Raw genomic sequence first — 128,666 nt, forward strand, 5'->3', positions numbered from 1 at the left:
GACCTATATCTATCCTACCCTGCCTTTCTAAGGTCTTCGAAAGCCAAGTCAACAAACAGATTACCGACCATCTCGAATCCCACCATACCTTCTCCGCTATGCAATCTGGTTTCAGAGCTGGTCATGGGTGCACCTCAGCCACGCTCAAGGTCATAAACGATATCCTAACCGCTATCGATAGGAAACAGTACTGTGCAGCCATATTCATTGACCTGGCCAAGGCTTTTGACTCTGTCAATCACCACATCCTCATCGGCAGACTCGACAGCCTTGGTTTCTCTAATGATTGCCTCGCCTGGTTCACCAACTACTTCTCTGATCGAGTTCAGTGTGTCAAATCGGAGGGTCTGTTGTCCGGACCTCTGGCAGTCTCTATGGGGGTGCCACAGGGTTCAATTCTTGGACCGACTCTCTTCTCTGTATACATCAATGATGTCGCTCTTGCTGCTGGTGAGTCTCTGATCCACCTCTACGCAGACGACACTATTCTGTATACTTCTGGCCCTTCTCTTGACACTGTGTTAACAACCCTCCAGGCGAGCTTCAATGCCATACAACTCTCCTTCCGTGGCCTCCAATTGCTCTTAAATACAAGTAAAACTAAATGCATGCTCTTCAACCGATCGCTGCCTGCACCTGCCCGCATGTCCAGCATCACTACTCTGGACGGCTCTGACTTAGAATATGTGGACAACTACAAATACCTAGGTGTCTGGTTAGACTGTAAACCCTCCTTCCAGACTCACATCAAGCATCTCCAATCCAAAGTTAAATCTAGAATCGGCTTCCTATTCCGCAACAAAGCATCCTTCACTCATGCTGCCAAACATACCCTTGTAAAACTGACCATCCTACCAATCCTCGACTTCGGTGATGTCATTTACAAAATAGCCTCCAAAACCCTACTCAATAAATTGGATGCAGTCTATCACAGTGCCATCCGTTTTGTCACCAAAGCCCCATATACTACCCACCACTGCGACCTGTACGCTCTCGTTGGCTGGCCCTCGCTTCACACTCGTCGCCAAACCCACTGGCTCCAGGTCATCTACAAGACCCTGCTAGGTAAAGTCCCCCCTTATCTCAGCTTGCTGGTCACCATAGCAACGCCCACCCGTAGCACGCGCTCCAGCAGGTATATCTCTCTGGTCACCCCCAAAACCAATTCTACCTTTGGCCGCCTCTCCTTCCAGTTCTCTGCTGCCAATGACTGGAACAAACTATAAAAATCTCTGAAACTGGAAACACTTATCTCCCTCACTAGCTTTAAGCACCAGCTGTCAGAGCAGCTCATAGATTACTGCACCTGTACATAGCCCATCTATAATTTAGCCCAAACAACTACCTCTTTACCTACTGTATTTATTTATTTTGCTCCTTTGCACCCCATTATTTCTATCTCTACTTTGCACCTTCTTCCACTGCAAACCAACCATTCCAGTGTTATTTTTTACTTGCTATATTGTATTTACTTCGCCACCATGGCCTTTTTATATTTTTATTTATTTATATATATATTTTGTTTGCCTTCACCTCCCTTATCTCACCTCACTTGCTCACATTGTATATAGACTTATTTTTCACTGTATTATTGACTGTATGTTTGTTTTACTCCATGTGTAACTATGTGTTGTTGTATGTGTCGAACTGCTTTGCTTTATCTTGGCCAGGTCGCAATTGTAAATGAGAACGTGTTCTCAATTTGCCTACCTGGCTAAATAAAGGTGAAATAAAATAAATAAATAAATAAATCTCTCCCTTCATCCAAAAATATGAAAAGCAACATGCAATAATTTCAAAGATTTTACTGAGTTAACGTTTATGTAAAGAAATCAGTCAATTGAAATAAATCCGTTAGCCTCTAATCTATGGATTTTATATAACTGAGAATACAGATATGAATCTGTTGGTAACAGATACCTTAAAAAATGTAAGTTAGGGCCGTGAACCAGAAAACCGGTCTGTATCTAGTGTGACCACCATTTGCCTCATGCAGTGCGACACATCTCCTTCGCAGAGTTGATCAGGCTGTTGATTGTGGCCTGTGGATCGTTGTCCCACTCCTCTTCAATGGTTGTGCAAAGTTGCTGGATATTGGCAGGAACTGGAACATGCTATCAAACACGTTGATCCAGAGCATCCCAAACATGCTCAATGGGTGACATGTCTGGTGAGTATACAGGCCAGAACAGGGACATTTTCGTCATCAAGGAATTGTGCATAGATCCTTGCGACATGGGGCCGTGCATTATCATGTTGAAACATGAGGTGATGGCGGTGGATGAATGATACAACAATGGGTCTCAGGATCTCGTCACGGCATCTCTGTGCATTCAATTGCCTTTAATTGTCCCCAGCACAAGGTGCACCTGTGTAATGATCATGCTGTTTAATCAGCTTCTTGATATGCCACACCTGTCAGGTGGATGGATAATCTTGGCAAAGGAGAAATGCTCCCTAACAGGGATGTAAACAGATTTGTGCAGAGAATTTTAGAGAAATTAAGCATTTTGTGTGTCTGGAAAATGTCTGGGATCTTTTATTTCAGCTCATGAAATTTGGGGCCAACAATTTATATGTTGCGTTTATATTTCCACCTCTCTCTCTCTCTGCCTATCTCCTGGAGGAATCTCATCCTTCAGAAGACATCAGAGGCAGCGGCGGCTTTCTGCAGGCCATGGCTGCTTACAGGGTTACCATCCAAACCTGGCTTAAAGGGCCATTTTTAGCAGCAATTACTGCTAATGTTCCTTATTTGAAGATTTCCTCTTTGGCTTATGTGTCTGGGTGGTGGTGATGATCTGCCTTTCATAAGTGGCCTGTATGTCACTGAAAGCCCACAAACCCCACAGTTACAATCCGGTTACCCCAGGCCAGGCCTAGCACCCACCCTGCCTCAACCCTGCCTCGCACACACACACACTTTCTTGCCTGGGCCCCATAGGCATCCTCTGTTTGTTTTCTCTGAGTAAATAATCATATAGAGGCCGAAATACACTATTATATAGATTACTGGCATGTTTTCGAACCATCTCTCCCTGATCAAGTAGCAAGCAGTTAGCTGAGCCCCTCGTTAGCCCATGCTGTGTGTGTTTGTGTACCTGTGTTTATATGTGCGTGCTCGCACGTGTCTGTGCCTTTGTGTTCCCTTGTAGCTCTCTACCCCGCTCAGTAGTCAGTCACATGAGTTTCATGTCAGCCCGGTGGTGTTGCAGAGCGAGGGATGTTGACTGCTCCCGTGCTGACCGTCCGAGCGCCGGATGAAAGCTCTCCTCCTCTCGTCCCTCTCTGTGATGGAAATGTATGGTAGTCTCGCGCCACTTCCCTTCTGTCTTCTGCTCCGATTCCCTATCTAGTGCACCTAATAGGGAATAGGGTTTCGTGTCGGACGCGGCCTTCGTATCGGCCCAGGGTTTTGAACCCGTTCAGCAGAACACAGCGAGAGGCCGTGGTATCGGGCCCAGAGGGAGGTGGACCGGCGCCGGTTAACACTGCTCGGCTGCGGTTCAGTACACACACACACACACACACTGTGTGCTACGCGTCAACGCGACCCAGCTGTGTAATGTGTCATCGCCTCTGCACTGTGACAGATGGAGATCTGGGTCTAATTCCACTCTGCGATATCTCCAGATTGTCTGGTTCATCTGTCTCCTCTGCTAACTGTGTTTTCTCTCTCCTCTGTGTGTCGCAGACGATAAAGCACCTGAGGACGGCAGAGTTTAAACCTTATGTGGTGTTCGTGAAGCCGCCGCCCGTCGAGCGCCTGCGGGAGAGCAGACGGAACGCTAAGGTCATCTCAGGCAAGGACGACAAGGGATCTGCCAAATCATTCTCCGTAAGTCACGTCAGCAAAAACAAATGTTTTCATGTTGTCAGAAATCTGTGACAGAAAAGCCTTGCGCTTAAAAGTTTGCGTCTTTTTGAAGTAAATACACGTTTTTAGAATGTCACACAACGTCAGAAAGTTGAAATGACTGGCTATTTGCGTTAAGCACACTTCTCTCAGAGAGGTCCTCTTCATGCAGGGTAAATGTGACGTGGTGGGAAGGATCAAACTTGATCCAGGGGTGTAAAAGTTAACACATTTTGAAGAACAGTACTCTGGTAAAACAGGCCGTTTTAGAACGTCAAACAACTTTTTGTTTTTAAAGATAAGAAATCCACAAATTGGATAATGATTGGCTAATTGCGTTGGAAGCACACTTCCCACTCAGACGTCTCCATTGAAAAGTGATGTGGTCTTTGTGTGTGTCACTGTGTGCTGGCGTGTAATGACACGTTATAAAGTAGGATCAAAGGTGATCGAGCAGTGTTCGTGTACCACATGACCAAGCTGTTGCGTACCAGTAGGTTATCAGAAACCCACCTAACACAAACTTTATCTGGGGCTCTGGGGGAGCTAGTTGTGGTGGTGAGGTCATATTACTACCTACAGCTTTCTGTTGCAGGCTAGGGTGTATGGGTGTATGGGTGTATGGGTGCTTGCTTGTGTGTGCGAGCATATGTGTGTGTGGTTGTGTGTTACACACCTTTCCGCCGCAGCAAGTCGCAGCTCACAGCCGGGCCCCACATGAAACCAATTAGCCGTGGCGCGTTGCCGTGGTGGCGGCATAGACGTGTGGCAGCTGATGACTTTCCCAGCCCGCCGGGTCATCAGGTCCGGCGCTCGCGTGTCTTTCTCCACTGGGCCACGCTACGGGCCAGAACCCAGGTCACAGCCACATGCCGGGCCGGGATGGAGTGATATGATGACGCGAGAGAGGAGAGAGAGGGTGGGGGTGAGAAAGAGGGGGGGGGGGGGGAGAGAGGGGGGAGAGAGAGTGGCTGTCATGTTGGAGGCGTGGAGGCTTTCCACGCGCCAGCCCTGAAGGTCGTGTCAACCGAGCTGGGGGAGGGGATGGAGAGGAGGAGGAGGTGTAGACCGGCAGGTGCAGATCAGATCGGCGGGCGGCTCAATGGGATGTCTGCCTCGGCCTTCGCGGCCCCGCAGGGCTCTGGGCCGCTCTCTGCCTTTCGTCTGTTCTCTCTCCCTCAGTGTGTCTGCTCTTTTCAGCTCAGAGCATCAGGGCCTGCCCCAAATGGCTCCCTATTCCCTATATAGTGCCCTATGGGCCCTGGTCAAAAGTAGTGCACTATTCAGAGAATAGGGAGCAATTTAGAGCGCGGCCTCAGCCCCACTTTGAGGTGTTACTCCACACATACCTCTGTGTTTTCACCATGACCTAACCTAACACACAGCCCAACACGGCTCTGGAAAAGGACAGGGTTAGACACAGCCGCTCTTAACTCAGAACATCCTTCGTTGAGCCGTCACTAAGTTATAGAGTACCGTCACTGTTTTAAGCACAATATGTCAGAGGGACAGAATATATTCTTAAAATCATCCTTAAAGCATTAAATGATGACAAATTCAACTGTCACCTCACTGATATACTGACATAATGTATTAAAGTCAGAAGCATCACTTTTTCCTCCAGTTGTGAACTGACTACATCACTGAGATCGCGGATTTCTTCTCGCGAAGCTCTTGGGCTTGAGGATATAGGTAAACAGCTCCATCATGCATGATGACGACCATCCTGAGGGGTGAGAGGTCAAACAGAGAGAGGTCAGAGGTCATGCTATCGACCTTTGTTTGACCTTTGGGTGAAAGTAACCCTCTGCTCTCAGTATAACTCATGTGAACAGTAAGCTGTAGTTGCCAAAAACAGGGCAGACTTTGACATTGATTGCCCTGGCCTATAATACCGTTATTAGATCCAGAGTTCAGAGCTCAGGTAACACATCCAGCCCCAGCGTTTCATTTTGTTACCTGGTTGAAATATTTCCTGTTACCAAAGCCCTTTCTGTAACCTTCTCTAGAGATTGACAGACAGCGTTTTAAACCATCAGGTCCCAGCTATTAAAGAAAGAAAGACTTTGTTTGGTGGACATGTCACTGCTGGATTATATTCTCCGCCTGCTATATTTCTTTCAGTCGAGACGAATGTTAGAGGCAGCAGGTCTGGTCATTGTCCCATCCAGACTACTGGAGAACAGACGTTTCATTGTTTTAACAGAGCCGTCTATGCTTTATTTTACCTGAATGCATTCATATCTGCTTTCAAATGGGGCTGACGTGAAATATGAGTCCAAAATCAGTTATGATACTGTAATATGTCCATATTCATATTCCTAGTAAGAGCAGTATTATAAGTAAAGGGATCATGTGATAGGGCTACTTACTGATATCTTACCTTTCCCTCTAGCCAAGCAATGACATTCTGTCTTCTTTGAGAGAGAGTAAATCAGGGACCTCTTGCCGAACCAGATCTGTTCTGATATTTTATATCATTTTAATACAGAGGGCAGGTGCATTTTATGTGTATGAATAAAAGCAGATTTTCCGTTGAGGGCCTGACCTCCGAGGGGATGGCCAAGAGACATCAGGACTGAGAGGAGACCTTATCCTGGCTCAGTACCATAGATCTCTGTTTCTCTCTCTTGGTCTCTGTTTCTCTTCCTCAATTTCAGTTTAAGGTCTCTGTCTCTCTCGGTCTCTGTATCTCTCGGTCTCTGTATCTCTCTCTCTCTCGGTCTCTGTATCTCTCGGTCTCTGTATCTCTCTCTCTCGGTCTCTGTATCTCTCTCTCTCTCGGTCTCTGTATCTCTCGGTCTCTGTATCTCTCTCTCGGTCTCTGTATCTCTCGGTCTCTGTTTCTCGCTCTCTCTCTCGGTCTCTGTTTCTCTTCCTCAATTTCAATTTAAGGTCTATCTTTTTCTCGGTCTCTGTATCTCTCTCTTTCTCTCGTTCTCTGTCAGGTCTTTCTGTCTCCTCTCATTCTTGTTCTCTTTATCTCTCTCTCCCCATAATGGCCTGCTATGGTCATCGAGAGGAAGACTTGCCATGTCATGGACACTGACCGACTGGTCGACATGGAAACGACATACACAGCGTCTCTAGGGCTTCTTCTGTCCATGTCCACCCCACCGTCCTGTTGCCAGTTCCTGGTCTAAAGTCCAAAGGGTTGGAGAGCTGCTGGCAGCAATAGCTGGTGTGCGTCCCAAATGGCACCCTATTCCCTGCATAGTGCACTACTTTTGACCAGAGCCCTATGGGAATCGGGTGCCATTTAGATGCACCCTGGGTCACGGTGTCCACATCCAACCTCCATCCTTTCCAAGGGCTGACCACAGAGGAAGGCTACCAAGGGTCAACAGCCTTGGATCACCGGAGGGAATATATGGTGTACGGACGGACTGAGCCACTTCAACTTCCTCTCAGCCCTGACCAACAAACCTCCTGCTCCCTCCTCAACCTCTTCCCTTCCTCCCAGACGGAGGAGGATAAAGCCATCATGTCATCTCTCAAAAGACAATAGACCGTGAGATAATGTGGGTGGATTTTTTACTGCCTTGTACAGTAGACAGTGAATACAGGGGGAGAGAAAGCTGTATGAGGGCTGTGTCGGAGGCAGAGTGGTATGTTTGCAGAGACTGGCTTGAAAACAAGTTATTGTCGTGTCATGGCGACCGTTTAATTTTAGCTGCATGACTAATCAACTATGAGGCGGAAAACCACGAGCAACAGGCTGAAGTAACTCCTGGCTCGGAGCTGTTAGGCTGACAAAAAGGAGACATTCTAAAATTGTAGATTTTAATGAGTTTGTGTGTGCATTAGTGTGTGTGTGTGTGTGTGTGTGTGTGTGCATTTGCATCAGTATGTGTGTCTGTATTCCTGCCTATGAATGTGTCTGTATATATGTATTTATATTTGTGTGTTTGGCAGAGTCAGTGACCGTATCTCAGTGGAGATCTGAAGCTCAGTATTCCTCTAGTAAAAGGAGCTAGCTAAATGTAGCTAGCCGCCTTAACCTTGCCATGTTCCCTGGGTCTGAGGGTGGAAGGGACCAGGCCGTATAAACATATCACCGTGCGGTATAATACCATGCCATCAGAGAGGGGAAACTGTGAGGTGGTAGCTAGCCTGGTCCCAGATCTATGTGTGCTATCTTGCCAACTCCATTCATTACAGTGACCATAGTAGTTGCAAAACAGCACAAGCAGATCTGGGACTAAGCTAGCGATGAGGCCAGGAGTTGTATAGCTACTAGGTTCATGTGCCCAAGACATTTCCATTTCTGAAGCCATCCCATTTTGAATGCCTTGTCTACAAGCTGTCTTTGGCCTGTCTCCATAAAACCAAAGTGGCATGTATCAATTATGGATCTTCTACTTGCTTGGTCTGTCTCTTCGTCAGTTATAGATATGTTTAGTATTTTTCAGTTTTTAGGAATATTTTATTTCTCTTCTGAATCAGATAGGCTATGTGTAGCCAAATGAGGAAATAATGAAAATTCCTTGAGGTTTTGGACTCTGTGTGTGTGATAAGGTTTTCTAAAGTGTTTTAGGCTAGTGTTTTTGGGTGTGTGTGTGTCCTTCAGTTACACAGGGCTGTTTGCGTCAGTCTGTTTATGTGTGTTAATGGCTGTTATCTTTGTTTATGTGTATGTCTCTGTCGTCCCTGAGATTCTCACTTACTCATGCCCTTTACTCTTCATAGGCCATCCGCTCTCTCCCCCCGAAGATAAGCAGTAAATAGATAAAATATACAGTTTATTAGGTACACACATCTAGTACCGGGTCGAACCCCACTTTGCCTCCAGAACAGCCTGAATTATTTGGGGCATGGACATGTTGCTCTATTGGTATCAAGGGACCTAACGTGTGCCAGGAAAACAATCACCAGACCATTATACCACCGCCACCAGCCTGTACCGTTGACACCAGGCAGGATGGATCCATGGACTCATGCTGCTTACGCCAAATCCTGACTCAGCCATCATCAGCATGACACAACAGGAACCGGTATTCGTCGGACCAGGAAATGTTTTTCCACTCCTCAATTGTCCAGTGTTGGTGATCGCGTGCCCACTGGAGCCACTTCTTCTTGTTTGTAAGTGATTTAGCCCATCCGTGACAAGGACCGATGAGTTGTATTTTCCGAGATGCCGTTCTGCGCCATTATTTGCCTGTTTGTGGCCCGCCTGTTAGTTGGTATGATTCTTGCCATTCTCCTTCGACCTCATGTCATCAACGAGCTGTTTTCACCCACAGGACTGACGCTGACTGGAGGTTTTTTGTTTGTCTCACCGTTCTCAGTAAACCCTAGTCACTGTCGTGCGTGAAAAGCCAAGGAGGCCAGCCGAATCTTAGATACTGTAACCGGCGTGCCGGGCACCAACGATCATACCACACTCAGTCGCTTACTGTAGGTCACTCGTTTTGCCCATTCTAACGTTCAATCAAAGAGTAACTGAATGCCTCGATGCCTGTGTGCCTGCATTATATAGCAAACCACGGCTTTGTGACTCACTGTCTGTACGGGTGTGTACCTAATAAACTGACTGTATATTTTATTCCATTCTATTCTTGTTCAACAGGAGGAGGACTTCCTGGACATGGTGAGCACCGCCCAGCAGATGGAAAGCCAGCACGGCCACCTGTTTGAGAAGATCATTGTCAACGACGACCTGACGGCGGCTTTCAGCGAGCTGAAGGTGGCTCTGAAGAAGGTGGAGACTGACACGCACTGGGTCCCCATCAGCTGGACTCACTCCTGAGAACCACAGAGAAAGAGTGAAATACTGTTTGGAGAAAGAAGGATATAAAAAAGGGGAGGACTTTTTAATGAAGTTGGTTCTATGTCCACTGCGTAGGTGGTGGGTGCTGTTGGGTTTAGGATGGATCGTAACACAGCTGGACAGCAGAGTGGGCTGACTTTATGTGCGTCCCAAATGGTGCCCTATTCCCTATATAGTGCACTGCTTTGTGAAAGTACTTTCCAAAAGTAGTGCCCTATGTAGGGGTTAGAGTGCCATTTGGGACGAAGCCTGTGTCTCTGTCTGGGTCTTCCTCTGGGCCCTGTCTAGCTCAGTCAACATTCAACGCGCTGGACATCTGAGGGTGGGGCTGGTCTGATCTGGTTCTAGACCGCTGCACTGTCTTCTAATCAGATCGGTGTGACTGCCTATCAGTGCTGTGCCAGAACGTACTGTAACTTCGATCTCCTTCCTTAGTGTGTTTTTAACATTAGTTTATAGAAACCTAAGGGATTTGTATTGTTCTGTGGATGGTGGGTGGTTTGTATATTAATGCAGAATGGGGGAACAGATGAAAATATTTTTTTGCCTTCAAGTCTTAAACTCAGCTTGGGTCCAAAACGGCACCCTATTCCCTATGTAGTGCACTACTTTTGACCAGGGCCCGTACGGGATAGGGTGCCATTTTAGACACAGCCTCAAACTCAGATAAACGTTTCCCCTGTGATTTCTAACGCTTCCATAGACTGCTACACCAAGGTATCAAAGCAAAAACGTTGGCAGGTACAGTACACTCAAAAAAGGGCAGCAACAGGTGTAATTTTATTTAAGATAAATTAATATATTTGAATATTTTTCTGCAGTTTTACATACCTTTTTTATATACAACATATCTATAGCATCATCTGTAAGGAAGCACCATGACACTGTAAGCTACAACCTGAGGTGATTTCTGATGTTACTTTGACGTTGAACATTTTTTTTCAAGGTTTCAGTCAGTGTTATGTCATCGCACCTCAAATTCCCAAGGCCCTACTTACACCGGGTGTATTTTAAATGGCAAGCTATTCTGTGTACTGTGCACTACTTTTGACCAGAGACCAATGGACCCTGGTTAAATGAAGTGCGCTACATAGGAAATAGGGTGCCATTTGGGACACAGCCTAGGTGTTTTATCATTTTATTTTAGGAGCTATTTAAATGTAAAACCCTGCCCTACTCATGATTGTGCCCAGGCAGCATAACAGTTTGCTATTTCAACTAGCAGACATTGGCTCGTCGGTTGTAAGTCAAATGTTCTCAATCTCGTATAATTAGGGTGGAGTTAGCGTTATTTTACCCTCATAAAACAGGCAACCTAATAGAGGGGTCCATGGCGCTAGTAGATTTACAACAGACAGAAACACAAAGTAGCTGCTTTTAACTTAGCAAGGTTCGGGTTATGTAGAGAAAGGTTAGAGTTGCTAGTTATTTGCAGGACTCCACCCTCTCTTTCTAATCCTCCGTCTGTCAATCCATCTACCATGTTTTTCCTATACAGTATGCTGGCTGTATCCCAGGGTTATGTGGCTAGACTAGAGTATGTCTTGGATTGTTTGATGAGAGAATATTTGTTTATACCATATCTAGGGTTGTGAAATTGCTGGGTGCAATGACCTCAGTGCCCTTATGTTCTCTCTCTGTCTCTCTCTGTGATTTCACACTCTCACATCACCAATCATGTGGCGTTAGTTAGCTCTGTGTTGAGCTAAGGTCATCATGAGTCATGACGATGCACCAGAGCTATCTCGCTGTCTCTTCTCTTTTACAGCAGGTTTTCCTCTATCCCTCTCTTCCTTTATCCCAGTTTTTTTGTTCATTTCAAATGTTCTTCGTATCGCAGATACACCTGTTCTGTATTTTTCTGATTATCAAGAGATGGTGTATCTATTTAAACAAATATATTTCTTTGAGGTTAAGCCACTACAATACCATGTTTATCTACACTACAGGTTTAACTCTCTAGTTTCCCCATTCTTTTATTTCATGTTTATATGATGTTAGGTTCATATTTACCCTCCAGCCAGCCGTATCATAGTTCTGTCTGCAGATATTGTCCTTCTAACTGTACATTCAATTACTGTGAGGCAAGTTGTGTGATTTCACTTTTTTCTTTTTATATAAAAATGTTCAACCAAATGTGTATTTTTCTAAGATGCTAATAACAAGTATGGAAAACTAGAGTTTGTAATATGTCAAGTGAAGGATGATTGTAGCCATGAGTTCCTTTTCCTCTCATAGGATCACGACAGTGACATGGGACGCTTGGGGTTGTCACAATCTTGTATGTTTAGAATTTGTTTCTGAGCCATTTAGCACAACTTTCGCTCGCACCGATGAAGAAGAAAAACACCTACACGGAGTGCACACTTGTGTAAATAGAACTGAGAGTGTGTCCCAAATGGCGCCCTATTCCCTTTATAGTGCACTACTTTTGACCGTAGTGGTGCACTATGTCAGGAATAAGGTGCCATTTGGGATGGATCCTCCCATTTACATCTTTCGTCTCCCTTACGGAAAATCGCATGATTCCACATGTGGTAACATTTCACATAAAGTTTCACATGTTGATTTTCACATATGAAACCATGTGTTTTTCTCACACTTCGCTAGAGGCTGTTCGCCTACTAATCTCACTACAACCCCCCTCCATGTCGCTGATCACTACTGTGTTTCCTTTTCTCTCTCCATCTCTCAACCAACCCTATCCACTCAGCCCTTCCCACTACTCTCTCCATCTCTCATCCAACCCTATCCACTCAGCCCTTCCCACTACTCTCTCCATCTCTCAACCAACCCTATTCACTCAGCCCTTCCCACTACTCTCTCCTCATCTATCCTATGCTCTCCCCCTTCTGCTAGATCCTTCTCCCTCCTGTATCCTGACTTTGCCTCTTCGACACCACATCCTTTGACTGTCCCCTTTCCTCCCGGCCCGGCTCAACCTTTCCCTCATGCGCTGTGGCTTAGTGACTCACTGCTTGCTAACAGAATAGGCTCCGTTTCCTCAAAAGCATCTTAAAGCTACGTTTATCGTTAGAACATTCGTTAAATCTCTGCGCTGTTTCCCCCGAAACTATCGTTATTAACGTTGCATTTGAAAACACTCGTAATCTAACGCCTGCCTCAGACCACTCGTGTAACGGCTAAGTGCAGCGGTAGATACTTTTTGGCCCTCCCGCGTCACTTTATAGACAGATGTTCTTAGCTAAACATAGAATCACATGGTTTATCCGTCTCTCTGTGACCACTGATATCTTCAGAACAACGTTGGCTGCAAATACAAAGTTGCCAATGTCCTTGCAATTGATACAAACAAGCGACATATAAATAAATAAAAGATGACTGCGTTAAAATATAAACAGTAGGCTATATGCCTATTTCAATCATATTGAAATACATTACATTTTCAATCAATTTAGTTATATTTTGCTTCTTGTAGGCACTTTCTGTATTTGTCTCAATATACTTAATGATGTGTAGCCTAACGTGCGTTAGGCTACACATCATGAAATATAAAAAATCTGTGACTTTGTGCATTTTCATTGGGTAGGCATTATAATAAGCCGCCTCAATAATTGCAGCCGTAGGTGGTAATAACTCTCTAGGAGCTGACCTAACTCATCCTTGACCGCTGGCTACGTCGCTTCCGTCTTCAAGAGAGCGAGAGTTGCACCCCTTCTGAAAAAACCTACACTCGATCCCTCCGATGTCAACAACTACAGACCAGTATCCCTTCTTTCTTTTCTCTCCAAAACTCTTGAACGTGCCGTCCTTGGCCAGCTCTCCTGCTATCTCTCTCAGAATGACCTTCTTGATCCAAATCAGTCAGGTTTCAAGACTAGTCATTCAACTGAGACTGCTCTTCTCTGTGTCACGGAGGCGCTCCGCACTGCTAAAGCTAACTCTCTCTCCTCTGCTCTCATCCTTCTAGACCTATCGGCTGCCTTTGATACTGTGAACCATCAGATCCTCCTCTCCACCCTCTCCGAGCTGGGCATCTCCGGCGCGGCCCACGCTGGGATTGCGTCCTACCTGACAGGTCGCTCCTACCAGGTGGCGTGGCGAGAATCTGTCTCCGCACCACGTGCTCTCACCACTGGTGTCCCCCAGGGCTCTGTTCTAGGCCCTCTCCTATTCTCGCTATACACCAAGTCACTTGGCTCTGTCATATCCTCACATGGTCTCTCCTATCATTGCTATGCAGACGACACACAATTAATCTTCTCCTTTCCCCCCTCTGATAACCAGGTGGTGAATCGCATCTCTGCATGTCTGGCAGACATATCAGTGTGGATGACGGATCACCACCTCAAGCTGAACCTCGGCAAGACGGAGCTGCTCTTCCTCCCGGGGAAGGACTGCCCGTTCCATGATCTCGCCATCACGGTTGACAACTCCATTGTGTCCTCCTCCCAGAGAGCTAAGAACCTTGGCGTGATCCTGGACAACACCCTGTTGTTCTCAACTAACATCAAGGCGGTGACCCGTTCCTGTAGGTTCATGCTCTACAACATTCGCAGAGTACGACCCTGCCTCACGCAGGAAGCGGCGCAGGTCCTAATCCAGGCACTTGTCATCTCCCGTCTGGATTACTGCAACTCGCTGTTGGCTGGGCTCCCTGCCTGTGCCATTAAACCCCTACAACTCATCCAGAACGCCGCAGCCCGTCTGGTGTTCAACTTTCCCAAGTTCTCTCACGTCACCCCGCTCCTCCGCTCTCTCCACTGGCTTCCAGTTGAAGCTCGCATCCGCTACAAGACCATGGTGCTTGCCTACGGAGCTGTGAGGGGAACGGCACCTCCGTACCTTCAGGCTCTGATCAGGCCCTACACCCAAACAAGGGCACTGCGTTCATCCACCTCTGGCCTGCTCGCCTCCCTACCTCTGAGGAAGTACAGTTCCCGCTCAGCCCAGTCAAAACTGTTCGCTGCTCTGGCACCCCAATGGTGGACCAAACTCCCTCACAACGCCAGGTCAGCGGAGTCAATCACCACCTTCCGGAGACACCTGAAACCCCACCTCTTTAAGGAATACCTAGGATAGGATAAAGTAATCCTTCTAACCCCCCCCCCCCCCCCCCCCCCCCCCTTAAAGAGTTAGATGCACTATTGTAAAGTGGTTGTTCCACTGGATATCATAAGGTGAATGCACCAATTTGTAAGTCGCTCTGGATAAGAGCGTCTGCTAAATGACTTAAATGTAAATGTAAATGTAATCTGACCGTTCGTCAGTATTGTGAAATAATTATAATGTTAAAGAAAGATTTGAATGGAGAAAGCTGACCCGAGAGCAGCATTTCTTTAGATCCTATCAGTTTCGACACATGCCTTAACGACGCACTTAGCGACCTTTCTTTCTGCCTTGTTTTTTGGGAAACATGTTACATATTCGGCCGTTGTAGGAAAGATGCATTGTTAAAACACTCGTAAGGAAAATTAAACTTTTGGAGGACCTTCCACTCCCTCCTCTCTACCTTCTCTTCCTCTGTATCTGCTGCTAAAGCCACTTTCTACCACTCTACATTTCAAGCTTCTGCCTCTAACCCTAGGAAACTCTTTTCCACCTTCTCCTCCCTTCTTAATCCTCCACCTCCTACCCCTCCCTCCTCCCTCTCTGTGGATGACTTTGGGAAAAAAGGTTGACAACATCCGCTCCTCATTCACTCAGCCTACTGAGCCCACTGATCACACTCACATAGTACTACCCTACACCTTGACCTCTTTCTCCCCTCTCTCCAGATGAAATCCTGCGACAAGTGATGTCCGGCTGCCCAACAACCTGCCCACTTGACCCTATCCCCTTCTCCAGACCATCTCTGGAGACCTCCCGTTCTTCACTTCCCTCATCAACTCATCCCTGACGACTCGCTCCCTTCAAGAAACCAACACTCGACCCCTCTCCCTCTAAAAACTACAGACCAGTATCCCTTCTTTTCTGTCCAAAACACTTGAGCGTGATGTCTCTCGTTATCTCTCTCAGAACAATCTTCTTGACCCTAACCAGCCAGGCTTCAAGGTGGCTCACTCAACTGAGACCGCTCTCCTCTGTGTCACAGAGGGTCTACGCTCTGCCAAAGCTGACTCTCCTCTGTTCATCCTCCTAGATCTATCTGCTGCCTTCGACACCGTGAACCATCAGATCCTCCTCTCCACCCTCTCAGGGCTGGGCATCTCAGGCTCTGCACACTCCTGGATTGCATCTTATCTGGCAGGCTGATCCTACCAGGTGGAGTGGAAAGGATCTGTGTCTGCACCACATGCTCTCACTACTGGTGTCCCCCAAGGCTCAGTTCTAGGCCCTTTTCTCTTTACACCAAGACTCTTGCCTCTGTCATATCCTCACATGGTCTCTCCTATCATTGCTATGTGGATTGCACGCAACTACTCTTCTCCTTCCCCCCCTTCTGACACCCAGGTGGTGACACACCTGTGCATGCCTTCCAGAGATGCTTGGATGTCGGCCCACCACCACCTTTGTCGGCCCGCCAAAAACAGACAAAACAAAGCTGCTCTTACTCCCGGGGAAGGCCTGACCACTCCTAGACCTCTCCATCATGGTTGACAACTCAACAGTGTCCCTCTCCCAGACTGCAAAGAACCCCGGCGTGACCCTGGACAGCACCCTGTCGTTCTCTTCAAACATCAAAGTAGTGACTCACAACTGCAGGTAGAGTACAACCTTTCCTCACACAGGATGTGGCGCAGGTCCTACTCCCGTCTAGACTACTGCAACTATGTTGGCTGGGCTTTCCACTTGTGCCATAAAACCTCTGCAACTTATCCAGAATGCCTCAGCCAGCCTGTTGTTCAACCTTCCTAAGTTCTCCCTTGTCACCCCACTCCTCAAAACACTCCAATGGCTTCCAGTCAAAACTCATCTTGAAGACCCTGGTGCTTGCCTGCAGAGAAGCAAGGGGAACTGCCCCTCCTTACCTTCAGGCTGTGCTCAAACTCTACATCCCAACCCTGAGCACTCCGCTCCGCCACCTCTGGTCTCTTGGCTCTCCCACCCCTACAGGAGGGCAGCTCCCACTCAGCCAAGTCAAAGCTCGTCTCTGTCCTGGCACCCCAATGATGGAGCAAGCTTCCCCCTAAAGTCAAAACAGCGGCGAACCTGCCCATCTTCTGAAAACATCTGAAACCCTTTTCCCACCTGCACTGACTTTGCTGATAAATACTTTGTTGGCGGAAAATGTACTTGATAAGATTCTGATATGTCAAATCGAATGTTATTTGTCACATGTGCCGAATTCAACCTTACAATGAAATGCTTACTTACAAGCCCTTAATCATCAATGCAGTTTTAAGAAAAATATCTAAAGAAAAATAAGAAATAAAAGTTACAAATAATTAAACAGCAGCAGTAAAATAACAATAGCGAGGCTATGTACAGGGGTACCGGTACAGAGTCAATGTGCGGGTTCACCGGTTAGGCGAGGTAATTTAGGTAATATATACATGTAGATAGAGTTATTAAAGTGACTTATGCATAGATAATAACAGAGTAGCAGCAGTGTAAAAGGGGGGGGGGGGTCAATGCATATAGTCTGGGAAGCCATTTGATTAGATGTTCAGTAGTCTTATGGCTTGGGGGTAGAAGCTGTTTAGAAGCCTCTTGGACCTAGACTTGGCGCTCCGGTACCGCTTGCCGTGTGGTAGAAGAGAGAACAGTCTATGACTAGGTTGGCTGGAGTCTGACTTTTTTTATAAGTCGCTCTGGATAAGAGCGTCTGCTAAATTACTAAAATATCAAATGTAGTACTTCACATGTGGATTTTCACGTGGTTACATAACTTTAGTGGGTTCAAATTTTCACATGAGATTTCACAGGTGATGCCCTGCAAACAAAAATTAGTCATTTTGATACACACACAGTGTTTTTAACATAGTGTTTTCAATGTATATATTAGACACACTTTGAAATACAGTACCAGTCAAAAGTTTGGACACATCTTCTCATTCCAGGATTTTTCTTAATATTTTTTCTTCTACCATGTAGAAAATAGTACAAATAAATAAAAACCCTTTAATGAGTAGGTGTGTCCAAACTTTGGACTGGTATGTAGCAGCTACAGATTGACCCTTTAAGTCTATTAAAAGTGTGAGTTTGAGCATGTGTCCATTAGGCCTATGGATTTATTTTTTTTATCAGCATGAATTATATTGAGCAACAAAAGCCCCACTTTTATTCCATAGTCTGGGATCCGCACTATGCAGCTGTTGCAAGAGCGCATTTTTCACTGGCTGTCCACTGGTTTCAAAAACAGTGATTTATAGACAGCTTAATTCAACCATTATTGGGTTCAAATACACATTTTAGATTTGTTAACAGCCATCCACAACAACCACAATCTGTAAGGTGCAAATAGCTAAATCAAATCACATTTTATTGGTCACATACACATGGTTAGCAGATGTTATTGCAAGTGTAGCGGAATGCTTGTGCTTCTAGATCCAACAGTGCAGCAGTATCTAACAGGTAATAATCTAACAAATTCCACAACAAAACCTAATACACACAATCTAGTAAAGGAATGGGATGAGAATATATAAGTATAAAATATATAGATGAGCAGTGACAGAGCAGCTAAGATGCAATAGATAGTAAAGATTAGATAGTGAAGGATACAGTATATACATATGAGATGAGATATGTGAACATTCTTCAAGTGGCATTATTAAAGTGACTAGTGTTCCATTTATTAAAGTGGCCAATGATATCAAGTCTGTAGGTAGGCAGCCGCCTCTCTGTGCCAGTGGTGGCTGTTTAACAAGGCCTTGAGATAGAAGCTGATTTTCAATCTCTGTCCCAGCTCTGATGCACCTGTACTGACCTTGCCTTTTGGGTGGTAGCGGGGTGAACAGGTAGTGGCTCGGGTGGTTGTTGTCCTTGATTTTCTTTTTTTGCCTTCCTGTGACATCGGGTGAGAGAGCAGCAGTGTGATTCACATCAGTGCGCTATGTAGATATCAATTACTGGCGCCTTTATTCAATGCTGAGTTGAATGTCATTGAGAAAACAGAAGTGTCCCAAAGCATGATGTTTCCACCCCCATGCTTCACAGTAGGTATGGTGTTCTTTGGATGCAACTCAGCATTCTTTGTCCTCCAAACACGACGAGTTGAGTTTTTACCAAAACGTTCTATTTTGGTTTCATCTGACCATATGACATTCTCCCAATCTTCTTCTGGATCATCCAAATGCTCTCTAGCAAACTTCAGATGGGCCTGGACATGTACTGGCTTAAGCAGGGGGACACGTCTGGCACTGCAGGATTTGAGTCCCTGGCGGCGTAGTGTGTTACTGATGGTAGGCTTTGTTACTTTGGTCCCAGCTCTCTGCAGGTCCATCACTAGGTCCCCCCGTGTGGTTCTGGGATTTTTGCTCACCGTTCTTGTGATCATTTTGACCCCACGGGGTGAGATCTTGCGTGGAGCCCCAGATCGAGGGAGATTATCAGTGGTCTTGTATGTCTTCCATTTCCTAATAATTGCTCCCACAGTTGATTTCTTCAAACCAAGCTGCTTACCTATTGCAGATGCAGTCTTCCCAGCCTGGTGCAGGTCTACAATTTTGTTTCTGGTGTCCTTTGACAGCTCTTTGGTCTTGGCCATAGTGGAGTTTGGAGTGTGACTGTTTGAGGTTGTGGACAGGTGTCTTTTATACTGATAACAAGTTCAAACAGGTGACATTAATACAGGTAACGAGTGGAGGACAGAGGAGCCTCTTAAAGAAGAAGTTACAGGTCTGTGAGAGCCAGAAATCTTGCTTGTTTGTAGGTGACCAAATACTTATTTTCCACCATAATTTGCAAATAAATTCATTAAAAATCCTACAATGTGATTTTCTGGATTTGTTTTTCTTCTCATTTTGTCTGTCATAGTTAAAGTGTACCTATGATGAAAATTACAGGCCTCTCTTATCTTTTTAAGTGGGAGAACTTGCACAATTGGTGGCTGACTAAATACTTTTTTGCCACACTGGACATGAAATGAGTTGGAAATATTGTCAAGACTTGACAAGTTTGACAATATTTGACAAGTTTATAAATAATGATTTTTTTATTTAAATAATTATTGTGTCCTTCAAATCCTCCATTTGCAGCAATTACAGCCTTGCAGACCTTTTGGCATTCTAGTTGTCAATTTGTTGAAGAGATTTCACCCCGTGCTTCCTGAAGCACCTCCCACAAGTTGGATTGGCTTAATGGGCACCTCTTACGTACCATACGGTCAAGCTGCTCCCCCAACAGCTCTCCCACTTTACCACCACCAAAGCATCCCCAGACCATCACATAGCCTCCACCATGTTTGACAGATGGCGTCAAGCACTCCTCCAGCATTTTGACATTTTTTCTGCGTCTCACGAATGTTCTTCTTTGTGATCCGAACACTTCAAACTTAGATTCGTCTGTCCATAACACTTTTTTCCAATCTTCCTCTGTCCAGTATCTGTGTTCTTTTGCCCATCTTAATCTTTTATTTTTATTGGCCAGTCTGAGATATGGCTTTTTCTTTGCATCCCGGAGTCGCCTCTCCTCTTTCTATTCTGGTTAGAGCCAGTTTGCGCTATTCTGTGAAGGGAGTAGTACACAGTGTTGTACGAGATCTTCATGTTTCTTGGCAATTTCTCTCATGGAATTGCCTTCATTTCTCAGAATAAGAATAGACTGACGAGTTTCAGAAGAAAGTGCTATGTTTCTGGCCATTTTGAGCCTGTAATCAAATCCACAAATGCTGATGCTCCAGATACTCAACTAGTCTAAAGAAGGCCAGTTGTATTGCTTCTTTAATCAGGACAACAGTTTTCAGCTGTGCTAACATAATTGCAAAAGGGTTTTATAATGATCTATTAGCCTTTTAAAATGATAAATTGGATTAGCTAACACAACATACCATTTGAACACAGGAGTGATGGTTGCTGATAATGGGCCTTTGTATGCCTATGTAGATATTCCATAAAAAATCTGTAGTTTCCAGCTACAATAGTCATTTACAACATTAACAATGTCTACACTGTATTTCTAAACAATTTTATGTTATTTTAATGGACAAAAAAATTGCTTTTCTTTCAAAGACAAGGACATTTCTACGTGACCCCAAACTTTTGAACTGTAGTGTCTATCATGCCTGGTCGGACGGGGCCACTCTCTCTCTCTATCTGCTATCTCGACCTGCTGTCTCGACCTCTGATTGACCCTGCTGGTCATCTATGAACATTGTTCTTCAAGATGTTCAAATCGGCCCTTAATAGCCATGTACTATTTCCACCCAGCACAACCAGAAAAGGACTGGCCACCCCTCAAAGCCTGGTTCCTCTCTAGGTTTCTTCATAGATTCCTGCCTTTCTCAGGAGTTTTTCCTATTGCTTTCCGTTTGGGGTTTTAGACTGGGTTTCTGTACAGCACTGTGTGACATCAGCTAATGTAAGAAGGGCTTTAAAAATACATTTGATTGAAACCTGATTGTAGGATGACGAGGAGGAAAGGGTGGGGAAGGAGAGAGTGGGGGAAGGTCAGGGAGAGGTAATGACACTCCGTGAGGAGGCCAAGAGGAAGGGCTGAAAACAGTTTTTCAGGAGGACTCACTCTTCCCCTTAATTGGAATTAAGGAGTGATGTGGGACTCACTCACCAGGCTCCACAGTACTGGTGTGTGTCCCAAATGGCACCCTATTCTCTTTATAGTGCACGTCTTTGACCAGGGCCCGTAGGGTAGTATAGTAGTGCACTTTAAAGGGAATAGGGTGCCATTTTGGACTCAACATTTGTAAGTGGGGACATGACAAGGTGCTGGAGCTGGCCTGTCATGCCAGGCTTTTAGAGGTAAGAGAGAGAGAGGGAGACTGAGAGAAAGAGTGAAGAAGACAGAGTTCCACTTTGGTGTTACCTTCCAAAAGCCATCAAGCTCAATGATCCATGTTTAACACCAGAAAAATACAGCCTCACATCGTCCGTTGGGCGTGGGAAACTAGAGCCGTGGGAGCGCGGACCCAGTGACAGGTAAGAAAGGTTTTTAGAGACTTCTAAGTAAAGCGCTGACTTTACCTCCATTTCCCTTCACGTCAACAGTTACGTTAACGGTGCCCACTGTCTGGGGTGCGCCTTTATATTCCCTTTATAGAGTACTACTTTTGACTAGGGCCCATACAGGTTGCAGATACAGTGTTTGGGGCCTGCTGGCTAGCTCTCCTGGGTAAAAATGTCCCTCTCTTTCCAGCCTGCAACGAGCCAAAGTGACTGGAGCCACGTCCATCTCCTCTATTCGCCACTCTCCTGTCCTCTCTGGTTTAGCTCTTCTCCGAATGGCTCACAAAGAATACGCCCCAAATGGCACCATATTCCCTACATAGTGCACACTACTTTTGACCAGGGCTCATAGGGCTTTTGTCAAAAGTAGTGCACTATAAAGGGAATAGGGTGCCATTTAGGACACAAAGGTCTCAGCTCGCTTTCAATCTACAGTACACTTCATTAGATTGAAACCTTCATTTTTTTGTTAACCCACTACCTCACACACTAGATAGTGTTTCATCCTCGCGTGTTTATTTGACCATGTCCACGTTTGAGTGTTTATGACCTCTTGCCCGTTCCAGTATGTTTTGATAACACTCAAACAATGTACATGAGGGTGATGGGTTCCATGTGAATTCCAAACGGTTCTCCTCAACAAAACACCCTAGTATCTGACGTTCTTAGACATTCTGTCATGGGGGGGTTTGTGACTGACACCGCATTTTCTCTCCCAGCACACTGACATGTAGATGTACTTTAAGGCCTCCTGTCACGTCTTCTAGAGGCCTTATGGGGAAGGAAGAAGTGCACTTGCTCAGTCAGACGTAAGTCAGGTCGGTGCGAGGCCCAAAATGTAATAGGTTCCCACTATTACGTTTCTCCCACTGCCACGGACAAGAAGTGGGCTGCTAATGGAAAAGGACAGAACTATCCCCCACATTTCTCCCCCTCTCTCTCTCTCTCTCCCTCTCACCCTCAATCACATGAATCAGGGTTGATTTGACAGATGGTGACGTCACAGCGATCAATTAATTGTGTGTGTGTGTGTGTCTGGGAAGCATGTATCTGAAGTTGCACAGCCCTAACGAGGTGATGAGATCTGCAGTTTACATACATCCATATAAAGGTGAATAAACATCATGCATGCCTGTATTAGTCCATGACTGATTTAAGAAAACATATCTTCCTCTCTCAGACTGGCCTTGTAGGAGACGTGTGAGAGGTCCGTGTCCGGTCCCAGTGCTGGGTGTATGTGTGTTTATTTGCGTCAGCATGCTGCTGTACGGCCTAACCCAAGCCCATTTAGCAAGGGTTTCCCCAATTATGATATGAATGTGACTTTGAGAGCTCACAGAATCAAAAAGCTGCCCTTTTTCTTCATTTTGTTTTGTATCTGATCCACGAGATTAATGTTGGACCCCGCAGGTCCTGTCGTACGTCTTCATGAATCGCTCTCCATCTGCCTTTTGATGTATTTATTGTCTTGTCCATAAATTCCCATATTAACTGGGCTAGGGCCGAGGTGGAGAGAGAAAAACAGGAGATTATGTTGTGGAAAAGCCAGACACACCGCCATCACAGCGAGGCACAGCAACATGTCACAGAGGTTCCTACTGCGTTCCCTCTGATGCTTTTCGGAAACCATTAAAGCAAAGTGACTCACCCTCTTCGGTTTGATATACACTCCAATTGGTTTGATTTACTGCTCTAAATTACGACGTCAGGGCCAATATCCTGACCCCTGCTCAACGTGATAAGTCCTTACATTCGCTGCATGACAAATTGTACATCATGCGCATCGGAGGAGGGGAGGTAGAGGGGGTGTCCTGGGCTCCTGCTGAGATCCGATCTCTTTCATGAAGGTTCTCTTCTTAAAATAACCTTTCTCTTTCTCTCCATTTTATCTCTTCCTCACTATTTCATTTTTTCTCTTTTTCAATAGTAGCCCGTTCCATCCTGTTCTGTCCATACTTTCGTGTTGTGATCTGGGCCGTCACCGTCGCAGCTCTGTTTTCCTCATCCCTGGTAAATGACCTTGACCGGAGGGAGAGTTCCAGCCTGCCTTCCAAATGGCACCCTTTTCCCTATGTAGTACACTGCATTTGACAAGGTCCCGTAGAGCTATGGACAACAGTAGATCACTCTGTAGGGAGCCATTTGGGACACCTCTCCAGTGCTGGCTGGGGCTTCTGCCCACCATGTGTCTCCTGCTAATTAACGACACATTACCTCATGTCTGTAGGCAAAGGTCTTCAGGCCCTGTTACTTTGAGCTGTATTACTCAGTTACACACAGGGTCTGGGGAACCAAGGAGAGAACAGAGGATGCCCTTCATACCTTTCTTCATGTTGCGTCCCAAATGGCATCCTATTACCTACATAGTGCACTACTTTTGACCGAAGTTATTTTTAAGTTATTTTTACCAGGTAAGTTGACTGAGAGCACATTCTCATTTACAGCAACGACCTGGGGAATAATTACAGGGGAGAGGAACGGGGATGAATGAGCCAATTGGAAGCTGGGGATGATTAGGTGGCCATGATGGTTTGAGGGCCAGATAGGGAATTTATCCAGGACACCAGGGTTAACACCCCTACTCTTATAATAAGTTCCATGGGATCTTTAGTGGCCACAGAGAGTCAGAACACCCGTTTAACATCCCGCCTCACCCTACACAGGGCAATGTCCCTAATCCCTGCCCTGGGGCATTGGGATATTTTTTTAGACCAGAGGAAAGAGTGCCTCCTACTGGCCCACCAACACCACTTCCAGCGTGTTAGAGAGGCACCCTGTGTAAAGTGAAAATGAGAGCAGGGGTAAAAGTTCAGGTGGAAGTGGTGGGTCCATCGTTAGTATTAGTGGAATTTCCTCTGACGTGTGGAGGTAAAACAGGGTCGAGGGACCGAGGCTGTGTGAACACATTGACTATGTTACGGCGACACAAAACTGTCCACCTGTATTTTCTTAAACTTTCGCTGTGCTGTTCCCCTCAACCTCTCTGTACCCAGTTCTTAATTATTTAGACAGAAACTATCATGTTTAAAGTTAGAGGTATGGCGGTCGAGGGAGGACTGCCTTGTTGTGCAGAGAAATTAGCACAGTCTCTGTGGTGTTGTGAAGGGGGGAAAGACCACCTCTAAAAATGTTATTTATATATTGTCACTTTACTTTAGTTTTGTGTTTCAGAGCCTAATGGGTAAGTTTCTCATCATGCCACTTTATAATAACTTTACAACCAGGCTCTGGTTTGAACTTGTTGGTTAGCCCGACTACATGTAAAAAATAAATTAAACAAAAATCAGCCCATATACATCCATCCACAGAGGAATGTGTTGGTGGGACCAGTCCAGCTTGAATGTGAGTACAGAGCAGAGCGCAGAAGTAGGCCGGTAGCCACACTGACCCTGTGTAGTCAGTCATGATGTTAAGCTTATAACAGCGAAGCCTGATCATCAGTCGTTTATAGCCGTTCTACTGTAGAGGGTTCTCGAGTTACCACCATGTCTCAGCAGCATGCTGACGCAAATAAACACACATACACCCAGCACTGGGACTGGACACGGACCTCTGCTCTGCCTGCGATACCTGCAAACCTTTACTGTTTAAACGTCTCTGTAGGCCCATCTACCTTAGATGAGCCATCAGCGCTCTGCTGTGGCAACTACTCAAAATAACATGTTTCATGATTTTCCTAATTTATTTCATACCATAGTTTGCTGTGTTTATGGAATATTTTATTTCCATGCTCGTGTGAAGTGAGAGTACAAAAACATCCTGTTGTCATATCAAAGTTCACCACTGTACTAGCCAATAATAAAGATACTTTCTTAGGCCATAGGAATAGATGAGACATGAAAAGTGGGTTTTTCAATAGAGAAAGTGATTGTAGATTTTTTTCAATGGTCTTACACTGCACACGCCACACACGCATTGAAATCTGATCAAAATCAAACTCAATGAAATCAGATTCAGCTCCATGGCCATGTGCTAATTACATTTTAGACGATTGGCATACAGTATCTCAAGTTGCTCCTATAAAGACTGTGTATGCTCAGCCTCCGATTCTGACGTTGCCTCAACTCAAGGAAACTGTGAAATGCTTTGCCTGGCGTGTTCCAAACCAGGAAGCAACAAAACATTCCAACGAAGCACGGCATGCTGATAAAACCCATACTTTTCCTGGGATACAATTGGCCAGACTGGCCTTGTAGGAGACGTGTGAGAGACGTGTAGCGTCATATCGGTGGCGCCAGTTGTGTTCTCAGAGGCAGGGTTGAGGCTGTTGCTGTTTGACACCTCTGTAACACAGAGAAATGAATCCCAAATGGCACCATATTCCCTATTTAGTACACTACTTTTGACCAGGGCCTTGGTAAAAGTAGTGCACTAAATAGGGAATAGGATGCCATTTGGGATGGAACAGAGACCCAGGTCCAGATGGAAAGGGAGGCCCTTAGCGTGACGATGACTGGGCCAGGTCATGGCAATCACCAGGACGTCCCTCGCCGCACCTCGCCGTGTCTCGCTTCGCTCCCAAAGCCTACAGCCCAGAGCCCCTGGACTCACCCAGGGAAGAACACTCACTCACAGGCCTTGTTTTGACAAGATGTCCCTCTCATTTCTCTTAGGAGTGTGGAGGGTGGTCAGACAGACACACACACAAACAACGGCACGCACACACGTGAGTGTGTTATTATTTCCAATCAGCGGTTCCCCTTGACTGACTCGCCTGAGCGACAAGATGGGAACTCACATGATACAATGAATGTGTAAAACACAGGAGGTGGAAAAAGTGGGAGGGAGCGGGAGAGAGGTCCAGACAGAGAGACCTGTCTGGTTTGCTGGGGAAGAATAACAGTATGATATTGTATTGGGTCGTGTCCCTTTACAAGGTGATGTAATCGCCAGTAAAGAGTCATCGGCGGGGTCAGGGCTATATGCGCTGAGCATACAAGTGACTGGGTCCTCAGCTGTAAGGCCTGCTGGGCAGATATACGGCCAGACCTGGTTGGAGGGGACAGGGGATGCCTCCCAAATGGTACCTTATTCCCTATGTAGTACACTACTTTTGACCAGGTCTGGCCTATATCCCATAGGGCTCTGCTCAAAAGTAGTACACTATATACAGTCGTATGAAAAAGTTTGGGCACCCCTCTGAGGCTGCATAATAATTTACTCTGTCATCACAGAAAATGATCACAGTGGCATGCCATTCATTTTCTAATAAAAGCTGAGTACTGGGGTATTGTCCAGATAAAGATTTTTAGTGTAGCAATATTAAGTTGTATGAAAATAAATCAGATGTGAAAAATAGGCTATGCAAAAATGTGGGCACCCTTGTCATTCTGTTGATTTGAATACCTGTAACTACTTAGCACTGATTAATTGGAACACACAAATGGTTTGGTGAGCTCATTAAGCCTTGAACTTCATAGACAAGTGCATCCAATCATGAGAAAAGGTATTTAAGGTGGCCAGTTGCAAGTTGTTGTTCTCTTTGACTCTCCTCTGAAGAGTGGCAACATCGGGGCCTCAAAACAACTCTCAAATGACCTGAAAACAAAGATTGTTCAACATTATGGTTTAGAAGAAGGTTACAAAAAGCTATCGCAGAGATTTAAGCTGTCAGTGTCCACTGTGAGGAACATAGTGAGGAAATGGAAGACCACAGGCACAGTTCTTGTTAAGGCCAAAAGTGTCAGGCCAAGTAAAATATCGGAGAGGCAAAGGCGATGGATGGTGAGAACGGTCAAAAACAGCCCACAGACCACCTCCAAAGACCTACAACATCATCTTGCTGCAGATGGTGTCACTGTGCATCGTTCAACAATTCAGCGCACTTTGCACAAGGAGAAGCTGTATGGGAGAGTGATGCGGAAGAAGCCTTTTCTGCACACACACCACAAACAGTCGCTTGAGGTATGCAAACGCACATTTGGACAAGCCAGCTTCATTTTGGAATAAGGTGCTGTGGACTGATGAAACAAAGATTGAGTTATTTGGTCATAACAAGGGACGTTATGCATGGCGGCAAAAGAACACAGCGTTCCAAGAAAAACACTTGCTACCCACAGTCAAATTTGGTGGGGGTTCCATCATGCTGTGGGGCTGTGTAGCCAGTGCCGGTACTGGGAATCTTGTTAAAGTTGAGGGTCGCATGGATTCCACTCAATATCAGCAGATTCTTGGGAATAATGTTGAAGAATCAGTCACAAAGTTGAAGTTACGCCGGCGCTGGATATTTCAACAAGACAACGACCTAAAACACTGCTCAAAATCTACCCGGGCATTTATGCAGAGGAACAAGTACAATGTTCTGGAATGGCCATCCCAGTCCCCAGACCTGAATATCATTGAGAATCTGTGGGATGATTTGAAGCGGGCTGTCCATGCTCGGCAACCATCAAACCTAACTGAACTGGAGATGTTTTGTAAGGAGGAATGGTCCAAAATACCTTCATCCAGAATCCAGACACTCATTAGAGGCTATGGGGAAGTGTCTAGAGGCTGTTATTTTAGCAAAAGGAGGCTCTACTAAATATTGATGTGATTTTTCTATTGGGGTGCCCAAATTTATGCACCTGTCTAATTTTGTTTTTCTGCATTTTCTGTTAATCCAATAAACCTAATTTCGCTACTGAAATATTACTGTGTCCATCAGTTATTTGATAAATCAAAATGAAATTGCTGATCCAAACACCCAATTATTTATAAATGGAAATCATGGAAATTGTCAGGGGTGCCCAAACTTTTTCATACGACTGTAGGTAGTGAGGTGCAGGGTTGTGAGAAGATCTCAGCTGCCACGGCGTTAAACTGTCAAACCGGACGGGACTCATATGAGCAGGACCAGTTGGTAAGAGCTGTGAAGCAGCAGCTCACCTTTGGACGTGGATAACGTTAGTTGTACCTTAAGTGGCCAAAGCCGAGGCTAATAAACCGACGGCCTTCAATGTTCACCTTCCTTAAAATGTGAGCAAATCCAGTGAAGAAAATGGCCTGAAAGAACATCGCAAAAAAATGGCTGACCGTTTTGTTTGTGTCTCTTTGAGAGACCGGCATGCAGTTGAAAGAGAAAGGAGATGCAGTGAGGTTCTAGTTGGTAAAAGACAGAAGTGGGAGCAGAACGCAGGAAGGTGAAGGCAGTCTGTCAGTGTGCTGGTCGGTGTGTCATGTGTTAACAGGTGTTGATGTTGGGGAGTGGTGTGTGAGTGGTCTTGAGAGTGGAGTGCTGGTGGACTTTGGCTGAGGTCTGAAGGGAACGGGGTTTCTAACAGCCCATAATGAGTGATCATCCACTGGCTTGGTTGTGCGGGGTTGACAGACAGGGCGCACCCACCGCCACCCTCTGAACCCAGCCCTTTGGAAAGGGAAATGGGAACTACCCGCAGCCTTGTGGAGGCCCAGCAGCAGCCTGGCTCTCCAACTCTACAGCCCATATCGAAGGTCCCCAGAGCAGGCCGGCAGGCACGAGGCCGGGTCCAGTTCCAGCACCCTCTCTCTCTGGAGCGGAGCGGCTCACACGAAGCCTGCAGACAGACTGATTGGTCCTCTGTGTTCTGTGATTAGACTAGCTACATTGTTAGCATTGGAACGCTCTCCACTCTTTGAGAGTCTCCTCTGGCGTTCATAGACCTTCAACATTTAGCAACTCACTATACTCTATAACAAATCGTATTTCCAAGTTCCTGACTTCAAAGTCAGTGAGTGCACTGATGGATTTTCCCTTAACGTGACTTGTCTAGTGGACTTCCCCTTTGAACAGACTTTACACATCATGCATCCCAAATGGATGCCCTATGGGCCCTGGTCAATAGACATGCACTACATAGGGAATAGGGGGCCTTTTGGAACACATGTACAGACTTCTGTTTATTAACACTTCTTGTCTGTTCACAGGAAACCCTTGTCTTCTCGTGTGACTTTTCTTGCCTGCCTAACTAACTGAAGTGCCATTATTTCCAGAGAGTCATAGTTATCCATTTACTGGCTTCTTTTCCCTCTGTCTGCATCTCACTTAGCTATGACGAGCTGGGTGCAATCGCTGGAGCGGCTGCAACATAAGCACTCAACAAGCACCTCCTCAACCAATGGTTGGGAGGGAGGAGCGCCCGACTCAAGAACCCCTCTCCTTTCCTACAGTACTTCTCCCCTCCCTCTATCCACCTCTCTCTGCACATGCCAGTGCCCCCCGCCCCCCCCCCCCCCCCCCCTCCTCCTCTCTCCTCGCGGCACATGGCAGTGCCTCTCTCTGCCTGTTCATGCTGAGATAGACTGACAGACAGACAGACAGGCGGAGGAACAAAGAGGCCCTGATGTCTTCCAGGGAAGATTATAAAACACAAGTCAAATTGTATTAAACCTCCCCAAGTGTTAGCGAGTGAGGCAGCGCCAAGCATGGACAGCTCTTCACACCGCAGTTTCAAAATAATAATTACGCTGTGAGAGACTAAGGTAGTGAGGAGGGAAGGATGGAGGACGGGAGGGAGAGGGGAGGAGAAAAGTGAGTGAAGATCTGTGTTTTTGCATGCTGAATGACTTTGAAATAGTAGAACCAGCTGGTATCTCCAGGGACCTCATTTATAAACCTTACATAAGTACAAAATAGACCCCGAAATGTGCGTGCACCAGTTTTCACGCAGAAGTTGGCATTTATAGAAAATTAACTTGACATGAGAATGTGCTCACCTCCTCGCTAACTTTAGACCATGCCTACACACATCTGCTAGTGGTTGAAATATTGTATTGCAAGCTGGCAAGTATTTTGTGCAAATTTGGGATGTGATGAAAAGCTTATTCATAAAAAATAAAAACTAGAAAACATATTAACAAGAATGCAGACATGTGCAGTTAGTGAGCAGAGTGAGAATCTGTTTATATTTCATTTTGAATTAGATATTTTTCATAACCGTAATACATTCCTCACCTTTTCTGGCCATGATGGCTTCATATTCCCAAAGGAGCCATAATACAATTTATCATGCGAATCTGTCATTTAATTGGACCTATTAGCCTAGACAATATACTGAAGAAAAATATAAACGCAACATGTAAAGTATTGATCCAATGATTCCAGAGCTGAATTGAAAGATCTCAAAATTTTTCCATATGGATAAAAAGCGTATTTCTCAAAAATTTTGCACACATTTGTTTACATCCCTGTTGGTGAGCATTTCTACATTTGCCAAAATAATCCATCCACCCACAGACCACGTGTTACCACGCCAGCCTAGGAACTCCACACCCGGCTTCTTCACCTGCGGGATCGTCTGAGGCCAACCACCCCGACAGCTGATGATACTGGTTTGCGCAGCCGAAGAATTTCTGCACAATCTGTCAGACACGGTCAGAAACAGTCTCGTGTTCGTAGTCCTCACCAGGGTCTTGACCTGACTGCAGTTCGGCATCATAATCGACTTCAGTGGGCAAATGCTCTCCTTCGATAGCCACTGTCACGCTGGAGAAGTGTGTTCTTCACGGAAGAATCCCGGTTTCAATTGTACCGGGCAGATGGCAGACAGGCGTTTATGGCGTTGTGTGGGCGAGCGGTTTGCTGATGTCAACGTTGTGAACAGAGTGCCCCATGGTGTCGGTGGGGTTATTGTATGGGCAGGTATAAGCTACGGACAACGAACACAATTGCATTTCATCCATGGCTATTTGAATGCACAGAGATACCGTGAGGAGATCCCGAGGCCCATTGTCGTGCCATTCATCACGGCCCCATGTCGCAAGGATTTGTACACAATTCTTGAAAGCTGAAAATGCACCATTTCTTCCATGGCCTGCATACTTACCAGACATGTCACCCATTGAGCATGTTTGGGATGCTCTGGATAGACGTGTATGACAGGGTGTTCCAGTTCCTGGCCATATCCAGCTACTTCGCACAGCCAATTTAGAGAAGTGGGACAATATTCCACAGGCCACACTCAACAGCCTGATCAACTCTATGCGAAGGAGATGTGTCACGCTGCATGAGGCAAATGGTGGTCACACCAGATACTGACTGGTTTTCTGATCCATGCACCTACTTTATTTTTAAAAGATATCTGTGACCAACAGATGCATATCTTTATTCCCAGTCATGTGGAATCCAGAGATTAGGGCCTAATGAATTTATTTCAATTGACTGATTTCCTATGAACTCTGCTGATTTAACCGGTGTGAAATGGCTAGCTAGTTAGCAGGGTGCGCGCTAATAGTGTTTCAATCGGTGACGTCACTTGCTCTGAGACCTTGAAGTAGTTGTTCCCCGCACCTTTTGTGGAGCGATGGGTAACGGTGCTTCGTGGGTTGCTGTTGTTGATGTGTGCAGAGGGTCCTTGGTTGGAGCCCAGGTAGGGGCGAGGAGAGGGACGGAAGCTGTACTGTTACACTGACAGGTCCACAAAAATGTGCAATTGTTTTCTCTTTCAGACACTTTTCCAGATACTGCATAAATTACTGCTAAAGATTAAACACATTCTATTTACAATAGACCCCAAGCATATGTCAAGTATTTGGAGGTATGGGTAAGCTACAGTATTGCTGTGCGATAGGAACACAACATTAGTGCCTATTTAATCTCAGAGCCTATACCAAGGTAGGACATAAAAATCCAAGAATCTATTGAAAGACAAACCATTCATATTTTGCATGCCGTGGCCTAATGCCAATAGTTCCAATTTCTACAGCAAATAAAGGGTGTTATTGTCACCCTAAAAGACAAATTGTGTTTTCCAGGCTGAGTTATAATGCTCTTTCATACTCACACAGTTTCAGGACATAACTGATTTATAACGGGAAACATTCCTATGGCCTGTGCGAATTTTATAAATCTCAATATTTTTGGTGTGCAGACCTTTCAGAAATGGCACACGCAGACATTTCGTGTGAAATTTCGGCAATGGTTATAAATGAGGCCCCAGGCGAGAGGAGAAAAAAAGATTGAGGGGTGGGGGGTGTATGGTGAGAGGCAACAGGGATGGCAGAGTGGTACTTGGTCAAATCAGGGATACTAGCTGAGCTCAGGGATACTAGCTGAGCTCAGGGATACTAGCTGAGCTCAGGGATACTAGCTGAGCTCAGGGATACTAGCTGAGCTCAGGGATACTAGCTGAGCTCAGGGATACTAACTGAGCTCAGGGATTCTAACTGAGCTCAGGGATACTAACTGAGCTCAGGGATACTAACTGAGCTCAGGGATACTAACTGAGCTCAGGGATACTAACTGAGCTCAGGGATACTAACTGAGCTGGTAAATAGGTGTGGTTGGAGCCAACCTGTCTGACCTCAGATGAACCAATCAGGAAGCAGGATAGGGGACATTCCCCAACAATGGTTACGACAACTGTCCAACATCTGTGAAGTCCAATATCACTTTGGACAGTAGATACAAGCGTTTTCCTCTTAACCTCAAAACAACTAAATGACAAAATATTAGGACTAAATAATTGGATTTGTTTACAGTAACATGTTTACCGCAAACATGATAACACAATGTTGCTTGTAGTATCATGCTAATGTATGTTCATACTGTCTGTTAGGCCCTACAATGCATTTACGTTTATATACAGGTTGATATTTTACATGTTGGTCATTTAGCAGATGCTCTTATCCAGAGTGACTTACAGGAACAATTAGAGTTAAGTGCCTTGCTCAAGGGCACATTGACCGTTTTTTCACCCAGGGATTCAAAACAATGACCTTTCAGTGACAGGCCCAACACTCTTAACAGCTGGGCTACCTGCTGATGTCACGGGAAACCTGGTCAGATAAAAACATGGTCAGCTTTTTCGTTCTATTTTTACATTAAATGACAGCTTGTGGATTTCAAATGCATTTCTGGTGATGGCAGTGTGGACATCAATCATTTGAAACGGCTGGAAATATTCAACTTTATGATATGATTTTCTAAAAGATATGTTTTGAGGTTTGACAGTGCTAGTTCAATTTATTTTTTGAATTCAAAACCACTTGTAAAAGTGGTACAGGATTTAGCAGAGGTATTGGTGGGGTTTTGCCAGTGGCACCAAATAGCAAAATAAACAACAATTGGTTTTAATACATACAGATTCAAAGTCATTCCATTCCATAAATCTATGTATTCATGAATCTTGTTTTACTTCTATATTTGACAAGCAACCAGCTGCTCCAAAGAAAGCATTGGCACCAACAACTTGAAATATATACACAGCACTTGAAATACCACAATTACAGGTTTACATCCATAAGAAGCCCAAGCAATGATATTCATTGTTACAGAGCAAACCGTTTCAACAGTATCTGGTTTTGTTTTTCTTGCAGTGAGACTAGTTTAGTGTAGATATAATGGACTTTATTGCTTTATATTGCACAGTTGCCCTTGATTTCCCTTCATCACAATTGGTTAACAATGTTTTGATTCATGGGCCGTATCTGAGTGGGTCTTATTCTAGAGAGGTTTGATTGCCTTTGGCTGGAGTTCCTAGTTCTTTACTGATGTAGCTATTATTTAGAAAAAACAAAGGTTATATAGATATCGAGGTATTTCCGATTGACTGACGTTGACACAACGTATGTTGATCCATTTGTATTACCCTCATATCAAACCATTTGAAAATATTTCAATAAGCAGCACCCGTGAATCGCCACACACAGACACACACACACACACACACACACACACACACACACACACACACACACACACACATACTTAATGGCCCATTAATAATGAGATGCTCTCCAGCCTGGGTTTGTCAGTGAAGTAAAATTAAGTGCAGTTTTCTTTGGCACCTCTGTCTATGTCTGCCTCACCTATCAGTCTGTCCTCACTGAACCAAGAACCAGAAGCACTTATGTATTTTCCATGTTGGTGGGAATCCACAGTTACTCATCTATAATACTGCCTGTCCAAACAGTCAATAAACTGGGTGATTATTTATAATGACCCAAATCCTGTTTATACCCTGTTTATATCTAATGATAAAATCGAGCTGCTACGGGGGTGAGGTAGTAAAATATAAAAAAATATCCCTATTTGCAGTGCCCTTAGGCACTGTACTCTAGGGCCACTCTAAATTGTTCCCTGGAAAAAGTTATAAGACAAGTCACCAAGTCTCTTGTTCATCATACTGCTAGTCACTCAGACCTGAATCTCTCTCAGAGCAACATTTGCACCACCGAACTCCCTGTCCCTACAAGATTCAGCAGATTATAGAAGAAAGTCTACAGCTTTATAACAGGAGTATACGGTAATACAATGTTCTCCTCTTGTTAGGACTGTTTTGGCTATTTTTACTATTTTCTATTTTGGAAATGTCATATATCTGAAATGTGTGTGACAGATCTTGCACTTGCTCATTATTGTGACCAGTGTCACCTCATTCCTTGCCTGGCCCGTCCTATGGGCTTGCATCCCAAACGGCACCCTATTCCCTATGGGCCCTGGTCAAAAGTAGTGCAATATGTAGGGAATAGGTTTCTATTTGCGCTGCAACCCGAGTTAACTTAACCACGGCCCTGACCTGTGCTGAACTGCACTTGACATGAAGCCTGCAATAATACGAGTTCTCTGGACTGTGTGAGTGTATCTGGGAGGAAGACTAGAGCAGGAGATATGGTGTTATACTACCTCAACAGGAGGAAGACTAGAGCAGGATATGTGGTGTTATACTACCTCAACAGGAGGAAGACTAGAGCAGGAGATATGGTGTTATACTACCTCAACAGGACAAAGACTAGATCAGAATATGTGGTGTTATACTACCTCAACAGGAGGAAGACTAGAGCAGGAGATATGGTGTTATACTACCTCAACAGGACGAAGACTAGAGCAGGAGATATGGTGTTATACTACCTCAACAGGAGGAAGACTAGAGCAGGATATATCGTGTTATACTACCTCAACAGGAGGAAGAATAGAGCAGGAGATATGGTGTTATAATACCTCAACAGGTGGAAGACTAGAGCAGGATATGGTGTTATACTACCTCAACAGGAGGAAGACTAGAGCAGGATATGTGGTGTTATACTACCTCAACAGGAGGAAGACTAGAGCAGGATATGTGGTGTTATACTACCTCAACAGGAGGAAGACTAGAGCAGGATATATGGTGTTATACTACCTCAACAGGAGGAAGACTAGAGCAGGAGATATGGTGTTATACTACCTCAACAGGAGGAGGAACAGTAGTCCATACTCTTCATCACTTCATAATTCATAATTTCAGTGTAAACAGTTTGAGTATTGAGTACACTGTGGACGGATGGAATCATGATAGCAATGTACCTGGCACACAATACCTTTCTCCAGAAGTCCTCAGCATGTTACCATGCAATTCATTCAACTGCTCCAGTCAAGCATTGGAGCAGAAGCACGGAGACTGGTTTTGTTGATTTGGGTGTATTAAGTTAAATGCTAAGTGCATCTAAGACCCAGCACGTGCCCTAGACCGCAGAGCCATATTTGTTTTTGAAAACGTTCTGGAAGCCCCAGACGGTTCCATTTAGCCGTTTTAACAAACAGAAATTAGAGTTGCTAATGAGTCCTTGAGCCAGAAATATTAAGGCAGTCATTCATTCTCCTTGTCTTTTTGTCTCTGTTTCTCTTTTCCCATTTCCTCTATCCAAGCTCCTGTCTGGACTCCTGTGCCCTGAGTCTGTACACTCTCTCTCCTTTTAGCCTGACCTAATACCCTGCTGTGGATATGTGGATTTCTCCTTTTATTTTTGTCTCTCTTACCCCCCCCCCCCCTTTCCTCTATGTCCTATACACAAGCATGTGTATCTGGGCTCTTGCATTGCCCGAACCACTGACCTGATCAGGCACCCTGCTGTGGCTACGTGGATTTCACCTTTTCTCTTTGTCCCACATACTCTACACTTCTCTCTCCCCCTTGCTTCATTCCAAACTCTTACACAAGCCTGTCTGGACTCCTGTACCCGAAACCACTACTGCTCCGGCACCCTGCTGTGGCTACGTGGATTTTTCTCCATGCTTCTTAATTTAGACAGACTACCTTGTTCCAAATGAAATACCTGAAACGGGGAACTCATAAATCCTCCCTTGTAACAACAACAACCCTCAGGATGATGTTTCTTGATTTCCCTTTCTTCCAGGGATGAGCTACGGCTTCTCCCCAGGGATATCTCAAACCCACATGACTGACTTACAATCATTTCTGTCCAGCGTGTTACCTACGAGAGAGAGAGACACACACACACACGCACACACACACACACATACAGAGAGAGAGATGATAGTAGTTGTAGTACTGATGTAATGGTGAAGATGACCGTTATTTAGTTATAGTTTCATTTTCCATATTTAGATTTTTATTACATTACATTCTACTATTGACTGTTACCATTTTATTGATATTTTTGTATTTCATTCTATTATTTACTGCCATTTTATAATATTATTTGTTATTGGTTATAATTTTATATATATATATATATATATATATATATATATATATATATATATATATATATAGAGAGAGAGAGAGAATATTTGCACAAATTGTTGCAGTTCATTCAGTGTAGGAAAGAGGGGGTTATAATCTAATGAAAACATACTCGAGTGTTATCAATCATGGTCTGGGGGACACTTAGCCAATATGAGGAGCCCATGGTAAATATGCAGGGAATAGGGTGCCATTTGGGATGCAACCAGGGAGTTTTGGTACCTTTCTGTGGAGGGTGGATCACCCTATTAACTGTCTGACTCTGAGCTCACTTCTGGTGAGGTAAAGGAATGGAAGGTTCCACAGTGGTGCACAATCAAAGGGTTAGAGTCTTCTGATTATTTTCCTTTTGCATCTACCTGAAAAGGAAAAATATGCAATCGGATCTGGTTAATCAACTAGGCCTGATTTTTGGGTGGCCTACCAGTCTCAAAACATACCAATGCCTTTATCTCACTCTCCTGGATGATTTTTCTTTCTTCTTTTTTTGCCAACCTGAAATAATGAAATCATTTCCATACTCAACTTTTGAAATTACAGCCAGGTGAGGTGGCTTTTGTTTTGAAAATGAACACTTTTCATACAGTAAGAGGATGTTGCACTCATTGACTGAATGAATGAAGTCTGAATTACTTTATTTGAATGAAGTCTGAATTACTTTATTTGCTGAGCCAAAATGGGTAAAAATCTACTTCAAATAGACTGTTTCCAGTTTGCCCAGAATGTTTGTCTGCATAACACTGCAGTGCCAAACCATACAGCAATCATAGAGGATGTTTCTCTACTTTAAAAAAATTAACTATTCTTATGAAGGCTTTATCAGACTCACGCTGTGCTAAAGCAAATATCACACCAGCAGGCTGCAGGCAGGAAGGAATGGAGTTTTGCGTTTCTGACTAATGTCATTTTTGACACGTCTCCCACTATGTTGTTGAGCGGTATCCTAGCAACTGGAGGCAGTGGTGCTTGTCTGTTTCCACGGAAACCGACTAACTGCTAACGTTGATCGGTAGCTAGATCGGGGTTCTCTAACAAAATAGAAGACCATTTCAAATAGCTGGTAAGTTGTCATATGTAAAAGATAAATGTTTACTGTACACTTAGCTAAAACATTTGCAAATTATTCGTTTTTTTGCGTATGAAAGCTTCAACACCTTTCAAAAGTTTGGGATGTGATGGATGTAAGCAACGCGGGGTTCAGCTGTCTAGCTAACGTTACATTAGTCAATAACCGGCTGTTAACATAGCTAGCTAGCTAGGTCGATACCGTCTTATCTGCCAGTCTACTATAACTGTAGCTAGCGATTTAATATTTTGTTGACATTTGTTGCTAAAAGTGTAATTGTCACCAATTAATCCACCATAGCGTTTCAGGACTTTGCCAGTCCCACACAGCTGCTACCATGGGGGTAGCGCTGACCAGAGCAGCGCAATGGACCACAGCAAGTTCTGGGATTGGAAAACTGGAGATCACTCCAGTCAACGAGTCTCTGCTGAAAGAGATCCTGGAGTTTGTGGAACAGTTCAGCTCCAGACACCCTCAGGAGGCTAAGCATGTGTTCAAGGAGCCGCTCCAGTGGACTACCTCTTTGGAGGCTTCTGATTTCAAAACAGAGTATGACATAAGGTAATCATGAGGCAAGCTGTGCTGCCTGTGTGCTTGGTGTAATGTTACTGACTGGGGATGTTGTCATGGAGTCTAAACGTATTTTGAGCCCTGCAGCAGGACTCATATTTATGTTCTTGAATGTATTTGTTTTCTGTTCAACTTCAGTAGGACAGGAAACATCTAGACTACTTCATCAGAAAAGTCTGTTATTTTTTTCCCTGGCTGTCTGTATGTGATTAGTTGTTATTCTACAGTTGGTAAATGGTAACCCTTGCGGGGGAAAAAAACATGATTTCACATGTGAATTTTCCACAAGTGACATTTTATTTCAGATCTGAAATTCCACATCTGAAATCATGTGAAACCGTGTGTTTTTGGAACACTTCACATGTGATGATATTTCATATGTGGATTTCCACATGTGACGATATAGCCTTCCAAATGCAGATTCATTTTTTCCCCCACATGAGATTTCACAGGTGATGCCCTGCAAACAAAAATGTGTCGTTAGGATACACACACAAACAGTACTTTTAACATAGTGTTTTCAACTTACATATTTGAAACATTTTGGCATACATTATTCAATTGTGTATTTTTATTTGTACAGTATTTGTTATTCAACATGTCATCACCTGGGATTTGAACTCATAACCTCTTGGTTCGTTGCATTCCGATCTTCCTGCTATGCCACCATGCCTGTGTCAATGACTGATTTCACCTGTCTTTCTACACTTCGGACTTAAGTAAAGTAAATCTCTGCTTAAAAATATACTCAAGAAAAAACATATTTATCTTAGTGAATCAGGAGTAACATTAAAACAGATTAATATGCCTCACCAACAGACTATACAGAAAATCCTCAAATTGCTGAAATAAGTAAATGAAATCAATGATGAGAGAATAGTCAAATCCAGAAGTTCAAATCCTCATATTGAAAAGTCAGTACGAAGTGATCATGTTACATTTTTTATTCTATTTCAGCAGTGTACCACTTACTTTAAAACCCCCAAATCATATCATTCCCTTACAAAAAAATATATGTGAAAATTGCATTTGAGTTAACGTTTTCACATGTAAATAAAATAGAGACACGTCAGTTGTTCACATGTATAACATTTTAAATTTAAATGTTAACACCACCTTTTAACATGAGGAGAATACCATGTTTTCACATCACATGTGAATTACAGATTCACGTGAAATGCGCGTTTGTTTCACATGTGAAATTTGCAGATTCATGTGAATTTTTTTTCAAAATGTCCGGTGTTAAATCAACACTGAGAGTGTTATATTTAACACTGGTCCAGTGTCTATACGGGTCCACACTTTCCTCCGTTAAATTAACACACTGCTTATTGTAAAGACTTTATTTCCATATTTCCCAGAGTGTCTTTTGAGTGAATTACCACCCATGACTGTATTTGTTAGTGACAGAGACATGGTTGTTGCATTCATACATTTTCAGTCCTGTGGCCTTCACCAAGTGAGATCCTAACCAAATATGTTATCATTAAAATGTAATTATTGAAGACAATACAACACATATTTCATACAGCCTTATTTTGAGGGCCTAGATTTACCCTAATACAGTGGCCTGAAACTCATGGTTTACAGGCCATATTAGGCCTGCAAGTAATTTAATGCTGTCTTGCAAAGTGATGAGTAATTCCTATTGGAATCCAACCACAATGGGGAAATCCATTTATTCACCTCCAACCTGCATTCAGAATGACTGCTGGGTTGGGAAGAAAAAGATATATATCTTTTTGATTTAAGCCTTATTTTAACAGGGAAGACATATCGAGACTTAAGTCTCTTTTTTTCAAATGCGCCCTGTATGATACAACATACAGTGCATTCGGAAAGTATTCAGACCCCTTGACTTTTTCCACATTTTGTTATGTTACAGCCTTATTCTAAAATTGATTAAATTAGTATTTTTCTTCATCATTCTACACACAATACCCCAATAATGACAAAGCGAAAACAGGTTTCTAGAAATTTTGGCAAATGTATTACAAATGTAAATGAAGTATTTCTGTTTTTTCTATAAGTATTCAGACCTTTTGCTATGAGACTTGAACTTGAGCTCAGGTGCATCCTGTTTCAATTGATCATCCTTGAGATGTTTCTACAACTTGATTAGAGTCCACCTGTGGTAAATTCAATTGATTGGACATGATTTGGAAAGGCACACACCTTGTCTACATAAGGTCCAACAGTTGACAGTGCATGTCAGAGCAAACACCAAGCCATGAGGTCGAAGGAATTGTCCGTAGAGCTCTGAGATAGGATTGTGTCGAGGCACAGATCTGGGGAAGGGTACAAAAACATTTATGCAGCGTTGAAGGTCCCTAAGAACACAGTGGCCTCCATCATTCTTAAATGGAAGCAGTTTGGAACCACCAAGACCCTTCCTAGAGCTGGCGGCCCTGGCCAAACTGAGCAATCCGGAACAGAAAGGCCTTGGCCTTGGTGAGTTCCTCTGTGAAGATGGGAGAATCTCTCAGAAGGACAACCATCTCTGCAGCATTCCAGCAATCAGGCCTTTATGTTAGAGTGGCCAGACGGAAGCCACTCCTTAATAAAAGGCACATGACAGCCCACTTGGAGTTTGCCAAAGGGCACTTAAAGGACTCAAACCATGAGAAACAAGATTCTCTGGTTTGATGAAACCAAGATTGAACTCTTTGGCCTGAATGCTAAGCGTCACCTCTGAAGGAAACCTGGCACCATCCCTCTGGTGAAGCACGGTGGTGTCAGCATCCTGTTGTGCGGATGTTTTTCAGCAGCAGGGACTGGGAGACTAGTCAGGATCGAGGGAAAGATGAACGGAGCAAAGTACAGAGAGATCCTTGATGAAAACCTTCTCCAGAGTGCTCAGTACCTCATTCTGGGGCGGTTCACCTTCCAACAGGACAACAACCCTAAGCACACAGCCAAGACAATGCCGGAGTAGCTTCGGGACAAGTCTCTGAGTGTCCTTGAGTGGCCCAGCCAGAGCCTGAACTTGAAACCGATGGAACATCTCTGGAGAGACCTGAAAATAGCTGTGCAGCGACGCTCCCCATCTAACCTGACAGAGTTTGAAGCTTGTAGCGTTGAAGGTCCCCAAGAACACAGTGGCCTCCATCATTCTTAAATGGAAGCAGTTTGGAACCCAAGAAGACTTCAGGCTGTAATCACTACCAAAGGGGCTTCAACAAAGTACTGAGTAAAGGGTCTGAATACTTACGTAAATGTGATATTTCCGTTTGAATTTTTTTTTAAATAAATTTGCAAAAAAATCTAAAAATCTGTTTTTGCTTTGTCATTATGGGGTATTGTGTGTAGATTGATGAAAATGTAAAAAAAAAAAAAAATGCACTTTAGAATAAGGCTGTAACGTAACAAAATGTGGAAAAAGTCAAGCGATCTGAATACTTTCAGAATGCACTTGTGAATATGCACATTATACACATATATATATTGGACCCATGTCTTCCAAAAAGTTATACTTTTGATTCATCTGTCCATAGAACATTTTTCCAAGAGTTTTTATGATCATCCAGGTGCTTTTTGACAAACTTGAGTCAACTTTTTGGATGAGATAGGTCCCATTATGTCTGGCAAAAACCAAACACTGCATTCCACAGTAAGAACCTCATATCAACGGTCAAGCATGGTGGTGGTAGTGTGATGGTTTGTGGATGCTTTGCTGCCTCAGGACCTGAACGACTTGCCTTAATAGAAGGAACCATGGATTCTACTCTGCATCAGAGAATTCTACAGGAGAATGTCAGGCCATCTGTCTGTGAGCTGAAACTGAAGCGCAGCTGGGTCATGCTGTAAGACAATGATCCAAAACACACAATCAAGTCTACATGAAAATGGTTAATAAGCAACACATTTGAAGTTTTGAAATGCCCTAGTCAAAGTCCAGACCTAATCCCAATTGAGATGTTGTGGCAGGACTTGAAAAAAGCAGTTCTGCATGCAAGAGTTTGCCAAAATTCCTCCACAGCGATGTGAGAGACTGATCAACAACTTCAGGAAGCATTAGGTTGCAGTCATTGCAGCTAAAGATGGCACAACCAACAAATTGAGTGTAAGAGGGCAATTACTTTTTGATTAATGGTGTTTATTTAAATAGGGAAGAGAGCAGGTCCCAAAATCGACCCCTGTGGTACATCAAGAAATGCAGACTTAGCCCCAACAATTAAGATGGCCTGAGTTCTGTCATCTAAGATAATCATTAAACCATTCACACGCGTCAGAGCTCAGGCCTATTGAGGACAACTTATTCAATAAAATAGCATGATCAACAGTATCAAAAGCTTTTGACAGGTCCACAAACAAAGCAGCACGTCATTTAGGTATCTGAAGCATTGACAATACCATTAACAACTGAAGTGGTTGCTGTAATAGTGCTATGCCCAGGCCTAAACCCTGATTTGGTTTACATTCAACATACATTTCTCAGATAAAAAAGAGCAAAGTTGTACATTTACCAAGGATTCAAGAATCTTAGCTAGACAGGGAAGCCTTGAAATGGGGTGATAATGATGAAGATCACTAATATCCCCGTCCTTATGGAGTGGCAGCACAAGAGCTGATTTCCATACTTTTGGAATATTTCCTGATAACAATGTGAGTGTTTACATAATAATCAGATTAGGCTTAGTCACCAGCTGGGTTAGGTTCATTACACATGTCTTTTAGATTGTCCGAAGCCTCAATTTCCCAATCATAATTTACGTTACCCAGGATAATAACTTTTGATTTAGTAAAGGAATACAACAAACTAGCTAACTCCTCGAGTGCACAAAGGTTAGCCGAAGGAGGACGATAGATCCCTTTAACAGTTATGGATACATTTTCCCCCAGACAAAGTCTTAAAGATAGTAGCTCGTTATTACGGTAATTTCTTTAGCAAGAGACATGTATTTCAGTAAAGAGCCAGAAAAAATATGTTTTATTTATATATATATATATATATATATATATATATATATATATATATATATATATATATATATATATATATATATATATATATATATATATATATATTTTTTTTTTTTTTTTTTTATCTATGAGACTATCTTAAACAGAGAAACTGGAACAACCATTTAATTAACGGGTGCAATAACTCCAAGTAACCAATTGAAATATTTTAGAAAAATGTATATTATTTATATTTGAGTAGCATAAAATTAGATAATGAATCAATATACATTATAGATATTGAAACAAACAATTCTAATAATCAACCTGCAATATAGCATGCAGGGAAATAGGATAATGATGGCCGTGGTTTTGGTTTAACACTTCTTATTACCACCAACACTGGGGTTCTTTTACACCAATGAGTGTTAATTTCACACTTACAGAGTTAACACCTGACTCAACACTAGAAATGTTACATGGGAAAATCCACTCTAGGTAAAACTGGCCAATTTTCTGTGCATGTTGCTTTTACATGTAATCACATTAACTTCAACTAAGATCACATGCAATCACATGAGATTACGTGATGACATGTGGAACACGTGTTTTTTCTGTAAGGGAAACCAAACAATTTACTGTAGATTTCACTGATAACAAAAGTGTGCATTTGTTAATTCTGAGAACATTCCCTTTTCCTTCCGAAAAGCATATTTATGATATTAGCATAGACACCGAATAGAAAAAGTATCTAGGCATAGATAGAGAAGGAAAACGGTGTGCGTGTTGCTAGTTTATGCTTAAAAATATGTGTGTTTCTCTATTTTCAGTGGCCCCGCTGTAAAGTCACAGGAAACAGACAGGGATGGGCATCCTATGTTGCAGCTCACCCCTCCGAGCATTTCTGTGCACAGCTTCAGTCAGCTGTCCAAAATAGTGCAGCTGGCAACGGATAAGAAGCTCAAGGAGGTCCGAGCTTGCCTGGAAGGTAAACCATGTCAACCACAGAATGAGACTTTGCATCCCATTTGCATCCTAAATAGTCAAAGCTGCATACTTCCCATAAGCCACAGGCATAATTTGTTTGTCCTCCTTGTTATCGTCTACTTTCATCCAATTAGAAACTGGCATCAGATTATGTTTGCAATTCTTCAGTCATATTTACTGTACCCTCCAAGCCATAATGTGGTACTTGCTAATAGCTATGTTAGTTTGAGAAAAGAAAACATGAATCTACTGTATGTCTATATTACCCTAGGCCTGGACTTTCTTAAAATAGGCCTACATCGTTTGACCTCAATGGGACAATCTGGCAAAATAAACAAGAAAACAAAATGTATGGACTTAACCATTTTTGTAATTTGTAGCCAACAGAGACCCTGTTGCGAAGATGCTGGGACCTAGCTTCGCCACAGTGGAGGGGGAGGACAGCTCTGTGCTGCGTCTCCTGGAGAAGGTAAAGGAGGGGGACCAGGCCAAGGAGACTGAGATCAAAGTGAAGCTGCTCATCCTACTGCAGCAGCTGGACACTCAGCTCCTCAGCAACTCCCTCAAGCAGATCTCCCAGTGGGTGCCTTTCCGTCCTCCTCCTCACTCTCTGCAATCTCTATCAATAACAAATCAATCTATCTTCATTCACACACTGACTCCCACTTCAGACAAGTACAAACATATGGGTTTCACTAATTAAAAAACAGTTTCTTACCAGACAGAACGACCACAAATGGGCCCAAGATGAATTGTCTGTATTTGTTTTTGTTGTTTTTTTGTACAGGGATGTTAGGCTCAGTCCTGCCACAGTGAAGAATGATGTTGAGCTGCTGAAAAGCTTCTGCAGTAAAGGGGAGAAAAGGGTGTTGACGTCTGTTCAATACACATCAGGTTTGAGTTATCTTTCCCATTTTCTTTCTTTTGCTATTAGAGGGTAATACTGGGATATACAAAATATCTGTGTTCAACCCTAAAAAACATGTTAGTCATTATACATGTCAGATGTACTGAGACAATCAATTGTTTCACTTGCCTCAGTCGGCGCGGCACATTTGCGATGACATAACAATTAACCGTTCAGTGGAAAACGCACCACCCCAGTGATAAATGCAGTCTTTTGAAAAAAACTTCTATGCAAATAGTCTCCAACCTGTCATATCGGGCACATTAAAATAAGGTGATATGTGTGTCACGATGCTCTGCGGGGTAGCTGTTTTCAGAGGATGATTTATCAGGGAGTGAAATCACAGCGAGCTCTAAATAACCTGGTCTTCTGTCTTCAGACCTGTACTGCATCCCAAATGGCACCCTGTTCCCTATATAGTGCACTCATTTTGACCTGAGCCCTATGGGCCCTGGTCAAAAGTAGTGCACTAAATATGGAATAGTGTGCCATTTGGGATGCCAGCCCCTGTACTGCTCTCTCTGAGGTAGAGTTGATCCGTCATCCTCGCTGGCAGCTCAGGGAACAGCGATGATTTCTCGTGTGATGCTGCACACTTTGAACCCGTATTGGAACTGTATTTTCCCTCTAATTCTCGATCCCCTCATACGTTCTGTACCTTCAGGGAAAACTCACAATGTGGCCTAATTCCCTATAGAGACATTACTACTGTATGGTGAAATCCTATTGATTTAACGTACATTGTACACTGAACTGACATGCTCTTCTTATTTTTCTGCAGATTATGAGTTCACCAATGGCTGTCGAACTCCTCCTTGGAGGCAGGTGCATGGTGAGATTTGCTACCTAGTGATAAAGCCGTGTGACACTCAGCCCCTGCACATCACCTGCAGCACAGCTGGAGTCTTTCTCAACGGGGTAAGATAGCTAGAGATAGATTAGTGTCACTGAATCAACACCAGTTTCCCGTAGACTGAGACCCAAATGAGTTGAGGATTATGTTTAAACTGTCAAACAGAAATCCTGCAGCAAGAAACGCTCTCTATTTTCTCCTTTCGTTTCAGTTTCCATAAACTGAATTTCAGTCAACAGTATTCCATTCTCCGCATTAGATATTATTTTTAGTCTACAGGATGTGTTTTATCATAAATGCTTTAGGCATCGGTCAATTAATAGTCGAGATATTATAGCACAGTATGTTTGCCAATTGTTATGAACAAGCACGGCAAATTAAAAATAATCTGAATATAATTTTTTTAAATATAGAACGTTTCAGTTAATGATAGCCTGTAAAGTTTCCAAAACATTAGGTAAGTGTCACTGAAAAGTTTTGGAATGTACTGAAGTAGCGTTAACTGCATGGTGGAATTCCAAGTTTGCCCTGTGTTGTTAAACATTTACAACCACCCCATTGACCTTAACGTGTCTGCAATTAATCAGAAGAAAACATTTTACATGCCTCAGCGTCTTTCACTCTCTCCGTCACTGCCTGATTGGCTGAGTTAGTACATTTCCTGTCTCCCTGTTTCCTCACCTGGAAATGGTTCAATTCAGGACACTGAAACCCGTGTTCCAACATGTATGACATTGATGGTATATTTACAAAAATGACACCTAAAAGATTACAGTTTAACATAATGTGGGTACAGGCGGTGCATACTGGTTTTGAATTCCAGCCTGTGAAGCTGCATTTTGATACTTTGACCCTCTCTAACCTCAGAGGTTCTGACAGATATCCAACTGAGCCTATAGTTAGTCTATAGGGGTCTCTGCCAGTAACAGTGAATAGCTTCATGGTATTATGTATTAGTAGTATTGATCTGATACATAAAATGTCATCTTCATCTTCACAGGGCATCAGGCAGGAGGGTGAGGAAAATGCCTATGACAGAACAAGCGAGGTCTACAAAGACCTGGCAACCCTTCTGAAAAGCACGTCTCCCCATTTTGCAGAGAACATAAATAAACAGGTAGGGTTTCACGTGAAGCAGGTTGCGGTTTTCTCCGGGTAATAGTTGCTCTGCCGATAACCCTACGAAGCAGTATGCATTCGACTGATCATAGATGACGTAATGTAATGCATAGTAGAGTGCGTTTAGGATTGTGAATCAGTGTCTGCACTCGTCCTCCCCGGTGAGCTAGTGTCTGGTTGTCACAGTGCACAGTGAGAACTCTCTGAAGCTGTAGCAGCACTACCTAACCTTACTTTCCAAATCACCCCAGTTGAAAAGAATGTTAAAAAAACAGTCCAGTTACTCACACAGACAGAGTCATGTGTTGCCCTGAAATGCCAGTGATTCATTCAGTAGTGCTGTTTCCTGCTTAAGTGATTTGATGAATTAACAAATCACCCCAATAATGACTTCAAGCTGTGGTGGGAAAAAATGTGTTTATCATCTGAATATTTGGACATATTTTTTGTCACGAGTGACTCAATAATGTATTGTTGGAAAATGCTGTATAATTTACAGGCATGCTAGCTATACAGTTACAGGGGCCAATATTTACGGAGAAACCTTGTACATTTATTTATGTTCTAGGAAAGGACACAATGTTTTATTTAATTGATTAAACAAGTATATTGAGTATTTATTAGTTTCCTCATGTCTATTTGGACTCTCTTATGAGTAGTTACAACAAAGTAGTCTAGCTAAACAAATAATAGTATTTTCCCACTTTAAATTGTTCATTTCTGTTAGCAAAGACTATGGTCATTGTTGCTCTTGCTGGTTTCTCCTGGGCTGGTTTATATTCACTATAATTCTGTCCTTGAGCTATTGAAATGGAAATGTGATTAAAACTGATTTCCTTTTACCCCTTTCTGCAAATCTTGCTCTTTAAAATGAGGAGCCCACTGGTTGAATCAACGTTGTTTCCACGTCACTTCAACAACAGAAATTCTATGTGAGGACGTTGAATCAATGTGGAAAACTGATTGGATTTGCAAAAGTCATCAACATAAGACAATTTAGTCTTTTTTTTCACCCAACTTTTTACCTCAATCCAATGACATGGTGAAATGTTTTGTTGATTTCACGTTGAATTCACATTACTTGACAACTCAACCAGTGGGACGTTATCACAATAATATATTGTAGTTTGTAAATGTAAAGCCGGGCAGACAAGAATATACAGTGGGGAGAACAAGTATTTGATACACTGCCGATTTTGCAGGTTTTCCTACTTACAAAGCATGTAGAGGTCTGTAATATTTATCATAGGTACACTTCAACTGTGAGAGACGGAATCTAAAACAAAAATCCAGAAAATCACATTGTATGATTTTTAAGTAATTAATTTGCATTTTATTGCATGACATAAGTATTTGATCACCTACCAACCAGTAACAATTCCGGCTCTCACAGACCTGTTAGTTTTTCTTTAAGAAGCCCTCCTGTTCTCCACTCATTACCTGTATTAACTGCACCTGTTTGAACTCGTTACCTGTATAAAAGACACCTGTCCACACACTCAATCAAACAGACTCCAACCTCTCCACAATAGCCAAGACCAGAGAGCTGTGTAAGGACATCAGGGATAAAATTGTAGACCTGCTCAAGGCTGGGATGGGCTACAGGACAATAGGCAAGCAGCTTGGTCAGAACGCAACAACTGTTGGCGCAATTATTAGAAAATGGAAGAAGTTCAAGATGACGGTCAATCACCCTCGGTCTGGGGCTCCATGCAAGATCTCACCTCGTGGGGCATCAATGATCATGAGGAAGGTGAGGGATCAGCCCAGAACTACACGGCAGGACCTGGTCAATGACCTGAAGAGAACTGGGACCACAGTCTCAAAGAAAACCATTAGTAACACACTACGTCGTCATGGATTAAAATCCTGCAGCGCACGCAAGGTCCCCCTGCTCAAGCCAGCGCATGTCCAGGCCCGTCTGAAGTTTGCCAATGACCATCTGGATGATCCAGAGGAGGAATGGGAGGTCATGTGGTCTGATGAGACAAAAATAGAGCTTTTTGGTCTAAACTCCACTCGCCGTGTTTGGAGGAAGAAGAAGGATGAGTACAACCCCAAGAACACCATCCCAACTGTGAAGCATGGAGGTGGAAACATCTTTCTTAGGAATGCTTTGCTGCAAAGGGGACAGGACGACTGCACCGTATTGAGGGGAGGATGGATGGTGCCATGTATCGCGAGATCTTGGCCAACAACCTCCTTCCCTCAGTAAGAGCATTGAAGATGGGTCGTGGCTGGGTCTTCCAGCATGACAATGACCCGAAACACACAGCCAGGGCAACTAAGTTGTGGCTCCGTAAGAAGCATCTCAAGGTCCTGGAGTGGCTTAGCCAGTCTCCAGACCTGAACCCAATAGAAAATCTTTGGAGGGAGCTGAAAGTCCGTATTGCCCAGCGACAGCCCCGAAACCTGAAGGATCTGGAGAAGGTCTGTATGGAGGAGTGGGCCAAAATCCCTGCTGCAGTGTGTGCAAACCTGGTCAAGAACTACAGGAAACGTATGATCTCTGTAATTGGAAACAAAGGTTTCTGTACCAAATATTAAGTTCTGCTTTTCTGATGTATCAAATACTTATGTCATGCAATAAAATGCAAATTAATTACTTAAAAATCATACAATGTGATTTTCTGGATTTTTTTTTTTTTTTGATTCCGTCTCTCACAGTTGAGTTGTACCTATGATAAAAATGACAGACCTCTACATGCTTTGTAAGTAGGAACACCTGCTAAATCGGCAGTGTATCAAATACTTGTTCTCCCCACTGTATTTGTTCTTTTCCCACACAATTTCAGGAACCGGTAAGTCAGTGCTTGCTTTATGGACAAGAGCTTAAGACAAAGGAAATGTCTTGTTTGACATACAAGAGTTGTCTGAAGTACGATCTGCCATAATAGCCCCTCTATAATCGATGGACGTTCCCGAGACATTTACCATTTACATAATGTTACTGCAGTGGCCTATAACAACCATTGTTCTCCCCATTTGGAAATAACGATATTATCAAGGAAAAAGAGCCTCATTACTTTCAATTGAATTGTGCTTGGCCAGTCAGTGTGACTTAGTGCCACAGAGAGACAGGTTAGGTTAAGTGGCGGGTAAGTGGGGCAGTATAAACCCCAATGAGCAGTGCCAGGCCGCTGTGCTGTGTAAAATGGCCATCCAGGCTTTAATGTTTTATGAGTCCTGTGTCTGTGAGGAGTGATGCCATGAGGCTGAACCTGTCGGTCTGAGGATGTTGGACAGTAGGCCGTAAAACTACTGTAAATGAGGTAGCTGAGATACAATTCGAGTCACAGGTTTTCTCTGCCTACTTCTTTTGCCCTTTGAAGTTGCTACAGTTATGTAGAAAAACATTGAATTGTGACGGTCAGGTGATATAAAGGGAGTGTTTTGCACTCAAATCAGGCAATCTCTTTTTGGCCTTTTTACACCCCACCAAAGGATTTTCCCTCTGCAATACTTAAGCACACTTCTTATATGAGAAAGGGTCAGCTTGACTCAGCAGTGAATGCTGATTGCAGCTAAAAGCCTTTTGTATTGATTGGTGCAACAGGCAGTGCAGTACTGTAACCTGTTCAGACATACAGCAATAAAGTAATTGCACTCAATCTTGAGGACAAAAAAATGTACGTCTGAAACCGCTCCGGCCGGGACCTGCTCTCTGATTGTATCACCAAGAGCCCAAAATGGTTGTGATCCAAGTCAACATGAAGCCTGGCAGGGTGATAGCCAAAGATAACAACACCAATCTCTGAACATGATCTACTCGTTTCCAGCGTCGCGGAAGCAGATAATTTTTCACAGTTTTATTAGATCAGACATTCTCAATCAAATAAGCAAGAGGCAGCCAGAGGAGAAGAGTGCAGCACATGGGAAGCATACCGCATAATGCTACTCCCTTCCTTGGTGTGTTGGACCGACAGAACGTGTTGGACTGACTCGTTCTGAAAATTACAACGTGATTAGAAATTGGACATGGTGTCTGTGTTATGCATGCGCGATCACACGCAAAAATGCAATTCAAAAATCCCGAAATCAATCTATCTCTGCTGTCATGTTCACTCTCCACACGGAGTCTCGCGGAGCTCCGCCACTGCCAGCTACCCATTAGCTGACAGCTGCACATTTGTTGCACCTCTTCTGATTTTCCATCACTGTGTGGCGCAAGTCATTATAGATACAAGTCCATAACATGTGTAAATATTTGGAGTCTCAGGTTTCTCAGTGAGGGCTTGGAACGTGGCACAAAAATAATAATTGTTCCAATGATTTGGAAGTCAGCTGTAGTAAAAAAATGTATATTTGTCGCTGAGAAGTGTGAGGAGAGTTGCAGGCAGACAGGCGTCAGACTTGCTTAAAGTGTCTGTGCACTTGTTTGTTGGCCCTCTCACTGCCCTGACAGAGCCGTCCCTGTGCTGTGTGCGCTGCTGTAGTGTGCCATAGACTTTGGAATGTTTCCTTCGGTCTTAGCATATGGAGTTTGTCCATTTCAGGTATCATAAAAAGAGGTACGGTTGGACACCTGAAATGCAGCCACGGTGGACTGAATTGGCCTGCAGTAGCTGGAAGGTCACTCTGGGTTCTAAGACAAACAAGCCTTTTGAAAAGTGGCCCGAGCGTGGTTGAGCCGAACGTACGAACATAGCCGTGGTATTCCATGTTAATTATTTTTCCCCTTTTACTTCTGAAAATCACAAATCAAAAATGAGCTCATTGAGAGCAATGGCAGTCTGAGGCGAACAATTTTCTGCCTAGCAGGTGTCTGTGATTATAAAACGTTCCCTGCCTGCAATCCATTCATGTGTGTCTTGTTGGCATTCTTATGTTAGGTTGTAAAGTTGGGTAAAAAGACCTTCAAAAACTTTAAAAATCATCTTTGAATAACAGTGACACAAAGGCTCTACTTTCTCCATGCCAAACTGCAAGGTTTTAGCGTGAGGAATGTAAAGAAACAATAAACTTTTGATATTGTTCAGCCAATTAATAGAGGGGGACCTCTTCTATGTTGTAAAGCACTGGGAATGTGTTATTTTATTCCCTTCGCTCAGTAATAAAGGCTGAATTGTTATTCTGCTGCGGGAATGTTGAGAAAGTTCTGTTTTATCATGAACAGTCCCTGATACAGACTTATAACCCTCATTCGTTTTTATAGGGTTCTTATTGGGCTGAGAAGAACTGAACGACACCCTTTCAGACACCAGTGTGTGATGTCTCTCAAATAAATGAATAAAGAGGCAACATATCAGATGTAGAATGGAAAATATGCTTTATAACTTAAAAGAATCACAAAAGGCCCGAAAACTTTGTTAAAAGAACAATCATTCAGAGGAAGAGCTTTTTTAACGACCTAAGTCCATATAATTTTACGACCCAAATTTATTGTATATTTCACTGCTAGCATTTTGGTGCAAATTAAGAGAGGTCCTCTTTTCTCATGTCTTTTTTCCCCTCAACAGGATTTTGCCGTTCAAGAAGAACCTCCAACACTAAAGGTCCAACATGTGGAATTGGTTGATGCAGAGGAACAAGGCCAACCCCAGAGGTCTTACGAGCATCACGAAAAGAATGTGCATGAGAAGGCGAGACAACAGCTTGTGCAAAACAAGCCAGGCGGCAAAAAGAAATTAGAACCATCTTTGAAATGGAAGAACCTCGGTCTCGCATCTCCCTATGAGTACGTGATAATTCCACCCTTATATACAATGTCCTTCAAATATTGCAATGCGTGTAATATGCGTGGCGGGAACTTTCTGCTCCAATAGATTTGAAGCTTTTAAGTAAGAAGGGTGCGATGCTGGAGTCAAGCAACTCCGATGGCTGTGTTTGTCTCAGTGTGTCTTCTCCACATGCCAGCAGTCACACATTATAAAGAGATGGTTTTATATGGCTTATACATTTAAGGGCAAGCACAAATATTCCTGGTTATATGGACGATCCCAGTTAATGGATGTGTTCACTGTGTTGAACCCCTCAGCTCAATTATAGACCGAAAACTTGGGCGCGGGAGGATAAATTCACAGAAATGATCTATCGCATATGTTCTTTGATTGATAAATAGATCTAGCAGGGGTTTGAGTATTTGCAGCTGCACCTTGTGATAAGTGTCCCCATTTTTAAGAGGCAACTGGCTCCAGATAAAAGTGCCTTAAACGGCTAAAAAAGCCTAAAATCCCTGCGTCTCTCTTCTCTCCCTCAATGCCTTAGATGATGATAATGTTATGTTACGATAAATAACTATTTAAAAATAGAAAAATGGGTAATGATGTGTGCCTTTTATTTTATTTCATTTTTTTTAGTGAAGCAGATGACAAGAAATCGAAAAAGAATGCAGTGAGTGAAAAGTTTGCCGAGACGCAGGAGAAGATGCAGAAGAAAGCCGATTTCTCTGTGTCCTCCTTACCTGGTCGGCAGTCGTCTAATAAAACGTAAGCCACCTGATGGGGATTTCTCTTCCTGCACTACATAAATGATAGAGCTTCCACAGTACAGCAGAGAAAGCAGCAGCCTACAGTACAGGAGATTGCTGAGTTAACAGAAAGAAAAGATTGGCAAAACTCTTTTGACCCATGATGATATTTTCTGTGGATTATAAGTATTCTTATATAAGATAATGTATGGGTCTGATGTACACCTTCCCTGTTTTTCCTCTGGCGCCTGGCAGCCAGGTTTCCAGCTGTCCCCATAATTGTGACAGGCCAGTATATACAGGACCTCTAGTAAAGTTACTGGGTCGACTGTAGCCACTGTTCTGCCAATTAGCTTTTTTCCACCCTGCACCAGTGAAACTTGGTACACGTACAGGAGGGGACCTAGGCAGGTAGCCTAGCGGTTAAGAGCGTTGGGCCAGTAACCCAAAGGTTGCTGGTTTAAATCCCAGACCTGGCAAAGGTGAAAAATCTGCCGTTCTGCCAGGCAATTAACCCCCAACAACAACTGCTCCCCTGGACGTCGATTAAGACAGCCCCTCACACCTCTCTGATTCAGAAGGTTTGGGTTAAATGCATTCAGTTGTGCAAGTTGTGAATAGGTATCCCCCTTCAGGGAGCCTACTGACATTACTTATGGACAGTAGTGATAGCAGACACAGTGACAGTGCTTCACTGCTTAATTAAGGCTTGGTTCAGTGTTTATCATGGCTCTGCTACGCTGCCTGGGAAACGGTCATATCGGCTGGTTTCCTCTGATAATGGCCTTCTCTGGAAATGCTATCTGTGTACATGGGAACCATCTCCCCGCTGACCCATTTGAACGTGTACCAAATTTCATTGCTCCGCGGTGCGTCGTTTTAATGATACACTTATTTGAGTGGCCCAGCTGACTTTAAAATCCATCTGCATTTCTGTTTGCGTGTATGGAAGGAAGGCTACGGTAAAGAGGCCTGCTCTGTGTAGTATGATGATGAATACTCCAGTTCCCCCATTACTTTCGGACCCTCTCTTTCACTTTATGCCTGGCTGCTGCTGCTTAGATCTCAAGGACGTTCAAACCTGACACTTCCATTTAGGTTTGGAATTTTAATGGTGCTTGTTGTATAGAATAACATTGCCGTTATTTTAAATGGAAAAACCTCAAATATTGTTATGTGTATCATTACAGTTATTTAAATCCTTCCTGTGTATGTACTTGTATAGTTAATTATGTTAGGGGGTAGATCAGCTTTAATATTGCTGATAGATTGTAGCTTCCATCAATGTAATTGTCTCCATCATTTCTAATCCCCCATATATGTTTTTTGTAAATATATACAGTACCAGTCAAAAGTTTGGACACCTACTGATTCAAGAGTTTTTCTTTACTTTTTACTATTTTCTACATTGTAGAATAATAGTGAAGATATCAAAACTATGAAATAACACATATGGAATCATGTAGTAACCAAAAAAGTGTTAAAACATCTCAAAAGATATGTTATATTTGAGATTCTTCAAAGTAGCCACCTTTTGCCTTGATGACAGCTTTGCACACTCTTGGCATTCTCTCAACCAGCTTCATGAGGTAGTCACCTGGAATGCATTTCAATTAACAGCTGTGCCTTTGTTAAAAGTTCATTTGTGGAATTTCTTTTCTTCTTAATGTGTTTGAGCCAATCAGTTGTGTTGTGACAAGGTAGGGGTGGTAAGCAGAACATATCCCTAAAAGACCAAGTCCATATAATGGCAAGAACAGCTCAAATAAGCAAAGAGAAACGACAGTCCATCATTACTTTAAGACATGAAGGTCAGTCAATGCGGAAAAAAATTCAAGAACTTTGAAAGTTTCTTCACGTGCAGTCACAAAAACCATCAAGCACTATGATAAAACTGGCTCTCATGAGGACCACCACAGGAAAGGACAATCCAAAGTTACCTCTGCTGCAGAGGATAAGTTCATTAGAGTTACCATCCTCAGATTCCAGCTGAAATAAATGCTTCACAGAGTTCAAGTATGACACATCTCAACATCAACTGTTCAGAGGAGACAGTATGAATCAGGCCTTCATAGTTGAATTGCTGCAAAGAAACCACTACTAAAGGACACCAATAAGAAGAAGAGACTTGCTTGGGCCAAGAAACACGAGCAATGGACATTAGACCAGTGGAAATCGGTCCTTTGGTCTGATGAGTCCAAATTTGAGATGTTGGGTTCCAAGCACTGTGTCTTTGTGTGAGACAGAGTAGGTGAACAGATGATCTCCGCATGTGTGGTTCCCACCGTGAAGCATGGAAGAGGTGTGATGGTGTGGGGGTGCTTTGCTGGTGATACTGTTTTTGATTTATTTAGAATTCAAGGCACACTTAACCAGCATGGCTACCACAGCATTCTGCAGTGATATACACAGATCTTTTAAAATATATTTTCCTTTGTTTTCCACTAACCCTCCCACCCCTCCCCTAATTGGACTAAACGAATGAACAACAACACTTAGGCTTTTACTTCCACCTTATACATAGTATATACATTTTAGGGACACAATCTATTTTACAAGAGTCATCTTTTGTTTGTTTTTTCTCCTATCCTTCCGTTACCCTCAACCGCTCCCATCTATTTCTGCAGACCATCCAGTGCTTGTATAGTTATTACACATACTTGGTCTAGATAGTGATTTTAACTTGTTTCCCTTAACCTTTCAGTTATTTTAAATTACAAAAGTAAATCCTGGACATTAACCTTCATATTTTGTTATCACATACCGACATTGAACCTCTTCTTGTTTATGAGTATGAACACACAGCCTAGATGTTGATTGTTATCTCCTGCTGGATCCTGCTCCTCAGTAAGACCCCGGGAGGAGTTGGTGGCGCCGATGACTTCAGTGAGAGTTCATCGGAGAGTGAGGAGGATGAGGAGCAGCCAGAGCGCCGCACGGAGAGCAACACAGACCTGCCCTCAGAGTACTGGCAGATGCAGAAACTGGTCAAGTACCTCAAGGTACAGTACAGTAAAGCCTGTAGAGGCCCGGCCCTCCTCTGCTTTGGGAATTTGACTGAAAATAAGTTCTGTACTGTTCTGTACTACTGTTCTGTACTACTAAACATGTAGTATTCTAGCAGGCCAGCAGTCCACAACAGTCAAATCCAGGTTATTTTCCTGTGATCCATACAGGAATTTTTATGCGGAGTTGAGTCAATATTTTTGAAATTGTCTAAAAAGTAGCAATGGATTTAAGGTATTTCTCCGTGTCTGTTGTATTGTAATAGTCACAATAGTGCTAATGTCACCTGAGAGAAACATAATGTTATCACCTTAACATAATTCCACATGCCTGCTTTGCGTACATTTTATGACATTGTCGACAAACTGACGTTGGAAAAAATATACATTGCATTGCATAAGTATTCAGACCCTTTGTATTTCCTCACATTTTATTGTTACAAATAAATATTCTGTAACGTCAAAGTGGAAGAAAACAATATTTTTGGGGGGTGGATAAATACATTCATAACTAAAATATAGTCGTTGCATAAGTATTCAGCCAATTTGTTTAGGCAAGCCTAAAATTTGGTTTAACAAATCACATAATAAAGGACTCACTCTGTGTGAAATAATAGGGGTTGACATGATTTTAAAATGATTAACCCTTCCTCTGTTCTCCATACATACAACATCTGTAAGGTCCCTCAGTCAAGTATTGAATTTCAAGCACAGATTCAACTACTGTACAAAGACCGAAAGCCAGGTTCAGTCTGCTTTACCCCTGAGACTGGGAGAGGAATCCATATTTCAGCAGGACAATAACCTACACTGGAGTTGCTTACCAAGAAGAGTGTGAATGTTCCTGAGTGGCCAAGTTACAGTTTTGACTTAAATCTGCTTGAAAATCTATCGCAAGACTTGAAAATTGCTGTCTAGCCATTATCCCCAACATCATGACAGAGCTTGAAGAATTTTGAAAAGAATAATGGGAAAATATTGCACAATTCAGGTGTGCAAAGTTCTTAGAGACTTACCCAAGAAGACAGCTTTAGTTGCTGCCAAAGGTGTTTCTTACATGTATTGACTCAGGGAGCGGAATACTTATGCAATGACTATATTTTAGTTGTTTCATTTCTATTCATATAAAACAAATGTTCACATTTTTCTCCCACTTTGACATTACGGAGTATTTTGTGTAGATTGTTGACCAAAAATGACAATTAAATCTCACTTTGTAACACAATAAAATGTGAAGAAATCCAAGGGGTCTGAATACATTGTATAAGGTGCTCCTGTTTTAAAGCGCCTGCTTTGTAGTAGGATGTTTATTGAAGTGGTTGGCCTGGGTCTGTGGAATTCTGGTTTCTGACACACTAGGCCTGTTTGGGTGCATGTGTGAGCCAACACTTAGGAGATAGAAGAGAGCTGTCTAAAAGCAGCAGCTGGACACGCTGTCTACCCACACCACAGAGCATAAATGAAACGCGCCTCTGAAAGGTCTGACAGTGCATCTGGTGAATATTAATGTGTCAAAACACAAAAGGACCAAAAACGCCAGTGACCCAGACTGACTGGGAATACCTCCATCTACTGCCTGATTTGAAAGGAATTCTCCCTTCTCTCACTCTGTGGTTACCGGTCAGTTTATTTGGATAGATACCGTTTAGGCCCATGACATGATGTAACTGCAATCATATGATATTGTGGTTAGTCATTCATTGCATATCTGGCCCCTATACTTTAATGATAATCATGACCTAAGGTAGCTTCTCTCAGCTATGACTGGGCCATTTTAAATGTAGTAAATAAATTTAAAAAATGTGTGATAAATATATTTTTTATACAAATTAAATTGATTTACGGTATAATAATTCAATATTAATTACTTTATTTCGTACCTCTATGATCTAGGCGTATTAAATATTATCAGAAACGTATTTGTGGTACAGTATTTGGCTCTGTCCATGTTTTTATATACTTTACTGCAATCGGTACCCCCTAATAAGATCATTCATAGGGCAACCGGTGGTTCTCTAAATGAAAACATTCATGCAAAGTTCAGTTCCAGGTAGATATTTTTAGCTTAACAAAACATCAGATAATTAATGAAAATTCCCTCTTAGGAAAGCAGTAGTTACTCTCTTTTCCAAAAAGGATTTAAAATGTAAATGATATAGAAAGAAAATAAGAGAACTTTCAAATTTCATTTTGTTTGTATACGTTCTACCTTTCAGTGGGATTGAAGTGAATTCGTAGTGATACTTTGTGCCTTCAACAATATGCATTTGTAAACCTGTACTTCCCAGGCAGTATTATATCTGTCTGGAAACTACACAGTGGAGTTATTTATGGGGTTTGTCCAGTAGTCATTTTATAATATCATTACCATCAGAAGCTAAATGTAATCCAGAGCCAAGTTAAATATCTGTTTTATTTTAGGAGTAAGAACAGGTTTTTTCTTCGTCTTTTCAGCGCTATAGACAGACATTTGTACTTCAGGAGGATTGAGACTTTCATAAAGCAACACATGAATGATCTGTGTTGCGTTTTAATGGTTATTTATCTAAGGATATTTAGCCAGAGTGCTAATATATGTGTCTACATTGCATGCGTTTAAAATGTCTTATGTAACGTACTAATATGTATACTAATATGTATATATGTGTGCCGATGAATACACATACAGTATGCCATATAATACGTTGTGTTTTTGCTCGCTGCAATGATGTTATAATGATGTTAACATATTGCTTGCCGCAATGACTTAAAAACTTTAGATGAGACTTGTGTGTGTGGAGTAGAGTACAGTTGAAGTCGGAAGTTTACATACACTTTCATTCAAACTCATTTTTCAACCACTCCACAGATTTCTTGTTAACAAACTATAGTTTTGGCAAATCGGTTAGGACATTTACTTTGTGCATGACACAAGTAATTTTTCCAACAATTGTTTACAGACAGATTATTTCACTTATAATTCACTATCACAATTCCAGTGGGTCAGAAGTTTACATACACTAAGTTGACTGTGCCTTTAAACAGCTTGGAAAATTCCAAAAAATGACGGCATGGCTTTAGAAGCTTCCGATAGGCTAATTGACATCATTCGAGTCAATTGGAGGTGTACCAGTGGATGTATGTCAAGGCCTACCTTCAAACTCAGTGCCTCTTTGCTTGACATCATGGGAAAATCAAAAGAAATCAGCTAAGACCTCAGAAAACACATTGTAGACCTCCACAAGTCTGGTTCATCCTTGGGAGCAATTTCCAAATGCCTGAAGGTACCACATTCATCTGTGCAAACAATAATACGCAAGTATAAACACCATGGGACCACGCAGCCGTCATACCACTCAGGAAGGAGACCCGTTCTGTCTCCAAGAGATGAACGTACTTTGGTGCGAAAAGTGCAAATCAATCCCAGAACAACCGCAAAGGACCTTGTGAAGATGCTGGAGGAAACCGGTACAAAAGTATCTATATCCACAGTAAAACGAGTCCTATATCGACATAACCTGAAAGGCCACTCAGCAAGGAAGAAGCCACTGCTCCAAAACCGCCATTAAAAAAAAGCCAGACTATGGTTTGCAACTGCATATGGGGACAAAGAAATGTCCTCTGGTCTGATGAAACAAAAATATAACTGTTTGGCATTAATGACTATCGCTATGTTTGGAGGAAAAAGGGGGAGGCTGTTTTAGACAACAAACTTTAACCAAGTAAGATAAATAAATGTTCAATCAGTCCTAGGTGAATGAACAACAACAAAAGCTTCCTGTCATCACCAAACTGTCCATTTAAATAGTGTCAAGATAATGTGTTCATGACAGGGGTTTGTAGCGTAAGCGTTAACATCACCGCCATGAGATCCGAGGGTCCTGGGTTCGCCCCTCTTTGAGGAGACATTTTTAGCATTCTCTTTCGTGTATAGTTTTGACACCCCAGTCCCGACACACACCGCCCCACACACGTATGGTGTGTGCTTATTTTCAATGATTAGTTTGCTCTTAAAAGAGCATCGTTGAATGGCAATGGACAGGGGCTGTGGTGATTACTACTGTGGCCTGTTCCATTCGAGCATCCCATTGGTTCCTGCAAAGCTACCTGGTGTTGCCTCCCGCCTGCTGTGCGAGTCCTCCTATCTAGCTGGCTAACTAGCTAGCACACAGTGTCCTTCATTCCCACCTGCAGAACACCTGCCCTTGCCATCGTTAACAGACCTTCTGAAACAGTGCACAACAGGCGGGGGCAAAATACACTGTCTACCGGTGTTCTAGCTATTGTTAGCTAGCTAGCTACCTAGCCCGCCTGCTGAGTCCTAGCTTGCTAGCTAACTAGTAGAACTGCCCAACTTTCGGGGATGAAGGACACTCTATCGTTGTCCATAGCTAGCTACCTATGTTGTCACCCCCACCTCTTCTTCTGTGGGGTTTATCGGCTGTTGGCATCCAACGTTATGGCACGTTACTGCCACCTACTGTCCTGGAGCGCTCTCGCCTGTGTACCGGACTCCGTCTTGCTACTACGGAGGAGAGAATGGTGGATACTGGAGAGACCAACTCTCAAAGAATACGTTGTTGCCCTCATCCGTCAGATGCACTCCAACCCCTATGGTACATCCCAGGAACACACTGCTTTATGGCTGGGTGGCGGATTGTGTTCTCTGAAATGTTTATCGTGCTGGGCCCACTCTATGCACTTGGTTATCTTCTGGTCGCACTGGAACATCCAGCTCCTCCGCTGCGCGATATCAGAGAAGACCACCGCTGTCCCGGGAAACCTCTAAATCCGCACATCTGCCGCACCAGTGCCGTCCCTTTGGTGTATCCCAAGTCGTCTCCACCAAGATGTACAGTGGGGCAAAAAAGTATTTAGTCAGCCACCAATTGTGCAAGTTCTCCCACTTAAAAAGATGAGAGAGGCCTGTAATTTTCATCATAGGTACACTTCAACTATGACAGACAAAATGAGAAAAAAAAATCCAGAAAATTACATTGTAGGATTTTTAATGAATTTATTTGCAAATTATGGTGGAAAATAAGTATTTGGTCACCTACAAACAAGCAAGATTTCTGGCTCTCACAGACCTGTAACTTCTTCTTTAAGAGGCTCCTCTGTCCTCCACTCGTTACCTGTATTAATGGCACCTGTTTGAACTTGTTATCAGTATAAAAGACACCTGTCCACAACCTCAAACAGTCACACTCCAAACTCCACTATGGCCAAGACCAAAGAGCTGTCAAAGGACACCAAAAACAAAATTGTAGACCTGCACCAGGCTGGGAAGACTGAATCTGCAATAGGTAAGCAGCTTGGTTTGAAGAAATCAACTGTGGGAGCAATTATTAGGAAATGGAAGACATACAAGACCACTGATAATCTCCCTCGATCTGGGGCTCCACGCAAGATCTCACCCCGTGGGGTCAAAATGATCACAAGAACGGTGAGCAAAAATCCCAGAACCACACGGGGGGACCTAGTGAATGACCTGCAGAGAGCTGGGACCAAAATAACAAAGCCTACCATCAGTAACACACTACGCCGCCAGGGACTCAAATTCTGCAGTGCCAGACGTGTCCCCCTGCTTAAGCCAGTACATGTCCAGGCCGTCTGAAGTTTGCTAGAGAGCATTTGGATGATCCAGAAGAAGATTGGGAGAATGTCATATGGTCAGATGAAACCAAAATATAACTTTTTGGTAAAAACTCAACTCGTCGTGTTTGGAGGACAAAGAATGCTGAGTTGCATCCAAAGAACACCATTCCTACTGTGAAGCATGGGGGTGGAAACATCATGCTTTGGGGATGTTTTTCTGCAAAGGGACCAGGATGACTGATCCGTGTAAAGGAAAGAATGAATGGGGCCATGTATCAGCAAGGGCATTGAAGATGAAACGTGGCTGGGTCTTTCAGCATGACAATGATCCCAAACACACCGCCCGGGCAACGAAGGAGTGGCTTCGTAAGAAGCATTTCAAGGTCCTGGAGTGGCCTAGCCAGTCTCCAGATCTCAACCCCATAGAAAATCTTTGGAGGGAGTTGAAAGTCCGTGTTGCCCAGCAACAGCCCCAAAACATCACTGCTCTAGAGGAGATCTGCATGGAGGAATGGGCCAAAATACCAGCAACAGTGTGTGAAAACCTTGTGAAGACTTACAGAAAACGTTTGACCTCTGTCATTGCCAACAAAGGGTATATAACAAAGTATTGAGATAAACTTTTGTTATTGACCAAATACTTATTTTCCACCATAATTTGCAAATAAATTAATTAACAATGTGATTTTCTGGATTTTGTTTTCTCATTTCGTCTGTCATAGTTGAAGTGTACCTATGATGAAAATTACAGGCCTCTCTCATCTTTTTAAGTGGGAGAACTTGCGCAATTGGTGGCTGACTAAATACTTTTTTGCCCCATTGTATGACTAGGATGTCAGGGAGAGAAGTAGCACAAGGCCCTGCTGGCGCAGAACACAGAGCAATTTGTGCCACTTCATGCATTGATCTCCGAGCCACCTAAAGTGACAGTCACTGATGTATGTACTGTAAATTGTTAATGGGTAGGCTACATGTTGATTATTTTGCTGTGAATATTAAATAAATACTAATAACTACATTATTTCTGTTGCCATTTTCCGTTATGGTGTATTTTTACTTGACTATATTTCTGTGTTATGTTGTATAATTATGTTGCGTAATCACCTTCCGATATGAAAACCTTGGAAATTAAGTGAAGACTAGGCATTGGTCTGAAGCTGAAAAAGAAAGGAAATTGACACCACAATGCCTACTCGACTCATGCTCTCCCAAGGTTGTCCAGCACACAGCTTTGACCTACTACAGTAGTCACGTTGATCTATTACTTCACACATTGTGTATGCAGGTTGCTTAGGATTCAAACCTTGTCAAACAGCCTAATTCATACTCTTCAGTGGAATAATGGAATGCACAGTGTCCTGCTATTAAAATAATACTGTATATCATTAGGCTGTATGTATTTTTTAGAAATAGGCCTATTGTAAATGTTAATTGTTGTAGCATCACCATCTTTATTTAAAAAATAAATACAAATACACTCAACTTTAATCATATTCATTTGACAGAGGTAATCAACTACCCACTGATCAGCACAGAAATAGATAAAACAGGACCATTTTGTGAAACAAGTGTTTCTGAGCTGATGTCAATATTACACAAGTAAGCTAACTGTTACAAAAATCTACAACAGTGCTAGAGGCATCACTACAGACCCTGGTTCGATCCCAGGCTGTATTCCAGCCGGCTGCGACCGGGAGACCCATGAGGCTGCGCACAATTGGCCCAGCGGTGTTCGGGTTAGAGGATGGTTTGGCCGGCCGGGATGTCCTTTCGGGCGCTTGCATGCTGACTATGGTCGCCAGCTGTACGGTGTTTCCTCTGACACATTGGTGTGGCTGGCTTCAGGGTTAAGCAAGCAGTGTGTCAAGAAGCAGTGCGACTTGGCGGGGTCGTGTTTCAGAGGACGCATGGCTCTCAACCTTCGCCTCTCCCGAGTCCGTACAAAGGTGCAAAAGTACAAAAAGTAATAATATAAATACCTTTCCCTATATGGTAGCGGTCTCTCAGATTGCAGAACATACAGTAAAGTTTCCATACCACGTAATTGCCATCAATATGCACTGTAGGTAACCACAAGTTGAAGCCAAATGGCCTCATTAGCTAGAAATAGATACATGGCAACTTAACAGTTTCATATAATATGCTGTCGCCATAGCTGCTACCAATTACCCTAATTTGTGCTCTGCTTTTTTTGATAAAGCATTGGCGATTAGTGACTTCATTGTAAGTGGGTTAAGTGATGATTAACAAAAAATATTTAGGTGCCAAAAGTATTAACATGTTTATTACTTAGCAAACCACACTCAAAGGTTGTCTATTGTGTAAGTGTTTACAATGACGGCTAGAATGTGGTCATTTTTGTTGCATAGGTGGCTTCTTAATTTTACTGCCACATAATAACACATTAGATGATCCCTTATTTGTCCCTAATATATATTTTCATATACTAGCATTAGATTATGTCCTTTAGTTTATATTGTCTTATAATAATGAGATTACAGTATATTTTGTTTTATGTCCTGAGGAAAAGTAACAGATGCAATCATTTTATAATAAACAATAGAATTATTATGTATATTCATTTCCAAGTAAAATGTAAGATATTGCAAAGAGCAAGGTGATGTAGGTAGGTGTCATGATTTACCTAAGTGTCTAGTGAGCTCCATCCACGACGATGACACTTTGTTTAACCCTGGTTGAGATTGTCCACCCTCTGCTGGTCAGTAGCAGAACTACAGACCCCTGCCATACAAAAGAGCCAGGGTCAGTCTCTACACTCACATTAACTTAATTTAACTTAATTAATTAATTAACTTAATTAATTTCTACAAGTGAAGCATTATTTCCAATGAATTAGGTGTTTCAGAGCTTTGAACAGAGTTTTCAGTTCTGTTAACATGTTATAAAGACTTTTTCAGAAATAGTTTCTTAATTAACTACCAGGCAAAAAAATGATGGTTGATAGTAAGCCTCGGACTAAAAGGGAAAATATAAATACAACACACATCAGTTTGAACCATTATTTTGGAAACCCATAGAAATTAAGTGGGCTACTTTTGCACCAGACAAAGTAATTTTCACTATGAATGTCTGTACCTATTTCCATACTTTTTAAATTAAACAACTTTTTAGTGACAGAAAATACCACAAAACGTTTGGACGCCTGACAAAACTGTATTATTTCACTAGCCGCTACAAGACAGCAGGGCCAGTCATATGCTCAAATTTTATTTTATACATGATCCTATGTCCAATATGAAGTTAGAGAGAACCACCAATCATTCTTTCCCTATTCCTTACCCATAATGGACTTGGCAGTAGATGGCTACATTTTTCTTCATCTGTACCCTACATGGCTAGTCTGCTTCAGAAACGACAGAATAGTATAAACCACATGAATCCTCCGGGATGTGGCCTCAGCCAAGCGGCTTGATTCTTTCTTACACCGACTGAGGTCGAGGAGCGCAGACAGTAGGAACACAGACAGTAGGAACACAGGCAGTAGGAACACAGGCAGTAGGAACACAGGCAGTAGGAACACAGGCAGTAGGAACACAGACAGTGGCTCCACCCCACATGTCATAGATCCAGCTCTGTGGCACCAACACACACACACACACACACACACACACACACACACACACACACACACACACACACACACACACACACACACACACACACACACACACAGGTTATTACCTTGATGTTTGCAATTAGTTGTATCAAGCAGTGAAGGTTTCAGACATTTCTGGTGGTGAGGAGGTCTGAACATTGGGGGAGACAAAAGCACACTTTTTATTTTAATAGGTGATATCAGGTTAACATCTTTAATTAAATTGTATCCCTGATAGTTTTTTAATTGGTTGTAAAACAGTTTTTTAGTCCCATAATGGTATTTGATTAATAGATACATCTTTTATACAATGGTCTCTATAATTTACTTGAGGAATGACCATTGAGTTGTTGATTAATGATGATCATCCAGCCCTGCGTGTCTGGTGTGAATTCCAGAGCGACCTTCCCATGGCTTACTTAGTGCCTGTTGCACTTGTTCAGTTTTTAATGTATGTGTCTTAATTAACGGACTATAAAAAAATGCTTGTTTTATAAACTCAGCTAAAAAATAAATGTCTCTTTTTCAGGACCCTGTCTTTCAAAGATAATTCGTAAAAATCCAAATAACTTCACAGATCTTCATTGTAAAGGGTTTAAACACTGTTTCCCTTGCTGGTTCAATGAACCATAAACAATGAATGAACATGCACCTGTGGATCGGTCGTTAAGACACTAACAGTTTACAGCCGGTAGGCAATTAAGGTCACAGTTCTGAAAAACTAGGACACTAAGGAGGCCTTTCTACTGACTGAAAAACACCAAAAGAAAGATGCCCAGGATCCCTGCTCATCTGCAGCCAGGGAAATAAATTGCAATTGTCCGTACTGTGAGACGCCTAAGACAGCGCTACAGGGAAACAGAACGGACAGCTGATCATCCTCACAGTGGCAGACCACGTGTAACAACACCTGCACAGGATCGCTACATCCGAACATCACACCTGCGGGACATGTACAGGATGGCAACAACAACTGCCCGAGTTACACCAGGAACGCACAATCCCTCCATCAGTGCTCAGACTGTCTGCAATAGGCTGAGAGAGGCTGGACTAAGGGCTTGTAGGCCTGTTATAAGGCAGGCCCTCACCAGACATCACTGGCAACAACGTCGCCTATGGGCACAAACCCACCGTCGCTGGACCAGACAGGACTGGCAAAAAGTGCTCTTCACTGATGAGTCGCGGTTTTGTCTCACCAGGGGTGATGGTCGGATTTGCGTTTATCGTCGAAGGAATGAACGTTACACTGAGGCCTGTACTCTGGAGCTGTCATGCCCTGATCTGTTTCACCTGTCCTTGTGATTGTCTCCACCCCCTCCAGGTGTCGCTGATTTTCCCCAGTGTATTTATCCCTGTGTTTCCTGTCTCTCTGTGCCAGTTCGTCTTGTTAATTTTTCCAAGTCAACCAGTGTTTTTCCTGTTCTCCTGCTTTTTGCTATTCTCCTTTTTCTAGTCCTCCCGGTTTTGACCCTTGCCTGTTCTGGACTCTGTACTCGCCTGCCTGACCATTCTGCCTGCCTTGACCACGAGCCTGTCTGCCACTCTGTACCTCCTGGACTCTGATCTGGTTTTGACCTTTTTGCCTTGACCACGACCATTCTATTGCCTACTCCATTGGATTAATAAACATTGTAAGACTTCAACCATCTGCCTCCTGTGTCTGCATCTGGGTCTCACAGTGTGTCATGATAGGAGCGGGATCGATTTGGAGGTGGAGGGTCCCTCATGGTCTGGGTCAGTGTGTCACATCATCGAACTGAGCTTGTTGTCATTGCAGGCAATCTCAACGCTGTGCGTTACAGGGAAGACATCCTCCTGCCTCATGTGGTACCCTTGACCCTCCAGCATGACAATGCCACCAGCCATACTGCTCATTTTGTGAGTGATATCCTGGAATATCAGTGTTCTGCTATGGCCAGCGAAGAGCCCGGATCTCAATCCCATTGAGCACGTCTGGGACCTGTTGGATCGGAGGGTGAGGGCTAGGGCCATTCCCCCCAGAAATGTCCAGGAACTTGCAGGTGCCTTGGTGGAAGAGTGGGGTAACATCTCACAGCAAGAAATGTGAGATCTGGTGCAGTCCATGAGGAGGAGATGCACTGCAGTACTTATACAAATAAAATAGCCGTACTCAACGGTGTTCTCAACTGAGCCTCCACTATATCCACGGCCGTTTTTTGAAAAAACAACCTAGAACTAGGGAAAAAAAATCACACTTTCATAAAAAAAATCACATTTTCATAAAACACACCAAACATAAAACATGTAAACAATTAACATCATGAAGGTCCCTAGATGTTGTGCAAACCAAAACAATGAAATCATCTTTACAGCTGTGACCCTATTCTAAGACATATACACACCCACAATAGCCAGATACTGACTGTTACTTTCAATTTTGACTCCACCTTTGTTCAGGGACACATTATTCAATTTCTGTTAGTCACATGTCTGTGGAACTTGTTCAGTTTATGTCTCAGTTGTGGAATCTTGTTATGTTCATACAAATATTTACACATGTTAAGTTTGCTGAAAATAAACGCAGTTGACAGTGAGAGGACTTTTTTTTTTTTTTTTGCTGCGTTAATATTGGTAATTGACTGCATTCACCAGGTCATGAGAGTATATACTGTATTTATGAATACTGAATTCCCTTCATTCTTTCCCTACTTTGTAATGTGAAATATTTAAAGATATTTTCCCTCTGGATATAATTTATGAGGACATTTAGTCATCTCTATCCTTATTGCCAAATCCCGCTGGTAGTGAAATGTATTGAGCAGTGAGTCCCTCCCCAGTTTTGGAGCAGACGTGTTCACCTGGGTTTAAACTACTATAAACAAAACACATAGCAGCCTAACCTCTGCAGTCTTCCCTGTTATCCCCCTATTGTGACAAGTGTAAATCTATGAAGTATTGTTTATTTTCTGTGGCGAATCACAAATGCCCCGAAGTCACATAAATACTGTCGAAAAATGTCCTCATCATGTTATGTAAACCCTAGTCATTGGTTATGTTTACAGTTTATTCATGTGTCTTTCATAAACTGTAGTCTTTAGATGCAGACATAGGTTGCTTTCCAAATAGTACCCTGTTCTCTTTATAGTGCACTACTTTTGACCAGGGCCCATAGGGTAGTGTACTGTATAGGGAATAGTGTGCCATTTAACAGACAGTTGTTGAGTTGTATTCTATCTGCCCCCTCTGCCTGCACATCTGCCCCTATCATGCTAGCTGGATGGGAGTCAGAGACATCCATCTTAACAGATTGTCAGATGTTGTCAATGTTTTAAAGAATGTCTACAATACTTCTAGACCAAAGCTAACAAAACTGGAAGCATATGATCTTTTCTCTCTGGTATCAGTTCTAAACATAGCGTTTTGTTTTTACACGGTATGATCCTAGCCCAACTGAATCCTTTGAAGAGTGAGAAGAGGTGGTGGAGACTATATAAGCAGTAGATCCACTGCTGTTAATAGACAAAAGGTTCACATTTAGGCCAACGTCATAATATGGGGAACACATGTGTCCATTATCCCGCTCACAACAGTGTTTCAGGCTACCTCTTTTTGGGAACTCCTTCACATCACGGTTCACCCAGATACAGTGATTTAACTGTACTCCCTTAACATGAACTGCGTAGAACATACTGTTATCCATAGTCTTTTTCCCCCCTTTAAATAGCTCTTCTATCTCACGTTAGTACGTTCATTACATAAGAGATTTGAGTCTCCTCTCCGTGGGTAGAGTAATCTGTCTGGGATGGTCCTGAGTCGGAGATGTTTGTGAAGTGTGCAACTAATAAAGCAGCTTGCAGTAGTGCCCGAAGAACTCACTGATCTCCACGCCTATCTGTGGTTCATTTAAAAGAAGAACAGAAAGAAAACAATGAAACAACAAGATTTGGATTGTTCACTTGCCAGGAGATTTTGACTTTAGGATGCCATGTCACATTTCAAAGTCGTGTAACACATCCAGCTTACTGCTGTATTTTCTACCTACTGCGAGGAACTGTTGTTTCAATCTGGAATTCAAGGGTTTTGTTCTGTCTAAACTATACTGAACAAAAATATAAACGCGACATGCAACAATTTCAATGATTTTACTGAGTTACAGATCAAATAAGGAAATCAGTCATTTGAAATCAATTTATTATGCCCTGATCTATGGATTTCACATGACTGGGCAGGGGTGCAGCCGTACGCCCACCCACTTGGGAGCCAGGCCCAGCCAATCAAAATGTGTTTTTCACCACAAAAGGGCTCTATTACAGACAGCAATACTCCTCAGTTTCATCAGCTGTCCGGGTGGCTGGTCTCAGATGATCCCGCAGGTCAAGAAGCCGGATGTGGAGGTCCTGGGCTAGCGTGGTTACACGTGGTCTGTGGTTGTGAGGCTGGTTGTGCAATTCTCTAAAACAACGTTGGATGTGGCTTATAATAGAGAAATTAAAATTAAATTCTCTGGCAACAGCTCTGGTGGACATTCCTACAAGTCACCATGGCAATTGCACACCCTCTCAAAACTTGAGACATCTGTGGCGTTGTGTGACAAAACATTTCAGACTGGCCTTTTATTGTCCCCAGCACAAGGTGCAACTGTGTAATGATCATGCTGTTTAATCAGCTTATTGATATGCCACACCTGTCAGGTGGATGGATTATATTGGCAAAGGAGAAATGCTCACTAACAAGGATGTAAACAAATGTGTACGCAACATTTTGGAGAAATAAGCTTTTTGTGTGTATGGAACATTTCTGTGATCAGCTAATGAAACATCTGATCAACGCTTTACATGTTGCGTTTGTATTTTCTTCAGTATATTTCACATCAACAGAAGGTACACTGCAGGAAGAAGACACAATACAGACTAAGTATCTGAGAATTGCAATTGTTGTATCTACCTTCCGCCAACTTTGTTCTTTATGCATGTAATGCCACACTCAATCTCAACTAAAGTGTTTGGTTTTGTTTCCAACACTGTCAACCCAATCACCTATCATTATATAGGTCAGAGAATGACCCCAGTCACCTGTTTTACATCTTTACATTGTTTTGCACACGTTGCACTTAAGAAGAAATCATTCCAAATTGGCTCAATATCCTCTCCCTATATATTGAGGCACTTGAAGTGAAATCAAAGAAGATATGTTTTTTTTTACTCCCAAACCACTTGTTTGCTTAGGCGTAGTTACTAAGTAGCTAATTGGGTAGAAACGAGCTTTGAGTTATTTTGTGTGTGTATAGCAACTGTCATAACAGAATCTTTTGAAATGCTTACTCATTATTATGTTCAATCAACATTTCAATGCAAATTTTTCTCTTTTTTCTTTAACTTAGGTCATTGTCTATGGTTTCTGGCCACAGGCATCTTAGTAGTCCGAGTCAGTGCCATTCCATATCAAATAATTTCTCTCCACCGGTGTTAACTGTCACAAAATAACCCCAGCAGGCATGTTTAAAGAGAGATATCAGTAGAGGGAAGGAGGGGAGACACTGTGTCCTCGTTTTTCTAAATGTCTCTTTAATTATTTTCTCTGCCGTTTTATTCATTTATTCGTTGGTGCTGTGTTTTCATTCTTATTTCAGGGAGGCAACCAGACGGCCACTGTGATTGCTCTGTGCTCCATGAGGGACTTTAATTTAGCCCAGGAGACGTGCCAACTGGCCATCCGGGATGTAGGTGGCCTTGAAGTCCTCATTAACTTGCTGGATACAGAAGAAATCAAATGCAAAGTGAGTAGCCCTCCCAGTCCCTGCTCCCTGCCAAGCGGACTTGGATGCCCTTGGGGGGGAACAGAGTTGCCCCTGTGCTGTGTGTGGCAGCCTAGTGTTTCAGATACCCAGAGTACTGACGGGAGGTACTTTAAAGACACAGGGTAGCAATTTGACTCCTATAGACCTAATGAGATGTGTGGGCGCTTTTTATACAGCATGCTTTTATATTGAGACTCTTTAGAAACTGCTGTCTATTTTTAGGGGTCACATTTTGGGGGTTTACCCTAATCCTCTTTATTTGTGCTCTTGGTGATGGATGTTTAGCCCATGTTGTTGACATTGGCTTTGCAGTTTTTCTTAATACAAGCCAACATTTTTTTACCCGCTAAGGAGATTTAGCGAGATGTACTTTGTGGACTTACCGTCTTCGTGCATGGTTTAGATTGGCTCTCTGAAGATTCTGAAGGAGATCAGCCGTAACTCTCAGATCCGCCGGGCCATCGCTGACCTGGGGGGCCTGCAGACCATGGTGAAGATCTTGGACTCCCCAGACAAGGACCTAAAATACCTGGCCGCAGAGACCATCGCCAACGTGGCCAAGTTCAGACGGGCCAGGAGGACAGTCAGACAGCACGGAGGGATCAAGAGACTGGTGAGTCTAGTGGGAAGATATATACTGCACTGTACTGTAGCACAGCAGCGCATAGCCTTGCACAAGGGAACATAATGCTAATGTTATTTAGACAGACGCTTTGATCCAAAACATTGACAGTGACACATAAATATATGGGAATGGAACCCGTGCGGGAAATGAACCCACAGCCCTGCTGATGTTCCCAGCAGCACGCTCTAACTGACCCACTACAGAGCCAATTTGGAGTCACATGCTATAGCAAAGCAGAAACTTAGACAATATAGTCCAATCATGGCTCCCCTCTACAGAACACATCCCAGCACAGCAACACACAGCTCTTCACAGCACTGGCTCTTCTAAGTACCTCCAGTTTCCATACACTGGGTTCCCTGATACATGCCACCCTCACCCACCTTTCCCCTAGTTTTATGTTACAAAACATCAAAGTCATTGATGGGGAAACGGATAGAATGTCCTTTGACATCCTTGGATCTGAGTTGATGTTTATTGACAGAGCGACCTGTGATTAAAGCCTGTGGGCCTTGTATATTTATCCTCAAGCACCAAATCGGATGTGCTCATTGCAGTCATTGCAGTGGAGAGATTAATTTCACGCTGAACTTCAGACTGAGACCACCTTTGAACTGCATAACATGTGTAATAGCTTTGCCTGCTCTGTCTCAGTGGCCGTGCAGGAACTATGGCTTTAACACAGCCCTGACACACAGACTGACGGTCATAAAGGGTCACTCTGGGATTTCAAAACTGTTACATCAACACACAGACCTGCTATTTTTCCACATTCTGAATCTCTGTTTTTTTATTCTGTCAGCCCACATAGTAATATGATTTAATTATGCACCTAATCATGGCCAACAACTTTGCTAATCCCATTTAATACATTGCTTCAATGGAAACCACAGCTATCCTTACAGCATTTCCTGTGGTTTTCACATTCACTCTCGCAATGTCTGATAGATATTTTATTTGATGCACACTGGATCGTTGAGTGTGTGTTCTCTGTGTGTGTGTGTTCCCAGGTGGAGTTACTAGACTGCGTGCCTGACTCGGCGGCCCTGACAGAGGAGCAGGAGAAGGACGTGGAGGTGGCTCGCTGCGGGGCCCTGGCCCTCTGGAGCTGCAGTAAGAGCACCAGGAACAAAGAGGCCATCCGCAAGGCTGGGGGCATCCCTCTGCTGGCTCGCCTGCTCAAGTCTCCCCACGAGAACATGCTGATCCCTGTCGTGGGAACCCTGCAGGAGTGTGCCTCCGAGGTGAGGGGCTCACTATGAGCCGCTGGCCAAAAGAAGTGTATAGGGAATAGGGTGCCATTTGGGGTATACCTATGGTTTAGTGGGCAGCATGTGTAGCAGATTAAGGTATGGAGTGCCACCCTGAAGAGGACCACCTAGTGATTCATCATTGCAAACCAAAACACTGTCATTGACTGTTTTCCCTGAACGTTCATTTCCAGAGAAGTTACAGGATTGCCATCCAGACAGAGGGTATGATCGAGGACTTGGTGAAAAACCTCAACTGTGACAACCAAGAGCTACAGATGCACTGCGCCAGTGCCATCTTCAAGGTAACCATGGTTATGACTCATGTTAAGAATGTTTTCAGTCCGTCATAAACAAACAAGAATAAATTGAGGCTGGGAATGTGGACAATGCATAAGCATTAGGGCAAGAAGCATCCCAAAATATGTCTAGCAATGTTTGTCTGTCTGTCTCAGTGTGCAGAAGACAAGCGTACCCGTGACCTGGTGCGTCAGTGCGAGGGCCTGCAGCCCCTGGTGACTCTGCTGAGCCAGGCAGACAACAAACAGCTCCTGGCTGCCACCACCGGGGCCATCTGGAAGTGCTCCATCAGCATGGAGAATGTGGCTAAGTAACGTTACCCCTCCCTCTCCCTCCATCCAGGCATCCCTCCCTCCTTCTCTCCTTCCCATTATTATTAACCCTCATTATCACTACAGCCCCACTCAGACTGGAGCCTGACCAGCACCACAGGTAAACTGTGTGTTGCTGGTCGTGATCCCATATTTACTGTAGTGGGGGGGTGAGGGGGCGGAGTACTTTAGAGTGGGTCATGTCTTATGTCATTGGTAGGTTAGTGTAATTACTATAACATTTGCCTGGCCCTGACTTTGACAAATCACCCACACAGAGGTACATTTTTGTTTTGACTGATGTCCACTTAGCATGTATTGAGTGGGAAGCCATAGGTGCTCGTAATACTCAGATAATATGTTTGCAAACTTAGTGTCATGAGTATGATGGGAATTTAGAGAGCTAACTTTAAAGTACGGGGAGATGGGTCTACGGTACGTTCCAGTGGAAATCCTAGTGATAGCGGTTGGGATGAGGGTCGATATGCTGCAATCACGTGGCATTTTTACGAGACCTCTCGTGTTCATATGTGAGTCTCACTTTTTCCACTCCCAAAAGTTGTCACGTCTCGTCCTTCGTCTCGTCTGGCCGAAGTGATTATTTGGACAAAATGTTACGTTTTGCAGATACACAGATTCTATTAGCGTTGATCTTTTATGTGACTGTTAGCAGGAGGAATGTGAGCTTTTCTACTGTTAACAAAAGATGAAGTAAAGAGTTGGTTTTATAGACACCCTTTGGTGTCTAAAGCAGCTCTCCTCCCATTAGTAATGAACATGGGCAAGCGGACTGAGAGAAAGCTGCCTCGAAAATGACTCCTCCATAATGTTGGAAATGTAAGCTGACAGACTCTTAAATCATGTGTCATGTTACTGCATACCCACATTTATTTCATTGTCATTTAGTTCCCCTCAACAGTCACACTTTCTGGAATCTTTCCTGGCTGGCTTTATCTTGCATGGGAGGATTTTTTTAATCAGTAATTTTCCCTCAAAAATTAATAATGCCTGAAAATCGTGCCCTGGCAGCTCTCAATGGTTGCTAAAGGTACCCCCATGACTTGTTTTGTTGTTGCTGTATTTCTTTTATTTGTCAGAGTGACTCAGGGGACAATACAAGCCATATGCATTAATTTATACCATGGTAACCTCTTAATAAATTCAAGGCTTATTTTCAGAAACGTAGCATTTTTTAAATACGTTTTTACGATAAAAGAGGCTTTTGGAGTTTTATATGGTTTTACATGATGAATTAAGATAATGTGGAAATGTCTAGCATCTGACTCAAAAACTCTGTAGGACTGAAAATTGCAGAGGAATTTTAAAAATAATAGTAAAATGTCCCAGTAGCACTCACACCGGTCTCTCTCCACTTCATATTTCATAACTGACAGAATGATATCCTACATTTAGAGTCTAAGTTAAGTCTTCCCTACTGGAAACAAGTGCCTGTTGCCACAGTCAATTAAGCAATGATCCCATTATAGAAGCATGCCAATAACGCTCTCTTTAAAACAGGTGGATATAGATTACTATCTCTGGTGCCAAGTTCATGATGAACAACCAGACCAGTGGTTATTGTCATAAACAAAAGCATATGTTCTGTTTGCATAGAACGAGGAGTGTTGGATAACAACATATTTAGTTATAAAGACTAAAGAATTCACACAGGAGAGAGTTCAAGTTACAACGTGAACCTTTCAGACTGCCTTTCAGCCCTCTGGCTACTTAACAAGCCTTCATATTCAGTCCAGTTCTGATGCATATGAAATAGCACAAAAATGGCAGAGATTGGGAGCCCTTTAGAGTGCAGCCTGGCACGGCGATAAAACAAATGAACTACACTGGCAATGAGTAATGTGGCACCCTGTGCACTTGCTCCCATTACAGGCCGCTTGTCTCAGCGTACTTACTCATAACACTGTTGCTATGCAAAAAAGGTCCATAATAATAATGAATAATGATACTGATAATCACGTGTAAAACCGCAATTGGTTGACCCTTCACTGGCAAGCATCAAACCCTCACACTCATTAAGGGGAATGTGATAAATAACTAAGGAATCCAGTCAGTGAGAGAGAGCGACCCAAAGGCCCGTATCACCCACCACAATGTTTCAGTTAACGGTTACCTTCCCGTGTAGTGTTTGTGTTTAGTTTTTTGGACGGCTCGGGCGGTTGGTGTGAATGAAGGTAGAAATTTGGCCGTGGGTTCCCCAGGAAGGCCGGAGAGGAAACCAGCATTATGAAGAGTAGAGCACTGACTGTTTTAATCCACACTTACATTTGCGAGTGGATCTGTTTTTTTTTGTTTTTTTTACTCTCCCAGGGTTATTTGAATAACATGTAAAAATGTCAAGACGCAGGTTTGGAATGACATGACCAAGCCATTACTGTCAAAAAAGAACGGCTGCAAACGGTAATAGAGTTTTTTTGTCGAGAGTTGTTAAGGGCCGTTGTGTTCATTTCAGAATCAATCATGGGCTGAGTGGTGTTTCGAGACGAAAATCGTTTTAGAATATATTTGACAGAAACAGTAATGAGGGGGAGTTGAGCTTTTTTTTTGTATTCCCAAGTAGTAAATGAACAACTCAAACAGCCCTTGTGGCCAATAGCAGACAGCGTGCTTTCGTGTGAGTGATCTTTAACATGGCATGGCTGTACTGTACAGTAGGGACGTGTGGGATGCAGGCCTGAGATATGTGGGGCGAGAGGGAGACCTCCCCTAAAGCCCAGAAGAAGATGCATGTGTTAGCTATTTTCCTGATTTAATGATGTATCAACATAAGAGATCATTGATGGCAAAAATATATAATTATCTTCATAACTTAAGTGTGTTTGTTTTAAAGGTGTACATCGGCTAAATGCGGAGAGATTGACATTTTCCTAAGACCTGCAATATGGAGCCTATAGCCTGTATGTATGAAAGGCCTTAATAAAAAGGCCTCTCAAACCTCTTGTCTCGCACTAGGGACGTTTTGGACTGTTTTGTGCAGATTTAAAAGCAGATTTATAGGTGCATTGATACGTGTCCCCTTGAACCGTATATACGGAAGTGTTATGCACACACACAAAAGCTGTGTAAAAACTAAGCCCTGCAACAAACAAGTGAGGGAATAACTTTGCAATGGAAAGTGGTCCTCGCCAAGACTCGGACTGTATTTGCCAACGCAATAATGTTTGAGGTCAAGATTGTATGGTTCAGTTACAATTACTGACTATCCGTCCAGTCCTCCTTCTCTTACCTCTCTTCCAGAGTCTATGATGAGCAGAACACCATCATTATGTATCATAATGATACTTCTTTCTTACCTCCCGTTTCTATCTACAGAACTTTGCTCACCCGACCTCTAGGGCTATTTAGGCAGCAGTTCACCCTCCTTCATTTTGAAGTGAGTTCGTTTTTCTGTTCAACGTTGGGCAGTAGAATGTATCCTTCTGAAAGTCTCCCAGGCCCTTTATGATTCCCATTGAACGTCTTCGAGGCTCTCTTCCTTTCCCGTAGTCCTTCAAATGACTCTTTGACACAGAGCCCCTTCTTAAAAACGAACTGGCTGTGGTATAAAAGGACAGACAGGCAGCATTCAATTTCTTTGCACCACCAATGTGAATGAATGTGTTACTGTAACAGATATGTTTAGAAAAAGAGCAACACAATTCGTCATAGAACTGCTACACAGAAGCCTCTCTTTGGTCCCTGTGCCTTTTGATAGGCCTCAATGATGCTTCCACTTGTATTGAGCCTACTGTTTGTACGAGGAGCTGATTCAGCCAGCTTTGTGTTACTTCTGCCATCTTTATTACACGAGCTGGAATTGGCTGAACAAAAATAGGCATGACTTGCAGTCCATTTATCAAAAGTTATTTGTGCAATTACAAGGGAATTCTAGGTCTGGGAATTTCCAGGGACCTCACAATACGATATTATCATAATGCTTAAGAGCTGATACGATATGTATTGCGATTCTATCAAATCAACATTTATTGGTCTGGTACACAGTTTTACAGATGTTATCGCAGGTGCAGAGAAATGCTTATGTTTCTAGCTCCAATAATGTAGAAATGTCTAGCAATCCAATGACCATACGCACATAATCCAAAATGTACACAAAAAAATTCATAAAGATGAGCAATTTTAGAATCTGGAATGTAAATAAATATATATATATATTTATGGTGTGTATAGACAGTATGGACAGTATATGAATATATAAGGTGTGTACAGTAGTAGTTATATAGGATGAGCCATGACTAGAATACTTCATAAACATATAAAGTGTGTAAAACAGTATGTTAACATTATTAAAGTGACTAGTGTTCAATTACTCTTGGGTAGCAGTCTCTAAGGTACAGGGTAGAGTACTGGGTGGTAGCCGGCTAGTAACAGTGACTAAGCAGAGTACTGGGTGGTAGCGGGGTGAACAGGCCGTGGCTCGGGTGGCTGAGACAATTCTATATGACAATTCTATATGTATTGGGATTCGATACTGCGATTTTATTGCGCTTTGATGTTCCAAACATATTGGTCACTGCTCCAGCTGTCTGCTGGAGAGAGACAAGAGAGAGCATGATAACATTTGTTTTGATCAGTCATGGAAATAAAAGTCCATGACAACATGTTGGCTCACTATTTTAAAAAAGATGGACAAGCTATAGGATGAAAAAGTTCTGGCGCATGTACAGCCAACTAGCGCTAGCTAACGCTACCTAGTATCAAATCCATACCCGGATTCAAAGTATCGATATAATATTGTCCGAAATAATATCTGTAATATCTGTATAAATAATATCCCCCATCACTAAATTCTGCTGTAGGAGCACCATGCAGATGCAACTTCAATGATGGCCGTATGAATAGTATCGTTGTTCTACGCTAAATTCACCTAAAAGTTTGCTTTGGCAGCCGCTCCATTCATTACTGCTTTGCTTGCAAGAATATGTTTCGGTGGATCATGACCAAAACCAAATGACCTTGGACACTTTCTACAATAGCCTACAGACTGTGTTGCCAGCAACCATAACTGTGAGGGAAAACAGTCATAGAACTTAACCGTACATCAGAGGTTTGTTGAGGCTTTCTGTAACCACATTATATCCCTCTTAAATGTTTACTGTCGTTTACCCACTCGGTAGTTCTGGCAAACAAAGTGAAATGACAGTAAAACAGGGAGTGAACTAGTCCAAGCCACAGTGAACCTCGGTCATGCAAAGTACATGTGTGGAGAGGCCTTTGAGCAGTCGTGGGAAAACCGTCCTGTTGTTACTGGGTCAAGTGATTTGTGCTGAAAAAATACATCCGTTCCCAAATATAACTCCATTCCTGAAATATATCAATCTCTATATTATCACACTGTCACCTGGCCAAACCAAGACATTTTGACTTGCTCCACACACATTGAAACATCTACAGGATATTGATTATGATTCAGAATGATGTCCTATTTTTGAAGCCCCTAAACTTACAGTATGTCCAAAGCTGCATATAACATATAAGGCTATAAAAAAGATGGAAGTGATTGGGTTGAATAAAGTGATTGGTTGATTGACCCTGGTGCTGTGCCTTTCCCCAGGTTCCAGGATTACAAGGCCTTGGAGACCCTGGTGGGTCTGCTGACAGACCAGCCTGAGGAGGTGCTGGTGAACGTGGTCGGCGCCCTGGGCGAGGGGGCCCAGAAACCTGCCAACAGGGCCACCATCAGGAAGTGTGGAGGCATCCAGCCCCTGGTCAACCTGCTGACGGGAACCAACCAGGCCCTGCTGGTCAACGTCACCAAGGCTGTGGGAGCCTGCGCCACCGAGCTTGAGAATATGACGTAAGTCATAGAGATATATTTAATGTTGTGGCGTGGAACACCAACTCCGTTCAGATGATCAACAGTGCTGATGCTTTATTTGATGTCTGACCCATTTATTGCCATCTCTAAAGCTCTTCAAAATGGTTCATAACCTCTATCATTAGCGGTCGTTCATCATCGTAATTGGTCCGAATAATGTTGATAACAGACGGGTGTCCTGGTGATAATGTCAGGCTATGATCTTAATCTTTCATCCTCACCAGGTAGGTTTAATGTTCGTCTTCAGCGGAGTGACAGTTTTAAAAGCCTTGTTTATTGTACCTGCTGCGATAAATATGGTTGTGGTGGCGCGTCCCACAGTTTTACTGTACGTCTGCGGTCATTCATGTTGCTGAACTGGTCAGAGTAGCATACCTTCAGCTGTCCAAGCACTCGTGGCTGGAAAAACATCAACAGTGAACACATAGCTACAGTCCAGTCCTGCTAACTACAGTATGTGTTGCTTTTTTGGCTTCAATGCTCCGAAACACTGCATACAATATAGTCCAATTTGAATCGCATTGCTATTACAAGGCTGTTACAGACTACAAGACCCTTACTTAGTTAACACTGGACACAAATAAATAACTTTACGTCTGAGTATGTTTTGTTAGGCTAGCCATTAATGCCATTGTAAGAATAAGTAATATGGTGTAGATAAGCATAACCTCAGTGGTGCAATACAAGTTGCAGAACTGTTGTTTTGAAGAAATAAGGCCATTTCAGCAATTAGGCTAGCTAGCCTAACTTCTCCATTCGCCCAGGCAGAATGTTACATCTGAACCCATTCATTCAGGGCCATGTTTTCTCATGGAATGTATATTTAGGCCTTGTCATTTTTTTAGCATTTACACTTAGTTGTGGACAGAAAGTCGTTATTTCCACAAGTGCTTTCTGTATGTCTTGTGGCAGGGTGAATTATTTTGAGGACCTGTGTGTACAGTAGTTTGCCGAGCAATTAACATAGCTCACATTTGATTGTTTCCTGCTCCAGACCACGTTTGGTCAGAGCTGGTTCTCAGATTAAGGACCTGACCAGGCCTGCTATTGTCACTCACTGACTGACTGGACTACAGGGTGATGTATGTCTGTGCTGCTCCAAACTCTACATGGTGCTCCAAATTCATTGCAAAATCCATGTCAGTTATTGGCTTTGTTTAGCTTTGTTTTCCTGGTCCAGGCCACATGGCCAGGAAAAAGTCCTGGCCATAGTTGTAACTTTTCAAAACTAGCTAATCGATGATCTACGCCTACCTATTTGTTTTAAAGTCCTTTTGAAAATAAGCGTATTTTTATTCTAAGCTATTGCACTGTGTGGTTAATGATATCATAGACAAAATATGGGAAAATATCACATTACAATCCTGCCTAGTACTTTCTGTAATTTACAAGAAAGAACACACGTTTTGCAAATGCCTTAAGGCTTTGTGGTCTCCTTGTTTCCATCCCTCATCCAACTGTCAGTTGTCTCCTTCATGCTAACGTGTTTCATACCTGCTCTTGTGAGGACAGAACTTTTCTGGCGCTCGATATGAAGTTTAGTTTGTTGTTGGGCTGGATTTAGGAGGCCCCTCTGACTGGAATCTTACGATATGATCCCCCAGACTGATTTATGTGCAAACGGAAGACAGATGGCGCAGGGGACTTCTCTTGATGAGTGCTCGCTCATTGCCAGTCACGGAGATACCGTGATTAGGGAGTGTTTAAGTAATTATGACAGCATTCAATGTCGGCCTTGTTGGTAGAAGCACACATGGGAAAAACGTTACATGTTATTTATACCAGACAACGGGCACATTGTGGTGTAATTCTTTGGGTTCCCAGACCCTGACTACAGCCTTGACTACAGTCATGTACGCAGCATGAAATACGGCTTATGCTTAAGTAAACTTCAACTCGGACGCCATGAAATATAGAGAGACCTGTCTACTGGCTCTGTTTGATTTGGAAAGAGGTATCCCCAGACTACCCACCCACCGTACAGTATAATGTTGTTTTGGTTCTATATATAAATATCCATATAGACCTCTCACTTTACCTTGATTTAAATTAACCTATGGCCTACCGTCACATAGGCACTCAGGGATTTCTCATGGAGATCCACTTTACCAGACCAGACCAGACTGAGAGTGAGTTTTTAGAGCTGTGGTGGAAACAGAATGGGACTGGTGAAGGTTGGTTTGTCATTGAAAACCCACGCAGAACCCTTTGATTTTGCCCTGTGATGGGTATTCAGGGCCTGGACAAACGAATTCTACTGTATGGCCCAGCCAGAGCTCTGAGAAAGACGAGCACTCAAATGCTCCTCTTGACTGTGAAAGTACTGAACAAAAATATACACGCATCATACAACAAATTCAAAGATTTTACTGAGTTACAGTTCATATAAGGAAATAAGTCAATTGAAGGCCCTAATCTATGGATTTCACATGACTGGAAATACAGATTTGCATCTGTTGGTCACAGATACCTTAAAAAAAAAAAAAGTAGGGGCGTGGATCAGAAAATCAGTCGGTATCTAGTGTGTGACCACCATTTGTCTCCTACAGCGTGACAAATCTCCTTCACATAGAGTTGATCAGGCTGTTGATTGTGGCCTGTGGAATGTTGTCCCACTCCTCTAAAATGGCTGTGCGAAGTTGCTGGATATTGGCGGGAACTGGAACACGCTGTCGTACACGTCGATCCAGAGCATCCCAAACATGCTCAATGGGTGACATGTCTGGTGTGTACGCAGGTCAATTCAAGAGCTGAGACATTATCAGCTTCCAGGAATTGTGTACAGATCCTTGCGACATGGGGCTGTGCATTATCATGTTGAAAAATGAGGTGATGGCGGTGGATGAATGGCATGACAATGGGCTTCAGGATCTCATCACTGTATCTCTACCTGCCCATACCATAACCCCACCGCCACCAATGGGGCCCTCTGTTTACAACATTGACATCAGCAAACCACTCGCCCACACAACGCCATCTGCCGCTACAGTCGAAACCGGGATTCATCCGTGAAGAGCACACTTCTCCAGCGTGCCAGTGGCCATCGAAGGTGATAATCTGCCCACTGAAGTCAGTTACGACACCGAACTGCAGTCAGGTCAGTACCCTGGTGAGGACGACAAGCATGCATATGAGCTTCCCTGAGACGGTTTCTGACAGTTTGTTCAGAAATTATTTGCTTGTGCAAACCCACAGTTTCATCAGCTGTCCGGATGGCTGGTCTCAGACGATCCCTCAGGTAAAGAAGCCAGATGTGGAGGTCCTGGGCTGTCGTGGTTACATGTTGTCTGCGGTTGTGAGGCCAGTTGGACATACAGCCAAATTCTTACAGTAGATAAATTAACATGACATTTTCTGGCAACAGCATAATTTTAGTGGCCTTTTATTGTCCCCCAGCACAAGGTGCACCTGTGTTATGATCATGCTGTTTAATCAGCTTCTTGATATGCCACACCTGTCAGGTGGATGGATTATTTTGGCAAAGGAGAAATGCTCACCAACAGGGTTGTAAACACATTTATCACTCTATTATCTTTCTTTATCTCTCTCTCTCTCTCTCTCTCTCTCTCTCTCTCTCTCTCTCTCTCTCTCTCTCTCTCTCTCTCTCTCTCTCTCTCAATCCTCTCTCTACCGCTCTACCTCTCTCTCTCTCTCTTTTTCTCTTTCTCTCTCTTTCTCTTTCTCTTTCTCTTTTTCTTCGCTCTTCTCCTACAGGATCATTGACCGTCTGGATGGAGTGCGTCTGCTCTGGTCCTTGTTGAAAAACCCAAACCCAGATGTCCAGGCCAGCGCTGCATGGGCCATTTGTCCATGCATTGAAAATGCAAAGGTACAGTACACCTAAGAAAATGGCATTTGTTTTAATTATTTAATTATTCTCTAATGGCAACACTGCTTAACAACATGTAAAACAAATTACACTGTTAGAACGTTGTAAATAACATTAAGTCTCAACTTTTGCGTAAAAGTTCTCATGTTCTATTACAGGTTTATATGTGTATGTTCATCATGTTTATCATGGTTGTAATATGTTCATCATGTTTATATCATGGTTGTAATATGTTCATCATGTTTATATCATGGTTGTAATATGTTCATCATGTTTATATCATGGTTGTAATATGTTCATCATGTTTATATCATGGTTGTAATATGTTCATCATGTTTATATCATGGTTGTAATATGTTCATCATGTTTATATCTTGGTTGTAATATGTTCATCATGTTTATCATGGTTGTAATATGTTCATTATGTTTATCTTGGTTGTAATATGTTCATTATGTTTATATCTTGGTTGTAATATGTTCATCATGTTTATATCTTGGTTGTAATATGTTCATCATGTTTATATCATGGTTGTAATATGTTCATCATGTTTATATCTTGGTTGTAATATGTTCATCATGTTTATATCATGGTTGTAATATGTTCATCATGTTTATATCTTGGTTGTAATATGTTCATCATGTTTATCTTGGTTGTAATATGTTCATCATGTTTATATCTTGGTTGTAATATGTTGGTTGTAATATGTTCATCATGTTTATATCTTGGTTGTAATATGTTCATCATGTTTATTCCTGGTTGTAATATGTTGATCATGTTTATATCTTAGTTGTAATATGTTCATCATGTTTATATCTTGGTTGTAATATGTTCATTATGTTTATCATGGTTGTAATATGTTCATTATGTTTATATCTTGGTTGTAATATGTTCATTATGTTTATATCTTGGTTGTAATATGTTCATCATGTTTATATCTTGGTTGTAATATGTTCATCATGTTTATCATGGTTGTAATATGTTCATTATGTTTATATCTTGGTTGTAATATGTTCATTATGTTTATCTTGGTTGTAATATGTTCATTATGTTTATCTTGGTTGTAATATGTTCATCATGTTTATCTTGGTTGTAATATGTTCATCATGTTTATATCTTGGTTGTAATATGTTCATCATGTTTATCTTGGTTGAATTCCTCTCTCACACTGTTCAGAAGCCTGTTTATATCATCATGAAGGTCAGCCTCCTTAAGCCTCTCTCGACAATCTGGTGTCGAGAGGTTGCTGCAGGGGTGACGTTGTGTCACTAGAGGCTTACATGAACCCTCCTCTAATACAAAGCAGAACACGCTGCTCTCTGTTGGTGAACTGGTGAACTGGGAAACAGGCAGCTGGCAGGCAGGCATGCAGGGAGAGACTTGGAGGAGTAATATCCTGTTCTGACTCCTCTGTTGAAAATCCTCAACATGCTCTGAGTTACAGAGTCATACAACCAGCAGCAGCTTCTTCTTACGAGCAGGGTGCCAGACAGACAGGCTGTGACTCCTGTGACCCCATTCTGCACATAAATGCTGGGGTACATACTTCTACTGTCCAGTCCTCATGGCATAGGGCCTGCTGTATAGCATTCATATGCTGTCTGAATTCCAAATTGCACCCTATTCCCTATATAGTGCACTACTTTTGACCAGAGGGCCCATAGGGATCTAGTCAAAAGTAGTGCACTATGTAGGAAATAGGGTGCCATATGGGACTCACAGTCTATTGCGTTCATATAGAACGGCTGAAGTATAGCTATCTAAATCCCCCTAATATTTCTGTCAGTGGGTTTGATTCCCAGGGCCGTTGTATCATTTTTCCAAAATACAAATGTAACATTGTTCTATTAGATTATAGCCAAGATGAACGTAAACAGCTTGTCAGTTAGACAATCTGTTGACGTTTAAACAGATACATTGGGCCCAGCTCAGGCAGGTGTCTGTCTCAGTCCGGGTGAGGGGAGCTTTTCACTCGCTACAAGGAATTTTTCCGGACCAAAATTGTGACAAAAATGATCTATGGCAACCATATGGAAGAGGAGTACCGACCGGCTGCAGCTTGAACACTAACAAAGTTTGACCATGTTTGTCTGGACTTTACGGTGCCAATTTTTGTAGTGAATACATGAACATGCTCTTTGGTTGATATCTGACACAGGGGCAATGACGAAAGCTAAATAGTGAGTTGGTTTTGCGAGCGAGGGGAACCTGATACTGCTCGATGCAGTAGTAGTTATATAGATAAAAGACCCATGTGGTTTTAGTTAGCAGCTCCACAGTGGATTTATGAGAGGATCAGGGTGTAAGTGCAGCTGCTGGATGCTCCAGTCCTTACCTCTACTCCTACTCAGGCATATACAGACACATACAAGAACAGTACGCCCCACTTGTACCGGCCTGCCTGGCCTTCCTGGACTGCCTGGACTGCCTGGCCAGCTCCCTCTATAAGTAAAGCCCCAGTCATTATTTCAGTCAGCAGGGGCTTTGCAGTGAATCAGTCAATTAGCGTTGTTCCCTCGATCAAGGAGGTAACCTGCCCTGCTGCTCATGTAATGAAGTGCATTATTAAATTGCCTGGACACGGGCAACTTGCGATACCTGGTTTATTTCCCATTTACATAGTAGCCTATGGACGTAGGAGCCTGATTGCTTGCTTGCTGGAGAGGGTCAGGGCAAACTACTCTGCTGCGCCACTTGGGCCGGCTTCCTTTCCCCCTCCCTCAGACTAGGCCAAATCACGCACACCGACCAGATAATGTGTTTTCTATTTCATTTCATCTTCGGGAAAAAGGGACAGCAGGATGACCGGGGCCTTACGTGTGTAGCTTTATAATGCTGCGGTTTTCAGGGATCTGGGGTTCTGTCCAGGCCATGAAAGGGATCCTCACTAGTCCGCCGCCGCAGCTGGTGACTTGAGAAGCGCTTCCTCTGTCGCTGGTGAGTCGCGGCATCATCAGTATTCCTGAGGAAAGGCTTCCTGTGCTGTGTGCTCTCTGTGCTGTGTAGAAGCGGAGCGGGGGGTCAGCTCCGGGCACACACTGCCCCTCCTCTGGCACCACATCTGAGGGGAGCAGAGAGAGACACACCACCGTGTCCCGTCTTGCTCTCTGAGCCCTGGCCTGTCAGAGCTAGAAGGTTGCATTCAACACTCCTCACTGTGCAGTGTGCACAGCCACGAAACCTGCTGTGGTAGTGTCCCATTGTCACTGCTTTGGTTGGATATGCCTGCACTCCTGTCCCTCGTTGAATAGGCCACTCACATTGAGGCTAGTGTGAGTGTGGTTAACCGGGCAGTTATTATTGTATTTATCTTTTATTTAACGAGGTGAGTCCCATTGAGATGCAAATCTCTTTTACAAGTGGAGCCCTTGGCCTGGCACAACCACACACAACCCCCGAAGGGAGGGGGTTATGATTCATTACCTAGACAATAATGTCTACGTACAAAAAAACGAAGAAACAAGCTATATTAAATCCTCAATGTCCTAGATGAAGATATAATGTTGATGGATATGGAAATGGGGCATGCGTTGTGATGATTTGCACTCAGCCATCTCTAATTATACGCTTTCCATAATCTTGGTTTACTATTTTCATATTGCTGGAGAAAGGCTGGCAGTGGCTGTGTATGCCACCTTGATATATACCTCCTTTTGGTGCCGATTATGTTGAGTTGTGATTTTAAAAGAGGCCCGATCTGCCAAGCTTCATTGAAGGCTGCGTATGTGCCCACTCTCTTCCGCTGTGGTTCCTCAGAGAGCTTGGACGGCACAGCCCCATAAGTGGCTGAGAGTCCTGTGGTACCAGCTAGCCCACTGGTGCCATGCACTTAAACCAGTGTCTACGGTGCCAGCCTGGCCTGCATGGTCGGGGAAACACACCGACTCCTTCAGTTCCTCCGCACACTGATTCCGACACCATGTTTTGGTCCTGTGTTCTGAACAGTGTAACCTACATGGAGAGGTCATTAGATAGGCCTTCTGTTCTGTCCAACTGGATAGGCTGACATTAGAAAGGTCTGCTGTAGAAGGATTCGTTTCCCTTGGCCCTTGCATTTCTTAGCAAGAAATCCCATCAATTTTGCCCTGTTGATTTCTGTAAATGTCTTTTTATAACAAACGGACTATATCTCCCCTATGACATGCTTGATGAGGAATAGCTACTGGCACACCACACAGCCCATCCGTATTTACAATGGCCCTATCCGTAGAGGGGAAAGCAGGAGAGAGCCACGGCTACTCACCTTACCTCCGATTGGGCTGACTGGCTCTGATGGGGTTTTGATTGTTGCTAAGACTGATGAAAAGGCTTTTTCTTTTTCCTTTGCTTGTGTGTTTCTTTAGTTTTCTCTGCTCTGCTCAAATGCCCCTGCTTCCCTCCCTGCCCATTACACAGTCTCCCTGCGCCACTTCATTTCACAGATTGAGAACACCAAGCTAATAAGAGGCTTTTTACTTTTAGGATTCAGGGGAAATGGTGCGCTCCTTTGTCGGTGGATTGGAACTGATTGTTAATTTGCTGAAATCAACAAACAAAGAGGTACTGGCGAGCGTGTGTGCCGCCATAGCCAAAATAGCCAAAGACGAAGAGAATCTGGCAGTCATCACTGACCACGGGGTTGTACCGATGCTGGCCAAGCTGACAAACACAGTAAGTACACCTCAAAATACTTATAATCCTACTCAATTAGCCTGTGTGTTTACTGGGAATCTTCAGTCCTGTTGTAAATGGACTGTCTATGATACCATCATCTCAGTTGTAATTTAAAAGTTCACTGTAGTGTTTGAAACAAACTCTATTGAGTATTTATAGCCTAGGCCCGGGTCAAAAGTAGTGCACTATATAGGGAATAGGGTGCCATTTGAGATGCAACCATAGATGTCTGTTGTCCTATTTTCTCTGTTTTACAGACTGATGATAAACTGCGTCGTCACCTGGCTGAGGCGATTGCCCGTTGCTGCATGTGGGGCAGTAACAGGGTGTTGTTTGGGGAGGCGGGGGCCGTGGCCCCCCTCGTCCGTTACCTGAAGTCCAAGGACTCCTCAGTCCACCAGGCCACAGCTCAGGCCCTTTTCCAGCTCTCCAAGGACCCCAACAACTGCATCACCATGCACGACAACGGAGTGGTCAAGGTATGTTCTTTGGCCCCTGATGTTTTCAATCACTTTTTAGCTCACAACCACTTGTCCTTTCCATACCTAGTGGTCAAGGTATGTTCAAGGTATGTTCATTAATATCTTTGCTCATGATCATTCACTTAAAAAATAAAAAAAAACACTTGAAATAATCTTATGAATAGAACACTTGATAAAACTTGTGGTTTTCGGACATGTGTGAAACATGTCAGAAAAAAAGTATATATTTTTTTCACATGCCAACAAATCACGTGAAAAATGTAATGTGGGTAAAACGGATACGTGAGTCAGACACGTGGTTTATGGACACGTGTGACGGATTTTTCACATGTACATTTTTCACATGACTCAGACACGTGGTTTAGAGATTTGAATTTGAGATTTGAAGTGCGCCATATTGCTGAATGGTACCAAAAAATAACTAAGGACCATGGTTAAAGTGGCTGTAACTAGCAAAAGATCATGGTCGATGTAGTCGTTTTCATCCTGCCTGAGAGAGTTAACCATGGAGCCTCCTCGTAGCCTGCAGGCCTGTGACTGATTGACTCACCACCTGGATTCGGTCTTATAAGGCAAAATTTGAAATTGTTTTTTTTACATTGGATAAAAGTAGAGACTTAGAGCTACAAAATGGTATATCATACACTGCATTTTGGGAAAGTAATTCTGCTTTGAAAAGTTGCTAAACTTGTAAACTCACTTTTGAGAAACTGGCCTTTGAATGTTTTGGTATCTAGTGAAGAGCTCTTCTTTGTCTACACCAATTCAGCACCGTTCACACCCTCTTAAGCTTTAGCCCCACCCATCTCGTTTCGCGTTCGGAGCGCACACTCGACGCTCTGGCCGATGATTTGTTTACCTCTGGATAACATGAAAACAACCTAACCAGCTCTGCTGGCAACAATGTTATTACGCTTTTTTGCCGACGTTTACTATATTCATTGCGTGCTGTACACTTTATCTTAAGACATGTAGCTAGCTAGGTAAACAATGAACCTAGCTAGGTAAACAGCGTGTAAGATCACACACGTGCCTCCCGGGTGGCGCAGTGGTCTATGGCACTGCACCGCAGTGCTAACTGCGCCACCAGAGTCTCTGGGTTCGCGCCCAGGCTCTGTCGCAGCCGGCCGCGACCGGGAGGTCCGTGGGGCGACGCACAATTGGCATAGCGTCGTCCGGGGTAGGGAGGGTTTGGCCGGTAGGGATATCCTTGTCTCATCACGCTCCAGCGACTCCTGTGGCGGGCCGGGCGCAGTGCGCGCCAACCAAGGGGGGGCCAGGTACACGGTGTTTCCTCCGACACATTGGTGCGGCTGGCTTCCGGGTTGGAGGCGCGCTGTGTTAAGAAGCAGTACGGCTGGTTGGGTTGTGCTTCGGAGGACGCATGGCTTTCGACCTTCGTCTCTCCCGTGCCCGTACGGGAGTTGTAGCGATGAGACAAGGTAGTAATTACTAGCGATTGGATACCACGAAAAATTGGGGAGAAAATGGGATAAAAAAAAATAATAATAAAATAAAAAAAAATGATCACACACGTCACGTAACGTTAGCTAACGAGCCAGCCAGCTAATGTTAGCTAGTTAAACAACAATGAACATAGTGCCAAATCATGTCGTTACTACCCTGTATGAATATGCTGGGAGCTAACCAACCAGGTTCAATGTTAGCTAGCTAACATTAGGCTGTAACTAGAAAAGCAAACGGCTCTGGGAAATTAAAAATAACGTCAGCTAGGGAGCCAGCCAGCTAATGTTAGCGAGCTAGCTAACAGTACACGTTATCTTGAAATGAAACCACTTTCTGTCAAAATTAGAAATGTATAATATCTGAAAATGGAGCTAGCTAACGCTAGACTGTCTTACCTGTATACATCATCATGCATGATGGACACGACTCCCTGTCACGGATGTCATACCACGGTTGCCCTTAGTTTGAAGACGTAAACTGGAGACAGGTGTTTTCTCCGTTTCTTTAGCTATCATACTCTAATTCCACTGATTTCAAAACTTGATCCTCAAGAAAGTGGAGAGCGACACTTATGCAGCTCCACCACACAATTTTTAAAAAATTACGTCGCGTTCGACAGGATTACCAACACAGACTGGCCAGCTCAAATAGACAGAAGCCTTCTATATGGCACATCAATCCAAACGCCGAACTCGGCATGTCCAGCCCACTCATTATCTCAGCCAATCATGTCTAGTGGGAAGGTTGCAGACTTTTTCTGTGGCTTAACCAACAAGGCTCGTAATTTAACAATTGTTTTCGTATTTACAGATGGCGTACAAGTTTATTATTAAGGCACATGAAAGTTCACAAGTTCCAGAAGGCATTTCTGACAAAAAACGCATTTTGATTTAAAAAAACGAAAGAAAACGTTAAAATGGCTTTCCTGTGAAGTCATGACTTGCGACATGCGCCTAGTTTCATGAAACGGGTCACAAATGTAGTACTCAGAAATAGTGATTCTAGTTAAATAGAATCACTATTTAATTAAATATCTCTATTTATAGCGAACTTTAAAATAATTCACTGTGGGGATTGAATTTGATCATCATAAATGGCCTTCTACATTTTTTGGTTTGGCCCTTCTGGCGATCGTAATTTACATAGGCTTTCTAGGACTTTTGACACAGCTAGGTTGCTACGCAGTAGCCTGACTTCACCCTCCAGACCAGACACTAGGTGCCTGTAGTAAATCCATTAGCTGCTCCTCTCTGTCTGTCACTTGCTCCGTGCACACAGCTCGTTCTGCATGCACTCTGTTCATGGTGCTCTGAGTCATTGAGTATCCATAGCAACGGCTACGCTCGGGCTGCTCTGCTCAATGAAGAGACATGAGAGAGCAGTTAGCTGTTAGCTATTTTTCGTCACTCTAAACTCAACATAACTCAAGGAACATATTATTTTCTGTGAAATAATCTCTCCTGTCTCATATTTCACGAGGTTGGAAGCACTTCTGACTCCATGTTATGATCTTATTCAGATATAATTGTACTGCGCAGCAGAGCACGCGCAAATGGCTCAGCTTCAAAGTGTTAGTGATCAATTTAATGATAACTGAGCCCTGCAAGTACCCTAATTATTGATGAAAAAACAGGCCCGACCCGGATGTATAATATCAGGGGCGTCGGGCTCGTGTCGGGTAGCAGAGCTCTAATGTGGTTTCCCAACATTTCACGTGATATTATACGTTTCATGTGTGCTTTTGCAACTGGCGGGATTAGAACCTGGGTCTCCTTCGAGAGAAACCAACATCATGACCATTCAACCAACACTCATTTTAAAGTCGCAGTCGACTCATGTCCGCAACACTATCACATGTGCATTTTCACATTTCAATGTCAATTAGTGCTTTCAAACGTGTCTTCGCTGATATTTTCAACCTCTCCCTGACCCAGTCCGTAATACCTACATGTTTAAAGTAGACCACCATAGTCCCTGTGCCCAAGAACGCCAAGGTAACCTGTCTAAATCAATCAATTTTATTTTATATAGCCCTTCGTACATCAGATAATATCTCGAAGTGCTGTACAGAAACCCAGCCTAAAACCCCAAACAGCTAGAATGCAGGTGTAGAAGCACGGTGGCTGGAAAAACTCCCTAGAAAGGCCAAAACCTAGGAAGAAACCTAGAGAGGAACCAGGCTATGAGGGGTGGCCAGTCCTCTTCTGGCTGTGCCGGGTGGAGATTATAACAGAACTATGCCAAGATGTTCAAAAATGTTCATAAGTGACAAGCATGGTCAAATAATAATCATGAATAATTTTCAGTTGGCTTTTCATAGCTGATCATTAAGAGTTGAAAAACAACAGGTCTGGGACAGGTGGCGGTTCCATAACCGCAGGCAGAACAGCTGAAACTGGAATAGCAGCAAGGCCAGGCGGACTGGGGACAGCAAGGAGTCACCACGGGCGGCAGTCCCGACGCATGGTCCTAGGGCCCAGGTCCTCCGAGAGAAAGAAAGAGAGAAGGAGAAAATTAGAGAGAGCCAAGATTTTCAAAATGTTCATAAATGACAAGCATGGTCAAATAATAATCAGGAATAAATCTCAGTTGGCTTTTCATAGCCGATCATTAAGAGTTGAAAACAGCAGGTCTGGGACAGGTAGGGGTTCCATAACCGCAGGCAGAAGAGTTGAAACTGGAATAGCAGCAAGGCCAGGCTGACTGGGGGCAGCAAGGAGTCACCACGGCCGGTAGTCCCGACGTATGGTCCTAGGGCTCAGGTCCTCCGAGAGAAAGAGAGAAGGAGAAAATTAGAGAGAGCCAAGATTTTCAAAATGTTCATAAATGACAAGCATGGTCAAATAATAATCAGGAATAAATCTCAGTTGGCTTTTCATAGCCGATCATTAAGAGTTGAAAACAGCAGGTCTGGGACAGGTAGGGGTTTCGTAACCGCAGGCAGAAACAGTTGAAACTGGAATAGCAGCAAGGCCGGGCGGACTGGGGACAGCAAGGTGTCAGCATGCCCGGTAGTCCTGACGTATGGTCCTAGGGCTCAGGTTCTCAGAGAGAAAGAGAGAACGAGAGAATTAGAGAGAGCATACTTAAATTCACACAGGACACTGGATAATGACTATTGCCCCGTAGCACTCACATCTGTAGGCATGAATCACAGTCTTGAAGATGGCACAACTATGCCTCTTCCCCCTCAGGAGGCTGAAATAAAGTCATGGGCCGTAAGATCCTCAAAAGTTATACAGGTGCATCATTGAGAGCATCTTGACTGGGTCCATCACCACTTGGTATTTCAACTGCTTGGCATACGACCGCAAGGCACTACAGAGGGTAGTGCGTACGGCCCTGTACATCACTGGGGCCTAGCTCCCTACCATCCAGGATTTCTATACCAGGCGGTGTCAGACGAAGGCCCTAAAAATTGTCAAAGACTCCAGTCGTGGGCGGTTCTCTCTGCTACCGCACGGAAAGCGGTACCGATGCACCAAGTCTGGAACCAACAGGACCCTGAACCGTTTCTTCCCCCAAGCCATAAGACTGCTAAATAGTTAGTCCGGCTACCTATTTGGTTAACTATTTAACTATCTGCATTTGAGTCATCACATATTCAACTGCTACGGTTTATTATCTATCCTGTTTCCTAGTCACTTTATCCCTACTTATATGTACATACATAGCTACCTCAATTACCTCGTACCCCTGCACATTGACTCTGTACCCCATGTATATAGCTAAGTTTTCTTATTTTTGTATTATTTTTATTACGTGTTATTACTTTTCTATTATTTCTCTATTTTCTCTCTCTCTGCATTGTTGGGAAGAGACCGTAAACATTTCACTGTTAGTCTACACCTGTTGTTTACGACGCATTTGACAAATAAAATGTTATTGATTTGATTCAGAACATTTATTGAGTTTCTCAGGATTTGCTGTGATTAATCATGATTGAGCTGTAATTTAAGAGTTTTTATGCAAAAAAGCGTTACAAGAATATTGCCGTTTTGATTTTGTCCAAAGTATCAAAATCAGGAATATTGATAAACACTTTATTTAACCTCAAAGTCAACTTGTTTGGACCTCGTGTTGTTGTTTTTAGCTGTATAGATGATGCATTTAGGATGTTTTCAATGTATTTTGAACGCTTTCAGACAGAAAAAAATGAAGTTTTTTCACGTGAAACTGCATATCCGATTTTCACATGGGAAGGTTTTTAACATGTGAAACCGCAAATTCCACATGTGCAACTGCAATTCACATGGGAGGTGAAAACATGTTTTTCTTCTCACGTGAAAGGTGGTAGGTATTAACATGTGAACTCTAATACATGTGAAAATATGGTTTCCATGTGGAAATTCCTTAAACGTTCTCCACACACCTTCATAGAATTTATTTTAATTTATAAAATTCAATTTTATTTTCAGCATTCTGTTTTGCAGTTTTAGCTGGTAATTTAATGAATGGGGCTTGGAGCCCCATCACTCTACTATGTTTTAGCGATGTGTGAAAACACTGATAATAAACTTTGAAAACCTGTAACTATTTTCAGAGCCTTTGACCAAAGAAGCAGAAACAAAGGTAGTTTTATTCTCGTCCGAAACATGACTCCACATTCTAACTGTCATGGGAGTTCAGAAAAGCAAACAACTCAATGTGTGCGAAGTGCCACTTCCCTTGTAAACCCTAGATGCCATTACAGAGCAAGTCAAAAGGCTGTATCTTGGGTAACTGTTGCTAAGAGTTGTCCCTGGACATGAGAGCAGAATGTGTCAGTGACATGTTTTAGGCCAAGGAACAGGGCCAAGGAGAACAACACTATGTTATGGTGGATATACTTTCAAATGACTGCACTGCTTCACTGAGAAGAACATCTACTAAGTTAGAAGCTACGTCGTTCCAGTTCCTTGGTTCTAATCCATAAGTGACTGAGAACAGAGAACAGTGAGTGTTTCATACAGAATAATAGTATTTTATTATCTTCATTTTCCGATACTTTTTCCAATTTAGTCGTGTTTATATTTATACGTGACTTTGAAGTAAAGATTTTATGTTTAGATTGAAACTGTATTTAATGTCATGTTGTAGAGAATGGCGTAATGCAATGTTTGGGGATTTTTTTTTATTTTTATCGTGAGAAACGTGAGAAATATTTTGTGACCACATAGGGTTAACCTACTTTTTTCCCCGACAACAACTGCAATGTAAATAATGAAGGGGTTCTGCCATTGCAGCCAAATATTTTTTTCCCATGTTCATTTAATGGTGTACTTTAGCTTGATCTACTGTTGCAGTATATGTGGTTCAACACTACCCATAATTGGTAGCTGGACTGAACATTGGGTGTTCCGAAAGAGTAATGTCCAAGTTTGCAAAAGTCATTAAGAAGAATGTTTTTTGTACTTCAAGCCACCACAAAAACTGGACAGCTGTGTGTTTGTGTGTGTGTGTGTGTCCGTACGCATGTTTGCTTGTGAGTGTGTACATATGTTCGTGTGTGCGCGTGTGTGTCTGCATGCCCTGCATACCACTCTTTTAATCAGTCTCTTTCTGTTTGCTCTTATTAATGTACCAGTGCAGAGTAAGTTGTTTCAACACAACTCCAAAATGTATTTTGGGATTATAAAGAGCTTAATTACGAGGGAAAAAAGGCAGGTTACGTTACACCACTATTGCGTGTTTAATTTGTTCTTAATCTGAGCGGTGAAAAGGAAACACACAGGCGGCTGCATTGTTTCAGCCTGACTGGGTTCATACGAACAGTCTGCTGATATATACCTGCCTGATCCCTAGACAACATTGCGAAACATTACGACACAAGAGCCTGTCGGTAGTTAAACACTGAGAGAGGCATTTGAGGCCTAGCTGTGTTATGTACATCCTGCTTCTGATCTATGGATTGGTTTGACAGAGAATGTGTTCGAACAATATTTCCTGTCTTTTTAAAAAAAAAAATGGGTTTGAGTAGGGTTTATCAAGGAGCGATGCTTGGCTCTCTGTCGGTGTAATTTACGGCCCAGTGTAAAATTAAAGACTGCCTCTTGTGTTATTGCAACCGTATTTCAAAAGGCCTTTCTCCATTGAAAAGCTCTCAAAACATGTACACCCGCAAGTTGTATAATGATTTTGTAGGATTTTCTCTCATTCCCCCTCTCTCTTAACATTCTGTTCAGTACTGTATGTAACTTTCCTCCCCAGCATTCTTAATGGTGTATAACTTAGTCCCCTAAGCTTAGCAGAGGAAATTAAGCATTGAAAAGAAAGTATTTTACACTGGAAAACACATTAGTGACCCGTCTGAGTTTTTTCTCACATTTTTTATGTTCCTCGGTCTTAAAAATATCCAAACGCCATTTCATTGCATCTCTTCAAATTTCATAAACTGTATTAAAACCTTGTAATATTGTATGAAAAATATGAAAACATCTTTATATGAGCAGAATAAAAACCACAACATTTTTTTACAGGGTGTTTGCCTTGGTGATTTCATTAGACAATCAACATGTTTAGCTTAGATTCGGTTTTTCAGAATGACTCAGTCTTGTGCTTTACGTCATGGTGTTATCGTGTGGTTTGTCATTGTGTTATCGTGTGTTTGGTAATTGTGTTCATGTGTGTTTGGTAATTGTGTTCATGTGTGTTTTGTCATAGTGTTAGTGTGTGTTTTGTCATAGTGTTAGTGTGTGTTTTGTCATAGTGTTAGTGTGTGTTTTGTCATAGTGTTAGTGTGTGTTTTGTCATAGTGCTAGTGTGTGTTTTGTCATAGTGTTAGTGTGTGTTTTGTCATAGTGTTAATGTGTGTTTTGTCATAGTGTTATTTATTGTGTTTTATCACAGTGTTATTATGTGTTTTGTCATAGTGTTAATGTGTGTTTTGTCATAGTGTTAATGTGTGTTTTGTCCTGCGTTCCCTGGTTCTGTTGGGAAGCTCTGTGAACAAGCGTAGAGCGTGTTCAGGAGAGAGGAGCATTCAGGGGCCACTAGCTTTCCCAGAGGAAGTGTCTACCAGAGCTAAGCAGAAAAAGCTCCAAGATGAATTGTCCTTCCTGTTTGAGTTGACATCTACACTTGGTATCTCACAGTTTTATAAGGATGGTGCTTTATTTTGTCCCTTTTACAAAATCAACACGCCCTCTTTGCTTTACATCGCTTCCAGAGGGCTGTGGATTGTTTGCTGAAACCATAAATCCTTGTGGACAGCTTCAGCTAGCTTTCTGTATTAAAGGGACTCTTTCATAAGACAAGCTTTGTGAAGTAAAATGATGTAAATTACAAAATGCGCGTGGTAGGTATTCCAGAGAATGGCCGTTGCCAGCTCCTAGCTCGTATGTATTTTAGGCTTTAAATCTCAAAATTCTAAAAACGTTTGCACTGTTGTTGCCATGTATACTCAGTCAACTCTTTCACTGTCGGTGTTTGTTTTCCTTTTCTCTGCTCTACACGCTCAAACTGAACTAGTAAACAAGACAAGGGAGAGAATAAATAGAGGGAGGGAAGGAGTGAGAGTGAAAGAGAGAGTGAGAGCAGCAGTCAGAATTTCAAACTGCACCATCTCAGAAGAAAGATTTCTGAAGTTTCCTCTTAGTCATGCTCTATCTGTAACAGAATGTCATGTTGTGGACTGGATGTGGTATGCAGATGATACCACTAGCATACACCACTGGTGCTGCTCTCTGCAGCTAGCTACTATGTATGAAATACCTAGTGTGTTATGTGTTAGGCCTGCCTGGCGATATGACTCAAGCCTTTCTCTAAAGTCTGGTCTGGAATGAGGAGGAATGTCCAGTTCCAGCAGCTCTCTCAGGTTGGACTTCCTCTGTAGTGTGTGTGTGTGTGTGTGTGTGTGTGTGTGTGTGTGTGTGTGTGTGTGTGTGTGTGTGTGTGTGTGTGTGTGTGTGTGTGTGTGTGTGTGTGTGTGTGTGTGTGTGTGTGTGTGTGTGAAACCATAGATTTAGACAGAAAGTCTTACAGTACAGTAAACTTTCCATGAGTCAAACCCCCCAAATCATTGATTTGAAGCTGGGTTTTTCTCTTCTGACACTTCTGAGAAAGAGATGGGGGTGAACACAGCTAATTGGTCCTGGCTCATTGGAGGCCATAGGGAACGTTGTTTACCTTGACTTCCCTTAGTAACTTCCCTTTCCCCTCGACCCAGAGCTCAGCTCAGCTAAATGCAGCCTGTTTGTGTTGTTTGCCCATAGCATGGAAAGAGCAGGAGGCTGAACCAGGATGTTCGGTCCCAAATGGCACCCTATTCCCTATATAGTGCACAAATTTTGCCTCTGGTCAAAAGTAGCGCACTATATATGTAATAGGGTGCCAATTGGGACACATCCAAGGGAACGCTAGGCCAGGGGTCTGAGTCTGTAATGCCTGGTTGGTTGTCAGACCCAGGAGCTTTTCTAGGGGGATTTAGAGATCCTAACTCCTCAGGAAGCAGCAGCCCAACACCGGAGCACTTAACACTGTGACACCTCCATGTGTGATGGGAGGGGATGTGTGTGTTCATGCATTGCACATGCTAATGCAACACTGTGCAGCAGGGCAGGCCTCCCACTCCCCAGCTCAGCCTGAGAGCCAGAAAGCAGCCAGGGGAAGCAGCGTGCTCTGCTCCTGCAGCTCACTTCTCTTTTAGGAGGGCAGGACTCACAAGAGTCCCTCTGAAGTTCGAAAAACCTCACTCTCCTGATTCATTTCTCAAACGAGCGCGAGCAAGTGTTCATGTTACCATGGTTTGGGAAGATTCTAACAAGTGGTGTATTATAGTCTTTGAGATCCCAGCTGGGGAGGAGGAAGAGAGAAAAAATGCAAAGAGACACGCTTATCTTAGCCCATAACTGTGCGCTTGGGGAGACCTTATTTGGCCACGTCTGAATAACATGCTATGATGTTGGCAAAATGCTGCTCCTGGCACTTTACAGGCATCCTCTCTTTTCACAAAAGAGACTTGTGTCTGAGCCTAGCTGCATGTTTTCTGGACCTTGTGTATATAACATTTGCGTTTCAGAGGTGTTTTGGATGCTATTTAAAAACCCGTATAAAAACCATATAAACTGATGTTACTACCACAGAAATACTAACTGATACACTGATGCATTGAAAGAGACCCGTATTCATAGGCCAACATCCATTTTTTTTCTCCCAATGCAGGGAATGAATGGGAATGGAATGGTGGTATTATTTTCTCAGCTTTTTGGGGGTTGTCAATGTTCTCCCAGAGTGTGTCAGTTTGTGTGCTCACTGCTCATACACGGAGAGGAGATAGAAGCCTCATCTTTCATCTGTTTTCCTTTCAGTATTTATCTTTGAGCAGAACATTCTGGGAATGTCTTTCTCTCCGCTCTCTGGCACTGCGCTAGGCCGCTAGCTAACCACACAAATGTGCGACGCAGCCTTTTTAGTTTGCATGTAACACAAAAAGAGTCAGAGTTCAACCTCACACTGACATACATTATGAACACAATGATAGCATGGGAACAGAACAGAGACCTGCAATGTCCTGTAATGTCCCGACCAGTGGTAAACTCACTGTCAGGGCCAAGGGCAGGCTGGTTGAAATAGATGGAGATGCATGATGTGAGGATCTATTAGATTACTTTAGAGGCAGATGTTCACGTTAAAACACATGTACAAACACACACACACGTGCACGTGCAGCACATGGGAATTCGTGAAACGTAGTCCTCATCCTGAAGCTTTTTGTGTGGCGCCGACTGGTAAGATGCTTCAGGAGGGCAGTCATGTGTGTTATTAAGCCAGAGGTCCTGGATCTGAGACGAATCAGGAGGAATTGGTACTCGCTAAGCAAGCAGCGTGACGTACTTTACGCGCACACACAGACACACACACTGTTATATTAATGATACAGTACAAACCTCATTAAGGATCTCCATGAAGAATGCTCTGCATGTGAAAGACAGAAGAATCCAACCTGGTCTCAGAACATTTCGTATTATTCTGTACGTAAATCTGAAACACTTGATTTAATATGATATGTTACGTTTAATATGGTACAGTTGAAGTCAGAAGTTTACATACACTTAGGTTGGAGTCATTAAAACTCGTTTTTCAACCACTTCACACATTTCTTGTTAACAAACTATACAGTCGTGGCCAAAAGTTTTGAGAATGACTTTGAATGACTTTGAGAATGACAAACTTTGCTGCTTCAGTGTCTTTAGATATTTTTGTCAGATGTTACTATGGAATACTGAAGTATAATTACAAGCATTTCATAAGTGTCAAAGGCTTTTATTGACAAGTTGATGCAAAGAGTCAATATTTGCAGTGTTGACCCTTCTTTTTCAAGACCTCTGCAATCCACCCTGGCATGTTGTCAATTAACTTCTGGGCCACATCCTGACTGATGGCAGCCCATTCTTGCATAATCAATGCTTAGAGTTTGTCAGAATTTGTGGGGTTTTGTTTGTCCCACCCACCTCTTGAGGATTGACCACAAATTCTCAATGGGATAAAGGTCTGGGGAGTTTCCTGGCCATGGACCCAAAATATCGATGTTTTGTTCCCCGAGCCACTTAGCTATCACTTTTGCCTTATGGCAAGGTGCTCCATCATGCTGGAAAAGGCATTGTTCGTCACCAAACTGTTCCTGAATGGTTGGGAGAAGTTGCTGTTGAAGGATGTGTTGGTACCATTCTTTATTCATTGCTGTGTTCTTAGGCAAAATTGTGAGTGAGCCCACTCCCTTGGCTGTGAAGCAACCCCACACATGAATGGTCTCAGTGTAACGGTTTTCCTCCTCCTCTTCATCAGAAGAGGAGGAGCAGGGATTGAACCAAAATGCAGCGGAGTTTGAAGACATGATTTATTAAAGAAAACACGAAAACACGAACTTGACTAAACTAACAAAACAACAAACGGTGTAGACAGACCTGGACGACGGACTCACATAAACACGATGAACGCACGAACAGGGAAAATAGCCTACACATAAAAATGACGATGAACAAAACAAACCGAACAGTCCCGTATGGTGCGACAAACACAGACACAGGAGACAACCACCCACAACGAACACTGTGAGACAACCTACCTAAATATGACTCTTAATTAGAGGAACGCCAAACACCTGCCTCTAATTAAGAGCCATACCAGGCAACCCATAAACCAACATAGAAACAGAAAACATAGAATGCCCACCCAAACTCACGTCCTGACCAACTAACAAATACAACAAACTAACAGAAATAGGTCAGGAACGTGACATAACCCCCCCATAAGGTGCGAACTCCGGGCGCACCAGCACAAAGTCTAGGGGAGGGTCTGGGTGGGCATCTGACCACGGTGGTGGCTCAGGCTCCGGGCGAGGTCCCCACCCCACCATAGTCAATCCCAGCTTCCATTTCCCCCTATGAATGCCCACCCTCATCTTACCCCCACTAAATCCTTTTGGTAACATCGACACCAGGGGCAGCACCGGGACAGAGGGATAGCTCAGGACAGAGGGATAGCTCAGGACAGAGGGATAGATCAGGCTAATGAGGTAACTCAGGATAGAGAGGTAGCTCAGGATAGAGGGGCAACTCCGGACTGAAAGGCAGCTCCGGACAGAGAGACAGCTCTGGACTGAGGGGCAGCTCTGAATAAATAGCCGCTCTGGGCTGAGGGACAGCTCAGGACTGGCTGACGGCTCTGGACGCTCATGGCTGGCTGACGGCTCTGGACGCTCATGGCTCACTGGCGGCTCTGGCAGATCCTGTCTGGTTGGCGGCTCTGGCAGATCCTGTCTGGTTGGCGGCTCTGGCAGATCCTGTCTGGTTGGCGGCTCTGGCAGATCCTGTCTGGTTGGCGGCTCTGCCAGATCCTGTCTGGTTGGCGGCTCTGCCAGATCCTGTCTGGTTGGCGGCTCTGGCAGATCCTGACTGACGACTGGCTCTAGCGGCTCCTGACTGACTATCGGCTCTGACGGCTCGGGACAGACGGGCGGCTCTAATGGCTCGGGACAGACGGATGGCTCAGACGGCGCTGGGGAGACGGATGGCTCAGACGGCGCTGGGGAGACGGATGGCTCAGATGGCGCTGGGGAGACGGATGGCTCAGATGGCGCTGCGGAGACGGATGGCTCAGATGGCGCTGCGGAGACGGATGGCTCAGACTGCTCCTGTCTGGCGGAAGGCTCTGGCTGCTCCTGTCTGGCGGAAGGCTCTGTAGGCTCATGGCAGACGGGCAGCTTTGCAGGCTCATGGCAGACAGGCAGTTCATGCGCCGTTGGGCAGACGGCAGACTCTGGCCGGCTGAGACGCACTGTAGGCTTGGTGCGTGGTGCCGGAACTGGAGGCACCTGACTGGGGACACGCACTTCAAGCCTAGTGCGGGGAGCAGGGACAGGGCACACTGACCTCTCGAAGCGCACTATATGCCTGGTGCGTGGTACCGGACAGAGGGCACGCACCTCCGGACGAGTGCGGGGAGAAACAACAGTGTGCACAGGACTTAGGAGACGCACATGTGGCTTAGTGCGCGGTGCCGGAACTGGAGGCACTGGGCTGGAGACACGCACCATAGGGAGAGTGCGTGGAGGAGGAACAGGGCTCTGAAAACGCACTGGAAGCCTGGTGCGTAGTGTAGGCACTGGTGGTACTGGGCTGGTGCGGGGAGGTAGTGCCGGAAATACCGGACCGTGCAGGCGTACTGGCTCCCTTGAGCACCGAGCCTGCCCAACCTTACCTGGTTGAATGCTCCCCGTCGCCCGACCAGTGCGGGGAGGTGGAATAACCCGCACCGGGCTATGTATGCGAACCGGGGACACCATGCGTAAGGCTGGTGCCATGTAAGCCGGCCCGAGGAGACGCACTGGAGACCAGACGCGTTGAGCCGGCCTCATGACACCTGGCTCAATGCCCAATCTAGCCCTACTAGTGCGGGGAGGTGGAATAACCCGCACTGGGCTATGCACTCGTACAGGAGACACCGTGCGCTCTACTGCGTAACACGGCGCCTGCCCGTACTCCCGCTCTCCACGGTAAGCCTGGGAAGTGGACGCAGGTCTCCTACCTGCCCTCGGCCCACTACCTCTTAGCCCCCCCCCCCCCAAGAAATTTTTGGGGTCTCCTCTCGGACTTCCAGCCACGTCTCCTTGCTGCCTCCTCATACCACCGCTCTTGGGCTCTCGCTGCCTCCATCTCCTCACGAGCGCGGCGATATTCCCCAATGTGAGCCCAGTGTCCTTTACCATCCAGCTCATCCTCCCAAGTCCAGTAGTCCTGTGTATAATCCTGCTCGACTTCACGCCGCTTGGTTCTGGATTGGTGGGTGGTTCTGTAACGATTTTCCTCCTCCTCTTCATCAGAAGAGGAGGAGCAGGGATTGAACCAAAATGCAGCGGAGTTTGAAGACATGATTTATTAAAGAAAACACGAAAACACGAACTTGACTAAACTAACAAAACAACAAACGGTGTAGACAGACCTGGACGACGGACTCACATAAACACGATGAACGCACGAACAGGGAAAATAGCCTACACATAAAAATGACGATGAACAAAACAAACCGAACAGTCCCGTATGGTGCGACAAACACAGACACAGGAGACAACCACCCACAACGAACACTGTGAGACAACCTACCTAAATATGACTCTTAATTAGAGGAACGCCAAACACCTGCCTCTAATTAAGAGCCATACCAGGCAACCCATAAACCAACATAGAAACAGAAAACATAGAATGCCCACCCAAACTCACGTCCTGACCAACTAACACATACAACAAACTAACAGAAATTGTCTTCTCCGGAGAAGCTTTTTTCCGGATGCGCCAAACAATCGGAAAGGGGATTCATCAGAGAAAATGACTTTAGCCCAGTCCTCAGCAGTCCAGTCCCTGTACCTTTTGCAGAATATCAGTCTGTCCCTGATGTTTTTCCTGGAGAGAAGTGGCTTCTTTGCTGCCCTTCTTGACACCAGGCCATCCTCCAAAAGTCTTCGCCTCACTGTGCGTGCAGATGCACTCACACCTGCCTGCTGCCATTCCTGAGCAAGCTCTGTACTGGTGGTGCCCCGATCCTGTAGCTGAATCAACTTTAGGAGACGGTTTTGGCACTTGCTGGACTTTCTTGGGTGCCCTGAAGCCTTCTTTACAACAATTGTACCGCTCTCCTTGAAGTTCTTGATGATCCGGTAAATGGTTGATTTAGGTGCAATCTTACTGGCAGCAATATCCTTGCCTGTGAAGCCCTTTTTGTGCAAAGCAATGATGACGGCACGTGTTTCCTTGCAGGTAACCATGATTGACAGAGTAAGAACAATGATTCCAAGCTCCACCCTCCTTTTGAAGCTTCCAGTCTGTTATTCAAACTCAATCAGCATGACAGAGTGATCTCCAGCCTTGTCCTCATCAACACTCACACCTGTGTTAACGAGAGATTCACTGACATGATGTTAGCTGGTCCTTTTGTGGCAGGGCTGAAATGCAGTGGAAATGCGTTTGGGGGATTCAGTTCATTTGCATGGCAAAGAGGGACTTTGCAATTCATCTGATCACTCTTCATAACATTCTGGATTATATGCAAATTGCCCTCATACAAACTGAGGCAGCAGACTTTGTGAAAATTAATAGTTGTGTCATTCTCAAAACTTTTGGCCACGACTAGTTTTGGCAAGTCAGTTAGGACATCTACTTGACACAATGACACAAGTAATTTTTCCAACAATTGTTTACAGACAGATATTTCACTTATAATACACTGTATCACAATTCCAGTGGGTGAGACGTTTACATGCACTAAGTTGACTGTGCCTTTAAAGAACTTGGAAAATTCCAGAAAATGTTGTTATGGCTTTAGAAGATTCTGATAGGCTAATTGACATAATTTGAGTCAATTGGAGGTGTACCTGTGGATGTATTTCAAGGCCTACCTTCAAACTCAGTGCCTCTTTGCTTGACATCATGGGAAAATCAAAAGAAATCAGCCAAGACCTAATTGTAGACCTCCACAAGTCTGGTTCATCCTTGGGAGCAATTTCCAAACGCCTGAAGGTACCACGTTCATCTGTACAAACAATAGTATGCAAGTATAAACACCATGAGACCACACAGCTGTCATACTGCTCAGGAAGGAGACGCGTTCTGTCTCCTAGAGATGAGCGTACTTTGGTGCGAAAAGTGCAAATCAATCCCAGAACAACAGCGAAGGAACTTGTGAAGATGCTGGAGGAAACATGTACAAAAGTATCTATATCCACAGTAAAACGAGTCCTATATCGACATAACCTGAAAGGCCGCTCAGCAAGGAAAAAGCCACTGCTCCAAAACCGCCATAAAAAAGCCAGACAACAGTTTGCAACTGCACATGGGGACAAAGATCGTAATTTTTGGAGAAATGTCCTCTGGTCTTCCAAATGGACAATGACCCCAAGCATACTTCCAAAGTTGTGGCAAAATGGCTTAAGGACAATAACGTCAAGGTATTGGAGTGGCCATCACAAAGCCCTGTCCTCAATCCTATAGAAAATTTGTGGGCAGAACTGAAAATCGTGTGCAAGCAAGGAGGCCTACAAACCTGACTCAGTTACACCAGCTCTGTCAGGAGGAATGAGCCAAAATTCACCCAACTTATTGTGGGAAGCTTGTGGAAGGCTACCCGAAACGTTTGACCAAAGTTAAACAATTTGAAGGCAATGCTACCAAATAGTAATTGATAGTATGTAAACGTCTTACCCACTGGGAATGTGATGAAAGAAATAAAAGCTGAAATAAATAATTCTTTCTACTATTATTCTGACATTTCCCATTCTTAAAATAAAGTGGTGATCCTAACTGACTTAAGACAGGGACTTTTTACTAGGATTAAATGTCAGAAATTGTGAAAAACTGAGTTTAAATGTAGTTGGCTAAGGTGTATGTAAACTTCCGACTTCAACTGTATGTATTAATTTGTGGATGTTCATCATCCATTTCGTATGATACACTATATATACAAAAGTATGTGGACATCCCTTCAAATTAGTGGATTCTGATATTTCAGCCATGACCGTTGCTGACAGGTGTATAAAATTGAGCACACAGCCATGCAATCTCAATAGACAAACATTGGCAGTAAATTGGCCTTACTGAAGAGCTCAGTGACTTTCAACATGGCACCGCCATAGGATGCCATCTTTCCAAGTCAGTTTGTCAAATTTCTGCCCTGTTAGAGCTGCCCCGGTCAACTGTAAGTGCTGTTATTGTGAAGTGGAAACGTCTAGGAGCAACAACAGCTCAGCTGCGAAGTGGTAGGCCACACAAGCTCACAGAACGGGAGTGCTGAAGCGCGTAGTGCGTAAAAATCGTCTGTCCTCGGTTTAAACACTCACTACCGAGTACCAAACTGCCTCTGGAAGCAACGTCAGCACAAGAACTGTTCGTCAGGGGGCTTCATGAAATGGGTTTCCATGGCTGAGCAGCTGCACACAAGCCCAAGATCCCCTTGCACAATGCCTAGCGTCGGCTGTAGTGGCGTAAAGCTCGCCGCCATTGGACTCTGGAGCAGTGGAAACACGTTCTCTGGAGTGATGAATCACGCTTCACCATCTGGCAGTCCGACAAACTATTCTTGGTTTGGCAGATGCCAGAAGAACGCTACCTTCCCCAATGCATAGTGCCAACTGTAAAGTTTGGTGGAGGAATAATGGTCTGTAGCTGTTTTAACGCTTCAGCATACAATGACATTCTAGATGATTCTGGGCTTTCCCCAACCTTGTTGCAAGTTTGGGGAAAGCCCTTTCCTGTTTCAGCATGACATGGCCCCAGTGTATAAAGCGAGGTCCATACAGAAATGGTTTGCCAAGTTTGATGTGGAAGAACTTGACTGGCCTGCACAGAGCCCAGACCTCAACCCTGTTATAGCAGCATAGGGGGGACCAACTCCAAATGAATGCCCATGATTTTGGAATGAGATGTTTGACGAGCAGGTGTCCACATACTTTAGGTTATGTAGTGTACGTTACAAATTAGAATTTGTATGATATGTTACGAATTGCAATTCGTACAATATAATCTGAATTTGAAAAACATATATGTTGCGAATTCCAATTTGTTATGGCTAACGTTAGCTAAGTGGCAAACACTAACGTTAGCAAGCTGGCCAACGTTAGCTAAGCTAAGGGTTAGGGTTAAGGTTTAGAGTCAGGTTAAATGGTTAAGATTAGGGTTAAGGTTCGGGGAAAGGTTAGCTAACATGCTACGTAGCTAAAGTTGTGCTGAGGAGGTTCGAACACGCGACCTTTGGTTTGCTAGATGTTTGCCTTATATGCCGAGAGAGAGAGAGACAGAGAGACGATTGCTTTATTTGCCTCGTCATCCTCGCTTAATATAGTCATATTCATAGCCTATCGAAGCCTATAAGGCCCGAGAGAGACTGAATAACTAAAACTCTCTCCTTCATAAGACTGTTTCATGAAATGTCTGAATCTATTCAATGGATTTAGGTGTTTAAGAAGGCCTTGGATCATTTCCTTTGTACACAGGATACTGTCTAGAATATTGTTTGCTGTGCTTAAAGGATCCTCAGATGACAGGATGTGTCATTTCAACATTGACAACTGGTTGGTTGTTCAAACACGGCTGCCAAGCCTGCGTCAATATTCTTGGTATACAAGACTTCAAAAACAAAACTTGCCATTTTACAGCTTTAAAGCTTACTTTTTAGTTAGGACTCAATGTAGAGCCTGAAAAGTATCTAGAATATACTGTATGATTAATGCACTGTCAAATAATCATTTTGTTTGGGACTCGTGAGCTTTCGAGTGTTTAGCTTTGAGATCTAAATTAGCCTGTTTCGTTCATTATTGATGCAAACCAGAAAGCCTCCAAACTAAGTTGAGTGTGGCTTAAGAGAGCTCAATGGTACAACATTGTGATTTCATGAAGGAGCACACATTGAACAAATTTAAAATGTCCATTGCGCCGGAGTGTTTGTGCCTGTATTTACTTTTATTTTGATTTGGGACTGCAGCTCCCCACAAGCTAGATGTAGTCACTTTTTGCTCACGAAAATAGGCAAAGATAGCATACTAAAACCCATGCTATACTATAGCCACAGTGGTTTTTAATGGCAGACTTTTCCATCTCCAAAGGTTTACATGTTGTGACAGTATAATAAGTAACTCTTTTGAACACAATAAAAACGTTTTAATGTATTATTTTGATGTAAAACCCAAAATGTGGGGCCCAAAAAAAGCTGAATTTCTGGTGAGAGAAAAACCCAATGTTCTGCAAACAGATCAAACAGCAGATCCATTATACAAGTGGCAGTAATAGTCGGATATAATCTGACCTTTGGAGCAGTGGAAGGATGTCAAGTAGTGTGGTTGCTTCGTGCTCAGGTTTTTAATGCGTAGCCACGCTGCTGCCTGCTAGACAAACGCTTTCATCTAAACAAACTTTGCAGAGAGAGGCAGAGACGGGCAGGCATGTGCTGCTTGCAGCTGTAACCCATGCCCCATGCTCATGGCCTGGTTAGGAGGTTAAAACAGGACACACAGAGAATGACACGCCACTGCAGCCTGACAGACTATTCACAGCTACTGTATACAGACTTTGCATTTCTCAGCAATCGTGAGTTGTAGTGCTGACCATGAGCAAACTACTTGATACTTAGTGTCTACAAAATGAATACATTTAATGTAAATGCCATATCCCCATTGATTTACCGACAGCTTCATCATGATATTGAAAGAGAATGAACAGATTGTTACATTAGCGACTTTATCTCCTACGTTAGCGACTTTGTCTCGTCTATCTCCCCTGCTTCTGATTGTTACAGTAGCGTCTTTAACCTGTCCTCTCCTCTCTCCCTGTACTGTAGCTCCTGTTGGGTATGATGGGCTCCACTGACGAGGTCCTTCAGGAAGCTGCCGCTGGCTGTGTGGCTAACATCCGCCGCCTGGCCCTGGCCAATGAAAAGGCACGGTACGGTTAAACAACCACAATGAACCCTCCCCCCCAGAAGCTACTGTGACCTCATCATCACTTTCTGGGTACGATTGGATGTCATGGTTCCAGATCTACTCCAGTAGCCTTCCATCCACAGAGACTCATCTCACTATCCCTCTATCCTTCCCACCCATCCCACAGAATATAAGAGTGATTCCTTCTGCCTCCATCTGTAATAGCAGGAAGTGTTTATTCTATCCTACCCATGAATTTGGATGATTATTTCATTTGGATTTCATACAAACATACTGTATAGGAAAACTATTTCACACTTCCTCTTGTTTTTTTCTCTTCTCAATTTGATAATAGCAATAAATGCTTTCTTTCTCCTGTTTTGTGCCCATGCCAGATACCCCACCACTGTTCCTGAGAGTGAAGCAGTTTAGAGCATGTACTGTGCAGTCACATTCCTTACGCGATCCACACGAGACACTGATATCTAAACAAGACCACATCTGGCTGTGTTACTCACTTCAACACAAGCACCTTAAAACTGTAAATATGTCTGCGAAACACAGACACAACCTCCAATGAGCCATTGAGAGATATTGGGAACATAATGCATTGTTGGGTCAGTATATTATATGAGCTGAGCTTATTTGCTCAACAGTGGGTCTGTCTGTATGCAACTCAAGATACTCAGAAATTCAATCAACGTTGACATAAACGGGCAAAATACAGCGATAACATTGCATAATGCAATAAAGGTCCCTCCTGCACTATAAATATGAATCTAAACATGTAATTGGTACACGCAGTTTCCTATGAATCACAATTACTTAATGTATGTTCCTGTTGCATTATGGGTAGGCATAGTCATTATAAGTAATTGGGAAAATGTATGTATATACAGTACAAGTCAAAAGTTTGGACACACCTATTCATTCAAAGGTTTTTCTTTATTTTTACTATTTTCTACATTGTAGAATAATTGTGAAGACGTCGAAACTATGAAATAACACATTTGGAATCATGTAGTAACCAAAAAAGTGTTAAACAAATCAAAATATATTTTTTATTTTTCTATGTAGCCATTAGCCACCCTTTGCCTTGATGACAGCTCTTGGCATTCTCTCAACCAGCTTCATGAGGTAGTCACCTGGAATGCTTTTCCAACAGTCTTGAAGGAGTTCCTACATTTTGCTGAGCTTCATTCTGCGGTCCAACTCATCCCAAACCATCTGAAGTTGTTCTAGACAGCTGAATCTGGTAATGAATGGTGTGGCTGTTGAACAAGTTGAGGAGACTAAATGACTTGCTGTTACTTTAGATTGTAAACTGTCACGGTCAAAACATATAGATTCAATGGTTGTAAAGATGTGGAGAGGTCTGTCCGTAATAAAGAGATGCTCTGCGTTTTTGACACCACACTCCAAAAAGCAAGTTCTGCAGGCTCTAGTTTTGTCTAATCTTGATTATTGTCCAGTTGTGTGGTCCAGTGCTGCAAGGAAAGACCTAGTTAAGCTGCAGCTGACCCAAAACAGCGCGGCACGTTTTGCTCTAAATTGTTATCAGAGGGCTGATTATAAATACTATGCATGCCAGTCTCTCTTGTTAAGAGTTGAGGAGAGACTGACTGCATCACTTCTTCTTTTTATAAGAAACATTAATGTGTTGAAAATCCCAAATTGTTTGCATAGTCAACTTACACACAGCTCTGACACACACACTTATCCCACCAGACATGTCTTTTCACAGTCCCCAAATCCAGAACAAATTCAAGAAAGCGTACAGCGTTATATAGAGCCCTCATTGCATGGAACTTCCATCTCATATTGCTCAAATAAACACCAAACCTGGTTTCAAAAAACAGATAAAGCAACACCTCGCGGCACAACGCCTCTCCCCTATTTGACATAGATAGTTTGTATATGCATCGATATGTAGACTACGTGTGCCTTTAAAAAAAAATATGTAGGTCTGTTCTTGAGCTGTTCTTGTCTTGATGTTCTGTATTATGTTTCATGTTTTGTGTAGACCCCAGGAAGAGTATCTGCTGCTTTTGCAACAGCTAATGGGGATCCTAATAAAATACCAAATACCAAAATTGGGTTGAGGTCGGGTGATCTCCTTCTTCGTCAAATAGCCCTTACACAGCCTGGAAGTGTGTTTTGGGTCATTGTTCTGTTGAAAAACAAATGATAGTCCCACTAAGCCCAAACCAGATGGGATGGCGTATCGCTGCAGAATGCTGTGGTAGCCATGCTGGTTAAGTGTGCCTTGAATTTAAAAAATAAATCACAGACAGTGTCACCAGCAAAGCACCTCCTCCTCCATGCTTCACGGTGGGAACCACACATATGGAGATCATCCTTTCACCTACTCTGCGTCTCACAAAGATACGGCGGTTGGAACCAAAAATCTCCAATTTGGACTCCAGACCAAAGGACAAATTTCCACCGGTCTAATGTCCATTGCTCGTGTTTCTTGGCCCAAGCAAGTCTCTTCTTATTGGTGTCCTTTAGTAGTGGTTTCTTTGCAGCAATTCGACCATGAAGGCCTGATTCACGCAGTCTCCTCTGAACAGTTGACGTTGAGATGTGTCTGTTACTTGAACTCTGAAGCATTTATTTCGGTTGCAATTTCTGAGGCTGGTAACTCTAATGAACTTATCCTCTGCAGCAGAGGCAACTCTGGGACTTCCATTCCTGTGGCGGTCCTCATGAGAGACAGTTTCATCATAGCGCTTGATGGTTTTTGCGACTGCACTTGAAGAAACTTTCAAAGTTCTTGACATTTTCTGTATTGACTGACCTTCATGTCTTAAAGTAATAATGAGCTGTCCTTGCATACCTTAATGGACTTGGTAGGGCTATCTTCTGTATACCCCCCTACCTTGTCACAACACAACTGATTGGCTTAAACGCATTAAGAAGGAAAGGAATTCCACAAATTAACTTTTAACAAGGCACACCTGTTAATTGAAATGCATTCCAGGTGACTACCTCATGAAGCTGGTTGAGAGAATGCCAAGAGTGGATATTTGAAGAATCTCATATATAAAATAGATTTTGATTTGTTTAACAATGTTTTGGTTACTACATGATTCCATATGTGTTATTTCATAGTTTTGATGTCTTCACTATTATTCTACAATGTAGAAAATAGTTAAAATAAAGAAAATCCCTTGAATTAGTAGGTGTTCTAACTTTTGACCAGTAGTGTATATACACACCTCAGAACCAAAACCCTAGTGTGGCTTCTGCTCGACAATACCCTTTAAATGACTCATAAACAACTGGATTTTTTTCTTCCATTAAAGACAATAACTGCTCAGCTGCTTTTTCATACAAATAATGACATGAACTTAAAAAAGAGAGAATAGATTGCTTTTTATTGAAGAGAATACAAAACATAACAAAAGAGAAGGGATTGGATGAGAATGGATTGCTGCTTAAGCTCAGACATCCCTATCACTGTAGTAGGAAACTTGATGAGTGAGTGTGTTCTCCTTCTCCTTTACCACCTCCATCTTGTGTCCTTAGAAAAAACAAACATGTCAGTTTTCATTGTTTCACCCGCAACCTGGACTCAGGGGTAGATGTAGTATAGTAAACAAAAATCTGGGACACTCAAATTTGTATGATATGTACAGTCAACATTCCTGCCAGTTCTTCTCTACGGTGACACCATTTATGGGAATGCAGCAGCCACTACACTTAAACCTTTGGATTCCCTGGTGCCACTAGGGCAGTTTAAAACCCTGATGGTAAATGAGTCCACCGAGGTGTGCAATTGTTTTGATTGATTGACTTAAAAAATGTGTTTATGATGCCTGTAATGTACTTGTTATTTTATCTTGTAGTTTTTCCTTTTATTTCATGTCCTCGGGGCACCATTGAAAATGAGACCCTGTTCTCAATTGGGCTCCCCTGATCTTTTAGAGTCTAAGCCCTTACTGCTATTAGCCCATAAAAACACATTAAATAACAGATTCATACTGTACATGGAAAAACAGTCAGAAAATAAATAAAAATGACTTTTTTTAAATTAAGTGTATCAAGATCCTCTTCCTGGAAATGACTGGACCAAAGCGTAGCGTGGTACGTGTTCATGATATTTTATTAAATTAGAACACTAGAACAAAAATAACAAAGAGAAAAACGGACAGTTCTGTAAGGATACTAAACTATACAGAAAACAACTACCCACAAAACACAGGTGGGAAAAGGCTGCCTAAGTATGTTTCCCAATCAGAGACAACAATAGACAGCTGCCTCTGATTGAGAACCACACCTGGCCAAACACAAAGAAATAGAAAACATAGAAATAAAGAAACTAGAATGCCCACCCTAGTCACACCCTGGCCTGACCAAAATAGAGAATAAAAGCCTCTCTATGGCCAGGGCGTGACAAAGTGTCTGACTTATAAATGTATGAGTGATATAAGAAAGATCAGGAAATTATTTTCATTTTTTGGAACCATATTTAACAACAACCAAAAAATCTCTTAACTACAATGAACAAAAAAAATGAATATTCCATTCTCTGACAAGAGCTCTGGTGGACATTCCTACAGTCAACATGCTAATTGCATACTCTCTCTAAACTTGTGAAATCTGTGGCATTGCTTTGTGTGACTAAACTGCACATTTTAGAGTGGCCTTTATTTTCCCCCAGCACAAGGTGCACCTGTGCAATGATCATGCTGTTTAATCAGCTTCTTGATATGCCACACCTGTCAGGTGGATAGATTATTTTGGCAAAGGAGAAATGCTCACCAAAAGGAATGTAAACAAATCTGTTCACAAAATCTGAGAGAAATAAGCTTTTTGTGCTTATGGAACATTTCTGGGATCTTTTATTTCAGCTCATGAAACTCATAAAGTTTGTCACATGTTTCATGAGCTGAAATAAAAGATCCCAGAAATGTGTGTGTATATGTGTGTATATATATATATATATATATATATATATATATATATATATATATATATATATATATATACACATTTCCCCATGGGGACAATAAAGTAAGTAAGTAAACACACATACACTTAGTGTACAAAAAATTAGGAACACCTGCTCCTTCCATGACATAGACTGACCAGGTGAAATCTATGATCCCTTTTTGATGTCCACTTCAATCAGTGTAGATGAAGGGAATCGACAGGTTAAAGAAAACATGTTAAGCCTTGAGACAATTGAGATATGGATTGTGTGCCATTCAGAGGGTGAATAGGCAAGAAAAAAAAAATTAAGTTGCCTTTGAATGGGTTATGGTAGTAGGTGCCAGGCACATTGGTTTGAGTGTGTCAAGAACTGCAACGCTGAGTGGTTTTTCACTCTCAAAAGTTTCACGTGTGTATCAGGAATGGTCCACCACCATTAGGACATCCAGCCAACTTGACACAACTGTGGGAAGCATTGGAGTCGACATGAGCCAGCTTCCCTGTGGAATGCTTTCGACACTTTGTAGAGTCCGTGACCCGAAGAATTGAGGCTGTTCTGAGGGCAAAAGGGGGTGCAACTCAATATTAAGAAGGTGTTCCTAATGTTTTGTATACTCAGTGTATACTTCCATTCATTTATAAAACTGGTACCGGGCTACTTTCAGACGAGTCATGTGAGGCTTGTGGGCGTCCTAATGCAAAACGAAATGTACGTGTTTGTGAGAGCCACCATTGTTGGATGTGGTGGATTGAGACGCAGCCCATGTAAAAAAAACAGATGTCTCTAGCTTAAACACACAGATTTTGATGGTGATTTTTTTATTATGTTAATTAGATTTCCTCGGGGGTAGGGACCGCGACTCTAGGGGGTTGAATTAAAGTTAATAAAAAAATGAAATATGTTTAGGGGAAGGGTTAGCTAACTTACTAAGTAGTTACAATGTAGCTAAAAAGTAGTAAGTCGTTGCAAAGTAGCTAAAATGCTAAAGTTGTCCATGGTGAAATTCGAACACACAACCTTTGTGTTACTAGACATTTGTGTTATATGCCCGCCCAGACCAACTACCCTCCTTTCAATTTTGCTTTAAGTAACCTGTTGTCTTATGTAACCATACCAAATGTAACATATCAAACTAATTAGTTTACTATGTTACGTCTAGTCTATGAGACCCGCCTGCACAATGGGCTGCATTCAGGCCAGTGCTGTTCCTCCTTTCCTCTCTTCTTCTCTGGTCTGTCTGCTCAAGTGTCCTGCTCCTAATTAGCCTTCCAGACTTACTGTAGCACTCCACAACTCAGCCACCGAGCCACTGGGTGTGTCCCAAATGGCACACTATTCTATATATAGTGCTTAGGGCTCTGGTCAAAACTAGTGCATTACATAAGGAATAGGGTGTCATTTGGGACGCACACACCGAGACTACTTACTCCTCCTGACTCCCATAAAACATCAAGGGACGCGATTAATAGTATCAGCCTGGCTGAGCTAATGTAGAAAATTAGCAAAACATCAAAAATATGTGGTTAAGAAATCTTCACTCCTGTGATGTAAGCAGTACCAGCTGTGACTGAGGGTTACTGTGGGAGCACAGACAGACAGAGAGAGAGAGAGACAGAGAGTGAACTTTGACTTGATTACTCTGAGGGAACTCCTTCCAAATATTCCAACAACGAGGAGCTGGGCCAAGGCTGAGACATAGTATCAAAACGATTCAAAACAAATAAATACCCGGTGATTAATGGCACTTTTATTGCTCATGCAGACACACTTTACGACCTTTCAAAAAACATACCGTATATGACAACAGATTTTTAGGAAACATTTAAATGAGAAGCATTTGGTAATCTAAACAAGCAGATGCTCAGCTCAGGCCATTTATGTTTGGTAATCTCTCTGTTTCGTTGTTTCTGTAACACACACACACACACACACACACACACACACTCTCTATATCTCGCAGTCTTTACTCTCTCTCTCTCTCTCTCTTTCTGTTAAATGTTTTGATTTGGAGGTCGCTGACTGAAAAGGATATGCATAACTAACATCATTAAACAAATGTTGCATGTTCCGCTGAAGGAAAGGAATTTATGAGACACAACTCCCCTACATGTTTTAGCCATCGGTGGGTAGGGGCAGAGGCAGACCCACTGCTGCCTGGGAGTTCTTAAAAATAAAAAGATATGTTCCTCTTGTCCACGATGTCGTCCCAATGTGTGCTCAGACAGGATGACCCTTGATTTACCATTTTAAAGCCTCCTTGTTATCGTAAAGAAATACTGATTTTCTCGTCTTGACTATGTTTCTGAGCCTTGTGTTGTACTGTGTTTCTGAACCCTGTGTTGTACTGTGTTTCTGAACCTTGTGTTGTACTGTGTTTCTGAACCTTGTGTTGTACTGTGTTTCTGAACCTTGTGTTGTACTGTGTTTCTGAACCCTGTGTTGTACTGTGTTTCTGAACCTTGTGTTGTACTGTGTTTCTGAACCTTGTGTTGTACTGTGTTTCTGAACCCTGTGTTGTACTGTGTTTCTGAACCCTGTGTTGTACTGTGTTTCTGAACCCTGTGTTGTACTGTGTTTCTGAGCCCTGTGTTGTTCTTTGAAGAGCATCAGGGAAAGTAACTAGTAAGATGGTTTCTCTGTGCTCTGGTCTGGTCCTCTGGCCCACTGGCCATAAACCCACAGTTCAGTTGAGTGTATTAGCGGAGCCACAATCCCTCTGAGAAAGGAAACTGCCACTTTCTGTGGCCTGTCGACCGGCACAGGGACATTATTCATGGGAAATTAGAGGTTGCGTCTCCACGCCTCGGCAGAGGTAGCAATTACGTCCGGTCGGTCCCTTCCCTTTAGTCGCCATCACTGGAGATTCCGTCCCGTACTTCTCATGGCTTCATTAAAGGGAACAGAAATAGTGAAGGGATATCCCTGACCGTTGTTGACCGGACCGTTGTCCCCAGGTTCAGGGAAATGTGAAGGCCTGGCTGCCACACCCGCTAGACTGACTGGTACCTCTTACCGATGGCATGGCAATACTGTACACTTCACGCACAGTCCAGACTTCTGTCATTTTTTGTAGGTCAGGTGATGGGCTTAACCATGGGTCAAAGTTCATATTGACTGTTTAATATACACTGAGTGTACAAAACATTATAAACACCTGCTCTTTCCATGACAAAGACTGACCAGGTGGATCCAGATGAAAGATATGATGCCATCCACTTCAATCAGTGTAGATGAAAGGGGAGGAGACAGGTTAAAGATTGATGTTTAAGCCTTGAGACAATTGGGAGACAGATTGTGTATGTGTGACATTCAGAGGGTGAATGGGCAAGACATACCATTTAAAGTGACTTTTGAACAGGGTCTGGTAGCGGTGCCAGGTTAGAACTCAATATAGGAAAGGTGTGCTTAATGTTTTGTACACTCAGTGTATAAGAATACAAGGGAATACATTTTGAAGGAACTGGTACTGAAACATTGTGATACTAGATGCTCAATTGTTTCAGAATGGAAGTTCTGAAAACTTCCCACATCTATCCAGGCACCCGGTTGAAATATTTCATAAAGAAACTAATGAACAGTAAAAGTCCTTTCCAAATATCAGAAGTGTTTTTTTTCTCTTTCCTTTAGAGAGCATAAGTGCCATTTTAATATAAAATCCCAACCGTAGCACAGCATTGCTTGCAATTCAGCCATTAATAACATGCAGCAGCATACACAAGGGCCTCTCAGTGTCACGTCCAAACAGGGAGAAAAACCTAAAGCCCACGGTAGCAGCAGGAGCAGGGATTTGGAGTAGGACTCAACACAGCCTCTGTTCTCAATCTGCAAATTGGGTTTTATATCATTACAGCTCTCTCACACACACAGCTAGCGGCCAGCCAGCCAGGCCTGTTGGTAGCGTGTCATAGCGCTCTCCTGCTGTTTGCACAGCGGGCTGTAGGCAGTGTGTCAGTTTCTTTCCCTGCGGGTCATGTGCCCTCAGAATTCAATATTCCTTAAAAGGTTAAATGCATCTTGTAATCCGCTTGCATTACCGGGTGGCTTTTAAAAGGGTTTCATTGCCCTAATGAATCTTGACGTTCCCATCCATAAAGTGTAAATAACTAGCTGGCCTGACAATAAATAAACAGAGAAATGAGTGGGCAAATACCGCGGAGTCTGGGTCATGTTTCAGGGCTAGCAGAGTAACTTCTCCATAAAAATCTCAACAACATGAATAATACCTACATTGGTATTGACAGCCCAGACTTATGATTATGTACTTTATATGGCTTCGAGGTTTGCTCAAAGAGGAAACTTACCTGTGGCTCTGACAGCAGAACAGTGATGGCGAGTGCATTAGGACATATTTTCATAATGGGCAACAGGATTTATAGACAAATAATACTCAGCCGTTACCTGTGCCGCATTATCAATAACAATTGCCATAATCATTGTGTTCGAGAAATTGAACTTTTGCCCCATCAGTAATAGTTTTAGTAGCATAAACCCAGAATAAACTATGATAAACCCAGTCTTACCCCACAACCTGGAAGGATCTAGCTGTGACCTAGTGTTTTGGAAACTGATATACCGTAGGCTGCTACTACACATACTGTACACCTACCTTGTAAATATGCTCAGACACACACACAATCACACACAGGGAGAGAGACGGATATCAATTGGTGTAGAAACACACCCACACAGCTGTAAGCCAAACGCCATCCAGGTTTTCCTCGTTCAGAACCAACCTGAGAACTGAGGTCCTTGTGGCTCCCCACCAAAAAATGATTTTCATGCCACAGCTCTTCTCTGGGTTCCAGAGGTAGAAGCATGTATCACAGAGGAATGATACCCAATCAACATGTCATCTGTGAGGTATAACTTCTTACCGAGTATCTGTGACACGCTGTTGTTCCTGTACTTTTAAAGACACATTTCCATCCTGAAATGAGTCTCTCCGAACCATGTGCTTCAGAGGTCTGTCTACTCAAAAGCTATCTGACGACCATTAGTTTGATTGACCTGTCAATCAACCTTCCTGTCTATATTCCACCAATCATGTCCCTGGCATTCTGTTACATCACTTGTCTCTCGTGTTTTTCTCTCTCTAACCCTCAACTTGATCGCTGTTCTTCTCCAGCTATGATTCTGACATTAATGAATGTCCTTCCGCTCAGCCCCATGCATCACGCCAAAGCACAGTTCAGCCTTCTGCTTTTAGTCTGCCCAGGCCCGAGCCTAAGCCAAAGCACTCCCAAATACTGCAGAGGTTCTCAGCTGTCTACTCAAAAAGAAAAACACGTGTACAAAGAGCATGAGCAACCAAAGACAAAGCAGCACAAAAGGTGCTGAGTCAACAACAAAGAGTCAACAACAAAGATGTGACTGAAACAATAAAAGACACACGTGCAATGCATAAAACCTGCATATTCAGGTGATTCAGGAGGCATTGATGTCTTAGGAAGCTGTAAAGGAAAAACACAGGAGAGGGCTAGGGTGCCCAAACAATTATTCCTTAAGACAGTGTAAAGGAAAAACACAGGAGAGGAGGGCTAGGGTGCCCAAACAACTATTCCTTAAGGCAGTGTAAAGGAAAAACACAGGAGAGGAGGGCTAGGGTGCCCAAACAATTATTCCTTAAGACAGTGTAATAGAAAAGCAAGCCTCACGGCCACTAATGACATCTAGGATGAGTCCCAAATTGCCCTGTATTCCCTATACAGTGTGCGCTGATTTTGACCAGGGCCCATAGGGGTCTCATTTGGGACGCATACCCTAACAATGGAGGGCACTGTAATTGGTTTAAGTACGTGTGGAAAGATTGTCCATATCCATATGTTCTGATTACTGTCCCAAATGTTTAAAGTCATTTGGAAAACCCTGATTGAATCGTTTTAGACAATCCAATAAGAAGTCCTTGTCCCACAACCATCAGACTTTCCAATTTTCCACGAAAAAGGGGCAATGATTTGAACAAATATGTCTGTGGCTTTTAAAGTGGAGGCCTAGCTATGTAACCCTTACTCAGTTTGAATGGATTAAATTAAAGCCAATCTTTGGTGTGAAAATGTCAGTTTAAATGAGGGACTGATTAGGGTTTTCCAGAGGGCTGTCGACTTGGGTTTATAAAGGAATTTTGAGTTTAATGGTATAAGGTGTTGACATAACAGTACTTTCAACTAATGGCTACCTTTCTAACCAAAGCCTTGATACACACTGAACAATGGATGCCGTGATTATATCCCCAGCAATAAGGGTGTCTCTAGCTGATTTTGTGATGTCAAACACATGCCTGTTTTTAACATTGGCAATAAGTGCCCTCAAATAAGGTACAGACGTCATCCTCACACGTCAGTTTACCCATTTCACTGTTTCTCAGTGGAATAGTTTGAACATTGTGTCTTCATCAAAATCCTCCCAGGCCTTGTGTGTCTGTCTGTGTGCGTCCGAAATGGCACCCTATTTCCTTTATAGTGCACTACTTTTGACCAGAGCCTATAGTGTAGTGCACTATATTGCGAATGGGGTGCCAAATGGGACTCAGCCTATGTCTGTTCTGTTAGTTAAGTGGTGTTTTATTTATAACGCATAAACACTTAATTGTCTCTTTAAGCAGACATATGCTGTAAGAGCAACAGTTGGCATTAAAGCTGAGCTCTTGTTCCTGGGAGGAAAACATAAACGTAATGAACACAAGAGACATAAAAACCTAATGACAAACACTTCTCAGTTCCCGGCTGTGCCAAAACCACAGCCAGTCACATTCATTTGAGTGGATGATTGATGGATCAACAAGCCAGTCAGAGGACCACGGAACAGAGGCATTTGTTCCAATGAGCCAAGTCCCAGAATGTTCTAGTGTGCATCGTGAATCACCCCTCCATGACGGGACGCAGCCTATAGAGCTCGCCAGCTTGTAGTCCTAAAAACACGGGAATGAGTTAGCATTTTCTACCTCTTATTAGTTGGCTATTCCAATGAGGGAAAGAATGGGATTTTGGAATAAACACGCAAAAATAAGGTCTGAGGTTAACACAGGCTTAGGATATATTATATATTTTGTTCTATGAGGACATATCAGAATTATGAAACATTTATGTGCTTGTTTTGATTACATAAACGCTTCAAGATTATCTCCTAGAACAAAATGTGTAACATCTCCTAAGTCTGTGTTTCCCACAGACCTTGTTTCCGGGGTTTATCCAAAAACCCTATAAATTTCCCCATAGGCTTTGGCCAACAAGCCATGGCAGAGTTAGCCTCCGTTAGTGCCTACAAAAAGATGCCATTACTGTTGCTCTCTATGTAGGCTACAAGAAACGTCCATCTTCGAGAAAGGGCCTTCAACTAAAGTGCTACATCTCACACCCATTGCTTTCCCTTATCTGCTTGTCTTGGCCTTAGTGCAGCTAAACTCAAGTGAACACTTCAAGAGACATTTCTTTTGTCTGTGCAAAATAATGCAGAACTGTCAGTGGCATTGGCTTAAAGGAAAGTGAGACAGTGTAACGTTGAAAGTCACTAAGCTCTTCAGTACGGGCCATTCTACTGACATTATTTGTCTATTGAGATTGCATGGCGGTGTGATCGATTTTTCTATACCTCTCAGCAACGGGTGTTGTTGAAATAGACACATTTATTCATTTGAAATGGTGTCCACATACTTCTGTGTATATATAGTGTATCATACGAAATGGATGATGGACATCCACAAATTAATACATACCATACATATCATATTAAATGATGTATTCCGGATTTACGTACAGAATAATATGAAAATGCTCTGAGACCAGGTTGGATTCGTGCGTCTTTCACATGCAGGGCATTTATTGCTTTCCCTTATCTGCTATCCTTGGCCTTGTTGCAGCTAAACTCAAGTGACTTTTCTTTTCTGTGTCCATTGTCTGTGTAAGATAATGTAGAAGTGTCAGTGACATTGGCTTAGAGGAAGGTGAGACTCTAATGGTGAAGCTTAGGCCCCAACCTTATATATGGACCATTGGAGTTCAATTGCATGAATGTGAAAATCTAAAAATATTCAACTGGGCCAAAAAAACAGAGGCTTTATTGGGTATCTTGTAGGTTTAGAAATAGTGTCGAAAGGAGGAACCACTATACATGTTAATGTCGGGGGGGGGGGGATATGTTGACCTTTAAAGGTGAGTCCTAAAGGTCATAGGTCAAACCAGGAGCAGGTAAAGTGAGTTACTTTCAGAAGGGGCATTGCAAATAAACTGACCAAAACCTTAATTAAAGTTATTACATGAGAGAGACTCATTCATAGCGTGTTTGCACAAACTATTTGCAAAAGTTCTTCACCCCCATTAAATGAAAATAAACACAAATAAACGATAATTACATGGGTCTCTAAACCTGCATATAGGTTTGCTGCTTAGTCATGAACAGGGAATCACTACCTTGGATAAACCCGAAAAGGACACACACAGCTCAAGAGCTCAGCAGTTCTGACTCAGGCAGAATGGCCTTAAAGGGGAAATCTGGGATTCAAACAACAACAAAGTGGTCTCCTGGTTTCAAATTTAAAAAATGTAGGTACCAATTACAGATTGCCCCTTTAAAAAGCGACAACTTGTGCAATTACAGTAAATGAAAGGGTTCATCAGTGGTAATCAGTGGTAGGCTATCTATAAAAGCACATTTTTCCTGAACGCCTCACCGCAAATTAGGCCTAACAGAGAACTCTTTAGATATGCTATTTCAATTAATTGATCTGTTTTTCTTCAGCAGGGCTGCAATGGTGACCTTGTAAAAAAGAAAGGAGCATCTTAGGTCACCTAAAAATAGTGTTTCCAAAAGTGATAAAGGTTAAAGTTATATTTAAGCATATTTCTTTTTATTTTCTTAAAAGTACTTTTAAACTTGGTTAAGCCTAGCCCTAAGCTATACTCAAAACATAAACACTCATCTGGAGGATTGTGAGAAAAATGGAAAATGCTCAATAAGAGGTGATGTCTGGAACAATTCACGTCAAGGCCATGATTGTAAATAACCTAGCGTTTTTTTACGTGGGTAAAATCACTGGGGAAGCCAGGGGGGAAAAAAGGCTTATTACAACCTATGTGTTGTGACAATTGTGTTGTTTGCTCTATAATCTGTTAGTTTATATGCCTTGTGACCGTGATATATAGGCCTAAAGGCAGCGGCAATAAGAAGACAGTGAGAATAAATTCAACCACACCTTTGTTTCATCACAAAACCAGAGAGCAACATCTGTCCTGTGAAATCCACAAAGCATAGGCCTTATTGCATGTAACAAACAGTTACATGACCTACAGCATGGTCAAGCAAGTTAATGTTTCCGACATTTTCGGACCACTGAACAACTATTGATTTAGAACCACGGAGAGTTACCGCAAGTCGCAAGGAAAACAGGAGCTGCCTCCACTATTCCAGCACCATTTCAACTTCAACATTTCAACATCATCAAATCACTTATGCCTAGTCTAATAGAGTGACAACTAAAATATACACTACATGACCAAAAGTATGTGGACATCTGCTCGTCGAACATCTCATTCCAAAAGCATGGGTATTAATATGGAGTTGGTCCCCCCTTTCCTGCTATAACAGCTTCCACTCTTCTGGGAAGGCTTTCCACTAGAGGTTGGAACATTGCTGCTGGGACTTGCTTCCATTCAGCCACAAGAGCATTAGGGAGGTCAGGCACTGATGTTGGGCAATTAGGCCTGGCTCGCAGTCGACGTTCCAATTCATCCCAAAGGTGTTCGATGGGGTTGAGGTCAGGGCTCTGTGCAGGCCAGTCAAGTTATTCCACACCAGTCTCGACAAATCATTTCTGTATGGACCTCTCTTTGTGCACGGGGCATTGTCATGGTAAAACAGGAAAGGGGTTTCCCCAAACTGTTACCAAAAAGTTAGAAGCACAGAATCTAAGGGGGCTAGCCTAAACCATGAAAAACAGCCCCAGACCATTATTCCTCTTCCACCAAACTTTAGAATTGGCACTATGCATTGGGGCAGTTAGCGTTCTCCTGGCATCCGCCAAACTCAGATTTGTCCGTCGGACTGCCAGATGAAGCGTGATTCATCAATCCAGAGAACACGTTTCCACTACTCCAGAGTACAATTGTGCCAAAGCTTGGCATTGCGCATGGTGATCTTAGGCTTGTGTGCGGCTGCTCGGCCATGGAAACCCAATTCATGAAGCTCCCGATTAACAGTTATTGTGCTGACATTGCTTCCAGAGGCAGTTTGGAACTTGGTAGTGAGTGTTGCAACCAAGGACAGATGATTTTTACGAGCTTCAGCACTCGGCGGTCCCGTTCTTTGAGCTTGTGTGGCCTACCACTTCGCGGCTGAGCCATTGTTGCTCCTAGACGTTTCCACTTCATAATAACAGCACTCACAGTTGACCAGGGCAGCTCTAGCAGGGCAGAAATTTTACGAACTGACTTGTTGGAAAGTCACTGAGCTCTTCAGTGCGGGCCATTCTACTGACAATGTTTGTCTATGGAGATTGCATGGCTGTGTGCTCGATGTTATACACCTGTCAGCGATGGGTGTGGCTGAAATAGCCAAATCCATTCATTTGAAAGGGTGTCCACATACTTTTGGCCATGTAGTGTACCAAAAAAACGATTTAGTCCAATCAACGTAAGCTAAAAATTATGTGGCTGTCCATGGTTTTGATTTCTGTGCGTGTGTGTGTACGTGCTTGCGCCTTCGTGCAAGTAGAAAGAACATGTCTCACACTACTTGTAGAGAAACGCCAATACCATCCTCCTCTCTTTCATGGGAATGAAACGGTCTATCACTTTGTCATACAGTACACTTTTATTTTTTTTTGTCCTAGGCTACCTGGCTAAAATTCTTGCTTGCTAGCCTAACTTTCTTTCATGGGCATTGTTAGCTAGTTAACATTAGCCTCTACATCTACTGTAGCTACATATTGAACTTCCATCCTGTCAGGCCAGGGGCATAATGTAGTCATTAATGGTTGGATCAGACTCACCATTATAATCATTGGCTAGTACGAATGATTAAGTCCAAATCTCCATCTCCATCCATGGCTAATTTAGGAAAGGGTCAATTTTAGCAAGCTAGCTCACCACCGGAGGACAACAACACAATGAGAGGCAACAATTCAATGTTTTTCTGTCATTGAGGTATGCTCTCAACTCGATTTGATAGGAGTGATGCCAAATCCAAACTGACTTCCCTTTACCCTTTTTTTTTGGTGCGTCAGGACTATTCACAGTTTAGCTCAACGCTGATTGGCTATTATTTTATACGTTTTTTCATCAAGGTGGGCCAAATGCTCGCCACATCCCTTGCATTCAATGCTATGGGCGGCAACAATGTCATACTCTTTTGGACCAGACAGCATCAGATAGATGGCCTACAAATACAGAGACAGAGGGGCGCTGTTTCGCTTGCTCGGATACTTTCTCCTGTGAGATACTTCAGCCTATTGCGAATTGAAGGGAAATGATGAAACACAGAGAAAGTTAAATTATGTAGTTTTTTTCCAAATTTTCTTGGTAATTTTTTGGGGGGAAGCCTAGCATCCCTTGGCATCCAGGAATACACGCCAGTGTGTTTTACAAGCTCCAGATGAGTGCAATCTATCACTAAACACACGAGCACCTGCACAGAGTCAATTGACCAAGCCAGGGAAACGTTTTTCGGTGAGAATGTGTTGCATCAAGTCAGACTACTCCGCGTTACTTTCTCAAGAAAACGCGCACATACACAATGAAGCAAGCATCTAACTGATATACAAAGCAAAGCACAGAAAAGTGGTATCGTGCAATAATGGACAGATGGAAAAAGTCCAGACGCAAACTAGCAGTGAAACACTGCAGCGCTGTATCCCTGATGCGTGCCGCGGAACAGGCATAGAGTATTAACTTTATGTTCGCAGGCTGGGGCTCTGTGCTAGGAAACATGAGAAGGGTGACATATTCAGCTTCTCGGGCTGAGAATCGGAGGCCACTGAATAAAGCAGAAAGGCGACCGCGGTTCGTGTGGTTTTAGCTCAGGAACTTAGAACGGGAGCATGTGAGCAGGGAATGGACAACTGGAAGCAGGATTACAAACTACACCGAGAAGCAGGCGGGCTGCGGTACAGGTAACTGAGAATGGGATATCGTTTGATGTGGTTTCCTATGTGTGACTACAATGGCAAAACTACTGCCGTAACTTTAAAGCGCATAATGCCTCAGATGGGATATATCTGGCAACATTGTTCCACGCTGATGGCACAGTCTATCCCGTGACTGGAGTTATGATCATGTTATGACATATTTTGCGGTATGACAGTAGTAATTGTAGCTAAATCATAAACATTACCGGTTTGAATCAAATAGAAGAAAGAAAAAATAACTAGCCGAGAAATTTTGTCTGTCAGAAAGTGCGCTCAATTGCACCTCTGACATTTCTGTCGAAGCTCTAGAGATTTCATGGCAACACGCAGTGGTGTGGAATGCATTATATATTTTTTGAATCAGGGGAATAATGGGGTTGGAATCACATTATGCACGAATGAGCCCGTGCGACTGTGAACCCATTTAGCTAATCTGATGGACCGTATTTTGTCTCAATGTATTGAGATGCTCTGTATGGCGAGGTTGTGTTGTCAATCTACAGTAGTAGCCTAGTGAGTAAAATAGGAAAATATCACTCACAGGAATGCCTATTGGATGCATGGTACCGCACCGCGCGCGCTGCGGAGTGGGAAGCGTTTTATTGAGATTGCGTGAACTTCATAGTGATCTTTGAGTATAGTCAAGAGCACTTGGTAGAAATCACCCTACTGCCTTTGTGGTTTCAATCAGGCTTTCGCTTGTTGCGTAAATTGATCCACCATATGATGAATTAGGATAAAATACAATGAATGCACCTTTGATTTGGGCGCATCATCATAATTGCAAAATCATAAACCCGACTTTAGCGAATGATGTACATCTGAATCTGTTAACCCCATCTGCGTGACTTTCTCATCTCCGTGTTCCACTTGTTTCACAGGAGACTCACCGGGACACCGGGACACCGGGGGCAGCAGCAGCTTCAATAAAACGTCAAGTGCAACACTTTCGAGAAGACAGACAGATTTTACGCAGCAGATCATACGGAGGAATACCGAACCAAAGATGAATACTATTGTGTTTAACAAATTGAGTAACCAGGTCCTCTTCGATGAGAAGGCGAAGGAGGCCGAGAGGAGCAGTAGAAATTATTTAGACGTAATAGATGGACAGCATCCGGACCTTCATCCAGACCTGCTATCAAGCAACCACCAAGTTATCAAAGACAACAACGGCATCAGACACAGGAGGTAGGCTATGTCACTCATTCAAACCTAAAAAAAAACGAATCAGACAACAAAACTTGCAACAGTGTTTCGATTTTTCAATTATTGCAATTTGGTTTGCATTGTATAGTCGTATCTGGGTAAGGGGCGCAACAGAAGACAGAGTGATACAGACTGTGTAAAAGGTGTAAAAAGTTGATGCTGCAAATTTAAATTGTGCATATGAGTTTCTTAGATTATGGTGACCCCAAATAACCAAGTCTGCATAGTGCGTAAGTATGCGTTTATAATGCAAGTCGTAGGCCTTTTGAAAGCAATGTCATCTAATAATATTTTGGATATGTTCTAAAACAACAATCTCAATTATAAATTCAGACAAAAAGTTGTCTAAAAAATCTAAGCAAAATATGACAAAATCATTGCACCCAATGTAGCCAAAATATTAACCAAATTTGGAGGTTATACATGCATATTTCATTTTTCCATCAGTGTAATATGATCTTTTTGTTTTAGGGAAATTGCAGGAAATGTATATTTGCTATTGCAACCTGGTTTGCATTTTAGTGTTGATATTCACATAAAATCTACAGATTAATCAATCAACTCAAATTGTATTGGTCACATACACATGTTTAGCATATGTTATCGCGGGTGTAGCGAAATGCTTGCGCATCTAGCTCAGACAGTGCAGTAATATCTAACAAGTAATATCTAACAATTTCACAACATATACCCAATACACACACATCTAAGCAAGGAATGGAATTAAGAATATCTAGCCCGTCCGTGTTCAGTAGCATGTTTAAAACACGTTTTATTCTGTTTCTAATATCCTATATAAATGTGCACTTGCTTCAACTCTGTGGTCTAGTAGTCAATATTGTCTTCTTTTTTATAAGACAGCGAGTAAAAAATGAATCATGTCAGAACTCCAGATTGTCCCGTGGACTGTTACAATCGAATCAACGCGCATTTTA

At 43.0% G+C, this 128,666-nt stretch overlaps 3 protein-coding genes and 1 long non-coding RNA gene across 10 annotated transcripts in view; 3 read left to right on the forward strand and 1 right to left on the reverse strand.

Moving 5' to 3' along the window:
* LOC129822843 (MAGUK p55 subfamily member 7-like) overlaps positions 1-11,762 on the forward strand; it is a 249,857-nt gene extending 238,095 nt beyond the window's left edge. For all 6 annotated transcript variants that reach the window (XM_055881296.1, XM_055881291.1, XM_055881294.1 and 3 more), the window contains 2 exons: positions 3,695-3,838; positions 9,426-11,762. In XM_055881296.1, coding sequence (XP_055737271.1) covers positions 3,695-3,838; positions 9,426-9,605 — 324 coding nt within the window. In that variant the 3' untranslated portion in view covers positions 9,606-11,762. The remainder of the gene's footprint in view (positions 1-3,694; positions 3,839-9,425) is intronic.
* Positions 11,763-37,953: 26,191 nt separating this feature from the next.
* LOC129822844 (outer dynein arm-docking complex subunit 2-like) lies at positions 37,954-116,599 on the forward strand. 2 transcript variants are annotated; one of them, XM_055881298.1, is made up of 21 exons: positions 37,954-38,131; positions 38,438-38,698; positions 44,440-44,597; positions 44,977-45,175; positions 45,384-45,490; positions 46,285-46,421; positions 47,357-47,473; positions 52,935-53,152; positions 53,775-53,903; positions 56,733-56,886; positions 71,673-71,819; positions 72,244-72,453; positions 73,476-73,709; positions 73,910-74,020; positions 74,171-74,325; positions 79,896-80,138; positions 83,874-83,988; positions 88,448-88,636; positions 88,897-89,118; positions 109,387-109,490; positions 109,864-116,599. In XM_055881298.1, exons 2-21 carry the CDS (start codon positions 38,475-38,477, stop codon positions 109,898-109,900), a joined length of 3,210 nt encoding a protein of 1,069 aa, XP_055737273.1. In that variant the 5' UTR covers positions 37,954-38,131; positions 38,438-38,474; the 3' UTR covers positions 109,901-116,599. The 2 variants fall into 2 exon arrangements, 1 of the variants encoding a protein (XP_055737273.1); XR_008754539.1 differs by having other exon boundaries at positions 37,956-38,131; positions 109,387-109,558.
* On the reverse strand, positions 92,721-108,984 carry LOC129822845 (uncharacterized). Its single transcript, XR_008754540.1, has 3 exons — positions 108,856-108,984; positions 93,725-93,786; positions 92,721-93,632 (listed from the first exon to the last, which is right to left on the reverse strand). It is a non-coding gene; the product is annotated as an uncharacterized LOC129822845 (long non-coding RNA).
* A 9,438-nt stretch (positions 116,600-126,037) lies between the features above and the next one.
* LOC129822846 (homeobox protein Mohawk-like) overlaps positions 126,038-128,666 on the forward strand; it is a 33,036-nt gene continuing 30,407 nt past the window's right edge. Inside the window, exons 1-2 of the mRNA XM_055881299.1 lie at positions 126,038-126,507; positions 127,404-127,713. Coding sequence (XP_055737274.1) covers positions 127,529-127,713 — 185 coding nt within the window. The 5' untranslated portion in view covers positions 126,038-126,507; positions 127,404-127,528. The remainder of the gene's footprint in view (positions 126,508-127,403; positions 127,714-128,666) is intronic.

This window comes from Salvelinus fontinalis, chromosome 25, assembly GCF_029448725.1.
Source record: "Salvelinus fontinalis isolate EN_2023a chromosome 25, ASM2944872v1, whole genome shotgun sequence".
NCBI lineage: Eukaryota > Metazoa > Chordata > Actinopteri > Salmoniformes > Salmonidae > Salvelinus > Salvelinus fontinalis.

Bases quoted from the DNA above. Each gene is read 5' to 3' on its own strand.
- LOC129822844 (XM_055881298.1), top strand. From the start codon at position 38,475: ATGGGGGTAGCGCTGACCAGAGCAGCGCAATGGACCACAGCAAGTTCT. The intron at 88,637-88,896 runs GTAAGTACACCT...TCTGTTTTACAG, and splicing joins TGGCCAAGCTGACAAACACA to ACTGATGATAAACTGCGTCG. The intron at 109,491-109,863 runs GTACGGTTAAAC...TGCCCATGCCAG, and splicing joins CTGGCCAATGAAAAGGCACG to ATACCCCACCACTGTTCCTG.